The 112,713-nt window shown below is 38.6% G+C and overlaps 1 protein-coding gene across 1 annotated transcript; it reads right to left on the bottom strand.

The window, feature by feature from the left end:
• Nucleotides 1-26,573: 26,573 nt before the first annotated feature.
• STIM2 (stromal interaction molecule 2) lies at nt 26,574-95,761 on the bottom strand. The gene is made up of 12 exons (XM_086463814.1): nt 95,560-95,761; nt 55,623-55,753; nt 43,884-43,998; nt 36,705-36,816; nt 35,922-36,037; nt 34,403-34,580; nt 33,326-33,503; nt 32,566-32,733; nt 32,250-32,350; nt 31,726-31,964; nt 27,852-28,053; nt 26,574-27,054 (listed from the first exon to the last, which is right to left on the bottom strand). Exons 1-12 carry the CDS (start codon nt 95,759-95,761, stop codon nt 26,574-26,576), a joined length of 2,223 nt encoding a protein of 740 aa, XP_086319940.1.
• Between the last annotated feature and the right edge of the window lie 16,952 nt (nt 95,762-112,713).

Below are 112,713 nucleotides of genomic sequence, written 5' to 3' on the forward strand. Positions count from 1 at the left end.
AGAGCAGGCAGAGCCTCATTGCCACAAATGGAAGAGTCTGAGATACATTCAGTCATCCTAAATATTAGGAAAGATAGGCTTTGCTGTCTAAAATACTTCCACTCCTATTACTATGAATAAATATTGTATTTTAAGAATCTGTTCAGACAAAATGCATGGAAATTATTTTTGTAATCAGATCTTGAAATGTTTGGGGTTTTTTCCCGTATTGATTCAAGAACTAACATAGGCTTCCTCACGTAAAATATCAGATGTTCACATGTATTACTCAGCTGACATTAGAAATGCTAAAAAAGTACTGAAATAGAGGCAGCTATTGAGCTACATCAAGAGAAGCTTAAAAACCTATTTCAACATATAATGGAGAGTTTTAGCATATTGAACAAACTTTTAAAATCCCATTCTTGTGCTGTTTGCAGAAAAAAAGAAGTCACAAATTACTCCCTGCAGCCAAAGAGTCTGTTCTGATAAGAGTTTTATGCAGCTAAGCATGATTTAAGATGGAATAGTATTTTTCCATATAATTTGCCATTTCTCCCATTCTCCCTCCACCCCAGAAGTTCATTTTTAAGCAAACCAAGAGAAGTAGTTTTCTCTTAAATTGGAATTTAAACACTCATCATTACAACTCTGTTAAGTAAGACTGCAAGCACAAAATACTAAGTCGGGAAAAATGTGTTAGAAGAAAAAAAAAAATTAAAACTGTTTAGTTTTCAGGTAGCATCTTCACTTGAATTGCCTTTTTTAAAAAAATGAAAACTCTCTAACTCCTGAAAATCCAGTCTGTAAATACAGCCAGTCTGTTCAAGGATCTCCAGTCCCCTATTGGCACAATAATTCTCTTTTTTTCATGATCCTCCAGCTTCCAATGCATGCCACCTATCCAGTCTCAACTTCACTGTTTTCAATCATTAATAGTGTTAAACATCCTTCAAAAATAGATGAATCATGCATCTGCATGGATTTTGAAGTAGAAGGTTGACTCATTATTAGGTCATTAGGTGTTCCTCCTCTCCGAAAATCCTGACACTTTACTGGGTCTAGGCCAAAGTTAAATGATCTCTTACATTAGTCAAGGAATCACAGTTAGCACTTCTAAAGCAAGTCCTTTGACTCCTCTCCTCCTTATGAGGATCAGAATATACCAGCTATACACTAACACTGTTCATTATTTACCCCGGAAGCTGGTTTTCTCATCTTTATTTTCCTTAAAACAATTGTAAATTGATAAACCATGTCCCTGTAATATGAAACAAATCCTATTCTCATTTCCCTTTAAAGCAAAAATCTCCCTTAAAAGGCAGGTAATGACATAGCTACCCGTTCTCTCTTCTCCCAGATAGAGAAAAACACTTCAAGGCAAAAATACACACGTAAATCAGACATTTAGGGTCTATGCAATATCTCTGTTGTATGGGAGAAGGACAGGCAGAACTGTCTGATTCTCAGGAGCGTCTTAAATGAAGAAAAGACTTGTCAGATTGCCAGCGGCTGCAGGAGGAAGACCAGACACTCTCCTCATACGAAACGTAAGGAGAGTTAATGTCCCATAAACAGCACATATTAAGGACAAAGCTATAAAGTAACTTTAGGTAGGGACATATTTGGGTAATCCAACAATGATGTAATGTTACAATCAATAACTAAGCAATATTCCAGCATGCAAACTCCATTGAAACACATTTTAATGCCAAAATATCTATCTTTATTCTGAGTAACCCCATTAACATATGGGAGTTCAGCATTTACTTCATCTTCAGCATTTACTGTATTGTAATATTCCCTTTTAATAACAGGATTTGAAATGCAGCATAGACTATATATCCTTCCTCAGATAATATTTTGAGAACCTTCAAGTATTTTTTCCTGCCTGTCAGCTGGTAATAGAACTTCCTTCAAAGGCTCTTTGTAGGTCTAAAGTCATCAGACCTACAAATGGTTATATTGCATGACCTAAAGCATTCTTATGCAACCACAGATTCCTCACACTTCTCTTTCCTCTGCAGGTCATACCACTTACAGTGTTACAACTATCCCTTAAAATGGTCTGTGCTTCTTTTAAAATACATTTTCCATGGAGAAAAGCCTCAAATTGAGAATTAAAGAACCTCTGAGAACCAACTTCTCTCTTTGGATTAAGAGGCAAAGTATTTCAGCAAACACTTTTTACTAAATTGTCTCCATGTTTTCTCAGTGAAACTACAGCAGCCACAGTGGGCAGCCAGCTTTCGCTTCTGGAAATAGCCCTCGGCGGGCTTCTGCTCGAAGGATTCCGCAGCATCAAGGCGGCGCAGCAAGGCAGGCAGACATAAGAAGAGCTCATTGGTTTCAAGGGGCAGAGCAAAGCGTTTCAATTGCTATGTTTGAGTAGTAAAACACAAAGGATATTGCTGAAGGAAAACGAGGGGAACATTGATATAGAGGAAGGTCAAAGAACACAAACTGATATCTCAGAGAGGAGCAAAGACAATTTTTCTTAATGCCATGTTAATAAGGGTGGAATAGATACAAATACTGTTTGCAGCTCATATAAAAAAAATTGCGTGCAATACTTGGTAAAGTGGTAGGTATAAAGGTTTTGCTTATGCTTTTTTCCAGGATAAAACGTGAAGTCAAAAACCTTTTGTAAGATATCTTCATAAAATGCAAAGTCAAAAACCTTTTGTAAGAAAGCTTCATCAACATTAAAAAGATGTAAAAGTATGACATTCTTCTAGTACAGAGAGCAGCTAAAAAGGTAGTAACCCTCACCTCCTGAACATCACTTTTTGTTACTTGATAGCAAATCCCTGTGAAAAATACATTAAACAATATTAGCATAGAGCTCCCCACTTCGCAGAGAACAGAATCTCCTCATGGTGACTAGAGCAAGCTAGAAGAAAAATGATGTTGCAAAAGGTGACCTCTGAACAGTTTTATAGAGAAGTGATAATATAAACCTATTCTCCCAAAAGAGAACAGCACAAGAATTGCATTTATAAGCTAAAGAGGATTAGTTCAGTTGTCCTACAGCAAGGAGAAAGTATTTTGTTTAAAATTAAGAAACTACAAATTAAGAAATATGATTACATTAAGCAGAATTCAGTTTTGTATGACCTTTCCCATCGACAACAGGCTATGAGTAATCTATAGAAACACCAGTCTTGTCACATCAAGCAGTGCATAGCAGCATTAATGCTGAAGACCTTCAAGACTCCCTAATGATAGATGGTTACGTTACGGTAGCACTAGTTAGCATGCAGAGTACCAAAATCCCTTGAGAGTCAAAATATTCCCACAAATGTATATCACTGATTACAGTTTTATAAAGTAAACACAACAGACTTCTTACAAACAAATTGAGCAATTGAAGGCAGTCTTCAATTTTATTCAGTAATCAGGTTGATTTATTTTTTAGAAGCAGTAAGAGTACAAATTCACACCAGTTTTAGTCAATAAAAAGCTGCTTTTATAGTCTATAGAAATGCTAAACTTGCAGGCTTTGAGGATTTATACATAAATCAAGTTGAAGCTCAAAAATAGGCAAAGTATTCTTTCATTCCTGCTGAAAAATATGTAAGTCTTTGAGCCAAGTTGACTGGTGGTTGTTTTTTTTCCCGTAAATTTAAACATTCATATTTTCCTGAAACTTTCATGTTAAAAATTTTAGTTATTTAAACTTCCTTTTTTCTTTCACAGTTACAACCCCTCAGCAGCATGGTTTTCCTATCGCTTATTTTTTTCTAGAACAAAAGAGCTTTGTTAAGGGATGTTTGGGAGCAGCAGCCACCTCCAGCAGCTCCAGCCCAGGATCCTCCCACCCAGCCCCTGGAGCCCAGCCAAGTGCCCTGGGTCTCTGTCCAGGCTGAGGGACACAGCTGCTGCTTTCCCGATGGCAGGTTCAACCAGTAGTGAAGCTGCGGATGTATGGCAGAGACATGCACAGACACAAACACTCACACACACACGTGCACAGGACTCTGACATGGCCGGTCACACTGGCTGCCACAGACAAGGCACTGCCTTCAACAGCACCTACGTACAGGACTCATAAAACACAAGCCCAGACGGCCAAGTCCCCTTCTCCTCTGTGGCTGCTGGAGACGGGAGGTCACTAGGGACAGTGCGCACACACGACACTCTCTAGGTTCACAATTGCACAGACATTTGGGGATCCCACGAGTACCAGCACAGCTCCTCTGTCCCTTCCACAACCCTGCCCAGATCCTGGGCTCTCTTACCTGCCCCATGGGTCCCCTACTCACCGGCTGCTCCTGCATGAGGTTTGATAGGGTAGTGACTACACACTCACCTCCGCAGCAGCTGGCACCAGGGACACAGGCTGCGACCCACAGTACCGCTCCAGCCACTAACGCTGAGCCACTCACTCACCTCACTCCACTTCCACCCCAGTGGCTGGGACCAAGTCCCCCACTCACTCCAGTGGGTGGCACAGACACCCCACTGGCTCCAGTAGCTGACACCACAGGCCAGGGATGCCCACACCCCTGGTGTGACTCCAGCTGCTGGCCCCAAATCCACTCTGCCCCCCCCAGCAGCTGACACCTAGTCCTTGCAGCGCTCACACACAAGTGAGATTACACAGAGAGATCATTAAGAAAGGATTTATTCAGAAGATCGACAGACTGTGGTGATCAGGCACAGGGCTCAGTCAGACAAGCATACTGATCAGCTCTGTTTTACATGTGACCGACCCCTTTTGTACCCCTTTCTGTCTATTCCCCCTTTGTTCCTCCCTGATCCCCCTGCACATTCCCGCATCAGTTTGTGCAGTGCCACCGACTCCCTGCAATGTCCTGGACCCTCAGGTTTGCAATCTTATCAATTGTAAAGCCCTGGTTTGCCTGCAGTTTCCTGATATTCCCTTAATTTTTGTTTGTTTCTTGTCTTTGTCCCATTAGGTTTTTCCATCAGGTCTGTGTCTCTATTTTGGTTATTGCTTCCCTCTTCTCCTTTTCATGACATTGACAAGGTCCTTAACTGGATAATCTTACAGAAATAAACATTGCCACTTTCCCCACACTCTTCACTAGTTAGTGTGACATACCAATACATACTCCAAACATACAAACTTCTAATTGAATTTAAATGAAATCAAGTAAAAAACACACTTCAAAAGTATCCATGGATAAATTGCCATGGGAGGTCTCTCACCTTCCATTCTTGCTTATGGTGTGCTCAGGCAAGGACTGCATTCATACTCATGTATAGAATTTGTACTCCCTGCATTTTCAAAGTGGCTCCATTTTATTTCAAAGAATCCTTCAGAGAGGAAAGTTACACTCAGTGTGAGTAAAGGGTGCTTTCAGCTCAAAAGACAAGGCAGAATATACTGCAATAAGCCAATCTCAGAGAAAAAAAAATAGTCTAGATTGTTAGCCAAATGCTTGATTTGGTTTCTGGACTATCTTTCTGTAAGGAGAAAAAAAAACATTACACTTTTTCCAACTTCGAGGAGAAGTTTGCAAGCCAATGATATAGTGGCTTCACTTTCTTTTTAAACCACTAAAAATGTAGAAAGTTTTTGGTCAAATGTAGCATGATTTTCAAAGAAACCTTATTGTTTCTTTCTCTCATATTCCAATAGTTAGAGTTAAGTGCCCAGCTAACTCTCCCTACCATGCAACGAAAGGCAAGATCAGTCTCTGCAGTAGTACTACACATCAGTGCTTAAAACTTCCACAGCACCAACTCCACTACAAAATTTAGAACAAATGGTAAATGAGAGGATTTTTCCTAAACCATTTTAATTTAGCAGTAGCAAGAACATACTGGCCAAGGATAGCCAGGAAGTGTAACACTGTGGGCAATGAAAAAAAGTACTAAAGAGAAGAATCGGCATCATTAAAGCTGGAAAAAGAGGGAAAACTTGACATGTTTGGAATTCTCAACTCACCTCCATAGCTCCAGAAAGAGTTTCCAGACTTCAAGTGCCTTATCTCCTTAAGAGACTAATTTAATTCTCCCTCCTCCTAAAAGGACTTAATGCCTTTTTTTTCCCCTGTAAAGTTCAGAAACAGTTAGAAGGACACAAGAGACTATGCTTAAAATTTATTACATTCGGTAACAAAGAAATTATATCCAATGTTCCAAACCAAAATTATTTGAATTAGAGGATGTAGAGTGAAGCTTTTGTCAGTGTTAATCAAGGTAACCAACTACTAGACCAGCTCAATACTCCAAGGCTTCTACAATGCACCCAACAGATAGAACCCACACTGGCTCAACATACGCATTTTAGCCTAAAAGAGACATTTTCTTACAAACATACCTGAATCATCCCAGCTGTGCTTAACACAGATTTTGTGTTAGAATTTAATTTCTCCATATGCAAAGAATTTGATATAACACTGTTGGAAAGATTAACTTTTCCCCCAATCTCAACCCCTCCTAGGAAACTACACATATGTGGTAGTTCATACACGTTACCAAAAAGTTGCTTCAAGTATCAGTGTTTCACAGCAATTATACTTTACCAAATATTCTGCAGCTTCTAATTAAGTCAGGCACTTTTTATGAAGAAAGGCTTCCCCCTCGCCCCCACCTTAAAAACCACATCTAATGAATTCTACCTGCTTACTGATGAGTTTGACACTATTGGAAAAATAAGACAGCTGATTTAGGAAATACAAAGTATTCACACTAGGGAGGTATACATCATTAAGCATTTTTTGTTTCTTAATCTGTTCTTCATGTCCTGTAGATAGAACAATTCTGCCACCTAGAGTAAAATCCAGGAGCAAGATAAAAAGATTTCGATGAACATGCACTATCTGCTCAACTAATTTGAAATGGAAGAGATACCTTCTGTAGCAGATAATTAAATGCAAATATTATGGGTTTATTATTTTTTTTAAATCATACTACAAAATACTTAGTAGGCTGCTTGCTATCAAAATCAGCAGCATTGTCAGAGAACTAGGTGAAATATATGATAAATACAGTTGAGATCATTTACATTTTTATTGGCCCTTTCACTACACACATCTCCAAGTATTTCCAAAACTTCACAAAGTAGTTATCCATTTCCCCATATAAATGTGATAGAATTCCCTTAACAACGTTTTAAATTAGGAATTAGTCTATTTGGGTAAATCAGGAAATAGTAACATAATTTAACAGAAAAATAGTACAGGTTCATATAGATATATAGATATTGATCTCACATTTCCAAATATTTCTATTTCTGAGGCCAAAAAATGCTGCCAATTGATATGGGAAACACTGTCCTTTAGGTGGGAGGCAAAAAGTGAGGTAATGGCAAGGCAAAGCAATTCCTTACAAAAAGCTGACGATCTTTATATAAAAGCTAGGATTTTAGCACCTTATTAGTATGAACTAATGCATCTACCTCCATTTCTCCAGCTCACAAGGGTGAAGAGCTGATGTCTCCTTGGATATGAATCTGTGGTTTTAAAGATTCAGATAAATTTAAAGCAATAAATCATCCTGCTCTGAGGGTTGAAAGGACATACGCTGAGCTCTTCCACAAGCAGTTATGTCAGAGTACCAAATAGCATGTAATTTTTCCTCTAGTGACGAAAATACATTTGTCATTGTGGTAGAGGGTGATTTACTTCCAACTGAAAATATTACTTTCTCTAGGTTCTCTCTCTCTCAAATAAAGAGCACTCTATGGAGGGTAGGTAAGGTTAATCCCCCGGCTCACCAAGCGCGGGTTGAAAAGGTGTGGCCAAGAATTCCCTTCAGAGGCAGGTTCTGGATGTAACCTCTGGATCACAAAGTCTTTAAGCCAGGAGGGTTTGCCAGATAAAGCATCTGTCTTTTTCACAGTTCTCTTCCTTAAACACCTACTATTCCTGGAGACCACCTAGTGAGATAGCTGGACCTTGGCACAACTCATCATGGCCATCGTCATGTGGTTGTTTTTGTGATAGGAAAAGCATCAAGAATGAATTGTTGCTGGAATTACAAATAGCCTCTGCTTATTGGCAATAATATGTTGCACCGGATGCACACAGCACACTTCATCTGAGGATCTAAGTGTTTTGCAAACCTTAATTAAGCTCTGCACTGCTGTTATGATTCACAGAATGCCATTATCACACCCAAGGGATGCAGGAAAAAAAGCCATTGAAGCAAAGGATAGGGAAGCACACCCTTGAAAGCATAATGACTCTGGTTCCATTTCAGATCGCATCAATCTACGTACATCCCAGCACAAAGTACAGTCAAGAATTACTCAGAACAGAACATTTCATTTTTACATGATTTATGAAGCATAGAAACTTTTAAAAATTACTGTTTTTTTTCCAACCATTCTTTCTTTTCTTGTTACCTGTGAGTATATTATTAACATTTCCCAGTCCTATTATTATTTCTGTTTATTCTGACCTCTTCTATTCCTAATCCTGAGTACCTTCACCTTTCTTTTCAAATCTGATAGTCTTGACCTACTTCCAACCATTTCTCCTTTGAGTATCGCATTTCCTCCCAAAACCCTATCCCTCACGTTCTTTCACTTGATGTTCCCCCCCAGAAGTCAGAGAACATTCTCCTCTCTCAACCTTTACAACATTTCTCAATACTACACTGATCATTTCTGACTCCCTGGGGAGCAAATCACTTTCTATTGCTAGGAACAGGGAGTAAATAGGCATAGTAGAGCAGACAGCAGCAACCAGCATTCATTGTCCTCCACTTCTTTCTTTCTTCTCATCTCCATTCAAGCAGAAACACACAGAAGGATGCGTCCTCAGAGTTTCAATATCTGGTGCATTGACAGGTCTTTATAGTATCAGTCATGGCATCAGCAGGAAGCCAGCATGACTGAGCACCTCTCTGAAGGGCCTGTACACTAACACTCACAGCATGCAGAAGAGACAGAGGCCTGCATGCAGTTGTAGGGCTACGATCAACTTGGGACCATGGAAAACATGGTGGGATAGCTCACACAGCTCAGTTGCTGCAATAGGTGGATACAGGGCACGATGGTGAGAAGGTGAAGTTGCCCGTAATGTAAAAGCACTGCAGGGATGCGATGCACGGAGCTCTGCCTGGGGACAGGTGGTAAGCCAGTTGGCAGCTTATGGGTCAGAATCATCTAGCAGATCAAAATTGGTAATGCTGCAGTGAGTGTCTGCTACCAACCAGCTGATCAGGAGGAAGTATTGGATTTTTGTGACCTTCTTCAAACAACTGAGCCTCACATGATGCACAGGTCCTGGTCCTCATACAGACTTCGACCACCCTAACATCTGATGGAGGGATAACACAGCGAAACACAAGCAATTAAGGATGTTTCAGGAGTGCATTAATGATGACCTTCTGATACCACTGATCAAGCAGCCAACAAAGGGAGATGCTCTGCTGGACTTTATACTTACAAAGAAAGAAGAACTGGTCAGGAGTATTGTGATTTAACCCCCATAGGCAGCTCAGCCCCACACAGCTGCTCGCTCACTGCCGCCCCCCCAGAGGGATGAGGGAGAGAATTAGAAGGGCAGAAGTGTGAGAACTTGTAGGCTGATAAATGCAGCTTAATGAGGGGTGGAAAAAGAGGAAAAACCCCAAGAAAACAAAGAAAAAGTATGCAAGAGCAATCACCTACCACCAGCCAACTGACACCTAGATAGTCCCCAAGCAATAGCAACCCCTGGAAAACTCCTCCCCAGCTTTATTGCCGAGAACAATGTTGTATGGTATAGACTATCCCTTTGGTCTGTTGGAGTCAGCTGTCCTACCTCTCCCAGCCTCTTGTCCACCTCCAATCTACTCACTGTGGGGAACAGAGCAAGAAACAGAGGTGGCCTTGACACTGTGTTACGCTGTTCAGCAATAGCAAAAATATTAGTGCGTTATCAGCATCACTTTGGTCACAAACCCAAAACACAGCACCATACAGGCTGCTACAAAGAAAATTAACTCCATCCCAGCCAGACCCAGTACGGAGGGTGTGAAGGCTGGGGGCAGCCTTGGCTGCAGCAACCATGAGGTGTGGAGTTCAGGATACAGAGAGGAGAGAACAAGGCAAATAGCAGGATCTTGAACTCCAGGAAAGCTGACTTTGGCCTGTTCAGGGACCTGCTTGGAGGAGTCACATACAGTATGGTCCTGGAGGAAAGAGGTGTTCAGGACAGCTGTTGGACTGCCCCTGCCAAGGATCACCTCCTCCAAGCTCAAGAATTGTCCATCCCAATGCACGTAAAGTCAGGACACCTGCACAGAGGAACAGGGAGATCCTGACAAAATTCATCTATCAAAAGGAAGCATAAGAAGAGACGGTAGCAGGGACACGACACAGGACGAATACAGAGACACTGGCCAAGGGTGCAGTGATGGGGTTATGACAAAGCCCATCTGAAGCTGAATCTGGTGAGGGACATGAAAGGCCATAAGAAAGGCTTCTACGGGCATATCAGCAACTTAAGAAAGGCTAGGGGCAGTGTGGGTCTGATGAATAGGAGACAGCATATGGTGACAGATGGCATGGGTAAGGCTGAGGTACACAATGTCTTCTACGTTTTGGTCCTTACTGGCAAGATCTGCCTTTCAGGAATCTCAGGTTCCTGAAATCAGTGGAAAAGTCTGGAGCAAGGAAAACTTACTTTCAGTAGATAAGGGATGCACCTACAAGTGCTGAAGGAGCTGGCCAATGTCATTGTGAGAGCATTATCAATTATCTTCAAAAGGTCATGGAGACTGAGGAAGGTCCCTGAGGACCAGAAGACAGCAAGTGTCACATTTTCCAGAAGGCCAAGGAGGAAGATCTGAAAAACTACAGGCAAACTGACCTCACCTCAAACCCTGGCAAGGTGACAGAGTAAATAATCCTGGAAGTCTTTTCCAAGCACATGAAGGAGAGGAAGGTGGTAAGTCAGCATGAATTTACAAAGCAGGAATTATTCCTGAATGTCCTAATAGCCTTTCAGGAGTGCATTAATGATGACCTAATAAATGATGATGACCTTCCTAATAAAGTGATGAGCTCAGCGGGTGAGGAGAGAGCAGTTGATATGGTTTATCTTGACTTTAGAAATGCTTTTGACAGTCTCTCATAACTTTCTTATAGACATACTGACAAAATACAGACTAGATAAGTGGACAATAAAGTGAATGGAAAACCGCCTGAACTGCCAGGCTCAAACTGGTTGTTGTGATCAGCAGCACAAAGCCTAGACAGAGGCCATCACTAATGTTGTATCCCTGAGGTTGATATTGGGACCAGTAATGTTTAACCTCTTCATTAATGAACTGGAAGATGGGACAGAGCACACCAACCGCAAGTTTGCAGATGATAAACAATGGGGAGGAGTAGCTGATACAGCAGATGAGTGTACTACCACTCCAAGGGACCTCAACAGCCTGGAGAAATGAGCCAACAGGAACCTCATGAAGTTCAGGAAAGGGAAATTTCGAGTCCTGTATTTGGAGAAATAACCCCATGCACCAGCACAGGCTGAGGGGGGAGCTGGAAGGAAAGCAGCCCTGAAAAGAAGGGTCAGAGTATCCTGGTGGATAAGAAATTGAACTTGAGTCAGCACCGTACACTTGAAATAAAGATCAACAGTCTTACAGGATGCACTAGGAAAAGCCTTGCCAGCAGGTAAAGGGAGATGATACTTCCACTGTTGATACACACAGTTAAGTGCTGTGACCAGTCCTGCACTCCCCAGTACAAGTCAGAGCTGGACAAACTGGAGCAGTTCCAGCACAGGGCCATGAGGATGACCAGCAGGACAGGAACATCTGAAGAGTGGCTCAGGGACCTGAGATTGTTTAGGTTGGAGAAGAGAAGGCTCAAGGGGGACCTTATCAATATGTAACAGTACCTGACGAGACCAAGACTAAGCCAGCCTCTTCACAGTGGCACACAGTGAAAGGGCACAAGGCAATGGTCATAAACTCAAACATAAACTCCATTCAAAGAAAATACTGTTTTTACAGAGGCTGATCGCACACTGGTACAGGTTGCCCAGAGACACATTGTGGAGTTTCCATCTGTGGAGATATTCAAAACCAAACTCAACACAGTCCTGAGCAATCTGCTCTAGTTGACCCTGCCTTCAGTAGGGGTGTTAGGTTAGATAGGCTCCAGTGTTTCTTTCCGATCCTAAAAAGTCTTGTGATTCTGTGATCCATGTTCTGGTGACTGAATAACGTGAGAAGAAAACAATTAAAAAAAATAAAACAAACTCTGACTGTTCCCCAATATGTTTTTAAATCAACATATGGAACTAACTGCAATCCACCATCAGGTTAAGCCATCAGTCATCTCACCCAGAATAAGATCTCAGAATACTTTTGAAACACTACGTGGGCTTACTGAGCACACCGAGTTCCAATGAAGTCAAGCTACAAGACTCTTTTTCAAGAAAGGAAACACAAATTCCAGAAACAAGGACTATGCCTTAGCAAAGTACCTACGTTGTCTCCAGCTAATGAGCAGCAACGACAGGATAAGCTTGAACATGCCCCTCTCCTATTTGTGTGTACTCCATTTATAGAGGTTTCTAGAATAACTAACAACACATATGAAATACATATAGAGAACTGTTGAAAAATTTTCTGATGGTTCTGTATCACTTACGCTTTACATTCTCAGTACATTTGTGTCTTTTCCTTCCCCCCATCATGCCACTTTACAAAACTGTCTGTTTAAGATGAAGGAAGGTCAAACCTGCTTTCTATATTATACTCTTTCCTGGCTTTTCATTTTACTTGCCACTCATTTCCCCCCAACCCCCAATAATGAATAGGTTAGCGTATCCTGAAAGACACAGCAGAGTTTAATGTAGCTTTAAAAATCAACACTTCTCTTTGCAAGAGAAAATGCTCGGCTCTCAGAAGAGTTTTATCCCTTAATCTGGTGAATTACTAATATCATCTAGAATTCAGAATAGTACTTTCAATTAACAGAAGCTTAACATTCATTCAACTCCTTGCAGGAAGCCAGTCACTACTGCCTTTATTTTACAGAACAATTGAACTGTCTAATCAAAAGTCACAAAGCAAATAAGTGACAATAAGAACTAGATTTCAACTTCCTGTCTGAAGTTTAACTAAATGTCTTATATCTATTTGTATTCATTAAAGTGAAGATCCAAAGCTACTACCTTTGTCGACACTCACCTTTGAAGGGCCAGAAAACCACAGAAATCTTTTACTTCAAAGTGGTAATAGACAAAATAACAGAATTTTTCACTTGAAAGATTCATTGATCCAAGGTGTTAGTGGGAATTTATATGGATCTTTAGCCATATATTTATATTATACATACGTATGTATGTATACATAAAAACACATACACACAGTTAGCTAAATCAGAGTTTGAAGAAGATAATGTCAATTTTCTTTTAAGGAAGGTTTTTTTTTCCCCTATCTTATTACTGTGAAGATTGCTGTGCTAGGTAGCAGCTATTTCATTTAGACTGAACCTGGCTGAGCTGCTCTGGGTTGGGTCCTACCAGGTAAGGCCCTCAAAACATACAAAGCACAACCAGTAGCAGTCTAGACACAGTGATCAAATGGTAACTTGGAGTGCACTGGGAAACCTCAGCTGGGGCTGCTTTATCTGGCTACTCAAACAGAAAAGAAAGAAGTCCTACTGGTTCATTAAAAGCAGCTTTGAAAGTCCTGTGGTTTTGTAGAGTATTTCCAGAGCAGCCATCACCACATAAGATGAAGAGGGCTGTGTAAAGAAAGGTTCATGAAGAAAACTTTACAGTTGTGAGCAAGACACTACTGTTATGTTTTACTACTGAGAAACAGAAGTGTAATGGAAACATCAGCAACAATCTTATTGGAAGACACTTAATTTGTAAGAAATGTCCAAGGTAATTTGCATAAACTATAATTTCAATTTGGCAAGTTGATGGAGCACCTTTAAAGTGTTTCAAATGTATAGCATATTATTTTAAGCCAATTTAAAACCCACAGGTATTGGTAAATCTTTCTGGTGTCCATACCAGTAAACTATAAAAATTCAAAGTGGCTTCCAATTATAGGTTCAAAATCAAACAGTAATTTTCCCAAACAGTAATACCAATGAGATCTTTGAACTCCTGCCTTTTCTATTATTCTCTCTCCCCCAAATTCTTCTTTGCTACAACTACACCCTACAGTAAAGTACTGATCAAAGCAGGTGTCCTTTGCTGCTACAATCCCCTTTTCTTGCATGGAAAAGCATCCACTGGTAGGACACAGATTTCCCCGAAGTCTTCAGTAAGCAAATTAGGAATGTGAGGTATCATGAACACAGCACTAAAACAGTGATTCAGCAGTGCAAGAACCTCAAGAAAAAACAGTTATTGCTTCAGCAGAGTTCAGGCCTCATTTAAAGTGAGGAAACATTTGTTTAAGTTCCAAGTTTTTCTGTTCAAAGGAACGTTTGACTTCTCCCAGACAGGGAATACAGCAAGAAATAAAAGGCTTCTTCACGAACAGCCAAAAAATTGAGTTGCCTGCCTAGTTTATATAATTCTTTGCAGAGAAGTCATCCTCTAATGTGCATACTAATTTTCCCTTGTGAAAAGGAGCAGCAATAATAACCAACAAGTTGAACGTTAGCATATTTGCGACCTAGCTGTCAAATCAAAATGTGTGAATTACAGTGCTGCTTTATCCATTGATGTTCAGAATTTAACATATGCCAGCTTACACAGTGCTTGGAGATGAAGAGCATCTTTAAAGGGATGGAAAACATACACTCCCTTCTCCCTCTGGAACAAAAGAAGAAAATTAATGTTTGGTTGTAATGCAACAAAATCAATCACAGCTGTTTGATAATAGATTTGTCTGAACTCCCCTAGAAAATAAGACACTTGAGAATTTTAACTACAGTAGATACAAACCCAAAATAGCCTTCGCAGTTACAGTGAATTAGTGCCAAGGAAGGCTGTATTATTTCCATACATATGTCAGAGCAATTTGGTTCCACAGAAATACAGAAAGATCTGGCAGGAGCCAAGAAGATAAGGAGATCTTCTAAACTGAAATACATCACCTTTTGCCTACAGATGCATATGGCAGGTCAACAGCATTTCTGAGTTTGGCAAAGGGTATATCCAAGAGAATCTAGAGAAAGGAACCAGTACATGCTATTTGGGATCTTACACTTAATTTCAATAGCTCTGGAGAGAACAGGAGTGGCATAAGCAACATAACTATATTCTCTGCTATACACTCAGGAGCAAGGCATGGGAAATACATGGTCTTTAGCTTTGTTTAGAGAAAATGCCAGCAGGAGTTCCTGCTTTTGTACAGCTCCCCTTCATAAGACTCCTGCAGGACCTTTATTTTTAAATCACAGTATCTCCAGATAATCATCAAATTATTACCATTCAACGTTATTAAAGAAGGTTCTGGACAGCAAGAGTCTCTTCAGGCACATGGAAGAGCCCGGTTTGATTTTCTCTTTAGCTTGCTCTAATGCTGAAGAGTACACTACATCTCTCAATACGATTGATTTAAAAAGAGTAAAGGTGGCTCTTATAAACTAGCATCGTGGCAGCTAATAATAATCTTGCACAACTGGCCATACTTTAACTGTCTTTATCACTGTATTTTCTACACCCCCAATTCCAACCCTTTGTGCATGCTCAAGTTGATTAGCAGCTCAACACCAAATTCCACATGGGGCTGCCAAGTCTCTTTCCCAAGTTCTAAATTACATCTAGAACATTTTAGAGATAAAGTAGTGGACATGTCTAACATACATCTAACAAAAATTATCATCTAATCACTCTTCTACACTTGTTTGTACACATCCCATCTTTCCCATCTTTAATGAAGTATCAACAAATCTAACGTGGAGCCCTGAGACGCCTTTAGTGTTCCCATCAGCTATGTAAGCACATTACTCCTTTTAGTTTCTTAACTCTTGGCTGCTGTGTCCTGAACGCTTTCTTTTGTAGCCTTGAGACACACTACTTTGGGATGTTGAAGGACAAAGTAATACGAATTTTTTTCTTTTCAAGACAATAACCTGATTCAAGAAGCTCCTTCAAGACCTTTTTTTTAAGTTATATTGGCATGATTTAAATAGAAAAAGCCTCAATATTTTGGTGAATGAGAATTTTCTCCACACCCTGCAAACTCTCAACTAGTATACTTGCTATGGCTAATATTAGCAACAGCACTGAGTAGCTACAGCAGTTGCCTCAGATACGTGACCCCTAGCAATGCCCAGTAGCTCTGGTCAGACCTGCCAGGAATGAAGTATTCCAGGCTTGACAAAACAAAATTCCAATAAAAAACTTTGAACTTGCCAAACAACTTAGGTTTGCTTGTAATGTGAGGAGATACACTGACAACAGCAAAGCAGCAGAGTTATCCCAGGCCTGATTTAGACAATGGAGGTTGCAGAGGTACACTTAAGAGCATAAATTGCTCTGCAGAAGCTTTTGTTGGCATTACACAAAAGTCAGATTTACTACAAAGCATACCTTCCTGTTGAGGTAGGCACTGGGAACGATGGGTTGAGCTGCTTATCAAAAGCAATCATGATTGCTGATACACAATCAATTGTTATATTTAGCTATTTTACACTAGAAAGCTTGTCTTAAAGGGATGTATTCTTTCCTATTTGAAGTTTCCCAACTAAGCTTTTTGGGCTTGGGGTTTTTCTGTTGTGTTGTGGTTTTTTTGAGTCTTGTTTTGTTTGTTTGTTTTTTACTTTTACATATTAAATTTGGAGGTTTTCCTGTTTACAGATTTGAAGACATACATCAAAGCAGAAACTACACAGTTAAAGCACACCTTTGGCTGCAATTCAGCAATTCGTAGACATTATGAATGCAAGGACTTTATAAAGTGTCATGAACCTCATTAGAAAAAGCCCACATTCAGAAGTCCTTTGCTTGTTAGGTACTGCTGATACATTATCAACATTCATCAAAACTCAGTGCTTCTTTCTTATGTCTCTGCTGCTTCTTCCAACCTAGACAGAGATTAATCAAAGTATCTGGCAACGTAAACTACCATTATCCAGGTTGTTATATGCTCTAACTAGGCAACGGCATGGTAAGAAAAAAGAGAAAAAAAAAAACTTTAAACACCACTGGGTTTGGTGGTTGGGGATTTTTTTTCTTGTAAAGACTTAGGATAGTCATCTATCTTGGGGCATTCCTGGCAGATAACATTGGATATACCACTGGAGATAGATAAATAAAACATCATTCTTTCTCAAACTATTTTATCTAAAATTGCTACAGAAAGATTAACACATAACAGGTTGAGCAGAAAGCCAAATGGATTTTTTTTTCCCCCCACAAAGCAATGTTTTAATTCACAAAACTCTTTAGGATTTTATCTCTCAACTTTAAAAACAGGGTATATTTCACAAGAGCAGGAGTAAGAGGTGGGACGAAAGTGCTTCAGCAATTATGTAGTCTATGTTCAAACTTCCCTCATATAAAAATATATATATATGTATATATAAATAGTCTTTCCAATTATTCTTCCAGACTCCTGCATTTCAGAGTACAAAGAAATAATGGTGTACTCTTTTCCCTGTGTCCCTGTCCTCAGCCTCTTTCTTCACCCACACATGTATTCACATGCCTTCACTCACATGCTGTAATTGTGACTTACAATTTCTGGAATATTTTCCTGTTGCTAAGCCTCCTCTGTATAAAACCAGCAAGAAAAACTGGAGCTTTATAAGATGTAAGTAGTATAAAGAACAAATGGAAACCCAGCATGAGGTTCAGAAATTACTTCCAGAATATTATCAGCCACTAGCTGAAAGATAAGACCTCTTCCAATACAGACAAAGTCTGGCCTTCAGAACTTAACTACATTTATAATTTAGATTCGTGAGTTTGCCATTTTAACTTCCTCTTGGAAATACTGGGGGGGGGAAAGCGGTACTTTTTAAGTACAGAAGTCGGAGAAAAACACAATCGAAGCAGACATGCATTAAGCTGATAGGGAACTTTACTTGGAATATAGATAAATTCCTTGAATAAGGAAGTATTTTCCGCTGTATAGCTACATTAGCAGGTACTTAGCACTTCCTTACAAGGCACTCAAAAATAACAGAGTATGGGGAGACCTTTATGAAACTGACCCAGAACAGGCTTAACAGGCACACTGTATTCTTAGGAATGGCTGAACAACCAAAAGACCTTAGAAGGGATTACCTGTCCCACTTCAACTCTGTTCCACATTCTCCATCTCACTGAGGGCAAACAGAATGCTATAGAATTTCACAAGCAATGTCATCACCTAGTTGAACTAGTATAACTCAGTTTAAAAGCCTAAATTTGGCAGGGTAGGAAAATGGACTTTGCTCCAACAGTAATCAAAAGTAGTTCATCTAGAAAAACCCAAACCAAACCTGACTTCAGTGACTGAATACCAGCTTGCTGAAGTTGTTAATTAACCAAAGCTCAGTAATATCTAAAATGGGATTAGAATGCTCTGTGTTCCACTTTCTTGGGTGCCAAGTCTTGCAGTAGAGACAGACATTTCTTACAAGCTATAATAGCTCAATCAAAATTTGCAGGAGAAATTAATAGTAGGTCCTCAACAGAAAGGTATTTAGCTCTCTGAAGATGCAGAGCTGATTTAGGGTTTGCCAACCTGTATGCTTTCTCCACTGATAAATAGTTAACACTGTTTTAATCAAGAACACTTAAGAATAAATTGAAGTGAAACCAGTGACAAGCTCACACACACCAAGTTACTGCTTCTGAAGAGGGCTGGATTAGGCAACTACAATTGTAACTGAATCCATATATAAATTATTTTCTAATATCCTATTTTTATCCAGGAAAAACTAGTTTATTTTGCACTAGTTTTCTAAACACAATTCACATTGATCGCATGGTCCACACATGTATTGTCACTCACTCATTTCTGACTGCAATCTTGTCCACATAGGTGGGACCTTTGGTTACAAGGAGAAGCCACTTTTAAAAAGCTCTTTTTGACGTATAGCTAGTGCTTCTTCCTTCTCAGAGTTGCTACAAGGTAAAAGGAACAGTAAACAACAGCAAGGACTTTATTTTTTGGTAGAGTGCCACAGGTTCTCAAACTAATCCTCACGCTCAGAATCACAAGGCTATGTACTATTCCAACAGTCATTTGGAAAGGCTTTTCACCTTGTTGAGAAGCACAAAATCCCAAATCTTTAAAACACAAAGCAACTTAAGCTCAGAGAGGCCCTTTCAAGAAAAGGCCGTAAGACTCAGGATTTCCAAGCCTATCTGTAGCACTCTAGTTGCCAAACAAAACTGTCTCCACCTTTCCCTTCCCAGTAACATTGCTGTCAAGCTTTAACAATAGCATGAAGCGAAGAAAAATAGTGGCCAGAATCCTAGGCAGAACAAAGAAAATTTATCTCAAGTTTTAACATAAATAACTAAATAAAACCCCAAAGTTTATGTACTCTGGGAAGAGTCTAAGATGAATTAACATTACATAACATTTTCACTAACACAGTTTCACTTTTCAAAATGGAAGTCAGATTTATTCAACATTAAGTGTAACAACACATCAGAAATCAATATCCACTTATAAAATAAAGCAAAGTAACATGAATAAACACAGGAAAATACTGTCTGAGACTCTCCAAGCAGGACATTTCTCATAAGACTCACAGGAAAAAAAAAAAATTTTTATATGCAAACAGACTCATTTCCCAAAAACTCAGTTTTTTCCAGTTGTAAAGCAATATATAGCTAATGGGAAGTAAACTAGAAAGGAGAATGAAATGCATCATGCTGTACAACATCAAATAAATACTCCAACTGCATTTGTGTACAGCATTAACAACATGCAGTAGATGAGGTTAAAAGCAAGTACAGTGTGTATATATTGAGAGACAGAAACTAGTCAGTCTGAGGGCTTTGTTTCTTATTTTAGTTCAACTAATGAAAACAAACAGAAGCTAAGAGCAAATAGAGGAAGAGCAGAATCTGCATGGAGAACATCATCTCCTCCCAGAAGAGTAAAGCATCTTAAGTAAGATTTGAACTGTGCACATATTTACTTGTCTTGGTCCTCTTCTTGCTTTGTCATTGGAATATACCCAGATCCAATGATGGACTTTATGCAAATACCTACATTTTTATAAAGCTGTAATTAAACAAAAAAATGCAAGTCATTCAAATTCTGCTAATCTTTTAAGTCAGGTATTAAAATGCTGAACAGTGACTACAACTCAGTGTTGTTTAAATTGAAAATTAAAACAGGGCAAGACATCTCCCAAATAGCCTTGCTGAAATGTAGGGTGTTTTAATTACTTTTGTTGCTTGGAGGAGAGCAATGTGAAAATACACATGCTACCCAATTCATTAGAGAACTATTTAAACAATTCTTTTAGACAAAAAGCTGGGATCTTTGTTGGTTCTAGTCATCTCACAGCCTGACAGATTTTTCTCTTGCCTTTTTTTTTTTTTTTAAACACCAATTTTTTTTAACAAACCCCCAAGATGTCCCATAGCTTTTGTCAGCTATTGAAAAGCAAGCAAGCAAGCATAGCGCACATGCAAGTTATCAGAATTAGATAGCCAAATATAATTAACCACAAATTTTCAAGCAGTAAGTACATCTACATTCCCCTGGGGAGACTCGGTCTTATTGGGAGATGGATTTGAAAACTGATAAAGAACAAAGGTTACCTGGTCCACTTCAGAAGTTCTCTGCCTTCCACCTGAATACTTCCAGAAACCCATTCTACCCTCTAACAAGCTAATAAGCTAGTACAAAAATTCAAGATTTTAATTCATTTCAGGAAGAACAGACTGATGGCTGACAATTGAAGACTGACTTTTGTAGGGCTGGACATACTGACCTTAATTTTAAATGAATTCAAGTCTAAAAATAGTTGTGCAGCATCAAGTTATGATACAAATAAAATACAAAGGAGAATTTAAGAAGGACAACTTTACCACTCATACACAAATTGCACCAGTCAATGCTGTACCTATTTCAACTAAGGTACAGCAGTGTTTTTACAACAACATCCAATCATGATCTAGTCTTTAAAAATATCTACCACTGATCTATTAGTAATTCTCAGCAGAAAAAAAAAAATACTGTATTCTAAACATGAATCAGCTACCAGTACCTGTTTATTTTCTTGACAGTAAAGGGATCACAAAAAACTGAGCTGAATTAAAATAAAAGGAATGTAAAAGAGAAAGCCTTAATTTAGATGTCTTTAGCACACATTGAACCGAAATTTACTTTAAGACATGCCACTGGAATTGATATCTGAAACTGCCCAAGGTCTGGCAATCACATAGATTACTGCTGTAAGTACCAAATTTAATGCCAGGTTAAAAATGGAATAGAAATATGAAGGTAATGCCCTGTAGAGCATGTCTAAAGAAGAAAGGGGGTTTTTCTTGGATAAAGAGTTACTGATCTGAAAGCTTTGAGACTGCATGCACCTCTTGTCTCCAGCAATGCAAGTCGTGAGCATTCCTTGGTCTTCTGACTTTGGAGCAGATTAAATACCTCTGAACTCTTTTTCATCCTCTGCAATGAGCAAGAGGAATTTCTTTTTACCCTGCTCAGATGTGCTTTCCTTAACATCTAAGCAGAGACCAACCTTCCCACTTTAATTTCAGTGAAGCATTAAATACACAGAACACACACAATTTGGTAAACTTGAGATTCAAAGTTGTAGAGGAAAAAAGGTAACATAAATCCATTTTATTTCTGAATGACTGAACTGGACTGATAAATACTGCCATCTTGCTTAATGTCAGATGCAAGAGCAAGAGCAACTGGGAATAACAGTTTAAAGGTTAATATTGTTACAGCTTATATGAATCAGTGCATTCTGTTTATGAAAGTGAGGATTAAGTGGAGTTTCAGATCAGCACCATCTCTACAGGGCTGCTGAAAATGTGTATGACATTGCTGAACTGCTACTAAAGCCTCAAAGAATGGTTACCTAAACATTTACATGCTGTCAGGCAGTCAAACTACAGGCAAAAGCCTTTTTTGGTTAGTGGTTATACCAACATCTGTGTTTAAGTCACTAACAGAAAAGTTTACCAGCACTTAGAATCAAACAGCCTTAGTAGGCTTAACCATTATTCAATGAAGATGCAACATCCAGGATTAAAATGCCTACAGCAATTCAGAGCAAGCAGTGTTTCAAACATAAGAGAGCAATGCATCATTTTAGTAAGTGCAAAAAGTAAAGGGGTCCAAGAACCAGTAATTCCTCTATTTGGCTTAAAAAAAAAAAAAAAAAAAAGTTAAGCATTTAGTTTATTTACATTCTTCTCCCCTGCCTGTAAGTAAATAAAAAATAAATGCCTCTAACTTAAGGTAGTAATTCTTCTCCAGCCATGTAACTTGAAAATGGAATGAAGCTATCCTGAAGCTCTAAAAACTGGTGGTATCAGATATGCTAGTTAGAGCTCATCTCTCCTGTGCATGCTGTTTTCCCATATTTTGGGAAGCAAAAGGGAAAAATCTTGACAGCTTCAATTTGCAATGTTATCCTTTTACACTTTCATAAGTTAATGCCTAATTCAAGCTGGCATCCACAAATACCATTAGAGAACTGAAATAAAAGTATCCTTGGCTTCACCATCTTCAAGGCTTCCAAATGAGGAACTGTATTCTTACTATAACATTATTACCTTGACTATGAAGGAGAACCCTCCATCTTTCAGCAGACTGCCCATCAGAAAGTGGAGGGTAACTGCTACCTAGGTACCAGTGAAGTGGGAAAAGAAAAGTTGAGATATGCCTGGAACTGCCAATGAGCAATTTTAAATTCCATCACTGAGCAGGGAAAAATAATTAACTTTTTTTAATCTCAAAGTCCACCACAAGCTGGTCAAAAGCATTCCCCATGGCAACCAGAAATGCCTTTCCTAAAATTTTTACATTATTGGGAAAGAAGTGTCACATAGGTCTAGTAAGAATTGTGGAAAGGTTTGGGTTTGTTCAGTTTTGAAATAATCACGTTCTTCTTCTTTCTATATAACCATGCACTTGACACTTCTTCCTTTTACAGGTGAAAGCATTAAATGGTAACCTCTTCAGAAAGAAGCCTTTCAGGCAGTTTCCACAAATGGGCTGCTGTCCTGACAAAGGATTCTAACAAAATATTTAAGAAATCAAAGATCCACATCATGTGAAAAATACTAGAGAATTTAAAATAGAACATGGATTTTAGCTATAAACACTCAAAAAAAATATACTCTGATCACAACCATTCTGAGCTTATGAGCTTAGGAAGTCCTCAGCCATTTAAGCATGATGACACCAGATGATTGTCTCAAATGACTGACATGTCTTACACAAATCCTAGCAGTGGGAATGCTGGCTGGACTCACTGACTGCCAGCCAGTTCAAGTTACACCATTAAGCAAACAGAGGAAAAATTGAGGACCTTTTAAAGCACATAGTCTCACTTCTGAGATGTTGACATATGCCAAGTACTTCAACATTAAGGCCGGATTTGTTGTTTGCCAGTGTGGATCTACCTTAGAGATAGTCCTCTCAACATACCTTAGCAAGAGGATGCTAACAGTTTGAAGACTAGCATTTTGACAGTAGCCATACCGTAGGAACAAAGCAAGTCACTTAGACTGTGGACAAATTTAGGTGGCAAGATGTGCAAGGGTTCTATCAAAATAATAAAAAAAGCCTCCAACTCTATGAACTTAAAACATACGATACTCACCACTTCTGATCATATTAACTTAAGCTTTTAGTTCTTTAATATTTATTAAGTAGCAGCTATAAAGTTACAGGACAGCTGGTGATAAACTGAGCGTTGAGAGCAGTCTGTGCTCCAAAGGTTTACCATTTTGAAGCCAAAATCTATCACTACAATAATCTCATCCAATTTGTTTGTAAAACATTATAACATTTTTTTCCCCAGAAGACAGTTAAATTGTGTATTTTAAAAACATACTTAACACTTAAACTTACAGCCAAGAGTCAAACACCACCTCTATTTCAATTTTTAGTTATACTTAGTAAAGAAAATTGAATTCATCTGTTTTGGCTTCTCAGTATTTGAGCTTCCCCAACCTTGATATCAGGATTAAGTAGTGCTGTCCTCCCACTCACCAGTACCAGGTATTTTTTTCTGTGTGTAAATATTTACACTCCAGTATCTTCTTTGGTAATGATAGACACAGAGTTCCTGAAACCTCACATGCAAGATCTACTATTCAGCCGCAGATCTTACTTCAAACTCAATTATTGCTATAGCCTTCTCAAGTGCAGACATCAAAACTGAACATTTTTATAGTAGCAGTCTTCTCCATGCTGTTTGGGAGGCAAAATAAGTTCCCTAATTCTTATGTATTTTTTCCCTTTGTACATGCTCAAGTACCTCATCAGGCTTTTAACTAGTACTCTGAAGGGTCAGCATTGAGGTGGGTCTCTGGCACAAGCCTTTTTGCATCACTGCTTTTTTTTTTTTGTCTACCATGTACAGAGTGTACCATCTTTGTTCAGAGAGACCATTGTTACCTTGTGATGACTTTTTTTTTGCAGCTATAGCTGTTCAATCTAATGATTCAGAGAATAACAGAACAGTACCATGTTCTCATTTTCTATTCCACCAATTGTTTTCTTCTCCAAGCTTTACCAAGCAGTTGATTCCTCCTACACTTCTCTGTATCCATGACATAATCATTCTTTGTTAGACAGTACAACTGGATTCCTTCCGTTCTCTTAAGGAATTAATCAAGGTACCAGGACTTTTAAGGTACTTGCACATGTAAGCTCTCCATTCCATTTTCTAATCCCCTCTTCTAACCGTTTCACTAGACACAGTATATGCCCCTGTTAACATCACCACTCCTTCCTGAGGACAGACCTAACACATCGGTTATGTACAGGGGAACCTAAATAAAAAATGATAGAAAAGACATGTATCACTTGGCTCCAATTAGCTACAGGTTTTGAAGGCTCCTTACTAGAAAAAAATTTAGGCAGTCAGTGAATTAATTCTTTCATACAGTATAGCATGTACATATTGGCAAGAAGTGAGCCCCTACTCACAGGCCGCTGGCAGTGGCATCTGTTACTGAGGCAACTAGAATACCCCTATGGAAGAGCCAAAACCATTTAGTCATCACTGGGTAAATTGCTTGTGTTCACTAGAGCAAGAAGTATTTCTTTGGAATGTACCTCAAAAGAAATTCCTGCTCAGTATTAATATTTTCAAACAAACTGAATAAAAGGCACTGTTGCTCAAGCAGTACATTTGTTGTCTCCAACTGTTTAAAAAAAAATAAGATGTTTTTGAACAACTACCTACTGTTGCCCTAAGAAGGCTTCCTTGTTACCTTGCAGTAATTTCAACTCTCCCTGTAAAAGCTTAACATAAAAATTGCTTTTATCTGAAGCATGTCGAGTCTCACCTATCTTTATATCTAAAATTATGAGTTAGTATAACAGTATGCATTATAAAATTATATCATTTACTTCAGACATGTCTGAACAGCTAAATCTTCAAACTATACAAAAATAAAGTGTATGAAACCTTACAAAAGGAGGACATTAAGACATTAATAGCTAATGCAAAAAATATAATAACAACTTATACAGAGCAGTAAGCATAAGCAATGTAGCCTACAACAGCTTTCAATCAACAGGACCTCTGAAACGTGTCTGAAACAAGCATCAGCTAGAAGTGGAACATTCCCAAGCACGATAATGTTTCCAATTCATTATCTTTACCATAGGACAAACTTTCACAAACCAAATGTCCATTGTCTGTAAACAAAAGCTACTATCCTCCCTCCTCATTTTAAGAGGGTGAATATTTTCAGTCCTCGGTCAAGTTTCATATCCATCACTTGCATAAGGAATCAAGAGCCTCTTCTCTTGTTAAATTACTTTTTTTTTTTTTGTCATACAGCCTGCAGTGAAGTAAAATCACAGTGAAAGTCCTGGGAAAAACATGATCTTTACAGCAGGACTCAAACCATTCTAATAATAAATGCATCTAACAAAGCTTCCCATAATAAAAGCATGGCATTTCCATTTCCAGAAATCAAGTCAATTAGAAATCCTAAGTTCTACTTAAAAACCCCAAAAGATCTAAAAGTGAAAAGATTCATCTTCTCAGTCAAATACAAGTCTTTCAGTTTCACTTGCAGAGAGACTTTTCCAGTCTGTAAAACAGTAGTGCAATTCAATTAGTTCTACTTCTTTTATTTTTCTTAAAGTCCAGTAGATAAATGTCCTAGTTCTATGGAAAGATAGGAAGATGCTCCGGTAAACAAGAAACTTTGGCAAGCCCAGGAAGGCTTACTAGTCCATTAAAGCTCAGAAGTCCAAAGTGGCTTAAAAATGCTTTATGAATAAACTAAAAAAAAAAAACCACCCACACACCCCCCCCCAACAAAACAAACAAACAAACAAACTCTAAAAAAAGACAAACTAAAAAAAAAAGAAATAAATAAGCAGAAATTAATGTAAACTGTCTGAACTTTTTAATGATTTCTCACTGACAGCTGGCACGGCCTTTGACAGTACAGTCAGTTAAATATAGTTGACCTACAGAGCATTCCATTAGGGCATCCAGTCTGGAATGCTCAAATGGAATTACATTCCTAAAGATTTAAAAAATAGAGTTCTTATAACATTACTACAGATTTCTTCTGCCCACCTCACTTACACTTCTTCTTAAAGAAGCTTTTTATTTTTGATGGCTTTTTGTTTTTTTCACCATTTTGGTACAGGTCCTGTGGGATGCTACTTATCCTAGGGACAGAAGCAGCTTCATGGCTGGGTTTACTATCACTGCTGGCTGAAGAACACGAGGTGTGCCGAGGCTTTGCGACTGGGATCCCAGTTGAAAGTTGGTTCATGCTGCAAGACTTCTCCAGGATTCCATTATAAACTTTGCTTGCAGGACTAAAGATCATGCTCTTAGTTTCTGCCATGCCTACACAGTCAGGAGAGCCCCTAGAAAGATCTGCAGTTAGAGAAGAGGAGTCTCCTGTAGATGATTCCTCCAGTGAGAATTCTTCCGGGGACACTTTCTGAGGAGAAAGCGTCTGGTACATCTCAAGACTTGCTGGAGGAGACTGCTTCCTTCCAGTGGATGAATTTAAGGAGTCACATTCCGAACCTGTTTCCTGTACTTCCCTGAGTTGGAGCAAAGAGAAGAGAAGACATAATGAAGCTATTATTGCTTTCATGTAGTTAGAAAGGAAATTAATTTAGAATCAATAATGTTAATCTAAAAGCACCACCCACACTTTTCCTTAGTTGTTAATTAACAAAAAACATTTTAAGTTACAACTTCCATTACGTCATTTCATTATCTGAACTTAAGATAATTAATTTGCAAGATCTTGTTTTTGTGGGCAGCAGCATCTGCCCAGAATCAGTCATTCATATCTCACTTCAAAGAACAAAAACTAGCTTTCTGGCACGTGAAGTCAGAAGAGTTATGAAATGAAAGAAGGAGATTTAAGCCTATCATACACAAAAAGTTTCTTCAGGACAAGTGTCCCTACCTTTCAACAAGCTCATTTGCTCCTTCCAAAAGGAATTTAACCTTTTCCTATGAGGCCATGTAACAAGAGTAGGTACACGCTCAACATGCTGTAAGAATTGTGTTACCATCCATCTTCTCTTCGCCCAGTAGCTGATATTGCTTTTGATCCTAGTTTCAGATGTAAAAGCCAGTAACATATTGTAATGGAGAATCAGGGTTAGTTCAGTGCACCCTGGATTGTAACATTACTTAATTGTATATGACATGCTAGCTACTTACACACATATATCGAACAAGAACTCTCTCTGTTCCACGTGGACTATATTAATTTACATTATCCTACAGATTACTTTAACTTTGGCTTGATTCAACCTCTAATTCTAAACTGCTAGTCTCAAATAATCCTATCAGAGTTTCAAGTGCTCTTTGCTAATCTCCGTACCATTGTTTATCAGCAGAGAAGTAAATGGCTTCCTCCTCCTCTTCAGTTCGATAAAGAGCTGGGCAGCTCGACACAGAAAGGATGTCAGGGTCAGGGGAGTGCAAAGCATGCTGAGACTGTGGAGATGATGGCACAACATTGCGTCTTGATCGACACAAGCTACTGCTTCTTGCCAGCGTGCTGGGAGGTTTTACAATGGACCCTGAGGCAAAGAAAAAGCAAACCAAAACCCTCCAAGTGACATTGATGTTAACAATATCTAGTCTGAAGACTAAACAGCAGGTATCTGCTGCAGCCATGGTGATTCTTAAAGAAATTTGACATTGCTTGACTGTTTAGGTGGAAGAAAGACTGGCATCACCTTATACGTTCTACAGTTAGATGAAGCAGCTAACCAAGATTCAACTGCAGCAGTTTTGTGCCTGCCAAATGTTACTCTAACCATGTGCATCAAAGCTCTGGCTCACTATGCTCTCTGGAAAACAAAAAGGAAGATTCTACTGAAACTCCCAACCCCTTTTATAAACTAAAAATAGCAGTGCTGAAATTAGTATGTTACGCAATATCCTGTATTTTACTTGTGTGGTGATTGGGAGCTTACAAGAATTTGTGAAAGTTTTGCAATGTAGGTATACCTAACCAAACATCCAACTGAAATACACTGCATACGGTGAAAGTTATGTGAGACAAGGAAGAACCAATTTCATTTAGATAACATACAGAAAATATATAGTTCAACCTCATTTTAGGTTCAAAAATTTCCTATTTGATAACACTTTATTTTGCCAGGCCAACTCTGAATTTCTGGAAACAAAAACACTAAGAATGGGTAGAGACAGCAACTCAAGACTTGACCAAGAAAGTATCTAACAAACTGAAGTGTTCCTAATTCAATTCCTCCTTTAAAAGATGATTAGGCAGCAATACTTCTATGGAAATAAATCTACAGACGTGTTTTCAGCTAGCTGTTATGAGCCTGAGGATTTCTCATACTCCTCCTCAAACTGCCTCACAGAATGCATCACTACTTAGGTAAGAGAGACCGTACTCTTACTGATGTTCAAAATCTTTACCAAACACAACACAAAAATTCAACTATTTTTGTAGACAAGGATACTTAGCCTGACAAAATGCATTTTATTTTTTGAGATGCCAGTTTAGCATCAGATAAATTACGGTTTCCCTTCTGGAATCTCAGAAATGGTTGAGTTGTCATTCTGCTTTTAGTGCAGGAAATCACAACTTCCACAAAACAGCAAGAACCTGCACCTTTGCCAACACTTAGACTTTTCTTCCTGCCAGGTTGAGTAGAAAAGAAAGGTTTACAAGTCCCAGCGTGACAGTTGTCATGTAACTCAAACTTTTGATTTTACTTTTGATGAACTCCCTACTAACCTGAAAAGCAGGTGCGGCAGCTCAAAAATAAGCTTGTGTCATTACAAAAGGATTCCTAACAAAGCAAACGTGAACTGAGATAAGAGAATAAAAATCCCTTTAGGAAATTGCTACTATGTGTCCAGGTAAATCAGATGCCATTCTACTCGCTGGTGTAAAAAAGATTTAAAATAAGATTGCACCATCAGTGAATTTTGAGAGAAGTGTATATACACGGTATTATTAAGGATTCAGCTATGACAATTTACCATCTAGAATTCTCTATACAAATGAAACTCACGAAATCAAAGAATCCTAATCAGTCAATGGAGAAGTAGAAGTTTCACTATCACCTTCCTGTAATGACTGTGTTCCACTTTCGTACATCTATTTCTTTATCCCCTTTTATTCTTCAGTTCAAGATTGACTAAACAGATCTAATATTACTTCACGCCATCTTAGCCTATCATCCCAATTGCTGCAGCACAAAAAAAGCCTGTCTGACAGAATTCAAATTTTGTCAGACTTGCAAGATCAAAGGATGCTGGGCCAAGTATCAGCCCAGATAGTTCAGTTTAGGTCCAGAGACTGAAACAGTCCTGCTCATAACTGACCTGTCTGCACACTGCCTGAAGCCTCAGGAGTCAGACATGCCATTTTGTTCTGTCCTCCCTCGTATACATTTGTCTTTTTTGCCTAAAGGATGGGAATAATTTAGCAGTTACCAAACTAACCTACAATAATGTGACTCCTGAACTGGTTTCAACAACAGATCATTTAGCATATTTTCCCTCTCTTTCCCCACTCCCAAGTGTTTCCAGTTTAGTTTTTTTGTTTGGGTTTTTTTGTGTGGTTTTTTGTTGTTGTTGTTGTTTTGGGTTTTTTGGGGTTTTTTTTTTTTGTTTTGTTTTGGTTTTTTTTACCAAGGAGAAATTTTAAAAAGTTAGTAAATTAAAGAGAAACTACTTCCCTCATGTGATCACCTCAACAAAATCAGGCTTTCATGCCTTCTCAAAATTCAGAAAAGCACATTTAAAGTTTTTGTAATCTTACTAAGATTCAGATAACTTTCATCACTGAGACAACATTCATTAGGTAAATACTCCCAAATGAACTATACTTTAACAAAAAAAATAAACCATAATTGCAAAAGCATACAGTAAAGTTTCAACTAAGCATGTTCTTACAAACTGTACAACCCTTCTCTAATCGTAGCTCCTCAGAACCAACTGCACTTTGCTCTCTGGCTTCACTTCTATGCAAGACCTGAACGAGAAGAGTGACTAAAAAAGAAATCACAAGTCTGAAGTCTTGTATATGTATCTAAGTGTTTTGTCATTTTAGACAAAGTCGTGGTAAGAAATGGAGCTCTTCATTTTGAAATCAGACCACACGTTTCTCCATACAGACTTGGCAGTTTAACTCTAGGCATTCGTATTGTACTGTGCCATCCGAGAAATTTGTTGCTAAGATTTAAATGAAAGCTGTCCAGTGAAGACAACTAGAGACACAATATTTTTTAAAAGTGATCAGAACTTGCAGTAAGGAGCGCTGCAAGGGGATTAATGAACTTTTCAATGTGGCCTGTAGAAAAAAGGTTAGTACGTTCAGGAAAAAAAGCGTGTGCCCAAGGCACACTGAACGAAGCCAGCAAAGTGGCAACCATTCTCCTAATGCTATTTTAAAATATAGTTCTAATTTCTTCTGAGAATACCAGTCCTGGAAGAAAAATATACACATATGACAAAGTTTTCTTCCTACTCATTCCTCAGCTTAATATTGCTTGTTTGAACAGCTACATGGGAGCTCATTTTTTGATTTGCCTCTAGAGTCCAGTTAATCACAGCTTCCATGAAACAGGCTCTCGTATAGACGCAATGATTCAAGATATGAGGGTGGTCTGAATCTCCAGTGTGTTTATCTTTTGATCATAGTTTAACCAAAACTGGATCTCCCTCCCTCCAGCACTTGGCCTCTGCCACATACTCAAATAACTCTCTGTATCCAAACACAAACCTTCTGCCTGAAAGCCTCCCTTGGACAACAACAGGATTTTGTTCCAAGCACTAATTGTTTGATAAACTACGTAGCATGCGGCCTCTCAAAGGGTGTGATCTTCCTAGTAGCTCAAGAGACCCTAGACTAACTCCACCCCTTCCATCTGAAAGAATAAATATGCTAACAGAAATTCAACATTACTCATTTTAAATCTTTGTCTAAGTAGCAATCCAAGCATGCTAGGCAGACTTTCAAAACCTTAGCCAGATTTGCCCCCCACTGAAATGGAATAAAGGCTTTTACTTCATGTTATCTTTATTGCAAAATGCAGTTTTCAGTTTATGCAAGTCTCAAAAGATGCATCTGAAATGCTAGATAGAACTTTGGTCCTTTTGACTTTGATCTAATCCTGTTTGATTTCAGCACTCTTCTCCCACCTGCCTTTAAAATCCCACGCCTCCACAGCTTTATCCCCTTTCTTTTTATTGAGCTCACCACTTACCATGAAACTGTGAAACTATTGGAGGAGTATCTTCATCTAAGTCATCAACTCCCCCTGCAATTGGGTAAGGAGGAATGGAAACTCGAGGCATAACTACCCAGCTGTGATCAGAGTAGAGAGAGGAGGTCAAGCTTGGTAGCCCAGAATTGTGTGCTATTTGAAAACCACAGATCTTCTCAATCTGTTGCCATCGATAAAGACGCTCTCGCAAACATGTCGTCAATTCAGAGAGTGCTTTCCTGAAGAAAAGCACACATTAAAATTACATACACTGTTCTTAATGATAAAGCAAAGCAACACAAGTCATTCCAGCATATCAGAAGATCCATTAGGGCTGTCCGAATATTCACACTTTAATATCTTTCAAATGGTTTTACTTAAAAGTGCAAAAACACTAAGACAATAATATATTTTAAACCATTTTACTTAGAAGTGCAAGAACAAAATTCCAGAACTCTCAAAAAATTCCATTGTTCCAGGAATAAATAATCACAAAAGAATATGCATCCTTTTAATATTCTTACTTTGCTTCAAGTATTTTATGGTCCACTTCATCCAAGGAGGAGCTGTGTGCAACATGTAATGTTCCAAAAACAGTACTTCTCTTCTTTTTTATCTTTTCTGCCTAAAAAGCAAGGTAAGACGAAACACATAAAACTAGGAGTTACTTACTTAACACAGATGACGAAACATTAGCAATATTGACAGGTAGCACACAACAACTCAGGAGGAAAAAAACCCACATCCAAATGCTTATCTAAATAACTTGTATTTACTATTTCACATACCTAGCAACAGATCAAAAAAGTCTTTAAGTAGCTGAAAAGTAAGAGTTAGTACCTCATCTTTGGCGATGGCTAACTGCATTTCTGCATGCTGTCTTTTAATATTGTAATATTGTACTTCAACTTCATGTGTTAACTGAAGCCACTTCTGCAAAGCTTCAGGAACAGACCAATTACTTCTCAGCTCAAACTCCTTCTCAGCCTTTTTTAAAGCCATGCGAACCTAGCAATCAAGAAGAAACAGAAGTGTCACCAAGAGCATCATTAGAACTGACAGCAGAAAAAAGTGAAATATAAGCACCTTTATACCCCACAGCAACATACTAAGGCTTTACAGAGCTTTGGTGGTTGTCAGTGCTGTCAGAATCTGGCATTTCTGAAATATAGCATAGGAATTTCCATACACTATATTATACTCAGATATTTTTTTCCTATGAAAAGTTAGTTCCTAACTTGGAGCTTAAATATTTTTGTAAGACAGAATTTTTATTTAGTACAACAAATGCAACCTATTGCTACTCAGAAGAGCGAGACAAAGTGTGTCTCATCTGATGACAATATAGAAAAAAAAAGCTTTTGTATACCTTTTGTTCCATGAATCCAACAACATCATGATAAGCTAATATACAAAGTGTATGTCTTTTTATAGTTTCAGGATTATTTTACCAGATAATGGCATGATTGACAATCATTAAGCACTCTTTTTCCATTCAAACCTAGCATTAAAGAAATGCTGCTTTAAACACTCCTAAGGATCTAATAAAACCAGGACCAATTTAAAGTCAGCACTAAAATTATAAACAGTTTCCAGATACCTGTACTAGCTCTTCCTCTGCATATTTGAGCCTGCTGAGCTCACATTCAGCTCCCTCTCTCAACTCCCTTAGGCGATGAGCTTCCCGTTTTGCATCATTAATCTCATCCATCATTTTGCGCTCCAGATTTTGCTTTTCCACAGCAACATTTCTATTCTCTTCTTGTGCCTTCTCAAGCCTTCACAATTGAACAAAAAACATGAGAAAATACACAGCATATTTGTTAAAAGTTGCAGTCCTCAGGAGAAGAAAATGTGTCTAACAACAGGGCAAGAGGCAATGGGCACAAACCAAAACACAAGAGGTTCCGTCTGAACATCAGGAGACACTTTTTCACAATGAGGGTGACTGAGCACTGGCACAGGTTGCCCAGAGAGGTGGTAGTCTCCATCCTTGGACATATTCAGAAGCCGCCTGGACATGGTCCTGGGCAACCTGTCCTAGATGATCCTGCTTGAGCAGGCGGGGCTGGACAAGATGACCTCCAGAAGTCCCTTCCAACCTCAACCATTCTGTGATAATAAAGACTGTGCAAGCTTCATGAATCAGCAGCAATTACATCACACAGTGTGATGTCCGCATCAAACAAAATACGCAAACTTTTAGATGAATCTTCATTAAAGGTGTAATAAGATCAAAATACAAGTCTTTATAGACAATTGAGTTACAGATGCACCAGAGAAGACTATCAACTCTCACACTGCTAAATAAGCAATAGAAAGTAATCAGTCCAGGTCTGTTTCAATCTTAAGAGCTTACCAACAGGAGAAATGTACTCATTTCCATATACGTAAGTATTCTCAAGTAAATTATATTAAAACAACAGTACATGCTTCTAAATCTGCAGGTAAAAAAGACTGAACCTCTATTCTCTACCTTTATCCCCAAGTTTGTACTGCCTGCTAAAATATCCAGGAGCAATTTCTACCCTGAAACCACAATTTCCTAGCTACATAAAGATTAACAAAATCCAAAGGCAGCTTAATGCAAATAATTTATGACTCTAAAGGATCTGTATTTTGGATTTAACCTCAAAATAAAAGGACAACTAAACATTAACTTTTTTAGGTTTTATACCTTTCCTGCAAGTCAAGAAGACTTTGCTCTGCTGTTTGGAGACTTTCTAAATCCTTCATCATTTTTGTGATATGTTCTCTTGAGGTTCTGTTCTGTGTATATGCAAACCAGCAGCCTCCAAAACCAATAACTATAGAAATTGTTAATACAAAATCCTTCATCCAGTTGTGAGGGGGACCTGTGCAGAGAATAACACAATCGTTAACTGACACAGACAACAGACTATGGACTTCTCCCTCTGCCCCTGCCCACCCCAGCCTAAGAGGTGACAGAACCTGATGCTAAACAGAATTCCAGCTCATTTATTTCAAGCCATCTCCAACAACTACCTTTCAACCTTTCAAATGGATTCCAGAGCATTTTCCATGCCACATAAGCAACTATGCTCTAATGCAATCTACTTAATCTATACTAAAACACACATTAGATTGAGGAAAGCTTACCTTTTACAGTACATAGTCTGCATCTTTATTTAAATGAGTTGAGAGTTTCCCCAGCTACACTTTATCAGGCCAGTAGGAACTTCAGTTATGTTTGAGTAAGTTCTCCCCAGTCTGCACCCTCTATAATACCCTGTGCTGAGTTTAAAATGCACTTGTACAAAATAACGTAGATTTTAAAAGGGTAAGTAGCTAATAGCAACACTTTAAAATCAAAACCTGGACTGTCTAAGTATCATATCCAAGATTCACATACACTTCTTTGTTAGTACAACTTTTAGTCACTTGCACTTTTGTAAAACAAACTTTTTAGAACAGTTTCCACTAGCATTGAAGGTATAACACAAACACAAAGTCCTTTTTTTCCCCTAAAAATCTCCAGCTCAGACCAGTCAGGCTAAATCAGACCAGTCAGGCCAGCTCTCATCTCTTTTGCAAAGCCATTCACTGCTCTCCAAACTGACCACCAAGCTCTGGAAGGGCCTCCTGGTTCAGGAATACCCAGCATGCACAGTACCACAACAGATCTGTAACTGTATACAAGCAAGCATGCAGATCACTAATGATGTGGAAATGAAGTGTCTGCATATGCTAAAATGGGTCAGATGTGGAACACTTAAACTCAAGCCCACACAAAAGACACCGATACTGGATTCACACCACCATCTCCTTTTTTTTTCCTTGGGGAAGGTCATCCCCTCTCATTTCAGCATCCCAGCTTACACTGTCCAAGCTAGTTGTGAAGTGAATGTAACATTACCTAGAAGTGTAATTTAAACAGTCAAAAACATTTAGAGGACAGTTCTTGTGACACAAAAGCCCATATCCATCTGTCAAGCGGGGTTATACTAAAATTTCTATGTAATCTTACACACTGAAGTGAACATTTGTCCTGTTCCCAGCATCTTGATAACCCTTTTTAATTCGTTGCCCAGTTCCACAACACATGCCAAGCAATCCATCAGTACATTCACAAAACAGATAAGCTGTCCTACCTATAGTATCAACTGTCACTGAAAATATTCTCTGTTGAATTCTTACAAATAAAAGAGATAAGAAAACTCCAAAGAGTTACTAACGTGTAAGAGGTCCAAATAAAACAACATCCAAGGCTTTAAGCTGAAGCTTCTGTCTATGGCTCCGGTCAATTATTTTCAAGTGAGAGATCATGAAAGCATGTTCATTTACTGCTATCCTGTTAATGATAAGACAAAATGTTACCTATTCCACAAGCTACATCAAAACCAGCCTATGGAAAGACTGTATCTATAGCAGTCAACAGCATTTCCCACAGTTATGCAGTCAGAGTGCAAGACAGAACACAATGAAAGTAGTGCTATAAAAAAAGCCTATCAGCATGTGGCAAAAGAAGACCATAAATCATTTCCCTATTCTTTTCTTTCTGGATAATCATGAAATAAACCCATTTCACACAGTTAAAGGCAACGGCATATTTGCAGACTTGTGACACCAACTCTCGGAAATACCCGCAATACTCAAATTTAGTAGGTATGATCAAGAAAAGGGGTTCTGCAGATAGTCTGTGATGTATACCCATACAATAGATTGGAAGTTGCTCAAAAGAAAGTTCACTAACATATAGAACTATGCGATCATTGATAAAAGCTTCAACAGCAAGAAACAAAAGTGAGATGAAAGGAGTGGCAAGAAGCATTTAGAGTTTGAAACATTCTGGCAGAAAAAAAATGCAGCCAGCTCCTCAAAACTGCAAGAGTGCTTTTTTTTCTTGCATTTGACCATTATCTTGTTAAGACTTTACATTCACATAGTTACTCCCACATACAGACTAAAGCAGCAACCTACAGAGAATTACTTGAAACTAATCCAGAAGAAACGTTTACCTGGGAAGTGTTGTTCCATTGACATTGCTGTCTCTAAAATTCTTTTCATATTGGGGCAGTTCAACAAATTCTGACAGCCACTGAAGAGTGTCCTCTTGAGTCCAGTTATGAACTGGAAGAGAAAAGTCAGTTTAATGACCTTTAATTTTTGTAAAAATCAATAGCAAGACACAGAAGATAAGCAGTAGAAAAGCAGGTTACAGTGAGCAAGAGGGTTTAGCCAAATATAATTGCAGAAAAATTAGCATTAACATTCATCAAGGTGTTTCTGGCATTTTGCCTTTTTCATTATATGCTTCTCAGAAGCAGCTTAGGCAAACTATAAACAAATAACCATGTAACCAATAGAAACATTTCTTTATTAAAAATTCCACAGAACAATTCAGTGGTTTGCTTTAGTTTAAGTCTCGACAGCATATTGTGACTTATCTACTTAAACTATCTCAGCCTCAATCCTTTTGTCCTTGCTGCCCTTGCAGAACTCAACACATGCCAGCAGGTGCTGTAGCCATTTAAGGCAATGAACCAAGACCCTTCCCAGGATGACAGCTTAAGAACTTGTTTTCACAAGAATCTTCAGAGGCTCATGCCTACTAACCACAAAACGGGAGCACAGAAGAGAGGAAGAGAGGAGATTGAGAGATTTAATGGTTTTTGTGTTAGATTTATTCTATCTTTCAGTATTTTCTTTCAAATAAGCCCAAAACGATTGTATTACTTCAATAACATTCTCACCAAGAAAAATTATTTAAGTATGTAGAGAATAATTAACCATTTTCCTTATAACAGCAACCGTCTACACAATCCTTCATAGCTACACGTGCTCTAAGAAAATAAGAAAATACTACCAAAAGTTTTTACCAAAAAAAAAATAATAATCTATGAAGTCTGTACATGAAAGAAATAAAGTGACAGCCTCCTTCTGGGCAGATATAACTCTGCATGAACAAAGTATTATTAAAAAAAAAAATCACTAGCTAAAACTACTTGCATGTGACAGTGCTGGGCAGAGATTTCTTTAGAAATCTTATTCACAAGGACACATTCTCAGTGGTGAATTTTGACAATGATCTTTTAGAAAGAGCTGCTGAAAGCTTGACAGGTAAGCTGCAGGCAATGGAAATTTTTATGAGTTTGAATTCATATTTCAGTTTGCACTGAATCTGAAGGTAGGATTTCTAGGTCTGTTGTCTACACTAGCATAGCTGAAAAATAACTTCAAACATTGCAGAATTTCACCATTCCAGATAACAGGAGACAGAACACATTTCACAGACCCACTTAGAGCTTTAAAAAATAAACTAGCAGTACAAACCACTTGTATTCTATCTGTATGAATGGCGACATCTCCTTCCCAGCATGCTGTCCCATTTCTTCCTCTGCTTTTGAGCCACAAACTGTTTTCCAGATATTGACCTTGCAACAGACTCAGTTTTGCATTACTCTAAGCTTTTATGCAAAATGTCTGGGCTTTACTTGTAAACAGATCATTTTCACATTGCAAAGATTCTTAACTGTTTTGTGAATAGTAAGTGATCAGATTTATAAGTCATTCTCAGCATCTCAAAAGGGTGGTAAAGATCATCCAGAAAAATATCACCTTAACTGCATTCCAGAAATATGTTCATAAACTGACCCAAAGCAAAAGCATTGTTTTTATGCGACACAGAAAAAAAAATTCACCTAAAATAGCGACTACACACTATAAACTATCACTGACAGTACAGAACATGAAAAGAAGCCAAACAATTCACTGAGTTTATAAATTTGGGAGGAGACCAAAAAAAAAAAAAAGAAAAAAATAATATTGAGAAGTTTCACTTCTACTGCTGATATTATATTGTAGTCATTTGGTCAAAATTTACATAAATTTGTACTTTTTTTATAATTCAGTAGTAATTTTAAACATCTCACGTAAGAAATGAGGCACATATTGAAGCTGCTTACAGTAGAGCTAATCACATCTGTTCCACTGCTTAGATTGGTGTTGTTTTTCCTTCACAGAATATCAAGGAAATTTCTCCAAACCAACCAGTTATATTTAGGAAAAAAACCTCACTTTGCTCTTCATCATCTGTCACTCTATCAGATACCTCCATTAGTACAGAAACTGAAAATAGAAGCAACTGAAGTCTATCCCAAACTAGAATCAGAACTTGTACTTTCTTCTTGCACTGTTACCTGTTTACATAAAAGTTAGTATCAATTACCTTTTGGTATATATTGTGTCCTTTTAAATGGCCACTCTCCATTTAAGCTAAGCATAATCAATACATACAGTCAACTCTTACTCTGGGATTTCACCATCTAAATCTTTGCCCATGCACATATTTCACAAGAAATTCAGTTTATTTTTTAAACTAACGCTGCATTAGCAGAATTCTAGTGTCAATGCCCACAAAGCCCCAAATTTTCCATGTGGAACTGGACCCTGAACTATCCTGTTCTCCCTTTCCTACAGCAGCACAGTGGAGCCCTGGGAGATTGATTTATACCAGTGCAAATGTTCAGAGTGTTTCTTTTTGTCAATATCTTCTATATGCTATGTGTTGGAAAGTATTGCTTGACTTGTCTCCAATAAGAGCTTATGTCCAACATATATGTTTATTCTACAACACCACACAGCATTGAGAAGCAAACTGGCCTTTCTTCAGTAGAAGCAATTACAGCCTACTGAACACAAGTGATACATGCCAGGCACACGGAAAGACACACAGGCCAGCTGAAATTAATCTCCATCAGCATTGCCAATAAAAATGTGCCAGCTCCTACTAATTAGCTGAGGTTGTAACTTTTCCTTATTTAATCACCCAAAAAGAATATAGCGCTTTAGCCAGTGAAGTAGCAACTGAAAGTTACCATAATTTAAATGCATATAGTACTATAATCATAACATCCTTTCCTCTCACACCTATTTTCACAAACAGCTATCTTGAGAGAGGGGATGTCAGCAAATTGCCTTGGGCAGTCAGGTGGAGAAGCCACAGTGTTTACACCCCAGCTCTCTAGACTTGCATCAGCTGTTCTATTTCAGGTCTGGGGAATTTTTTTTTTTTTTTTAAACACTCCTCCCCCGCTCCCCCCAGCTGTAACATCCCTGAAGGTGAAGGCAGCAAAAGTAGCTTTAAACTGGCCCTGTATGAAAGTTGCTCCTTGCTAAGCCACAGTGATGGCTGTTTAGAAGATCAGGCTATATGTTATTTTTTCCTGTCAAATTTATCACGTAGCACAGTGCTTCAGGGAGGCATGAAGTAAAACAACATTATAGTGTCAGCCTCAGTACTCCTATGGGCTTCGCACCCCTTTCAGAAATTTGGTAAGAGTATTTCATGGCAAGGAGTGAACGACAGCCATGTATTAGGCTTTAAGTTGAGAACAGGCTGACCAGGCCATACAGAAAAACCACAAGATCGTTCTGTATCAAGCACACACAAGGATTCAAAAGTTAGTTTTGTTTTAGCAGGACCTTCAGCTGCAAAATCAGCATGAAACAGGCCACCACCAGTAGGTTTTTAAATAGCAGGAAAGAGCAAAACAGAGCAGTGACCCTGACTAGCTTTTCAACAGTTAAACATTACAACTCCTGTTTCCTCTCACGCAGAAGAGCTAGTCTGGAGTACTGTGCTGGTCCTGCCTGGAACAGCACACAGCAATAGCTAACTCATCCTTAGCCAAGCCCTGATTGCATGCATTTCCAATCTCTGGATTTTTAAAACCTGAGACAGCAAACAATTAAGAAAGTGCAAGTCAACCATAACATCTTTGCTGTATGCAGTTTAGGCCCAGTTGCTGGCAGAACACCTGGGCAACATTACCTCAGAATATAACAGGTGATCACAGATACAAATGGAAGCCTTTGCTTGTCCTTCCCCCCCCTAATAAATAAGGTATCAGACTTTAGGCCACTTTCCATAGAGAAGGAAAAAGAGTTAATGGAAAAAAAAAACCACACACAAGGCAGGGGAGAAGCTTTTCTGTACTACAGGGCAGTCTTCATGACATATTATACATTAAAGGTCAAACATGCCATAATGGTAAAGAAAAACTGCCTTTTTTTAAAAAAAAAAAAGCTGTTTGTAAATACTAGTTTTTGGTAGGACTCAGATTAGTCTGACAATAGTAAATCGTTCATGAACTCCAGGTTTGACCACTACTGTTTTAGTTTCCTACAAAATTAAGCCCCAAGGAACAATGCTACATCACCATGAATGCAGTACCCCACCTATTCACCAAGACAGGTCAGAGAACTACCCAGCTGAAGGCCCCTGTGCTGATTTTACAGACTCCTTTACTATTGAGAATAAATACCTACACATCTCTCTTCGGACAGCAAATTCATATGATCTTAGCCCATTAAGAGAGGCAAAAAAAAAAGAGAGAAGGCACTCTTGAGACACAGAACTTTCAAAGATAATTGTACAAAGGCTGATATTCAGACATCAAAACAAATGTTTATCTGTTCCCTTTGCTGTACTCACAACTACCACCTCTTCAAGGCCTTTCTAGAAAAAATACTGAAGACTAATCTTTGATTTTAACCCAAGAATAACTACTAAGCTGGATACTTTATAATCATAGTATCATTAAGGTTGGAAAAGACCTCTAAGACCATCAAGTCCAACTGTTGACCTAATACCACCGTGCCCACTAAACCATGTCTACAAGTGCCACATCAACACATTTTTTGAACACCTCCAGAGATGGTGACTCCACCACCTCCCTGGGCAGCCTGTTCCAATGACTGACCACTCTTTCAGTAAAGAAATTTTTCCTAATGTCCAATCTAAACCTCCCCTGGCGCAACTTGAGGACATTTCCTCTCATCCTATTGCTGGTTACTTGGGAGAAGAGACTGACACCCACCTCACTACAACGTCCTTTCAGGTAGTTGCAGAGAGCAATAAGGTCTCCCCTCAGCCTCCTATTCTCCAGACTAAACCACTCCAGTACTCTCAAGCCATTCCTCATAAGACTTGTGCTCCAGACCCTTCAACCAGCTTTGCTGCCCCCCTCTGGACACGCTCCAGCAATTTAATATCCTTTTTGTAGTAAGGGGCCCAAAACTGTATACAATATCGAGATGCGGCCTCACCAGCGCCGAGTACAGGGGGACGATCACTTCCCTACTCCTGCTGGCCACACTAAATAGCTGAGAGGTTCTGTATATGTACAAATACTGCTTAGTTAGAAAGAAAAGGAGACAGTCAAAGCAAATACCATGCAACAAGCATATAATGGCATTTACATTCAAAGAACGGACACACATAATAATAGAAGTCAGAGAACTTCCAGAAAGCAGTGTTTTCTGTGCTTTAAACAGCTGTGCTAGTTCCTAGCCATTCCTCTAAACGGAGCTCTCTGTAGAGTTACATTATGAGATTAAAAAATACAAATGGTCACAAAAAGCATAAGCAACGTCAACTAAAGTAAATTAAGTGACAGTCTTGTTTTGGACTAAAGGACCTATTGAAACTGTGTGGCAACAAAGTAACAATAAGCTAGATGCTGATTTAAGCTATGATACAATTCCTTCCATGAGGATAAAACCTACAGCAGCCTTGAATTCCTTTAATTTGCACCTGTACCAACTATGCCTTAAGGATCCTGCACCAGGTGAGGATACCAAAAGCCTGCCCAGTGCCAGAAATATTAAAAAGCAACAGTCTAAAGATGCTTCTTTAATTTTATTAGGCAATTTTTAAAGCTTTGAATGGAGCCAGTCCTCAGGGTCCATTTACTGTGTAAGATCCTTCTCAAGCAATCACTTCAAAATAACCCGTTTTTCTTACTCATAAAAGGAGACACCAAACAGCAATAACGCACTTGCTACACCATAGACTGTGCTTTCACTTTCTTCCCTCAAGTCTTATCTGTCTCACATCACCAGTATCTTACACAGAAAGCAACTTTAAGCTATTTGACAAATATTTATATATGTCTTGTATACAAGACAAACATCCACATAAAGCAAGCTTTATGGGAAGGAATGTGCAATTCTCTCAGCAGAAACTAAGTAGCAATAGATCCAGAAGATGTTTCTGCATAAGCAGTAATAAGCATGTCAGGGCACTATTTAGAGCTTGTAAATCTCACACAAATGCCTCATACTAATTAACAAAGTTTCAAATTAATGATACCATCACTTACACTATCTTCCACCCTCTTGTTTAATGCTGTGAAGTTGCATTAAACTGGCACTATAAGCTAGCAGCATGTAAGAAACAAACAAATAAAAATTCCTAAAACATGCAGAAGTGAAAAAACAGTGTTTTCCATGTTACCTAACATTAAATAAAATATTTTATTATTTGAAGGGCTTCATGCTTTCTAACAGTCACAAGACCACTGTTAACATTGCTTGGGAGTCTCATTCTAAGGGCCTCCCTGTGGTGCAACTTCAGTTTCCTCAACAGGATGCACAGTAAAGCCATTATAATCAGACACAATAAGACCAGACATTCCTCTCAAAATGTTTTCAGTCTTACTCACACTGCTCACTACATTCAAGAAATCTGGAACAAAGATATACACAACAGACAAATTAGATATTTCTGATATCACTACAGCCTAAATTTTTGAAAAGTTACTCACAAGTTAGTCAAACTTAAAGGGAAATCGTTTTCTCTGATAATTTAGTTGCAATACTTTCAGTGAACAAGATCTTTAATGAATAAGTATTCACAGGATATTTGAAAAGACGAGGCTAAAAATCGCTGGTTGAAACATTGGTATTTACTACACAGCAAACACTTAACCAATGTATTACCTCAGACTGTGTTTAAATGACTTCCTACATGAGCAGAATGAAACAACAGCATGTTCCTAGTTTCATCCCTCTTTTGTTCCAACTTTTAGCTGTTTGAGTAATACCAACTTTCAGATCTCTATATGCTCACCACTAACACAACAAGTTCTGAATGGTGTGAAAGTAATATATAAGTTAAGTATTTTTCTCCTAACAACTCTAATGTTCCAGACCTCTCAAGAGGAAATTATCACTAGCTGGACTGAATGAGTTTTCAGTCAAGTTTGCATATGCCTACAAATAGCACTGTCAAAAAAGATTGATGAAGATGTTGTAAGAGTTTATCCATTTACTACTCTAGACTACTTGGTAGAAAATTGTTCAATTATGTCGATTTCAATAACCACCCTAACTTTTAGCTATTCTTTACGCACCTTCAGATGTTTTCCAGCGTTTCCACAGATCCTCAATGGTGATATGTTTGTCTTCTCTGTGCAGGTGACTATGTTTATTAGAGGCATCCTTGTATTGCATGTCTTCCCTTAGAAACTGAAGAAGAGGGAAAACAATTTTAAATTCCAAAATAATTTCTAAATAGAAGCTATAAGGAAATCAGGCAGAGAAGAATCTTTACTATCTCTTTCCCATGCAAGCAGCACATAATTCATAAGTTGAGTACATAAAAGACTGAGAAAGCAAGTTAAACACTCTGACAGGATTTGATTTTCACAATGACTGAATCCTAGAAAAGTAAAGTTGAAGTTGCTAGCATTCTAGGTTTTAACAAGTTTATTAGTATGCCTTAAATTTACAGTGATTACAAGAACGCGCCACACAAGTCATACTGCGTACTTCTCTATTCTGAAGACATTTAACCAACTTCACCTACTCAAAGATAAGACCATATAAGATGTGCCAGTCCTTTATGTATGAGTAATACCTGTATCTTGATATACCAGTTAAATGCAACTCCTTGAGGGGTAAGAGAAAGGTGTTGACTAACTATCACCAAAGTCTTTCGATTAGACAACAAAAAGTTTACTTCTATTTCACCAAATTAAAAAACAGAAGTCATCTGAGGGCCATTTTCTTCTTGTTAATCATTCCTCAGTGGTTACACTCCAAGCACAGAAGCATTACATAAAGCTGTCACATTCTCAGTAATTAACAGAAAGCATATGTCAAAATACTATGCCTTGGCTTTTAGTAAACATTATAAAAAGGAAGATCCTGCTATTATGTCATATATAGCAGTGTTATATCAGTATTTCACAAGTCATTACAAATGGGTTCTCCAAATACGTACATAAAAAAAAAGCACGGAACTGCAAAACCCGTTTTATTTTTATTTCACACAGGCCTAGAAAAGTTGGAACACTGGTTAGCAAACCACTGCCCATTAACAGTGGAAATCTTCCAGAGATATCAGTCTCTAAAAGCACAGCATAAGCAGTCTCTGTAGGTGTGTTAGTATAAGTACCAGAACACTAACATAAGAGCTAACTCATCTTCAACAGTAGATTGCTTGCTTGCTTCCGTTTCTGAAGGATAAAGCTGCTCAAACAAAAACAGACAGTCGTGACAGCTAACTCAAAACCCAGCTTTTTATGTGGCTGGTCATATGTCATCACCACTTCAAGCAGAGCTGAGGAAGAAGGCCAAGCTAGCAAAGCACTGCAGAAGACCTCACTTCTTAAAATTTAGTCCTGGTAATAATTTATCTGCAGAGCTTCCCACAAAGGCTGCATTTCTAACAAATCTAGAGATCACGTCATTCAAGAAACTGCAGGAGAGACTGTAAAGTAGTCAAAACATAACAGTAACTTAATAAAAAGAGACAGTATATGATAGCAGAACTATGCAAGAAAAAGCTAACACTTATCAATTTGCTCTTATTAAAAACTTCATTCTCACTCAGAAGTAAGGGAATCTAAAAATATGGGAAGGGGTTCAAGTCTCTTCCTTTAACTGCTAGACTTGGGAAAAAGTACTAGTTGCCTTCCCTAATCCAACCATAAAACCATATGTGTCTTTTGGTTCCAAATACAGATTAGATGCAAACCCTCTTTCATTAATCTACCACTTCAAAACTTTTTTGATTGTCCGACATTAGCTTTCTAAAGCCTTCTGATTCCTAATAGTTCCGCTTATCCCAAACAAATTGCACAAGAATTTTTAACTCCTCTTCCCTATGTATATGAGAAAGGAATAAATACATATATGTATTATATATGTATATATATATGTATATACATATATGTATTATATATGTATATACATGAGAAATACAGGAGAAATTTAAAAATAAGTAAGAACAACTGAAAATAGCAGCCTGTTGGGGCAGAGACATTATACAAGTTCTGAAACACCATGGGCCAGCAACTTAAAAAGGTACAATAAACACAGAAAAGGACTGATTGCTGTAACTATATGCAAACATAAAAATATCTGCTGCATAACCTCTGCTGCGTATTCCAAAGTCCAAATGTGAACTCTTGAGTACTTTCCAAATTGGCACAACTACCAAAACCCTGGCAATTTCCACAGCTAACATGCAATGTGCAAAGGCGGATTATCTTATTCATTCCCACTCCACATTTATTAAAGGGTAAACTGAAGAAAAGGAACTAAACAATAAGAAAACAAAATTTCTTCTTGTTCACTAATGTCTCTAAGCCTTTGCAGATTAAAGTATGGTCTCTCAGCTGGAGCAGTAGCAAAGAATTGATGTTTGCCCACCTTACCTTTTCCCCTCAGACTGCAAGAACCTACTATCAACTACCGTCCCCAACGTATCTTTTGGGAATTTGTGAACAACATACTAAAGACAGAAAAATATATTCTAGGTCCCTCCCTGTAAAGACTATCTCCCTTCAAATGGGATTAAGGTACATGTTAAAACTTACTCTTCAGCTTTCTAGTGACTGGTGATGCACTGCCCTTGAAGACTTCAAATGTGAGGTGCTGGACATTTGTTTTAAAAACAAACATCATAGGCCTATCAAGTTTCAGAAGAAAAACAATGGAACATATGCTGTATGTAAGGGTTTCAGCAGATTTTGCATCTCCTCAGCTAAAACTCATACCTCAGATCAGTTTTGTTTGTAAGAAATAAACTTGCTTTCATCTTTACTGGTAGTTGTCAGCTAAGGTTGTGTTACATTTTAGGACAAGAACATTTGAACAGTTACATGTGCTGTCAAGGAAAATCTGAATTGCTGTTAAAAATCAGGGTTGGGAATAAAGAGAAGGAAGATGCCAGCTGATACATAAAAGCTTCAAGGTGTGATATCTCACCTAAAAGCACTCTAAGGTACTGAAAGAAAGTGTTCTGATTTTAAAAATGGGACAGACACAGACCCTAGCACCCAGACAAGCAATGCAAACAACTTAAGGAAAACTTGCAGCACTTCATGTCGTTCTGCTACAGAGCCCGCAGAGGGAGCAAGAGTTAACGTATGAATTCACATTCTCGGCACACTGCTGGAACACAACCAGCTACGCTAACAGGTAGAGAGGGAAAAATAAAAAGCCTGATCTCAAATTTCATCACAAATACAGAAAACAAATCCAAGTTCGAAGCGCAAGATTTTCCAGGAGAAGAGGGTGACAGTGGAAAAGAGCTGGTTTGTACTGAGAGACTGTTCAGAGTATTTGACAACGTCCCTTTTTTAAAAGGGACTATCAACACGCAAACTTGTAAATAGTTCACATTTAGAAATCAGTACGCAGTTACTCCTCAGGTGGGAGACTATGCATTTATGAGAATTTCTTTGAGGAAAGAGCCCCTGTTCTGTTCAGTCTTACCCATATTGCTCCCAGATCCTGTGAGAATAACCATGATGACTTCCTCAACAACGTTCTCTAACACTGGATCGTCACAACTGTAAAGTTAGAGTGTGCACAGCTACAAAGACACCATCGTGTTTCAAAGAATGAATGCATTTACTAACGAAGATATATATGCCATCAAACATCTTTCTTTTGTTTAAAATATCTTTTTTTCAGAACTGGCCTAATATGGAAGTTCTCCTTTAAGAAAAGGAATTGTGTCCTAAATTGAAGAAAGCTATAAAAACAGAACAACTCTGGTAAAAAGAGAGGATTTTTCTGTTCCTTGTCACAGTAGCTAATCTCTCTTCTGTTGCCCTGGTCATTAAGTATACAAAGAAAAGGTTAGAAAAATAACTCTAAATAGGGAGGTTAAAAGAATAAGTTCTAACAAAAACCATCTAAGGATTATCTTAGCCAACATAATTACTCAAGAGGGAGAAGGCATTTTAAGACTACAAAGTTGAAACCAAGAAAGCAACAGATAAGTTACTTAAAAACTCTGTGTGAAACAAAAAAGATCATTTGTCAAAGCAGTTACTTCAAAAACAAGTACAGTAAAAAAACACCACACCTAGACTCAAAACTGGAGCTTTGATCCCAGAAGTACCATAACAACTGTGCCTCTACAAAGATTCATATGCCAAAGCCCAAGGTTCAGCAGTGTAATAGGTGGAGAGGAAACTTTCGCCTCCCTGGACTGGAGAGGTCTTGTGGAGCCCTGGAAAAGGGTTACAAGGTCAAGTACACCACAACCTTCTTTCCTATTCAGAAAGCCCTTAGTACCGTAACATTCACCAAAATCCAGTCAACTCATAACCAAAAAACAACCTGAAGCAAAAATCACCAAAAAAAATTTCAACCCTTCCAAAAGAGGAAAAAAGACACAACAAAACCCAACACCACATTGACATGGAGAGTGCACCTACAAACTAAAGCCACCTGCAACAATACAAAAAGTTAAAATATGGAAGTTGCAAGAAATGTTTGCTCCTTGAAAAGCAAATGAACAATTGCTTACTTCTGCAAACACTAACTGCAGAAGGAAGTACTCATATGCTATGTTTATATTTTGTTCTGGGTGGGTGAAGGCTGAAGTTTACCATTTTCCGTTTCACCAACTTAAAATAGATCCTCTAACCTACAAGTTTAAGAGCAATTAGTAACATCTCCTGGATAAGTATTACTGGCTTCCTTGAGCAACTATTCTTTAAACAGTGTTATTTCCCTCAGTTTTATTGCTTCAAAAGAAAACCTGCAAAAGCTACAACTTCAGGTTTCCTGTAATCCTACATCCAGATACAGCTGGTTGCTGTTAGGCAGCCTTTTAGTGCGCTCCCTCCTGTCTACTGCTACCAGACTTGTTGCAGCTATTGCAGTGTCACACTTCCTAAGTTATGATGGCAAGTGTGCTTTTAAAAGGGAACATACTATAATTCAGATGTGACAGTTCACAACTGCCTACCCTATAGAAATGGCTTCTAAAGATGTTACACAGTAAAGCAAGAAAATAATAAAAATTTAAGCACAATAAAAACAGTACTAGAAAAACATAGGACACAGCAGTGGAAGTATTACCCAGTATATCTTAAATAATCTACAAATTCTATTGAAGAAAGATTATTGCAGATCAAACCGAAATTGTAGCTATTCCACTGCAAAGTAAACTTTGAAATCTCTTCAAACCCAAGTTAGAATTTGCAAGGGGGCATTTCACTGCAGCAGGACTAAATGCCTGCAGCGCTACAAAATCAGGTGCAGACAGCTACATATTAGCTTAAGTACCTCCAAGGCGGCAAGGCATGAGGTAGGTCTGATCCAAATCACATTGGAACAGGTTTCTATGCAACCATACCCATGATAACACATGCTGCCTCTCTACAGGACTTTGCAGAGGCACAGCCACATACTATAAAGTTTTCTGAAAAGACCTGGCTCCTGCCTATCCTGCTTGGAAAAAACAGACTGTGTAGACATGCTCAGAGCTGCTTACAAAACTTCAGGAGGCTAAAAGACACTCTGCCTAGGGACAAATACATTAACAGTTGAATGATAAAATTCAATGCAAAAAAAAATACCTCAATTAACAGATCTATGATAAAACTACGGGAATCAAAGTAACCCAATAGCTTCGGGGGAAAAGGTTTGCTACACAGGTTAGGAAGCTCAAAATACTCGTTTGAAAGATCAATGTCCCTAACAGAATGTTCTTGCACAGCGAGATATAAAACGCATTCAGGAGCCATCCCAGCATCATGCAAAACAGTCAAGAGTGTTTTCAGTTTCTGAACCCCTGCAGCAGGTAGCTCTCTACCATCCAGAATTTCACCTAACCAGCTGACACTGAAGTATAAACTAGTTTACACAAATATGAACACCAGTTTAAGGACATTTATTACATAAATGGTAAGGACAAAATGAGAATACTAAGGGAACTTTAAAGGACATTTAACATCTTGCTGAGTGTATACTTGCAGACAACAAAATGAAACAAGAGCTCAGTCTATAGAACCTCTCCCAACTGAAACTGTAACAACTGGGGTAGGCTCCTGATATTTAACAAGGTCCCAAGGTGCGCTAAACAAAGGGAGATCAAGCTTTTGAACTATGTCATCCATTATTTTTTAACATCTGTTCCATACGTAGCCGTATTTCCCCCTCTCCAAAATCTGCTAAATCTTTACTCTCTCCAAGATGTAACAATCAAAAGGAAGAGAAATTCTATGCATAAACTTCCTTTTGTTCAAGAATACAGAAGGGCTATTTGCTTAGTCACCCCAAGTTTACAGTTAAATTCTTAAAGTGCTTTTTTCACCTCACACTTTATGCTCCTAATATCTAAAATATACACACTTAAGATGGGAGCGTCACACTACCTTCGCATCTAGTTCTTCAGTATTTCCTGTAATGGAAATTGTAATTGGAACAGGTTTCTATGCAACCATACCCACAAATTGAATAGGTCGCTTTATTTCAGCAGTAAATGAGAAAATAATTTCACGTTGAAAAGTTACATGCTAAATTTTATTTCTCTAGATTCTCCTAAAACAGTAATACTAAAGCATATATGATTATCAAGCTTGTAAAATAAGTTGTGATGTATTGATGCATGTACCATTTCAATTGCTAAAAGGAAGCATAAACGAGGAATACAACTAGCAAATTAATTACATAAAAATAAGTACTAAGAGCACAAACTGGTTCTCCTTTATTCTAAAAACATTTAATCACAAATTAGCACTGAACGGATGGCATACTGAAGCAGACATTTCTGAACTCACCCCAGTTCTATAATTTATTTATTTTTAACCAAGTTGTTTACACAACCTCTGTGTGTCATTTTCATTTTTATTTCCTTTTGGATTCCTCCTCTGACTTTTTCTTCATTTTTTAGACTCCACCTCTTCATCTTCTCTCAAAAAACACAGCACACTCCCTCAAGACATTGTGTTTCTTCCACCTCTCTTGGATTATTTGCATCTTGGATGCAAATACGACCTGAGGCCCTCAAACAATAGCTTCGCAAAACCCACCCATTCTGAACTGGTCACTTCAAAGGAAGGCCGGTGCTATCAAATATTCTGCCCCTGTCACACTTACTATAGTCAAAGTGCTATAATACTGTTGCTATTCCTAATCAGATCATACTAGCTGCTTTCTCTGCTCTAATTGCTATATAGAAGACAATCATACTCCTGTTTTAGGCCAGCAAATCTAGATAATTTTTGATTCTTGCCTCCAGACAATGTTTTAAGTTAGACATTTCAACATATCACCCCAACTTCTTTGACCACACTGTTAAAAGCCATTCTCTGAAAAACACAGTGGTTAGGGGGGGCAAGAGTGGTGGTGTGTTGTTTTGAGGGTTTTTTTTGGTTGGTTGGTTGTTTTTTTGGTGGTTATATGTGGGGTCTGTTGGGCTGGGGTTTTTTGTTAAGTAACTATGCAACTGCATTCATAAAAAAGCCTCAAACAAAATATCACGATACTAAGTGATCTATCCAAAGATCCCACGCAAAGCTGTAAATTCATGCCATTAGCTTTGTGTGACATTAGATACACAGTAAGATATTAATATTTCAAAAACATCAGCTTACTACATTTCTACAGAGAGATTCCTTGAGGAAATTACTTGATGTAGGATCTACACACAGAGGTTCTTTGGAAACAGGAAGAACCTATGTAAATAGTGAACATACGATAAGTCTGTCTTGCTGCTTGTGCCTCTTCATCATTAAAACGAATCATGTACACATGGTGCAACAGACACTTCCTGAGGCAGACAGCCTCCCACCACACATGACTAAAACCTCCGTTAGGAATATGTTCTTCCTTTTACAGCCTGCCTCTTTAAACCAGTTTAAACAACTGCAATCTTTTGTATGTTAATAATAAAGTAGTAATAGCACGGGCTAGTTTTGGTGGAAAAATTCGTATTAGCCTGTCCTAACAGTAGAGTACAGTCTTATTCCACATCCTTCCTTTTTTCTTCTGCTTTACCATATTCTGATTTTCACGCTTTAATAGCCTGCTTTACATAAACTAGCAACTGCACAGTAAAGCATACTCTGCTTTAAAGTACAACACAGATTTTTTTTTTTTTCCTTAAGTTATGCTTCTTGTTTGAAGTACATAATTCTACATTGAAAATTTAGGGCAAGTATTAAAAAGTTACGTGAATCTTGAATGCAAAAAAAAATCAAATATATCAGTAGATATGACAAAAGCTCTTTTTTCCAAGTATTTTGTAGTGACTAGAATTAGAAAAGTATATCCTAGTGGATTTAGAAGTTGAAGCTTTTTCATCTTTATCAATCTCTTAAATTATACCATCTAGTCTAACTTAGGTAACAGACCGAAGAATAAGGAAAAAAACATCTAGCCAAACTAGAACACCTCTCTCTATCTTCCTTAGAAGACTTCAACAAGTCCCTCATGTGTTTCAATGACTAATAAATCCCATGTTAAAAATTCAGATCACATTTTCCCACATCTATTTCAACAAGGTCATATACAAGCTACTTTCCAGTCTGCATAAGGTAGATCCAAAAGGCTCCTAGTGTCAGACAATTTTTGAGGAAATAAAAAAAGTTTCTTACAACAGTTCAAATTCTTACACCCTAGAGAAACTCCTTCTCTATAGGATGATTTTATACAAGACTTCATTTTACAGCGGAAAAACAAACTACAACATAAAACAGGCCATGAGGAACATTAGGAAAAATTAAATACTGTGTAGACAAAATGTCTGGAATCACTGTAGGGAGTTCTCAACTGAATTAGCAAATAAAAATAGTTAAAATAAATAGTTCAACATCTTTAGTTCTTGTTACCTTCCCCTCTCAAAATAACATATTTACAAGAACTTCCTTCCTTGGTGTAAATATACCCTCGTAATTTGAAACACTTTTAGTGCTGGTAAAACAGCAGAAAGTTACTTTACTTTGTCAAATTTTTCCTGCCAAATAAAAAGCCAATGAATATCAAATCAACGTACTCAATATACTGTTCTTCCAGGAGTCCTTCAAGCAAAAACCAATGCAGGAAATCCATTACCCTTCTGTTAAGTAAAATCCCTGTACTTCATGTAAGCTTCACTTTTAATGAAGGGGGTTTTTTTTAATTATTATTATTATGAGTCCTCATTCTTAATCAAAACAAGCAGCATTACCCACTGTGACAAAACATCAAAAAATCAACCACTGGTTTTGAAATAGTGTATATTAGGACATATTTAGTATATATTCAGTCCTACTGTGATCAGGCATTTTAAGATTATGTTAAAAGATCCAGTAAGAGAGCTACAACAAGAACGTACAGATTACTAGTTGAATTTGCAATTAAATTGCATTTCTCATTAATTTCAGGTTTGCTTTTAATGTCTTAGAAGAAAGCACTCTATGCAAATACATACTCATCACCGATTTTCACGGAAACTATATGTAGAAAAAGAGCTAATTGGGGAGGTGTTATTAAATATTTCTTCAATAATTAAAAAAGTGAGCTAGTGAAAAAAGGGCTACACTTCAGTCATCATTTAAGCACAGTGAGTATTTTGAATACATAGCTTCACTTATCTCATTACCCCAGCTATAACAGGATTCCTCACAAACTGTTCTAATTTCAGTCACTTTAACAGGTTTAATGGGTAGCTTCTTTTGCTGGAGTGTATTCGACACTCCTCTGAAACTAGAAGAAACTTAAGGTCAGATACAAAGACAGTCCACTGGAAACCAAAGTTTCCAATGCACAAATACTTCAGTAATTTATTTTAATTTTCTTAACTTTCACGTATAACAAATGCAGCACAAATTGAGAGAATCACACAGTGCTGAGAAGTTCCTCAGGAAGCTCACACTCCATCACTAACGTTTCAGTTTGCAAACTGCCTTGTGCCTGTCCCAAGCACAGATACAGGCTGGGCGATGAGTGGATCAAGAGCAGCCCTGCATAAAAGGACTTGAGGGTGCTGGTGGATGAAAAATTGGACATGAGCCACCAATGTCCACTCACAGCCCAGAAAGCCAGTTGCATCCTGGGCTCAATCAAAAGAAGAATGGCCAGCAGGTCAAGGGAGGTGATTCTCCCCCTCTACTCTGCTCTGGTGAGACCCCACCTGCAGTGACCGCTCTTCAGCTCTGGGGCCCCCAGCATAAGACAGACATGGGCCTGTTGGAGCAAGTCCATAGGAGGACCACAAAAATGGTCATGAAGCTGGAGCACCTCTCCTGTGAGGACAGGCTGAGAGTGTTGGGGTTGTTCAGCCCGGAGAAGAGAAGGCTCTGGGGAAACCTTCTAGTGGCCTTCCAGAACTTAAAGGGGGCCTACAGGAAAGGGAGGGAGGGACTCTTGGTCAGGGCTTGTTGCAATAGGACGAGGGGTAATGGTTTCAAACTGAAAGAAGGGAGATTTAGATTAGATGTAAGGAAGAAGTTCTTTACCGTGAGGGAGGAGAGACACTGGGACATGTTGCCCAGAGAAGCTGTGGCTGCTCGCTCCCTGGCAGTGTCCAAGGCCAGGCTGGATGGGGCTTTGAACAACATGGTCTAGTGGAAGGTGTCCCTGCCCACGGCAGGGGGGTTGGAACAAGGTGATCTTAAAGGTCTCTTTCAACCTAAACCATTCTGTGATTCTACGATTGATGACAATAACCAAACGCTCTGCAATAACAGAGCTAGACTATTTGCAGTGCTTGAACTACCTTACCATGGCACTCCCTAAGGTACAGAGCAGATCTTTTTCCTCCAAAGTTAAAAGGTACATTATTTTATTCTTGATCATTCTCTCCATTGTACTGTACTCCTTCAGAAAACTTGTATCAACCAAGCATCAGTGACTGTTGATGCTATTTGTACATAGTCACACAGAAAAGTGTAAGTAGCATCACATTAAACTTGACAATGATAATTCACAACTTAACTCATTCAGGGATAACAATCTTTCCTACGATGTCACAAAAAAGGGAAGATAAATCAGGGCTAGATTCTTCTCCCTCTCACCTCGAGTGAGAATGGGCTTCAGAACCACCGTGGCAATACTCTCATTTTTAGGGGACAAGAGATGAGGGGACATCTTCACTCCCCTTCCTTTCTCAAGCCTGTACCTGACATCTGCCAGGAAACAAAAGAAGCAAGAACAACGATATCACATGGGTATTTCCACTCCTACCCAGTAATTTTGAGAATTCTGACAGTAGAGTAAGTGCAAGAGCAAGTCCTTTGCCAGGACCACCAGGAGCCTGCCTACCAAACTCATTCAAGCACAATCACAAAAAACTTCAGACAGTTCTGAATAACCCTTCCTTAGTTCATAGGACTTCATCTACCATTAACCTCCAGCAGGACATGCTTACTACTTGCCTGTAAAATGTAAGCAAAAACACGCAAGAAAGCTTTCTAGACTGTTCTCTGTTACAGGTATTGTTTTGCACCACTAAGTGCCTGGAACAGATCTAAGGCAAACAGGAAAGCCCAGCAATCCCTTAAAGCGAGAAAATCTTGGAGCAAAGAAATTAAAAGGTGGCAGATCATGTCAATTCTTAGTCACCTCACTACAAGCTAAACCAACACCATTTGCCTACCTCTCACACTAATCTCAAAAACAACAGCTTTTATACACAGTTGTATAAAACCTTCCTTTAGGCTAGAACAATGGACAATAATGTTACATTTCAAGCAATTCTAGAAATTAGACTTTCCTTCCACATTTGGCTGTGGGAAGGGCTGAATTACAAAAAACAGCAATGACTACTCAAGTGCTTGAATGTAAAGAGCCGCTATATAAAACAGGGAGAGGGAAAGACAGACCTCATGTATGCACAAGTGAAGGCTTTTTACTCCTACCTCATCACTTTCATCTACTTCAATACCACCATCTTTGTCATCATCCATTTGCTTATGAATCATGCGGAGAGCTTCTAGGCTGAACCGGTCCTCCTCAGTAAAGCATGGTGGGCTGAGTGAACTGCAGGGATCTGAAGTAGGGGAAAAAAAACAAAACAAAACAGAAATGTTAGCTACTGTCACTCTAGAATATAAAGCTCCCAGGCAAAAGAAAGAGCTTAAATTTCTGTAGGTACTTCACTGCTCACAGACAACAGATCATAGATGTCAAATTTAGCTGTAAAATAACAATTCTTACCAAAAAAGTAAAAGGCAAGGGGGGGAAATCAACTCTTTTTTTTATCCAGGAAGGAAGCCCAAAGAATAGCCTGGGTTTTTTCCCCCACTTCTGCAACTGCTATCTCCAACTCTTCTTCTATTTATCATCCACCCTTAGTAATATATCACTGCAATAGCAAATAAAGTCACCGCATTTTCCAACCTCCTTTCTGAAAGCCTGGGCTAAACAGAGCGGTGAAGAAAGAGAAAAAGAATTGTCAGGTCCTACAATCATAGCTTCATAAACAGATAACAAAGTGATGGTAACCACATTGCAGATCAAATTCAGAGTAGCTAGTACTACTGAATGCAAAATACTCAAGGAAGGCTGCAAGGGAAGAAAGCACACCTCAAAGAAAATTCAACTAATAATACATGACATCTCAGTGTCTATGCTCTGATCAAAAACAGCAGTCACTGTGGAGCAACATTCCAGGTCAAAAATAGTATGTCTTCACTTGCATTCATTACTGAAGGTTCACGATTTGTGTGCATCTGATGGCTCTGCTTCCACCATGTCAGATTGTTATACCTCCATTCTTTCCCTTCCACAAGGCACATGCCAAGTGCTCCAAAGTTCTACAACACATGATGATCGACCATCATTAAAGACTGGTCTTTCACAGACCTCGACATTAACTAATATCTAACCATTTTATTAATTCTGATGTACCTAACACCATTAATGAACAGAAGGTGGAAAAGGATGCAGAAATCATTTTTTGAAAGTTCAGCTTTAATAAGATAGTGAATTTCCACTGTAATAGCCATTATTAAAATGCTATGGTCCCATTAACCAGTATACTCCACTCTAATGATACCAATGCAAATACAAATTGAAGCAGCATAAGTAATTTTTGCTTCTCCTAGTCTATCAAAGGATTAAGCTTTTATGTTACTGCAGAATTTATTAAAGGCTCATTTATATAAAGTAATAAAAAGAAAACACATACAAAAACTGATAGGATCAAGAGTTTGCACAGAAAAATAAATTTATTGTCTTAGTATTTTCATACCAATTGAGTTGGCATGATTCTGCTTTTCTGTCTATTATAAATTTTAAAATAATCAAAAATAATAGATGCTGATAAGACTCAGCTTGCACAAGTCTACAAAGCAGAAGTACGAAAGTAGCAACCACAGCATAGCTGGAATCTCAGACACATTAACAGGACTGATTCCTACAGCTAGACATGAGTCAATGCATTCTGTCTTTATATACCAGTTTTATTATACAGAAGTTAAGGTACATGCTATCTGTGCCCATGTACCTAAAAAAGAGAAAACAACAAAAAACCAAACAAACCACCAACAAAAACTAAAAGACAACAAAAATCATCACAAAAAGTCAAACACCTCACTGACACTGCCCCAGAACAGAGAGATGCTGTTTTTGGAACTACTTCATCTAAATCAGAAACATTTAATACGAAATTACTAAACTAATAAATTACCAAACATTAAACCAGGGCAACCACAAACAATTTTCAGCTTTAAAATGCAACTAATATTTAGTGTGAAAAATAAAGTGAAAACAAATAATTTAACATTAAAAAAAAAAAATCTATTTTATTTGTCCATCTTTATTTCATTAGAAAAGGTTTAATTTGCACAATACACAGCCTTCAGATTTCTGCTTTGCAATGAAATAATTACTATCATTGGGGGCTTAAAGGACTTACCACTGTAATACAGAGTACTTGTTGCAGAAAGGCTTCCCTTGCAATAGTAATGAATCACCTCAAAATTCTGCAAATTAAATTCAAGTACCCATGTACAAAGAATATGACACTACTGCAACACAATCATGTATCAAAACCACCATCTTTCTACTGCAAGAATAGATCTATACTACGTTTTAAGGCAGAGGAAAGCATAATTGTCGTAACAAAGAGGTCCCTCAAACACACCCAACTTAATTCATACTTAGTCCTATTCTCACACAGAAGAAAACATCAGATAAACAGCATTCACAGTTTGCAAGCACCCACTCAAATGTTTTTCCATTTTGTTCAGTTGAAAGCCCAGCTTTTCAAAGCAAAAAATGTTTTCTCAGAGAACATTTTCTCAAAATTGAAGTTGATCGGTTTCTTAATCACAGTACGTATCTTAAATATGCCTCTTTTCATTATTTAAGTATGAAGGCACTGTAAAGAGCTATGGCTCTTCTTGGGAGAAGTAAACAGACTGCTATAGTTTAAATGTCCGATGCACTGGCTTCAGGAACACTTGATCTCTCTCAAGAGACAATAGTGTTCCAATTGCTCCTTTTGGGACTGACAAACATGGAGTAGGACCACATCTTGACTGTAATAAAAATTAACCCACTCTAAACAGAACCCTGATTTACTTTCAAGCTTATTTTCTTATGGTAAAATTAAACATTCCCAGACTGACAACACTTGTCATCCCTCTCTTCAGGTAACAATCTCAAAACAAAAACAAATTACAAAGACACAATCTGAAGAATAAGTGAAAAGCATTTCACAAGCATACCTACGAAGCCCCAAAAAATCCAGCTGACAGAAATTTAATCACCTGCAGCTCTCCAGAAGATTCAAAATGCGATATTGTGCCTCACTAGCATGACAGAAACAATTCAAATTAATACTAGATGAAGTATAGTTAGAAACTTCTCAAACATCCAATCAATTAAGACTAAAGCCAATAGGAAGAGTCTCAAGATACAGCAACCACTATAAATATAATCGTGAGGCCCCACAACAAAGTATAAGACTAGTTGATAGTTTATTTTTCACTTTGAATCCACCCTGTTGAAGGTGTTCTGGGATTCCAAGCCTCCTATCGTACTTTAAGAACAAATCTAATTTCATGTCTGGACCAACTTCTGTGTCCTAGTCTGGTGTGCTGTCATAAATACACTTAGTCCAAAATCATCATCACAGGAAAGAGCACAGAGATGATACCACAAAGTTCACTCAGGGAGTGAACCCGATAGCTTAGAATTTGACCCTTCCTTTAACAAACAGCACAGGTGAATTAGCAAAGCAAACAAAACAGACACAGTTTAGATGAGGTAGACAAGAGGCATACAAGCACACCATATGTCACTCTAGGCAGGAGTTATTTTACAGCCTAGTTTTTAATGTTGCTCAGAAGTGAGGAAGTTTCAGAAATTCCGGTCATGATAAGGAGGGAATTTGTTACTAAAAAATTACGTGTCAAATCTATGGCTCAACAAACTTGGCAGCGGCTTTTGAACCAAACCTTGCTCCTGCCTTGAGTAGCTCAGTAACTGCCTCCTAGGTCTGAGGCAAGAGGAGAAAGTAGTTTTCACACGCCAGGGAGCTGCACAAAGCCATGGGTACACACCAGTCCTACAGGAAACAGTTTGATAACAAACTGAGTACAGAGCTATCCAACTTGGTATACAGGAAACTTCCTATTTACAAATAAGGGGGAAGTAACACTTAGCACTTTTTTCCCCAAGCTCCTTCCTGCCACCCCTTCTTTCTTTTTCAGTGAGGCTAAAATAAAGTGAGACTACAAGAAAAACTTCTCCTAAACTTTAGAATCACAGCTTTTTCATCTCATTTCCTGAAGGTAATAGGAGTTAAAGTGACGTTGTCAACACAAGCCAGTAAGGAAAATTCAATTGCACACACATCTTCATGCATTCTCATCGGCAAAGTCCTTGAAATTTATTTTAGGAATATATCACTAGAAACGGTTCCAAAGCAAAATGGTATATGCACCCCACAGTCTTTCATCTACCCTGCATTTATTTTTTCCTAAACTGTCATGAGCATAACAGACTTCAGAATGAGAAGGACTGACTTCTAAATGGCTAATAATCCCGCAGCTCTCACACATACACCCTTCTGCATATGGACACTGGAGCATAAAAGATATAAATAACTGTGCCAAAGCCTGTGACAGAGGAACCCTAGCCAGGTGTTTGCAGTTCCAACCTGTCCTCAAAAGCACCTGAGCCCTTAAGTCTTTTCGATGCCTCAAAGAGCCTTTTTAAGAATACAGGGACAAACAAAGCCTTTACAATTTTTAGAGGTACTTGGAACCAGATACACACCTCCTCATTTAAAATTTAAATGCCTTCAAATTTCCCCATTAGCTCACACAGAGCAATTTAGCACTTGGGAGTTATTTGGAGAGATTGGCTCGTAAACGTAATTTTTGTTCTGTGAGGATGTTCAGCGCTCACTGAGAAGGAACAGCACTTTTTCTACACTAACATATGGCAGTCCTATGGAAGCCCACAGTGTTTCCGTAACTGCCTTTTTCTGATGCATTCAGGAGTGTACCATGTTCTCCTAGTTTCATGATTCCTCATTCCTAAGAAGCCATCTGGGATAAAGGGAAGCCTCACAGAAAAGGCAAGCACTATACACAAGTGTCAGCTTCCTAAGTACGTACTCTCAGCTTAAAATAACTATCCTCCAGCAAACCATGATGACTGAAGTATGATTTCTTTGCATTTTCCAGAGCCAAAGCAGGTGGCCACAATATCCCCACCCGCCCTGTCAAATGCATCTTCATCTAACTAGGTTTTTATTTCCTTACACTTATCCTGTGCTTTAGTTTTACACTGTACTTTAATACATTACAGTTTCTTCATTGATTCAGTATTATTCCTTTCAAGGCAAAAAGAACTGTAAGAGAAAAATGATTTTTAAAGACCTGAATAAAAATCTGAGTGGCAGGTACAGCAGGGGTTATTGAAAACATTGAAAAGCAAGTGTTTTCAGTAATTTCACCAGATGTTCAAAACAGCTATTCACAGTAAAGGTAACAAACATGTTGCTTTTATCTTAAATCCTTACATAAGGTGTCATTAAAATCTTCAAATGCTTGAAGAGACAGCCTCAGAATGAGCTTCATTTAATCTTTCAATTAAAAGCTCCCAAAGCAAATCACTCCTACTCTTAATAATTAAACTCCTCCATATGGCAAGTAGGCTGAGCAGGATATAACAGTTAACTTGACAATGTCATTTGTGACATTTATTTAAATGACTAGAGTGAAAAATAAAGTTCATCACTGCAGTACATCTTTCCACTAAAAACATTTGAAAAACCAGACAAAATTTTGACAAAAAGGGCAGAATATACTTCTCTTCTAATCACAACACTGATGCTACTTAAATGAGCTTCCTAAAGAGGAAAACACAGTAACACTAATAACAGCAGGGAAAGGGGAAGGGGTACAACAACAAAGGAGATTCAGGACATTGTCTCTAAAGAATTTAAAATGTGAAGTTTCACATTAGGCAGAGTTTTCCACTACTCCGTATTAGAAATTCAGGTAATTTCTGAAGATGTGTTTATAAACTCGTGCAATAACAGCAGATGAGACTCATAGATAGAACTCCTGACTGAATGCTTAGTGACTGGTAACACTTCAGTTAAAAAAATAAAATTTGCAGTTCAGCTCCATGAAAGCTGTCATAATTCTTTTTAAATCTACTAAACATCCTTCAGTAAAAAAAAGATGACATTTCGAACAGCCTTAAAATAAATCATTATCACTTCAATAGGTATATAAGTGATCTTTGCATGAGAGATTCAAACCTGGTTTTGTCACTATTGAGAAGTGTCCATGTATTCTGCTATTCAGTAATCTTTTAATACATGCAAATAGACTATATTTTTTCCCCCGCATGGAAACTTGAAACTTGATGAGGCAAGGCTTTGACTTTTTCCTTAAATCACTATTATCTCATCTCTGCTTTCTCCACACCCACAAAAAAGCTGTCTAATTCTGAACTTAAATTTCATTTTTTGAACACAGAAAAAAAAAAATTAAAAAAACCCACCCCAAACAGTGAAATCACAGTTTGTTATTTAAAAGTAGAAATTCAGTCAAATAATGCCATCAGCAAAATCAAGCCTTAAGACACGTTTTGATTAAAGCTTTCCTAATCTTTGTTAGAGAAAAAGCTTCAAAACAAACTGCAGAACAGTAGACACTGTTAACCTTCCGATCACCTGTTAAGATACTCAAAACATTATACACTATCTTGGAAAATTATTTAAGAACTTCGTAGCAATAAAATATTTACTCTAAGGAAAAGAGACAAAAGGAATTCTCTAGAGAATTAATTTTGATGTAAAATCTAATTCTGCTTTATTTTAACTGCATTAAAAGTGGCTATCACAAATCAGCAATGCTTGTTTAAAAAGGAAGTTGCAAAAAGGGCTTGAATGTGTTAATCACATCAAGGATTATTCTGACAAGACAAAATAACAGTCTAAATGAAGTGTTTATACTGATAGAAAATTAATTACTAAATTACAACACCACTGTCTGACTAAACAAAAATCAAGAAGATGGATTCACGGCTTTTCCATCTCCTTCCCACACCCTCCTCCCTGAGCAGTGACACAGTCTGAAGGGAAGGGGAAGTTGGACAATTATTGTACACAATGGTCAAAGCAGACTGATTTAGAAGAGGAACTCCTGCCAACCCTAACAAAGCAGGATGAGAGGAAACTCAGAGATGCATCTTATACAAGATATCAAAAAGTCTGGTTTTTCCTCCTTCCAACCTTACTTGTACTTTAAAGATACTTACTATACAAACCTACAAACACATATGAATATTCAGTTACAAGAAAAAAGATGCCAGCAACAGGAAAGTCTGTCTCACTTCACTTATATTTAGTACAACAAGACCAAGAAGGTAAATCCTTAATGCAGTTTAAATTAAAGTTTTCATCCATGTATCTTGATTTGGTAGTGACAACTATTTAAAACACTTTTAAAAAATGTATGATGTACTCTTTGCACACTAGGGCAACTATTAATATCTAAAACTAGAATAACTCCGAGAAAAAAAACCCACAACTTTACATAGGTTCAAAGATGACCTAAATTCATAACTTTACCTGTAATAAAAACACACTCGTAACTCAGACAAAATTAACAAGACAGTCGTTATTTTGCCTTATATCACATAGGTATCTAGAAGTTACAGCTATCGAAGAAACAGGACTGTGATTTACTATTTGAGTTTGTTTGTCAACAGAACATTAAGTTGATGAAATAAACTACAGACGTGTACTCACATACATTCAGTGACTATTAATGCATAACACACATCTAACCACATATAACAACACACATCTACGCTTTTTAAATATTTTAGGTCTGAGTAGTTCTTTACTGCTGTTCTAACAATTTTCTCCCTTTTGTAGCAGCAGGAAGCTGGAAAAGATGCAGTATATCCCTGATCATATACTCTAATCTGCCCAAGAATTTGTCATCTCTTAAGAAAGAACAGTAGCATAGCATTTAAGCCACTTTCTTAATTTGGTCAGGAAATCAGAAAAGTAATTTACAGGTGACCTTTCAAATGTCTGACAGTAAGTCCTTGTGATTTCTGAAACAAAATTCCTAGTAAATATTTTCTAAATAATAAAATCTCATTTACTTTCTTAGATTTCCATCCCTGTTAACACCTCAGCTGTGCATTAATCTGGAAGACTAATCTTTAGCCTCCTGGCGAAAGCATATAGTCAACATTCACTGTACCAATCTCTATTCAGGTATGGCTCAAGAGCTAAGCAAAGCATGAGCCACTGAATTCTTTTCTGGAAGACATGGATTTGCAGAATACAAGCATCATGACAGTATGTCTGATAATTTAACAGTTTACAAACTTTTTCCACACTGAAAAGGCAGTTCACAAGTTCTAAGAATGAAAAAGGGCGGGGGGGTAAGCTCTTGAAAAGGATTTTACCGCATTACGTAATTTTTAAAAAGTTTACTGAAAGGCATAAAAAGTTTACAGACATGGTTTTAAGATTTAAAAAAGCACCTTTTAAGACCTAAATCCTTTCAGACAAATAAACTGAAGCATGCTAAAATTATAATTTATAGGGGTGTATTAATTAATATATTATTATATTGAAATAATTGCTTTCATATAAAAGTATATATATATATCTTTAAACTTATACTTTTAAACACACTAGTTTTTCCTCGGATATATTTATTTTCACATGTGATTCATAATCATATCCTATATCCATGAATCAGGCATGTAAGCATGACATTGCTGACATTACTGAATTAATCCAGTCTTTTACACCATCTGAGCTAGTACGTATATTATTAACTGTTCTAACCAAGGAATCAAATTTAATCCTCTGTGAGCACCATCTGTAGCATCATCAGTTCCCTCAGAGTTCCTGTAACAACATGTTGTCAGGATGTATTTATACCTTAAGAGAGCATATCAGAATTATACAACTGAAACCTAAAGTAAAAAAGAGGTAACATTGTACTTACATTAAAGCAAGCTTAGTATTGGGGCACTGTGGGTTTTTTTTTTTTTTAATACACAATCTGTTAAGATTCTAGCATGTCAGTATTAAATCTTTCAGCCTGTGTAATGTTTATACTTTCAAAAATACAAAGGCACTGAGTGCATAGATTCATGTTATTTAATCAGTAACACCATAATGAAATACTTCCTTTTAGCACCATTCAGCATATCAGGAATTTTAAGGATGTATAAATACTAGTTTCTTTAAATAGTCCTATTAGCTCATGTGAAGATTTAGTAGCACAGATCCCTGACTAGTTAAGGACTATCCTACCACCAGAAGCTTACATGAACTGCTCTGCAGTTAGCACTCACATCCAACTCCAGATTGCACAACTGGCACTTTTGCTCCTACTAATATGCTGCTAAATATTTTTCTCATGATTAATTTCAACAAGTGATAACCCAGACTGACAAATCTACTGATACTGTCTCAAGTCACCTTGGTTTATTTGATGCAAATAAGACCTAAAGAGCCCTTTTTTAAAAAAAAAGTTTTCAGAATGTAAAAAAGTAAGGTAGTCACACATCTTTGGAAACAACGCAGCATTACTATGCTATTGCTCAAACTTAGCTAGGGGTATTTGTATTTACCAGAATGTAAGAATAGCCCATAGTTGCACATATCTTAGATATATCTTGGTTGACACCATTTTGATAAATTTATTTCTGGGCCCAGAAAAATAGTAGCAAACGCTGTAGTTTTCCAGTATGTATTCCTTAGTGGTTAAAGTGGCCAACAAAGTAGAAGCCAGTTCTTACACAACAAGCATACACTGAACACTCACACTCTGTGCGCAAAGTCATGCACTGGAATCACACAGAGTAGAAAAAGTGGAAACTGTTCAATTAAACAAGAACTCTAAAACTTAGAATAAGTCATATAATGTTAGAGAGAATTAGCTCAGATTTATTCTGTTTGTTCGAGTTTTTTTAAAAAAAAATAAAAACTACAAACATATGGCTCTTCCCACCAAAAAGTATTAGATACAATTTGCATACATGGTTAAAGTAGTACCATCCCACCTCTAGACAAATCTTGAGAAGTCACATACAAAAAACATTACGGTTCCCAAATCCTCTACGTTTGCCTGAACACCACACATCGCCAAACACTACTTGTACAGATTCAAATATCGTCAGTTGCTCCCCCAACAGCATGAGCATATTCAGGATGCCAGGAAGAGCAAAGGCAATAATTTCACATACGCTCTAAAGCAGAATAAGCCAAAGACTAATGCTAAAAGGATTCCTAATTGCTCATGCCCCTGCCGTTTGTTCCTGTCCCTGTACTACCCCCTTCCTTGTACCAACATAAGCACATTTGTGCAATCATGCTGCAGGAAGGATCAGGAAACTGATTCTGCCTGAATTGGTTCTCTATACGCCTGCACAAACACTTGCAACAGCAAAGGCGCCGTGGGAGGAGAAGGAAACCCATGCAGAAGCAGGCAGAACTGCACTTTACAGCCAGTGCTGCTGCTAAACCCTGCTGCTGACGTGCCCTATGTTACTACTGAATCTAGCCAGCAACACAGTAGGTGAGCAATAAACTGAAAAATGGGATTAATGCAGTGGAACAACATCTAAGCTATTTGAGTGGAAATCTTCAGCTCCATTTTTTAGATCCTTGCTTTCTCTACTAGGAGGCATAGGACAAAGCCGTGTCCTAGATGACTTGTTGAAATTAACAACTATCGAGTAGAAAACCTACATACATATTTACCTGCAACAGGTTGACACCATGGCTGGACTTTAAATACAACATTGAACTCTCTACCTGAGGTAACTGCATTTTTTCAAGTAAATTTTGTGGCCTATAAAACCTAAAACAGACTTTTGTAACACTATAGCAGCAGTTGAAGTAACAGCAAACACAAATAAAAGACTGCACAAGATTTGACAACAGTTTCTAACACCACTGTCAGCAAGCTCAGAATTTTTCCTTTCTCCAGGGCTTTCCCCATGAGCCTAGAGAAGTCACAAGCTCCAGACGTAGCCCACTTTGGCTGCAGCCAGTCCATATGACAAATGGAGACACCTCATGTCTGCAAACTTACACCAGACACGCTCAAGGTGTCTACCAAGGTCATGTCTGTCCCAAATACTACTATAATTCACACAGTCCCTTCATGCAAGCTCAAATTTTTTGACCAGTTTCCAAAACTTAGGAGCCAGAACATGCATTAAGAATTCAATACACAGGACTATTAAAAAAAAAAAAAAAAAAAAAAAGGCAACAAAATAGGATCTGTCCCAAAGCTGACAAATACATGCAGCCAAGTGAGCTTGTGTTTGAGGGTTTTTTGTTTTGTTTAGGGGATTTTTAAAATTTTTATTATCAGCAGCACAAGACATTTTTCTGAAGGGAGAAACAGCCAGGAAGATACTTATGGAAAGCTCCAAGGAAAGAACAAGAAAGTATAAAGATCTTTTAAAATTTAACACTCTGATAACAGAGGTTACAATCAACTGCAAAAGAATATTGGCGTAAGATATCTTTAAAGGCAATCAATGACATTAAGAGATATATAATCTACTCTTAAGTCCTTGCTTAGGTCCCCAGTGTATGTTCCTGACCTACACTGGGAAAAACCAAGATGAAACGAACAGCATTAAGCTTTTTCCAGACAGTGACTGCTTTTACTTAACAAGAGCCATTACAGGTACTTTATGACATATATACATATACTTTGTTAAACACAAAATTTCAGTGTATATTTTAGTCTTACACAAGACTTTATACACTAATATTGATTTGTATCTATCAGATTTAAAAAGGATAAAGCATGAAAAATAATAACCTAGATTTTTTAACTCTGCTGGACACATACTGCAAATGGAACTCAGTATCTCATGCACAGAATTACCAATGCTTCTGCTGCTATTTGCTCCCTGCAACAGACAGAAGTAGGAAAACAGGCACAGAGCCAAATTCCAACAGACAAGTGTTTCCACTACATTACCTTTTTTTAAACATACCAAGTATCAACATGTACTACCAGTCCATCGTTTTCAATATCAAAAAGGAAGTAACTTCCAGAAGTTAAAAAGTCACCTGCCTGTCATTAAGCATAAGCACAAGTAAACCAGAGCCATGAAAGACTCTACTTCAATACATTCCATTAGATCCCATTTTCAAAAATCCCAGGAAGTTAATTTCACATGAGACCTTCTGTTTCCTACAGAAATATGTTAGATAGAATCGAATCAAATCAAATAGAACATACAGAAAACCACTTTTATTAAATTAGGATTGTTTTCAAATATGTTGGGGCATGTCTTGTTTTGTTAGGTGTCCTGTTGCTGGGTTATAGCCTCCATAGAAAACACAACACATCTGAAGTTCTTCATTCACATCTTAGAGAAGAATGTTTTGTAATACTATTCTACTTTGAAATTTCACTTTGGTTTTAATCAAATACAAGGAACATACATTCTACAGGCTTTATCTCTGAAGTCTAGTCTCATGTCCTAAATGCAACATCTAACAAAGCTGTCAGCCAAAATCCAACTATTCCCTGTCAGTCACATCTATCAACTAGCATAAACTTTTTAATCCTTTAACACAGTGATTTGTAGGTTATAAATCTCCAATTTAAATCTGGGTTTGCCTGTAATCATTTTAAAGCAATTTTTATACAGGGGGACAATGTTTTTCTATTCTGCATTTCTGAGGAATACTGTGCACAATTAACATACAGTTGATACCAGAAAATGAGTAACATTGTATGCCTTACTCTCCATTACACAGAGCCACATTCATTATTTATTCTATTACAACACAAAGGAAATAGTTTCCTCCTTTCATTAAGTTTCATTTCTTTAGTAATATTTAAATTAACACATACAAGTTAACATATGGAAGTTTCCAGTTTACATGAAAACAGATAAACATAAAAACACTCTTCCCACATTTAAAACGTTTGCTGAAGTTCTCTTCGCCCAAGTGAAGTTTTACTACCAATGCCAAGTCAAAGCCAGCTGACATTGCCTCTAAACATGATAAAACAAGCAAGTATTTTTAAACTTAGTTACCATTACCAAAATTAATCGAAAGATTTCAAACTAGGAGGATACACTCAGAAAAATTCTACTCCTATTCATAAATTCTTTCTGGAAACAACACGGTCTTAGACATATGCTTGAGACAGATTAAAGAACGGCAATAATCGTGTATGCGACAAAGATGGAGCAATTACAAGAGGAGAATTGAACTCAACTTTGAAGACCATGGCTATGTCACTTCAAAGTGGTAGCATCGCCAACTGAAAGCTTAGTACGCTCACCGTACTGTAAGCAGACAGCTATCTTGCAGAATTTTTTCCTCACTTCCTTTACCTATATAACATTACAAACAGCCTATACCAGACAGCCTACGCTACTTAGCCACCATCCTACTAGCTTAGCAATTAACAGTTAAGTTCTCAAGTTTTCCTTCCCTTCTTTTCTTTAAAATTTAATTTGGGCATCTAAAAATCTTTATTTAAAGGTTGAAATGTCAAGGCATTAAAGAAAAAAAAAGTCTTCCATCCAGGTATATCAGAAATCAAATTTGAAAACTTTCTTTTAAACAAGTCTGCAAGTCTAGTTCTCTGTGAGCTACTAAATCCCTATCTTATGCAAGATAATACTCGATCTCAAGAAACATTCTGAAGCTGTTAAATGTTTTGAGTGATAAACCCTCCATCTTTTTGTCACTGGAGTAATAAAAAATTATTCTATTTTCTGCTCACATTCTTCTTAAACTCAGCTGAACGAAAGAACCTTTCTATATGCGATTTCACCTGGTTTCTCTCCAAAGCCTACTGGTTATTATTCATATGTGACGGTCTAAATAGATTAATACCCTCCAAGCAGAAAAATTCTTGCTAAAAATCCACATTTTGAAGTACTTAGACTGAAACAAAATGTTAAGTATCTTCTATACAGAAACAGATTAGTTTTCCAAAAAGCCAACTGACCATCTACAATATTCAACTAACTCGTTTGTTTGGTTTTTTTTTTTTGTTTTGCTTTTGGTCATTTTGTTGGGTTTTTTAAAGTAAAACATTGCATTGTTTGACCATACGTACACACATGAACACACACATACTTGCAATATGCAACGGGGGGGGGGGGGGGGGGGGGGGGGGGGGGAGGCAGCTCATTTTGAATCCATTAATACTACATGTTCTCAAGACTTTTGACTTCCAAATCTTGTGCTCAATGAACTAGTTCAATTTTATTAGGATTAAAAGAAATCAAAGTTTCAATCCTACACAATTTCAAGGAGATCATCGATTTTCAGAAAGCTGATCTTGTTTAGTCTTGTGAAAAGAAGCCTACAACTAACTATTGACAGCAAATGGGCAAACCCTCCTCAGTAGGGAGAGATCATATGACATGGGGCAACAGTCAAATTATGCACTGGGAGGATCAGACATCCAGGAAACCCTTTTTTGCTAGCAAGGCATTGCAGTACTATGGCACACTACTCAGCGGATGAGGAGTCTCCACCCTTAAGAGTTTTCAGAAGTCAGCCAGAAAGTGGTACAGATGACCTGTTCTTCCAATGCTGACACTCTTGCCTGGACACTGGAGCACAAGTTTGACCTCCAGTGGTCCCTTTCAACCACCATCTCTATCACCTCACTTGAAAGGCAGATTCTAGAATAACATCTCCCAAAACTGAGGGCTCCAATTCACAAATAAAAATGTAATACCAGTAGTCATTCTTACTTACAAAATGTTAATTGCGTGCTCGCAGTGTGTTCCTAGGCTGTTCCTAGGAAGCATGCTGTTGTGAAGTTACTGACCGACCACATTTAGAACCCAAAATATTAAGCAAATATCAAGTGATAACAGAAGAAAGAACAAGGCAAGCCCGAAAAAAACCTTGGAAAATCCTGATCAAATCCCAAACAGGATCTAACAGCATTGACATTTGTGCACAGGTTTTACTGCCTTTCAACACGCGTATGTATTCCTCATGTCCATAGTAAAGAATGTTTGTATTCATGCATACAGATGAACCGCTTAGGAATGCCTTTGGAAAATCTGTATGTTTTTACCACCACATCAGTTCAAAGCAATAAATTGTACGTAATGAAGAGATACAAGTTTTAGCAGAACTTAAGGCATTCTGAAAGAGAATAAAGAGAACAAGGTGTCAAGAATTGGTATGTAGAAGCCCAGAGCTTGAAAACAGGGTGACAACCACTCAGAAGAAAGAATTCATCGTAACTAGAATAGGTATGTTCATTCAAGAATGAGGGTTTTTTTAGAGTTATACTGTATGTTATGTAACATTGCTTTCCATCTTGTAGTTCTATAAAAAACTTTTTGTATTAGGAGACATTTTGTATGCACAAGCTTATGAAGGCAAATAAGCTAAAATCTTACTATATATGGTCATGTCTAGCCTTAAATAAATGACAACCTCTACTTTTAAGTGAGCTATCTACTGCAAAAGTCTACACCTTTGTGCCACTGCTAAAGCAAAGAAACTTTGCAACACTGTTCATTTTCTAAAGCTCCCGTAAGATCCAGTTTTGTTTCGGTAAGAAGCCTCAGCTCTCCTTTCAGTGATATGAAAATGAAGACAGTTAATATTCTCTAGGGACAAATACCTAAAAAGGGTTTAATGGCTTTATTGACATTTACACAAGTTTCAAACTAAATATTTTGAGAAGGGCTAACAATTTTGATATGCAGAAGGAGAAGGGAAGAAGAGAAGAGACAGGGTTCTTTCAAAATCCTTTCACTGTTTTTATAAGCAGAAAAAGTAATTTATGAAAAAGTGTTACATAAGTTACTGCACTACAACTGCAATCTTGATCAAAAATAAGATTCAAGATGCTGTTAGCTAAGTTGCAGTCAACAGCAGGGGGAAGGGAAAGAGAAGGGTGTGGAAATGGTAGAAAAGGAGGTAAAATGGTAAACTGCCAATTTCATTGGTCTACTTAGAGCAGTGTAACAAAAGCACCTTACAAAAAATACTCAATATATTTTAAAAAACAAAAAGAAGAATTTGTAACCTAAAACTTTACGCATATTTTGATTGGAAAGCTGTAGAAATTATTACATATGTGAAATGCACTAAAACTGAGAAGCAAGCAAAATCACATAAATTGAAATGAAATTGAGGAGATCCGCAGAATTAATGCAATCAACACCCTGAAAAGGTACCCGAGTCTATTCTAATAGAGTTCAGTTCATAAACTGAAAGAAGCTGTACCTGAATAGGGAAAAAAATCTAAGCTCAGAGCCCATTTGTGTGTAACTACCTGTGGCAGCACTGTGCAGAAAGTGCAAACCCCACAGAAAATTCAGGGTTTAAACAGAACAGAATTCATTCCAACCTTTTCTGAACAGCATCAGCTGTTTCATGTAACTGCACACTGAACCTGAGCATTATTTATTGAAAGGTAGGCTTTAATGCAATTAACTAAAACCTTTTCTCTAACACTTGCCAGGAATAGCTTACCTAGTAAGCAGAGTAAAGCTATTAACATTTTTAAGTAACAGTACTTAATCAGTCTCAAGCAGCAAACTGACATGTGAAAAACAAAAATCAGAGTATCAAACATTCTTTAAGTTTACTAAATTTACTGGTGTAAACAAATGGAAGTTTCATTGTGCTTTTTTTTTAAATCTACAAGTTTTGAGAATACAGAAGTCAGCAGGTAATGTAAATTATTGGCAATAAAATTTAATCTCTGCACTGTACAAAAGATTTATTGCTTTTTTTTTTTTTAAAGGGTAATTATTTCAACCGAAGTATTAATAAACAAACTTAAAGACTGGAGTTCTTTAAAATTCCCTTGTTTCATACAAGATCACACGGGCTGTTTATTTACTGATCCCTTACAAAAGATTATTTGTTGTAGTAAAACCTGATTAATAGAATTCTTTTAGCTTGGCAATTAAAATAAATATTACACCACCATTTTAAAGCCATAGACAAGACTACTAGACTAAGGCAAAAATTAAATACCTACTATTCCATGTGCAGAATGCCAAAAACTTACAGAAAATGTCAAACAAAGAAAAAACAACTTTGATAATAGGAAACTTGAGAGTCAAGTACAATCTTTCAAATGATGACAGAATTCTACAAATACATGCAGAGACGACAAAAAAATAAGTCTATATTACTAAAAATGCAATCCTATGTTGCTACCAAAGCACTGCCTTGAAAAGAATCATTCCTTTCTCCATCATACAAGTGTGCCTTTCCATGAGAGGTCAAATGAAGTGGAAAAAATACCACAAATGCAGACCAGTGAGGTGACAAATTAAATACCCAGCTCCAGAACACACATTTTCACATATTTCTACTCTAAAAGCAAGTATCCCATTTATTCTAAAAACAAGTAACAAGTTAACTCCTGCCCACTCTCTAAAATATGCAACATAATATGAATACAAGCAAACCCTTTTCTTACCTGAACAGGCTTTCTACCTGCAGGCCAATTTGAAATTACTCCAAAAGGAGACAGCAAGAGGGTGAGGGCTATCATAGAAAAGGAAAATCGTTTACATGCTTAAACACCCACTTTAACTTTTCAAATTAGTTCAGCATTTGTCAGAATTGTATACTTCTATGTATGCACAAAAACCAGGACACTCATGAGGGCAAACAAGCGTGTATGTAATTGCTAAATAAAAGAAAGAAATAAAAGTACCAAAAAGTATCTAGCAAGCAACTAGATAAAATTAAAAAAAGAGAAACAGGATTTTAGCTACAGTTTTTCACAGGGACATCTTGATACAAAGGCCCTCTGAAGACTTGTCTTTTCTCACCATACTTTTATTTTTAGTCCTATAGGTATTGCTACATAATAAGCTACACTAATATATGCCAACTTCGTATATCAATAATTGAGCACAGGCACATTAACCTACTTAAGAAAAAACACCTGCACTAGCCCAGTCAAACAGGCAAGGAGGAAGAATTTCAGAACAGTTTTCAATCTTTAAATAAAGCCTGATGGCAATTTAAAAACAACAAACCTGGACAACAAACAGTTTCATGTTACATTTTTCTTCAAAACAATGCCAGAGTCCAGAATTTGTTCAGTCACCCCCAGAATCTTGATCCCAACCTTACAGTGCCACCCCAGCTCTGCCTGCGCACTGTACACGAGCTTAATTAATCTGCTTCTGTAGTCCAGAGAATTTTCCACCCACATGAAGATGGGGCTGATAGAAGCCACACCTCAGAGAGGTTTCAAACAGAAACAAGGAAATCAGGCCAAACATTCAGCCATGTCTGTTGCATTGTGTCTTCCTGTCACCTCCGAGATTGCAAACTCACTCAAAAACCTCTCTTCTCATTAGCATCTTCCCTTCTCTGACCAAAGCTCACTGCCCAGCCACCCCAAGGTCCCCGGCACAAGCATGAGACAGAAGAATAAACTGCAGCACAAGCCCAGCGCAAGCTGAAGCTGCAGCCTCTGTGGTATGTCATTAACTAATCAGGAAGACAATAGAAAGCTGATTTCGTAAGTCAGTCTTGAGATTTTCTGTATGGGTGCAAATATTTAACTCAGCTTGCACATGCCTTAGGCAGGACTTGCGAAGCGAACATAATGACTCTTAGCACATCACCGAGCAGTCTATGGCTATAACCACCAGCCTGCGGTTTTGCATGCTCAATTCACAGCCAGGAAAACAGCATGATTTGAACAAGCTACAGAAATATTTAGTACTCCAAGCACTCAACTTGTTATCTAGCACAAAAACAAGTTTACAAGATGCTACACATACTGCCAGATAGCTATGGCTACTGAAAAGCACTGTAACGTAAATCAAGGTGATGGGAGAACACACAACATTTATCCTACTATTATACACAAGCTTAATATTTAAAAATTAGTAGAAAACCAACTATAACTTGTTACTGCCCACTTTCAATGCTGTCAGTTCCTACAACAAAGTCGATCGCTGCTTTTCCCATTTGTGTCACTTCTCCCTCCACCTCATCAAGCATACATAGCTATTCCCTACTTTGCTGATATTGGTCTTCTGTTTCCAGGTTTTCTCTCAATGTCTTCCATGTTTTATTTCCACTCACAAGGTTTTCATTCCAGTTTCTCTTCAAACTCCTTATCTTTGAAATTGCTCTTATGAAACTAGTTAGATAGTTTTGACATTCTGATATCAAATCCATCATCTCACTGCACCTTCCTAAAATTTTTTTAAACCATAATTACCATTTATGTCATATATAGTGACCTGTCAGTTCTCTTATTTGATTACAAAGACTGCTACTTCCCTCTTTCATCTCAAAATCCAGTTCTTCACTGTCTAAGACTGCTTGCCTTTTTTTTTTTTCCCTTTTTTTTTTTTTGTAAAATCAGTATCAACGATTTATTTCTCTTTATCCTTCCCACCACCAGCAATGTTACAGTGGTTCATTCTGGTTAGTTTCTCATTTTACCAGCAGTAAAATGGCAGATATGCATAACTAGACATTGTTGATCAGTTAGGGTTTTTCCCACTGAACGAGCCGAACAAATTTTTGCATGTATTCACACTCCTCCAAACACCACTAAGAACAGTCTGTTCTGTTTTGTTTTAATTTCTGAAAACTATTTCTTCAAACAGGACATTGCAGAGAGAACGAAGGAAATATCATCACAGGGACAAAAACAAGTTTCTAGATGTACAAAGACGACTGCCACCCATTGTAAAGGACTATCATCCTAAACCAGTTTAAGCATTCCAGCACTGTTGATACATGAACACCCTTATGCCATCAGAGGCACTAATGAACACAAGGGAAGAAATGCCAGAATGATACTTAAAGCCGTCTTGCTGTGGTAGTTCATCCGTTTAAGTGCTGTACTGAACTAAAAAGCCCTGCCCTTCAAGCTCTCCTGCTCAGACTGCCTGGTGCTGTGTGGACTGCTAGTTCACACTAGCTCAAAGATCTCAGCAAAGTATTCCCTCGAACCATGAAATTGGGTCCATCATTGTGGTGGGTTGACCCTGGCTGGACACCAGATGCTCACCAAAACTGCTCTATCACTCCCCCTCCTCAGCTGGACAGGGGAGAAAATGTTACAAAAGGCTTGTGGGTCGAGATAAAGTCAGGGAGATCACTCAGTAATTACCATCGTGGGCAAAACAGCCTTGACTTGGGGGAAATTAGTTTATTTTATTACCAATCAAATCAGAGTAGGGTAATGAGAAATAAAACCAAATCTTAAAAAAAACATCTTCCCCCACTCCTCCCTTCTTCCCAGGCTTAACTTTATTCCTGATTTCTCTACCTCCTCCCCTCCAGCAGCACAGCGGGATGGAGACTGGAGGTTGTTCACACATCTCTGCAGCAACTTCCTCCTCAGGGGGAGGACTCCTCACACGCTTCCCCTGCTTCAGCATAAGATCCTCTCTCCATGGGTTCACAGGTCCTGCCAGGAGCCTGCTCCAGTACAGGTTTCCCATGGGGCCAAAGTCTCCTTCAGGCACATCCACCTGCTCCCACATGGAGTTCTCCACAGGCTGCCGGTAGATATCTGCCCCACCATTAACCTCTCCGGGCTGCAGGGGTCTTCAGCACAGGCTGCAGGGGAATCACTCCTCTGATGCCTGGAGCACCTTCTCCCCCTCCTTCACTGACCTTGGGGTCCACAGAGTTGTTTCTCTCACATATTCTCACTCCTCTCTCCAGCTGCAACTGCTGTCACACAGTAACTTTTTCCTTTTCTTATATATATTATCCCAGAGGCGCTACCACCGTCGCTGATGGGCTCAGCCTTGGCCATCAGCCTTGGCCGTCCTGGTGCTGGCTGGCATTGCCTCTGTCAGACATGGGGGGGAAGCTTCTAGCAGTTTCTCACAGAAGCCACCCCTGTGGAACTCTATTACCAAAACCTTGCCACGCAAACCCAACACACTTATTTTCACTCCAAAATGGTGGTTGCATTCTTTCATTCCAAATTAGTATTTCTGGTGAAAGATGCTAGGGGCATTACTGTCAAAAAGACAAACAAGTACATCAAAGTCTCACCACTTGTTTATCCCACCTAGAACTTTCCTCCATTAAACCAGATAACAGTATAACAAAAAAAAACAAAACAAAAAAAAAACCAACAACAAAACACCCACACCCACAAAATACCCCAAACCTGTAAGCATTTTGCTTTCCCCATTTGTCCTTGTTTTCTCAAAAAGCAACAAAAGAATTTCACTTTTGCATGATGAAAACATGTATTTATATATGGTTGATTTTGTTTCGTTGGATCTTTTTTAAAGATACTTTCCCTTGTTAGGGAACAGAAGAGAGACAAGAAATGCAGTGAAACTAAAGGAAATAATATTCCCATAATTACATATTGAATTGGACATACTGTAACTCACTAGAACCTAAGCAACATTATCAAAGAGGATTTGTGCATAAACACGCGTAAGTAAATTTACACAATATGTAAATAAAATGTTGCTTCTTAATAGGAGTTACTCCAAAACAAAGGTGGTAGTATTCATAATTGGGTAGGTAATACATTTCATTAGCAGAAATAAAGAAAATTTTGCCTTACTCCTTTCACTTTGGGTCCACAGGAATGCTTGGTCACACAAAGCCAATAGCTTCCTGATAGAATGTCCTCCATGTGTTTGCTATTTGACATAAAATGTTTACCAAATAAGGAAAACCTACACTTCCCCTTAATGCCTTCCTTTTACTCAGCCTACCAAAGTGCCTTGAGTTTTGTCTGCCTTTATCAATACAATAAATATTGCATAAATATGTTCAAGAAGAAAAACAGCTACATTCAATTCTGTCTGGAAAATGTTGAGTTTGTTTCTTGAAGGTAATATAGTACTCTACCTGAAGACAAATTCAACAGCCAATAAATCATACAAAATCCTTTCCATAAGCTGATGAGATGATAGAACATGTAAAACCAAAAGACAACTTTTCAGAGACAACATACAAATGCAGCAGAGAAATACTGAACACATTGTATGGAGCAAATCTTTTACACTCGGAGGCTTTCTCAGTTTGTACTCAAAACAAACGCTGAGACCTTCCTTTTTCCCCCATCAATGCTGAACAGCTACAAGTTCAACTGCAAATGATACCAAGCATAACAATCTCCTTCCTTCCTGCTGAATTTTGCCATTAACAAAGTAAAGCATGTTAACAGCAAATGCCATCTACAACAATTCGAAGAGAAATCCAAGCCTGAGCTGTGGAGAGGGGAATGTGGAGGAGAAAGCGCAGAAAAACTGACCACTGCCGATCTGTGCAATAAGTCACCTTAGGTAATTATATACATTGGAATGTTTTAGCAGATACTTTCTTACCAGAAAGATTGCCAATTGGTGTTAACTCCATTATTTGCTTAATAAGCAGTTATTAAAGTTACTAAACAGTGAAACGCAGAGGAAATTACACCTTCCTTGCCTGATTCCTTCTGCTCATTTCCAAACAGCATGCGCACAATTCCAAAGGAAGAAAGGGGAGATTTTCATATGCAAAAGGCATATGACACAAAACGAAGTAGAGAAAAAGAAACCAAATAGTCTTTTTTTTCCAACTTATAGTATTTTGAAAAGCTACTAGCTAAAAAAAAAGCCAAAAATCACCACACTGCCTTTACATTGCATAATATACAGTTATGACTATGAGTTCTACTGATCGTGTCCAAACATTTTTCAAAGTGAGATCTAACTGATGGAACATAAAGCCACTTTTATATTAGGTAAGATAAAAATTAAGCAGCCTGGAACAAGTCTTCACACTTCAGGACATAAAGCAACTAGTAAACGTTTTTTTGTTAGGAAGAGTTAATACTGAATTAATCTGTAATTAATCAATTAATACTGTGCTGCAACTACAAGCTAGACTTCTTGCAATATCCTCTTCTCAAGCCCCAGGTACCTGGTTATTTCAAGGTATTAGATTAGCTACTTCTCCAATTTTGTAACATAGCAATTGTGTTCTTAAATAAGGCTTTTACCAGTCACTTCTGGACCAATGTGGGGGGAGAAGTGCACAAACAATATGCCTAAAAGCATATTTGTGAATAATAGTGTCAATTGTTGCCTGAAAGAGCCATCTCTGGAAAAAATTACAATTCTCTAAAGAGCCTCCATAGACTTCCACGGTACACTACCATGGATAACATACATGTCTTTTCTTTTATAGAAGCAGATACCAATGCTTTAGTAAAAGGTGATGCCCAGGAATTGAATGCTCTCTTACCAGGAAGTGAAATTCTAGCAAAATGGTTCTGAATACAGACAACAGTGATAGATGCTCTGCAGAAATGCAAGTTTGTTTTCTTATAAAAGCAGTAAAAATATTGCCCAAGAGCACTTTGTTCCAAATATAGTATTTCAGTGGTCTTTAAAGATCTACGGTCACATCCAAAATCTGATTCCATTAATTATTTTTAAAAATCAGGTATCAAAACAATATAATACATGTACACAATCCTCCTTGTCTGTCATCTAAGTCTTTGTAAGTAACCAAGGACTCATATGTAAGGCTAAGTTACTTACAGAAAAGTAAAAAAAAGGCTTTAGGGTTTCTTGCAGCATAATTTCAGTAGTACTAATTTTTGGACAATCATGCATACACCAACACAACTTCTGCTAAACCAAGTTTTTTAAAAGAGTCAAGAAATTACTAAATTCTACGCTAAAAACAAAAGGTACTTTATCAGTGAATTAGCTAACAACTTCCAGGTACATAACAAAAGTATGCAAGAGAGTATGCCATAAATAAAGAATACACATGTAACCTGCCTGGCACCCTCAGAGTGGAAAATTTCAGAATCACCATATTTCTCATATAAAAATAAACCACATAAAAATGTGTCTTAATGTAGCATTTCTTTTTTGCTTTATACTTGTTTCTTAAACAGCTATGACAAAATATTGTTTATTTAAATGAACAAACACACCAAAAGAATGAGACACAAGGAACAATCCAAAGCAACGTTTCCCAGCTTCCCCAACTTGTTTACTGCTGGTAACTGCATATGCAACCCTTTAAGCCCTACACAAAACAAATCCAACACCACCGCTATCCTAATGACTTGTATGACCAAACATCATTCATGCCAAGGTATTTTTTTCTAGACAGATGCAGCATTTTTACAATTCATTGTGCAGCATGCGTAATCTTTCCTACCCTCCTTTGACAGCTTTCCCCTGGCCCATCCCTCATTCCACGGGCAACTTTTATTCAGTTCCTCTACCCATGTTCAGCCAGCATCCATCTTCTGTGGAACATTCATGAGGCCATACTGGCAACCTCTCATTACTCTTATTTGCCTCTGATTTTCCTAATTCTTCTCGTCTTTCTACAATCTGGTTGAGCAACAGTGACGGCTGGTTGACACGTTGAACATCATGCCAAGCAGGTGCACAGACAGAATGGCAGGATTAATTTTGACATACCTTTTGCTGAAAGCTGACTACACTATTTTTTCTTATGGAATATTTCATATTTGTGGAATACTCAGTTATTTACTAGCATCACTATACACGAAGTCCTTTTGTATATATTAAGTGTATTAGACTGAACACAAAAATCATTTCCAATATTAAGTGTCAGGTCAATGGATCAACTCTGAAAGCAACGATACATGTATTCATAAACTGGACAGAAAACACAAAAAGTCAAAATAAATTCAGACACTAATAAGGCCTTAACTAATCTAAATTACTTTGATTCATAGTTATTAAGAACAAACTCCAGATTTCTCAAGTACTCACCCTCGTATCATTCAACCCCTGTCTGTACTGAACCACCTTATAAACAATGTAAAAGCAAAAGCTGCACAGAAATCTACTTCTGGATTTTTTTTTTTTTTTTTTGGTCTCTTTTGAACACACTGCTCAGCCAGTTCCATTAGACATTCAACTGAGGAGGTAAATAACAGGTGTGACCAAAAGTGAAGGTAATGTTGGACCGGCATCCAAAGCCAGAGTTTTGCCCAAGGAAAAAAGATATTAATTTTAAAAATTACATGACAGAGTAAGTCATTCTATAATAGACAAATCATTACTTCTAAATATATTATTCAGTTTTTAAAAGATTTGCATATAAAGAGTTACCCTGCAGATTTCTAGAAGCCTTAATTACATAAAACATTCAGAAGTGCTTAAAATACAGTACAGAACTTAAGCATAAATGTTGATTTATTACAACTTGCATTAGTCAGACATAACAGGTAAGAGTTCTCTGCAGATTTCAATGTTAGTCCATAAAGGGAACAGAAATTCGGGAGAACCCTATCAGATATTCTGTACAACTGCTGAAAGATCCTCAAACACAGGACACCTGTAGCCTCCTAACAAGCTGCAGATTACATGTCACCAACCGTCCTTGAAGATTTTGTGTTTTCTCCATCTCTCTGACATCTTTCAAAGATAAGTCTATGCCATCAGAAATAAGACACTGCCCACAACTCTCATCCTTCCTACTGCAAAACACATATGAATAGTAACGAACCACTAAAAGCAATTCCAGTGCTATGGTAGCTTGCAAAGACAGAGTAGGCAGACCAGGACTCTGCTTCTGACTAAACCAATCACAGTTGCATGATACTGAACAACTGTGGGCGAGAATATCACAATTTCTAATTTAGCACAACATTCTGCTATGAAGTACAAAGTGTTACTTCAAGTTCCCAGATGCAATTAATGCAGAGGTGGAATTGTTCTTTCCTTTTTCCATAGCTGTGCTTCAGTCTTATCTACATATCTAAATTATTTCTGTTAAAGAGTTTCAGAATTACAGTAATTGATAGCAGTCTACTCTCTACTTCTGGTACTCCTTATGAACACAGGCAGATCGGTCTAAAACCAGCTAAGCACCTTACATCCACAGGACAGGAAAAAAAAAAAATCTAGCAAAGCATGGAAATCCCTCCTGGAGCCGACATGGCAGTTTCAGTTATGTGCTGTTGCACCCAGCAACATAATTTTACAAAACCCACACAATTCCTGCATCTAAAGTTTAGCAATAGAGAATGGCTGTATGTAGCTTTTCAGTATTCCTTTTCCATTCTTAAACTATACCCAAAAATATTGGTGAATCAAATGAGGTGAGAAGGCCTGTTAAGGAGGCTGAGGTACACAATCTGAACATACGAAACGCACATAAAATTTGTTGGGGTGGAGGAGGCAAGGCAAGACAAATGCAACAGCATGACTCAACAGATAAGACATTTAAAAGTATCTTACAAAATGCTTTATGAAACATTACATCCTAAAAAAAAAAAAAATTAATTTCCTTACACTGCAACCCAACCATTCAAATGGGGTCTGTAAAACAGTTCAAAAGCTGAAGTGAATTCAAACACAGGTTATCTTCTCTAGTAAAAAAATCATCTACTAAGAAGTCTCAAACCGTCTGAAAGTAATAAATTATGGCTAACAAAGCTATCAAAGATGGGGAGAAGGAGTTAATACCACCTCCCCTCCCCTGAGTAACATATTAATTATAGCTTCCTAGGTAGTATTACTGATTGGCTGAAATCTGATCCTGCAACATTTTAAAGCTAAATGACATAGAAAATAAAACTTAAGTGCACTTAAGCAGCACTGTGAACATAAATACCAAATTAATATCCAACCTGAGCAGTAAATATTCATTCTGTAGCATTCAAAAAAGAAAAAACTTAAACACATTAAAGAAACATGGCAAAAACACCTGACTCAAAAAGCAGTTAAGCTTATATCTCTACTTAAACAGGCTCCCTAAACAGGATGAGGCACTGTTTCTAGAACAGTTCTCATATAAAGCCAGGAGAGCTTTTTTCCTGTATGTGAAGTAAGTGTCCTCTTCACACTCAACAGAAATCTAACTGACACAGGGAGCAGAGTTAGCAGTGTGATCCACGTGTCCAAACAGGGCTTTCTACCTCATGGCAAAACAAGTTTACTCTGTTATAGAAGGCGCCCAGTCTCCTAGCCCAGATGCCGACACCTCAAGAGATGTGAAATGAATCCCATCCTTAAAGCTTCTGATCAAGTAACACCATGGGTATGCACTTTAACACCTCTGGGCCCTACAAACTCAGCAGTGTTAAACAACAAACTAAAACACTGAAGAGGTGAAGCAGGAAACTGTACAGAGTAGTTGCTACCCAAGTATGCTTTTCCCACCACATCTTGAAGCCTGCATCATCTGAAACACCAGCTCCCAAATGATGTTGCACTCACAAAATCCAGTATAACAACAATAGCCTTGGCAGGAGCAGCAGCCAGGCTTTTGAAAAGCCAAGGAGAAGGAAGCAGGCTCACTGCTGGAAATATCCAGTGTGGGCAGCAACAGCTGCTGCTGGGGCTGGCTGCTTCCCTCCACTCTGGGCCCTGGACCCCACCAGTAACCATCCCACATGCTTCAACCCCTTCTGGAAGCAGCATTGAGGCAAACAGCAAGGCTTTCTGCCTGACACATCCAAATCGTTATTTATCTATTTCCTCTGGATAGGAACAAGAGCTTGAGGATGCCTGAAATTAATCCTTTGGATGATGACACCTTAACAAAAATAAAATGTAATTTCTGATGGTAGAATTATCTAACCCATATTCAGATATCTAGGCATACCAAATTATCTTTAAAATCTTTTAGGTTAGGAAATAAATAACTGAGGTTGCTTTCATCACAGCAAAACTTCATATCCCTTTCAATTAGTAAACAGAAAATTACTAACACTCAATCAGTAAAATCAAGGGGGTTTGCCTGTTTAACAAACCAACAAACTAGAACTTGCACTTTGAAGTAATCTGTGTTTAACAGAAGTTTGAGATAGGCCAATGAGGAAGCAAGCTTCAAAATATTTCCGAGAAATCTGAGACCATCAGGTGAGGCTATTTCACAAAACAAGCAAATATGTCAGAGCCAAGGGTCATTATTCATGCAAATATTCAGGCTACTTACAACTCTTTGACAAGATACACAGGAAAAGTACAGTATTTACGTTGCCCTAGCACTTACAACTGCCATCCTTTGAGAACTTCATTATCAGCGTTGGCACCTGTACTTGTCACCAGTATGAACATCACAATTCACCCTCTGTCTCTAACTTACACTTACTTCAAATACTAACAGTAAGAAAATATCCTAGAAGTATGCTCTCCACTAGGTATCCAACAACCCTGGGGTTAAGCAAAACACTTAAGAGAAATGTCTTATATGCTTTTATTCCACTCAATACAGAACGCTGTATATTCAAGTTCTGATCTTAAATTCACTACCTAGCAAAACAAAGGAGCTCTTTGAAATATCCAAGCAGTTGTGCAAATAGCAGCCTCCATGGAGATCCCAGGACATATGCCATTGTTTTCCACAGCAGTTTACAGTTGATGTTTCCAACTCTCATTTATGTGCAGAAAGTGCCAAAGAACTTCGTATTTAAGTCTGTCTTCTCCAAAATTCTGAATGCATAACTTGCCAAGGAAAACACAATCATAACTGTCTTGATAGTGAAATACATGCTCCTTCCTGCTTCTAACAAGTCTTTTACTATACTCCCGATAAACAGACCAGAATTAAGTTTGTCCTTTCATTGAAAATACAGCACAAACCTGGAAAATCAAGCTGAATTTTCACTCTTTCAAACAGCGTACTTCTCTTAATGTTCATGTGCAAAATGTCCTTGTTAGCAGCAGAATGTTTCACTTCCACTTGCATTTTTATTGTGTAACAAAAAAAAAAATTGAAAAAGGCAAACTGAACTAGATACATTCATGAAACATTTCTGTAGTCATTTTTCAGAATCCATGGCAAGACCAAGATAGTTTCACGTGGAAACGTTCACAATCATACAAGCAGCAGAGAAACAATCATTTTCATTCCAATAAGCCTTAGAAACATTTTGGAGGGAAAAAAAAAGTTAACAAAAGAGACAAGAAGCCACAAAGTCTGAAAAACTATTTATTTCCCCTCGATATCCTGCAAATAAAAGTGGCCTGGTAGGAGCTCAGAGCGAAAGCCCATTTTCCAAAGCAAATTAGGTTGACTGATCTTCAGCAATGAGTTGACTGATCTTCAAAATTTTCACACTACTACTAAAAACACTACAGCTGCCTAAAATCTCCACTTCACCCACAGTTAGGTCTGAAGGTAAGACTAGAGATTGGTTCTTTCATCACAGATAGCAAGGCACTGCATCTAGACTTCAGCAGGTTAGCACTATTATAGTATTCCGAAAACTCAGTATCTGCAGTTGGTTTGCTTAGTCCCCTGCCTAAAGTCTTCTCAAACACTTCACAGACCCCAAAAATACAGTATCAGAACAAATGACCAGAATTAAAGAACCACTTACTAAAACATTCATGTTAAAACTTAAAAAAAAAAATCAAATGAATAATCAATTACTACTTTCATATTTAAAGAATAAAAGCAATAATTTGGGTAACAAGACAATGGCTGTCTTGTTCTTTGATTCTGTAAGAATGTTAATCTGCTGCTGACAGCATTTTGGGCATAGAAAACTAGAAGTGGTAAAAAAATCAAAAACAAAAAAGTCATTGTAATTTTACAAACTTCTGGCAGGAAAGAAATCTCAGCCTTAGGATATCATTTAGGAGACTGCAAACCAATACAAATTAACAGAAGAAACACAGTTCAGTAACATCAATTTACAAAGTGAGTCGGTGCCAGCAAAAATTTTACCAGTCCTCAAGTTGTCACCCTCACTTAGTAACACACCCCAAAAACTTACCATATAAATTATGATGCAGCTTACTACATTATTACATTCTTCTTTAAGCATTTTACCCTTATGTTTTCTATGTTAGCAGTCACTCCAAACATTTGCACAAAACTAAAAATGAAATTGAAAACAGCAAGTATTTGTCAAACTGTTTTGTCTCAAACAACACAACTGTACCTTGCAGCTTCACAGAAGACCAGCAAAAACACACGAATTGGCTGCACCGACTCACAGGCATCTGTCTAGTTCAACCTTGCACAGCAGCATTCACAGCAGATGGTGCAATACAAAGGCTGACGGATAGCAAGAACATTTTTCTCCAAAACAACACAATTTTGGTTTGCAAAACAGTCCACTGCAATGAGTTTCCTAGTTTCTAGCTGTTCCCACAGGTGTGCTCTCCCCCTTCCCCCAAGAAAACAGGAAGCGTGGGGATATATCTGCTTTTAAACCTTCTTCTGATTTTAAATTAATGTCCCCAGGTATCTTAGCACAAAAATAACTACCAGTCTTCCTACAGTTGCCTCCTTTAGAATATTCATGATTTCAAAGAGGTCTACCACATCCTCACTATCACCTCCTAAGACCTGAAACCGATCTGGCTGCCATAGTGCTCTTTTCTTCCCTCCCTTCCTCGGCCTTCCTTCCTTCCACAGCCCAGAGATCATTCCACCTTCTCTTAGCCAATTTCAGCAAATTATTCCACCAGAAAATGAACACAACAACTACACTGAAACAGCTCAGCATGAGGAAGAGGACAGCCTGAATGTCTAAACCAGAGCTGCCAACATATTTTGGCTTTAGCTTCCAAAGAACTACAGCCACAGGGCACAGGGCAGGTTTTCTTGTTTCTTTTCATACACAAAAATGTATATACAAAAGCATTGGCAAGCTTTATTCAAACCATTTCTATAGTTCTACATATCCTTTCAAGTGACAATGATTAGTACACTATTTCCCTTTCTTCATAATTTGTAGTATTTTTCCTGACCAACCACCAGGCTTTTTCCAAAGAACAATCCACTATTACTCCCAAAAATTTCAAGTATAACAGCTAATCAGAGCTTAAATTACTCAGTTAAATCCAGTCCAAGTATACACTTAATGGTATGAAAGTACCAAATAAAATAAGCTCCTTCCTCCTTTCTCTCCCTGCCTGCGCTCTGACATCTCATCACCGTCACACAGTATCATGAAATACCATCAGAGATCTCTGCAAGTAACAGCAGTTTACATTGAGTCCCCCTTCACCATCCCACTACATGTCAAACTTCCACGCACTTCTAAGCTAAACAGCATAATACTCCATTTGTTACCATCTAGTACGGCGAAGATACATCCTTTTTCTTCCCATTAAGATACGGTTTTACCTGTGACTGCTTATCACTTTTTTGTAAGGCAATAGCAATTTCCATGGACCTGGTCCCAACCAAGGTTGTGTACAGAGCTTCCATTTTGTTGAAATGAGGAAGTCTTCCCACTCATCAACATCAAGAGAAATTAGAGCCTTGACTACTGTTCATAGCATACTATAAACAGACATGAAGCAACATAAAACAAGTGGCTGAGTGCTTTTGCGACAAAAAAGAAACACATCACAGATGCATAGTTTCTTAGGAAGGATGTTTACTTAAAGGAAACAAACCAGTTTTACTCTGATTCCTTTATAACAAAGTTTAAAAGTAGTCAACTGCATGCATTTAGAGCTCAGGTGGTTTTTTTCTTTCAAATATCTACAGCTGAATCAGAATGGGATGTGTCTTCATTATCTTACATTAATAAAATCACATTTCATCAGTTTTGCTCTATAGAAGTAAAGTTATGCCAGGCTAGTGATTTTAGTTTTGAGACATTAACCTTCTCTTACAATAAATCAACTGGTAAAATCAAATTAATTCCCAAAACAAAGGTTTCATTCCAAAATGTGGATTTTTCTGTGAGTGAAGTTACTATGACCTATGACAACTAATCTCTTAAGAAGCCCTACTAAAATCTTGGCTCTACTGCTAATCTAAGATTCCCCCTTTACAAGTTTTATGGATTGCTGAAGTATTTCCCTACCAATTTTGAATGTCATCTTTCAGCTTCACAGCTGGCAACATCTGTGTAAAACATTGCTTTTCGTCAGTAGCTACATCTCCCTTACCCACCTTTCTCAACCACTATTTCTTGGCACGAACTTCTACTAAAACAGTTAATACCACCTTCCTCCGATCCTGTTATCTCCTCACAGGTGCCCTTGTGCAGCTGTGAACTGAACTGAAGCAAGGAACTGATGCTGCTGAAAAAAATTACTTCCAACTTCCAGCTCAATCAATTCCCCCAAAACAGCTCGCCTCCAGCCACAGTAACGTTAAGGGAAAAGCTGGAATACACAGAGTAGGCAGGGAGGGAGAGAAAGCAACAAGCACAAAGGAGGAGCACCCCCTTCTGCAGAAACAGCCTACACCAAGGTCAGTTTAAACCAGCAACAAAGCAACATCCTTCAAAGACTGCAGAGCTACAGGTCTCATATCGCTGCCTGCAACACAACCACAATTATCAGTAGTGCAGTTCCATAAGACCAAAATATTAACTTACTTAAAATGCAGTCTTAGAATGAAATCCCAGTGCATACATAACAGGTTCACACACTGAAGTCAATGGAATCCATTTCACTGTCTCTTATCTGTACTTTAGACTGACATATTACTGCATTGTTTCCAGAGTAACTACCATACCCTCTATGGCTCCGACAGCAGTGTTTCAGTAGATATATTCAGGAAGCACAAACCAGGCAGGAGAGAAGATATTGAGGCAGCCATGTTCCAAAAAAGTACAGGCAAAGTTAAGTCTTTCCAAGAAAAATTAAAAATATAACCTGAGGAAGACAAAGTTGTCTATGCATTTCATTTGCAACTAAAAATTGCAAGTAGGAAAGGATATATTTTTCCTTCCTGCCACATCATGACATAATTACTGGAGCTGTATGATATTATATAGTCTAATTTTCATATTTAGCAAAACAGTAAGCAATACTTAGCACTAAAAAAAGTAATTTCATTTTCACTTCAAAATAATTCGTAAGTCTTTAGGCAATGAAAACAACTTAAGAGAACAGTATTTTTCATATAGGCATACAATGTTACAGCAAGAAGTTACCTTTCAATATTCTGTACCTAGCAAGCTAGAATTAAAACTACAGCAGAAAGAAGTCTCCTACTCAGAGTAATTAACTTTTGTATTTGTTTCAAAATCATCACAGACCACATGGTTTGGGTGGTTTTGTTTGTTAACAGTATATTTCTTGCTTGTTGTTCATCAAAAAAAACTGGGTAGCATTTCAAATTGAGGAAAAAACTAATCAAGCCTGTTATTTCCAGGCTATAACTAGAGAGAAACAACACAAGACTTAGTCTTTCTTTTTTTTCTTTACATCTAGGCACACAAAAAGAAAATTCACCTGCTTATTGCAGCTAGTGAGGGTAGGAGGGAGGAATGCATTTCAAGTAAAATCCTGTGGTTGGGACAAAAAAAAAAAGTTCAACAGACTGACAAAAGTTCTGTTGACAGTTTCCTAGCAAAGCTCACTGAACATATTTCTATATGTAAACAGAGACTGTAGTGTAAATCTCAAAAAAAAAAAAATCACTTATTGAGCCATTCATTCATCGAATGCCACACAAAAAAAGAACAGAAAAATTCAGGACTTATTGATGACAGTATCAATGGGAGCCCAGAGTTGTTTACTATGGAAGAGAGAAAAACTGTTTCTTTATCTGTGTAACATTACTACATGTGCGTAATAATTATGTACAACTAACCTCTTCCTTTATTCTAAAACACAGAGCAAGAAAAGAGCATTCATACCACACATTCATGTATGGAGAGTTTCCCATTTTAAGGAGAATCTACACAGAGCTTAGAAATCCAAAACGTCTTCACAAAATTTTTATTCAACAAAAACTTGTTTAAATTCTCTACCACACTGTTTATTTGCTCTTAAATATTGCTTTAAATAGGTTCAGATAAACTACTGTTTATTGCTCACCTCAGTTTAGAAGCTGAGCACATGGCAATTTCTGACAATAACGACAGAAATAAAGTACCCACAAAAAAATCAGGTATTAAAATTTTAACTGGAGACAGTACCAGAGGGCTGCTCTGCTGACAGTTTTTAAATGCTTCTTGATGTAGAAGAAAAGGTAGGAAACAGAAAGCATTGCCTAGAGGAAAAGGATCAAAGCTATCTTTGCATTCCTATAAAATCTAAGCTACTGCAAAAGCTAGTGCTTCACACAATCCAAGTATCCTCAACAACCAGTCCAAGTGACACAAGTTTCTGTGGTGCTGCTTGTGGTTTGCGATACAAGGTGCAATAGTCAGTGACAAGATCCCTCCCACCTCTGCATCCAGGAATCACCGGAGAAGCAAGATTCACCCGCAGTAGTATAACACTATCTGCATAGCGAGGAAATTTTCTCCTGATAGACACAAAAATCTTCGTTAGAGACCAGAGGAATGAGATTTAAAAGGTCAGCGGTTCTCACCTGTTAATTCAAATTCTGTTGACTCAAATAAGTCAACAGTGCTGTTATAATGAGTGCTGTTAACCCAAATTCTTACTGTTCAGACAAGCACCTTATCTTCAATTCCCAAGACAGATTTTAGTTAAAACTCTGAAGTACTTTTAATAATACAGATTTAAGGATTCCTCTAACAGGTCTCCAAAAAATACCATGCTTTTGGGACCAGAAGGAAAAGGAGCACGGTCCAGAATAAGGGGGGGAGGGGGAAATGAAGGATACAGAAATAAACTCTCTTCAGTTAAGTCTGAAGTGCTCACAGAAATTCAGTAAACAACTGCAAATTTTACAGCACGCAGACTATCGTCACATTCTGTTTATGCTGATTCTAAATTTTAACAACACATTATCATTTTATTCACCCCCTCCCCCTTTCAGATATGCAAAGACAGTTTCCATAGTAACAGGAGAGACTTAGTAGTATCTAAAGGCAGAATAACACTAACTTATGTAATAACTTGAAACTCACCTTGGCTGGTAAAATGTATATGTGCTTATTTTAGGACAATATACATAGTGGTTATTTACTCTTAACACATATCCTATGTGGTCAAGATAAACATCTCATGTTCCTGTATTTTAAAAAGCCAGTTTCACAGGCGGGAGGTAACAAGACTAATCCCAATAAAGACTTCTCATTCATCAGGATTTCTGTAGTAAATTAGAGTCAACTCCTATATAAAATAATACACTTTTGACTTCTGGGGAGTTTTTGACAATGCATTAAAAATTATCACCAAAAAAAAAGAAAATTGCAGTAATTTTCCTAGCTTTCCCACAACATCACAGCTCTTTGCAATATGTTTCTCCCTCCAATGCTGACTGAGAACAGATATTAAATACAAAGAGGACATACAAGTTACAGCACACAAGCTAAAAATCAATTAAAAGGATATCAAATTGCTTACTTCATACGAACTTTAAAAAGGAAAACTACATTTTAGGTGCTTTTCATAGTGACAGTATCATCATGGGAAACCTTATCAAGATCAACTGCCTCTGTCAGTGGGTCCAGTCCTCCTTTGACAAATACAAGGCAGCTCAACCTTGTTATGATAGCTCAGCATCACGGAGGGGAGGTTAGTTAGAAGAAAATGAGTCATGCCCAAGTTGCGTAGGAGCAGCTAGCCAGAATCTGATAGGAGGTCCCCAGAAAAGCAGAGCTGTCTTCAGAAAGCTTACAGCTGAAAGGGCAACACAAAAACCTGCTGATGGAGAGATGACACCGAGACAAAAAATTTCAGGGGGGACACTGAGGGGTTTTAAGAAAGGGTCTGCTACAGACTGCTACTGTAAGACAAGAAAAAGAAAATACCAGCTAAATAACCTGGCTAATTCCCAACAGTAAGAGCAGGGAAGTCTTCAGAAGAGATGAAGCTGATGGTCGAGGGAAAAAGCTCACGGGACACCAGAGAGTGCAGAACACACTACCAGAAGCTCTGAAGAGTTACAGTGAAAACACTAGAAGCCTGTAAGGCAAAAATATTCAGCTCCAAGTGCTTCAGATCTTATCTCCGAGTGAGATTCCAATGCCGCTTAGCTACATAAAGGCCAAGATTCTTCCTGACTGATTTTTTTTTATTATTTGTTTCAGAAATCTCTATAAATCCAGTCAGCTAAAGCTTTTTTAGCTGTATCTACTAGTTATGACAATTCACCAATTGCTGACTGAGCTATCAAAAGCCAGAAACCTCGGGTTTCTTTGCTGGATTTCTCCTATGCTTTATCACTAAAAATAAAGAATATGCTAAGAAATTAAGAACCTAATGAAACCGAGAACAGAGCAGAAACTAATTAGATGTCAGGGACAGATGACTGCATTGAGATGCTGTCGGAAAGTAAATGACAGCTTGAAGTCGACATCCTTTAGTGGAGAAAGGACTAGAGAAAATCTACTAGCCTTAAAAAGCAGTTTGCTGGGGAAGTGACAGAAGTCTCACGGCTCACAACCTGTTAAGACCAGTGCATGACAAAATAATCATGCAAAGATCTATTTTGCTACGTGACCAAGATCACCGCACTCTTTGTATTAGTCCACCACATGTGAAGTCTCACACACCGCCATCAACTTCCAAATGGATTATTCAAGCCCAAAAAGGTCACTATCATAGTTTCACAGTTACCTTAGTGATGCAATTCTATGGACAGCTATGCTCAAACCATCACTTGCTGCCATCACAGGAGGCAGACCACCCTTCTTGCCCACTGCTGACCCTACCTGCACAGTCCCATGCTCCCTCTCTGAACTGGTGTTAGCGCTTAAAGCCTGTCAGGAAAGAGTCTGGTGAGAAATCCATTGTTTTTTCTACTCCCTGCGTTTCTTTTCACATTCCTGTAAGCTAAAGCAACAGACAGTGCTCATATCTCAACACCAGGGCAAGCAGGGTGGAAAGAAGAAAGCGAGCAGGAACTCCCTCCCTCCTTGAGTACTGGGATGAGCATGCCTACTCCTACTAGCTTTCTTGTGCTAACAATATTGCTTGCATGGCCAGCTGGGGTCAACTCCAAAGAAGAAAGACACCCTTCAACAGCCACCCACATTAGAATGGCTTAAACCAATTGTGAAGTTGCAGCTAAAAATGCATGTTTTCTAGAAACCCTTGCTTCTCACATGCCAAAGTGTGATTAATTTGAAGAGCTCAGTGTTAAGATGATGGATAAGTTCCAGAATGGAAACTCAATTAAAATAAAAAGAATCTTTGAATGACTTTCAGGAAAGGGTTACATTATGTTGTCCATTGTTCCTTTGGTAAATACAATGCAGTGCTGTAAAAACGGTCTAGCTAATATTCTAAGACATTATTTGAGATAAATTTATTAGCCAAATACAGGTCAAGGTTCTCTGCCTCACCTGAAAGGCAGCCAAATTAATCTATGATCATGGATTAGACTTTTAAAGAAGAAAAGAATCCACAATTACCCAGAATTGCAAAGAAACTTAATTAAAAGTCAACAAATAAACTGAATGTGAAAACCCAGTGTTATCTTCAGGCCCAGAACAAAAGGTTCCTTAAAACTTTCTACCAAATTAAGTAGTGAATGAGCAGAGCCAGAATGAATAGAAAATAGCCTCATGGTGTTCCATCCAGCAGAAACACAGTTTTGTTGATCTGATTTTCGTAAGTGTGACTAAATACCTTCAGCGCTATGTCAGATGTTACATATACAGTTGTCATTTATAAATTACCACTAAAAAGGCACATATACACAGGAAGACAACAGTAATAATAATCTACATAAACAATTAAGTAAATTCCTGAATATGTGACAAAATACAGTAGGAGTAGAATCTTAGGCTCTTTCCTAGTCCTAAAATTCATTGTACATCCTTTTTCTGTCAAGTGTCTACATTATCTTTGCCAGCTTCTTCTCTAACCCAATAAAAACCTCCAATGATGAGAGCTTGTTGAATGATCTACATAATTTGACTGTTATAGGTAAAAACTTTCCAGCCTGTATTTAACCTAAATCTCGCCCACGACAATTTACTTCCTCTTAATCTACATCTTAACCACAGAAAAAATGGAAAAAAGTTTTTTTAAAAAAAATCTATATCCTTCTATAAACTATTTCTTACATACACACCCCTCCCACAGCCTTTCCCACCCTCCAAAATAATACTTTAATATGTTTTTGCATCAGCCATCGGTTTTGAGGCTCTCAATCCACACTGCTACTTTCCTCTGCACTTTTTGAAATGTTTGATACTCAAGACCAGACACAAAAGTGCAATCAGAAAGAAAAAAAAATAGAAAAGCCTTCTGTAATCCAAACTGGATCCACACACCCAAGGATTGCACCCACTTTTGCAGCTGCATAACGTTGCTGGATTCAGATCAAATTGTGACTAGGATTCCTGGGTCATTTCCCACAGCTGTGCTGCCTGTACACCTCTTACTTGAGCATCCCATAGCCTCTTCCTAGTGCAGCATTTTATGCTCAGCAGCTTTTAATCTTCTGGATTGTACTTCTCAAACCTATGCACATCACTGAATTAGGTTTGTTCTATTCTTCTCCAGGGGAGTGTTGGCACCACCTCCCAACTTGATGGCACATCTGCAAGTTTTATTTTTTAAGGAAAGAATGATAGACAACTTAACTACAATCGCCCCCTGAACACATCACCTGTTTTTCTCTTGAATCTTCAAGAGTTATTCCAGCTTTGCAAAGAGTAACTTAGAACTATTTGGGGGTTAGTTACCAGACAGGGAAACAACTCACACAATCAACTGAAACACCGTATTTATCAAGTGAATGAACATTAATTAAACTATGTTAAAAATCTCCTACTAAAGATTAAAACTGATTCTAAGATGGCTTTTAACCATACGCATTGTCCAGACCAAACTGTCATGTAACACAATAAATCCACTTATAATATGTCAGATTTCTCAAATAAACTTATTTCTTCACCAGATTCAGTGCTGGAGGGAGGAGGGAGGACAGCTGACAAGCATCTCAGTACTTTTACAGTCCATAATATCTAAAAGAAATTACTTTTTTCTATACAGACTGACACCTCAAAACTGATTAAGCATGAAATGTAGACAACATCAGGCACTATACATAGCAAGAACCGTTTAATACCACCTACGACCAGATTAATTACAGTCTGGGGAAAAAAAAAAAAAAAAAAACTGTTCCAATACAGCATTTTCACAACACCCTTGGGATGTACAAACGCTGCTTCATAGACTGCGGATGTTCCAACTTCTTAGCTTACAGGGCAAGCCAACAGATTGGACAATTTAGATTCCAGAAATGCCGTGTCTGTCCTCAAACAAGATCGCTAGATCACATAGCCCTGCACCTCCACCTCAGAGTCACTTCAGGAATACCGTTGAAGTTTCATTAATTATAATTAAAAAGCCGTGTTTTTAAAGTGTTATGCCGAGAAGAAACCCATGCATGTTTCATCCACTGAAGTGCAGTAATTTTAGCTCAGGATGTCAATATTACTCCAAAAAACATCGTAAGTTTTTCCTCTGATAAGAAACGCACACTGCTTGGATTCAGAAGGGGCATGGTTTGGGGTACGTTTTTTCCTTCTCTCTTCCACCTTCCGCACTCTCCCTTCAATTAGAGAGCTTTATGAAAAGCACACTATGAGACAGGCCAACCTTCTAAATGTTTTTGAGTATTTCGCAACATACAAATCCCATTTTCCGAAGTGAACAGTCTAAAGACCATAAAGCTTCTGACTGCTTATTACAAGGCAGATTCAGAACGTGTATAAGCAATTCAGAGCCATCAAAGCCTGCTGAAATTAGATTATTTTAAATGCTCCAGTGCAACTGCTGGTTTTAACTGCAGGCATCACCGTTCGCCATAAATGCGGTAGCATGAACAGATCCACTTTTTTAAAAAGGACCAAGTGAAGGCAAAAAAGCTTTCCACACATTTCTGGAGAAGTAGAACCCCTCCGAGGGCACGGGACGGACATCTTTGTCTTTACAGCACCCGGCTCCCGGGCGGCGCCGCAGACGGCTGCGGTGCGATACAGCAGGACCCGTAAGTTCCTCGGGGCGGGTCACCTCACCTCCTCCCCCGGGGCCGCCGGAGACCCCCACCCCCGCCGGCAGGCCGCCCAGCATCTCGCCTGGAAGCCGCTCCGGGGGTGCGGGCGCGCAGGGCGGCCGGGTCCACGGCTGGCGGCGCCCGAGACACCCGCCCGCTCGGGCGGCACCGCGGGAGCCGACGCGGAAGCGGCGGCTCCGGCTCCCAACAATATCGCTATTCAACAGGATCCTGCGAATATCCTGCGGCGGGCTCCTGCCCGGGGAGGGGCAGCGCGGCCGGCCGGCCGGCCCCCGCCGGGGCAGTACCGCAGTGCCGTCGCCGCCGCAGCCGGACCCCCTGCAGACCGGCCCGGCGCCCTCTGCAGAGCCGCACCGCGGCTGGCCCCGCGGCGGGGACAGGCGGCTCAGAGGCGCCCAGGAGCGCCGCGGACCCCGTCGGCGGGGCAGAACCCCGACAGGGAGGGAGGGAGGCGTCCATCCCTCCGCCCGTCCCCACCACCCCCGCCGGCGGGATGCTCCCCCCGCCACGCCGGCAGCACGCGCGGGAGCCGTTACCTGTCACAACCGCCGCCGTCTCCGCCGCAGAGGCGGCGGCACCTCCCCGTCCTCCCCGCCGGCCACCGCCGACGTCCGCAGTCTCCAGCTCGCAACCCCCGGCGGCGGCGGCTACCGCGGGCAGGAGCAGCCCCAACAGGAGCAGGCAGGTCGGCACCGGGGTCGCCGCCGGCCGCCCACCGGGAGCTCGGAGCCCGCTCATCGGTACCACCGCTGCAGCGAAGCGAAGGGAGGGAAGGAAGGAAGGAAGGAAGGAAGAAGGAGGGGGCTGGAGCTCTGTCGCTGCAGCGCTGCCCGCTCCGGCGGCTCGAACCCGCCTCAACGCCAGCCCCACGCTGCCTCCCGCCGCTTCCGGCGGCCGCCGCCGCCGAGCCGCCCGAGCGACACGTCACCGCGCGGTGACGTCACCGGGGCGGGAGGCGGGCCGCCGGCGGCGATGGCGGCCCCGGCGGGTGCGAGTTCGCGGGCTGCGGGGCGGCCTGGCGGTACCCGCCAGGAGCGGCGGGTTGCGGCGAGGCGCGGGGGGAAGCGGGCCGCGGCGGGCCGCCACGCCTGCCTCGCTGGGAAGCGCTGAGGCCGCTCGGGGCGGCGGGGAGGGCCCGGCCCGCGGCCGCACATCCCCGCGGCGTGCCGGGGGCTCGGCCGGCTGCCGTCAGCCCTGCCGGGAGCCCTGCGGAGGTTTAGTCCCCCTGGCAGCGGCGGTGTGCCGGCGCCCGGGGCGGCGGGCCGCGTCGCTGGTCCCCCTCGGGCCAGGCCGGTTACCCAGCCGGATTCCCGAAGGGCACGACACCCTAAAACAAGGAGTTTGAGCGCCGGGGGAGGGGAGAACAATGAGAGCTTGGAGTTTGTTAAATTTGTCGTCATCACACCAACACCGCAACAAATGCGGTCACCTGAGGAGAGCTTTCTGAAGGGAAGGAGTGTATGAAGGGAGTTTCAGTTCGGCTTTGCAAAACAAAAAATCAATGAATGGTGTTTTAAATCTGATCCCATACAACTGAGATCAGCAGAACTCACAGAGATCAAACCCTGATTTCGTTGCGCTTAAGACCTTGGCAAAAATTACCCCCAAAATACTTTTGCTTAAGATGTTTCCATCAAGCGACTGAATGGGAATAAAATCTGTTTTGTGTTTTGTCCTGTCCAAATCTGTGGGATATTCGACCATTCTACTTTGAGCCAGTTAACAAGAATAACACAGCCTTTAAAGACCAAATTCAACCTAGTATCTCAGGTACACAATACATGAGAAAATAAGGCAGAATGGGTGGGAAAAGCTATATAAACATTACATTCTCTATTAACTGCTGCAATCACCTAACAGCAGAAGGGTTTTGAAAGCGTGTTGAGAAAAGCCTGTGCCTGCTTTGTAGACCCTAGAGAAGACAGGAGCATAAAATGGATGGTACAAGCTGCTTTTGCAGGTCAGCAGCATCCAGAAAGCTACCTGTCAAATTGTTACAGTACCATTAAATGCAGCAGGAAATAATTTCTCTAGAAACATAGTTAACACACATACCCCATCCCAGCTGAAACATATTTTATGGGGAAAAAAAAACCAACCCAAACCCACAAAACTTTAAAGTAGTCGTATAGCACATGAAGATTTGGAAAGCGTCTCTAAACCTAATGAATTCTGTTTGAACTGTAAAGTCTGTGCCCAGACAAATCATTTCTGTTGCTGAATACAACAGCCTTTAAAGACAAACAGTATGAGAACAGTGAAAGGCTTGTATCTTACAAAAGCTTGTTCAGTGTTGTTTAACTTCAGGGAGTGGAGATGGAGCAGAGTAAATTCCCCAGATGAAAACAAAGAAACCAGCAGCTAATTTAATTAATTAGTTAATTTTAAAACACAAAGAGAGAGGTATTCCTAAAGGGTACATGAAAAAGGCAATTTTCCTGGACAAGTGTGGACTATTTTAACTGAGACCCGCTGGAGTCAAAGGATATGGACTGCATGAGTCCTATAGAGGAGTGGCATACACCAGAATAGCTGTGAGATGGGGACACTTCAATGAAAATGCTGTGGGCCTGAAGTAGAAAATGATCCTTGTTAAAAATCCTGATGCAAAGTCAGCTCATTTTCACCTCTTGCTTTAAACTCCAATTCCCCAAGTCAGGAAGGGTGGAATGGATTGTTTTCAAGCAATGCTCGTGTTCTGGAGTTGGGGGCAGGTCACTGCTGGTCAGGGCACCTTGGCAGAAGATTTAACGGTGAGAAGCATATTAAATAGAAACACCTCATGATGCACCGTCACTTCACATTATGCAGACTCAGCCACAAAAGCTCAGAGTCAAGGAAGGTACCTACCCTGGGCTGCAACCTAACCCATTAATCCACAGAAATGTAAATGACTTGTGGTTTCAGTATGAGGACCCAAATACTGCTGACTGCCCTGCAAGGCTTGATCACAGAATCACGGAAAAAAGTATGGCCTCTGGAGTTCATCTAGCCCAACCCCCATACTCAGCCCTGAGGAACATCACTCATAGCCACATGACAGTTTCATTTTGGACTGTTGACCACTTTTTCAGCAGAGGGGTGCAGACTCTTTTTCACCCACCTTGTCCACTTACCCAGTCCCTACTGGACTACAAAGATGCTACAGATACCGTGGCAAAAGCCTTGCTAAAATCGATATGTGCTGCTCTTATCCTCATCCACAGAGTCAACCATCTCGTCACGCAATCTCAAAGGCAATCGCATTGGTAGAACTGTGCTGGTTTTTCCAAATCAACTTCTTGTCCTTCATGATCTCAGAAGCGGCTTACAGAAAGATTTGCTTCATGATCTTCTTTGAGAGAGAGGCTGGATGAGGATGACTGTCCTGTAGTTTCCTGCACCTTGCTTTGATGATAGATGTGACATTTGCTTTTTTCCCAGTAACTGGGAATCCCATCTGATTGCCCCAGCCTTTCAACGGTAATAAGAAGCAGCACAATGACACTAGCCAGCTTGCTCAGCACCTTTACAAGCACCTCCTGTCCAGCCCTAAGGACTCGTAAATGTCTAATTTGCTAAAGTGGCACTAATTCAACATTCCTCAGTAGTCTCCTCCTTCAAACTTTGTCACTAGGCACAGAGAACTGTGAGGCCTGAGGGCTGGCCCTGCTAGTAAAGAGCAAGGGAAAGAGGGCTTGGAGTAACTCAGCCTTTTCCCAGTCCTTCATCGCTAGGTCACCTACTCTGTTCAGCAGCAGAGCCTGCGGTTCTGAGGGTTAGTGTACTTGTAATTAAAATGATTTAGGATGTTTTCTCTACCTCTGGGTGTAGACAGCTGTAATAGACTGGAACTGGTTTGCATGAAGAATGAATGGTAATGTCTGGGCTTGGGGGCACTGGGTGGAGCACAGAGCAGCAAAAGGGCTCTCTGCATGGACTATGCTAATGGAACCCAAATTAGCAGGTCATCAAGACCCCAGCATACCTGTGTGCAGTTTCACAAGACACCTAGATCCAGAGAAAAAAAACAATGAAGAAATCCTGATGACTCACAGAGTGGGACAGGATGGAGACACGGATCATTATCAGCTGCTCAAGGCTACAAAGAGGCATATCTAGAATCTATGCATGCTTGCCAGCGAGAGACAGGAGGAGGGTGTCACAATTAGCATTACTTTGCCCCCACGTAATTGCGATGGATGCTGGACCTAAACTCTGGACACGGGCATCACAGTGCTGGATGGGCAGGCTGATCGCTGACTTTTGGTACCCCATGGCTGCAGAGGCTTGCTGGGCACACACATGCTGCTGCTCCTGAGCACGAGTACACCCCGAGGGTGTGAGCAGGAGTTAAAGCTGCTTCATTACAATTTCTGTTTTAAATGAAAACACCTTCCCCTGGGAAGGTCTGGCACGGGTGTGTGCTACATGGTCGATAGTGTTGCAGCAGTATTTCCCACAAGTGCTTATGTTTACCTTTTTGCAGAGAGCAAACTGGTCTCCAGGCCTGGAGTTCAGGCATTTATGTTACTTTCAGTCATGAGTCCTGCTCAGTGTTAATGGAGTCCAGTACAGTCTTAGTCCAGTTTTCTGAGTGTACTTTGCTGTACACGGATAACCTAAGATGATTTTTGAGTTCTGTCCTCCATCCTTCCACTGATCTGCAAAGCAGAAAGCTCTTTTTCTTTGTATATATAGTGTATATTTTACTGGTTTGAGTTGTGATTTTGTCAGCAATTTTATCATCCACCTAGCCTTGTTGTGCACATTGGTTTATCTAAACAGAAAAAGGGAGAGGAAATAATCTTCAGAGTTCATACTGACAGTTCTTTCCAATACCTGCATTTGGCCAGTCCTAAAGAAACCCTGGAAGCAGGTTTGAACAGCAGAATAAAAGGAAAAAAATATTTTTACTGCTAATTGGTGCTATTTACAGTCTATCTAAACTACAAGCTAGGAATGCTCTCAAGAGGAAAAATATTAACCAGGTAAAGAAACAGATTGATAATAACAGATGAGAAAGAAACCCGGTGGGCAAAACAGAAACAAGGCACAAGCTGAAAAAAATGCTTGGGAGCTCACATTACAGAAAACAAGACTTAGAAATAATAAGCAAAAGCTCAGGCAGAAATTAATACAATCCAATTTATTTATTCGAAAACAGTGCAAATACAAACTGACAGTAAGTTAATGTACATCCGAACAAGCAATGACCACTAGATTATTGGTAAATTAGCTAAAAAGCATTTGAATCTACAAATGCTGTAAAAACAAACAATCATTTTGAACAGGCTTGAGAGCAAAATTCAAATGTCTTCTCTTGATTAGGGAAGTTACTCGTATCTGCACTCACATTAAAAAAAAAGTATTAATTGCAGTCTTCTAGTTCTCTGATTTCACGTGCTGATAAAATCTCAAATGAAGGTGGTATTTTATAGGCTTCGTATTTGTCAGGATGAGAGGATCAGTTTAGGAACCCCTTCTCAGTTGTTTCTGAGTTACTGAAGTTTATGTTTTGAGGAGGGAAAGTCATTAGCTCAAGAGGAAACTATACTAAGTATTTTAAGTGGTCCTGTATTCCCAGCCCTTAATGGACAAAGAAACTGTGGGCCATAGACGTTATCTCAGACCAATAATGAAATTAGAACTGAGAGAATGGAAGCGAATTAAACGTTTTCCTTATCTTATGAGGGTATATGATCTTCTTATCAATGTCCAAGAGTCTAGGCATCTCTCAAAGGAGCAAATTGCCTGGTAATAGGCTAAAATGCTGCTAAAATGACAAAATCTCTTTCAATCAATGAGAAGGAGCAGTCACTAACTGCAAACAAGAGCTGTAGATCTGCAAAGAACTTTTTTGTTATGGCTCCTAATTTTAGATCGGTTTTTCAATCATCATTATTATCACCAGTATTGCAGGAAAGGTGGTTTTTTTCTACAACACTGAAAGAGTAAAGTACAAATATAAAAAAAGCCTTGAAAAATACAGAACTTTCAGCAAATGTTCCTTGCAGCTGAGTCTCATATTCGCATGGAAGCTTTGCTTATGCTTTTTTCAATTTATCGGGTTCTTTATGGGAACAAAGACGCCATTCCAGCTAAAGATGCTGGCTAGGCAGACTGTGGTTGGATTTTGTTCATTTAAAAAATAAACAAAGATTCAATCTGTTTACAAGAGATCTGGAGACACATCCAGAGATACCAAATCTGAAGGAAAACAACGGTAGAATGAGTAAATAAAGTATTTCAGGCAACACTGATTTCTAGAATCTTAGTAGGAGCCAAACAGCTTGCCAGGACACAATCTTACTGGTGATGGAGGAGCAGGAATCTTGCTGCCTGACTGAACATTATGTGGCACGTCAGTTAGATTACAAGAAAGTGATGGGCTGTTACATGCTTTGACAGCGAAAGGACATTCAAGAGTAACACAATAACAGTTGTGGAAATTAATACATTACAGATTAAGATGATCAGAAGTATGTTAAAAACTGCCAAGGGACAATCTTGGAGATCATGACGTGACTGAGTCCCTCTCCTCATCTGGTCTATTCAGACCATACCTCACTATAACTTTTTTTTGCCAGAATTGATTGCCTGACTGTAAAAGTCCAGCCATCTTATTAAATTTTAAGAAGGCTTTGATTGTGGCGATTTTGCATCCCCAGTAAAAATCATAATCAGCTTGTTTGTAGTTCAAACTGTCTTTAAATGATCAATGTAACCATTCCTGATGTTTAATGAACAGCAATATTACACAATCAATTCATGCACTAAAAATAATTTGCTTGCCATCTCTTTTTTTCAGTTTTCAAGCAATGTGAGAATCCAACCCATTTTAACACAGAAGTGATAGCTATAGAGATGACTCACTGAAAAAGGCTATCTCAGAGGGAAGGGAGTACAGATAATTTTATTGCCATATGAAAAAAAAAAAATATCCCAGTATGTACCTAATCTTTCTTTCACCTTCTCTGAATTTCAGTAAATCTCTGAATCCACCATTACCTAGGGCAGAGACAGTTAGTGCTTTGTGTCTGCTTATTCCCTCCCTTCCTGCTAGACAGGAAACAAGGGAAAAATTACAATCAGGAGGTGATGACCGTCATTACTGCACATGACTAGCTTTTATCTTATAACAAGTATGCTGACCAACAGTGTGAAAAAAAAATAGAATAAAAGTCACATTTAAAAAAGTATCATTTGGACATAATAATTTAGCACATACTCATGATCACAGCAAGTATTGAGGACTCCCTGCTGGGGCGTGTTTAGGTATATGTATTCACTGGGAGAAAAAAGTTCCTACTTGCTTGTGACAGGAACTGCCAGGATAGAGTCTGTCTATTCAGGCTGGTAGAGGTGTTCTGGGGGATCAGTTCTAATCTTCTCAGCTGCTGCATTAAAAATAATGTAAGCAGTTACTTTCAGAATATTTTTTTTTTCCTGTCTAAATAAGGAGCTAAAGCCCTGTTAGCTCATAACGTATAGAGCTGCTCTTTACCTGAATAAGCATGGTCAGAAAAATGCTGTTGGATTAACTGTTTGTAATGGGAATTATTTGCCCCTTTAAGTAAATATTTGGGATAAGAACAAAGAATATTTATGATCTTATGAAGAAGCAAGAAGGAAGTGACCAGAGCTTTTACTTCAAATATGGTTCTGGTAGTTTTAGCAGCTGTTGACTGAAAAGTGGAACAAGCAATCACTCAGGAGGCCAGAGCCTGAGTGAGTGGGAGATTGTATTCTCATGATCTGTGACTAACAGGTAGTAGTAAAAAGCCTACTGAACATGTGTATCATGTAAAAACAATTCTATTGTCAGACGGTTTGTGGTAGATTGAAGTGGTTGCTCTGAGGTCACAGCAAGCAGACTGTTTCCTGGAATTTCTGCAGGCAAGTTGCACATCCTGTAGACAGGAGCTCTCTAGATCCGTGGTATGTACTGCCAGGTACCATGAGTGATGCAGTGCCTAATAAATAAGATCATTCTCCAGAGGCAGAGACAGCTAGTCTCACATCACTCAAAAAGCTGAAGGAGATATGGAAACTACAGCTGAGAAAACCAAATAACAAGTGTTTTGTCTTTGTCTCAATTTTTTAATATTTTGATTTTGGTAATAGAGAAAAAAGCATCAGAGACCATATCCTCAATTACAAGGTCATTGGAAACAGACCATCTTCCTACTTTCAAACACAACCTCAGGCATTTGGCATTATGACGTAGTACAAACAGCTGTATTTCTCAGGGAAAAAAAAAAGTGAGAGCAAAATTTCATCCGTTGCTTACATCTTCAGAAGCAGTGCATACAGTTCATTTTTGTTCCTGCTTGCTTTGCAGGTTGTGGTACTTGGAAGGTTGTGTGCAATGTGCTAAGCTCCCCTGAGTGCTGGAGCTGAACGAGCTTTCATGATCTTCCTTGGATCTAGATTCCTTTATCTACCTTCGTGATGAAATTGGGAGAGTTTTTGTTAGGGATGGGACAAAAAAGTTCTGCATTCAGTGGAGTTCGTCAGCTTTCTCTGATATGACAGGTCATATTATTTATTATTTATCTACTATTTACTGAGTTTTAGTAGTTCTTTTTAAACTGTTCATGGTAGTTAATAGGAAACATGAGGAAGGGCTCAACTAAAATTTAGACATCTAAACCAGAGACAGGCAAATCCTAATCCCTTTAGAATCAATACAGAGTGATGGGAACTTCCAGAAGGTTGTTCATTTCTTACTGAAATATGCATCTAAGATCAAACAACTTTTCTTTTTAAACACTTGTTTCACTTCATTGACAGTAAAGGGAGGAGCTTTTTAACTACTAGATTTCTAAAACAAGTTGAACTAGATCCTGCTCTACACATTTTGTCATTAAAAAAGAACTGACAGAGGAGAGGAGAGGAAGAGGAATAGGAGAGGGAGAGGAGAGAGGAGAGAGGAGAGAGGAGAGAGGAGAGAGAAGGCAAATCAACTTCCAGAAAAAAGAAACTGAATAATCTTTTGTCTCTTATCCACTAGGGAATGACCCACAGAAAGTGGTCCTGGCACTTTTCAATATGCCTTATTTCACATCCTTGGGACACAGGAATCCAAATAACTTTTAGGCCTAGTGATATGCCTGGAAAACAACCATAAAGGTAAACACAGCATGAAAGAGTTGGAATGCACATCCAGTAGCAATGCGTAAACCTTTCCTAAAGATTTGCTATCTGCTGTCATATTTACGCTGTAGTTCGTGCAGAGAATATCTTCAGAACCAATCTTGGAAGGACTAAAGAGAGACCCAGAGGAGTATTTGGCTCCTAAGATGTATTCCCAGTGGGATTAGCTGTGCTAACCCCAGCAGTGTTCCCCTTCACCTAGAACATTGTTTGTGATCATTCAACACTGAAAGTTTCGATGTAACTCCAGGACTGGCACCTTCTACACAATCTTGGTATTTTTGTAATCTGAAAAAGGCAAGCTCAAGAAACAGCTAGCTACAAGACCAAAAAATTAGACTGCTAATGCCTCCTGAATTATAAAGGCTTGAGGTAGATGTGACACCTATCCAGAATTACTGGAAAGAAATTGCAGCAAACCATGAACTGTAGCAGCGAGTGTTTTTCCTTAAAGCAGGGTGGTTGCCTGTCCTGGGAGTTTTAAGCTGGAAAGACTGCATGGTGTACTACTTAAGTTCTAACTACTCCCCCTTTTAGATCTAATTAGATCTAACAGATGGCCTGAAAACTCACACTGAAATAAGGGGGCTAGTGAAAACTTAAAATAAATATTATGAAAGGAGAACAAAGCTAAAATGCCTAGCATAATCCTTACTAAAATCTTAATACAGCACTGAGTCTTGAAACAGTGTTTCTGTCCCATAACAACCCTGCCTTTGAATGGCCGGGTCCCACCAAAAGCAGAGTGCACAGCATGGACCTGTTTGCGTTGGAACAATTTCCTGAGCAGTGTCAGTAACCGTGTCTCTGTTTATATGTCTGGACTGAAGTCAGGAAAGAGAAATTTATCCTGCACTTGCCATTTAATAATCTCACCATGGTGTTTTCTAAAAAGGGGCAAAATTTCAGTCTAGAGAAAATTGAAAAGGTGGCTTACATTTGCGCTGAGAACATACTCATTTCAGTTGGGTCATGTCCAGTTTTCTGAGATCTACAGTAAATTCTACAAAAGCAGAACAAAAGAGGCCAGTTTAACTGAGAATATTCTTCATTAAACTGTTTGGAACATAAGAACAAAAAATCTGTACCTTTGAAGTGCTATTTCTTCTATCACATTTTACATTGCTTACGTCTTGGTGCTGCTGCAAAAAGGTACTTTCCTTTACAAAAGTACAACAGACTGAACTGAGATTTTATAAAAATGTCCGAAACTGCTTAGCTATAGGAATATTAGAATACTAGTTGAAAACATGGATAGAATAAATGTACAATTACAGTTCATGCTTTTAAACTGGGGAACTACAAACATATATTTATATAAATTCCTTTATTCAATGGAAAAAAAAAATCACATCTGAATAGGCAAAGATGGACCTTACATGTCAGAGAGACCGTTACTCTTTATAATATAAAAACCCCAACAGTTTACTTTAAAAAATAAAGATTTTGGTTAACCTCTGGAGGAGAATTACACCATTTTGCAGAGACCACGTCTGACAAATTAGAAAGAAGTGTAAAGCTTCTAACATCACAAATTACTGCTGTACACACCACGTAAGATTATCTTTGTTTTTTTCTTTGGCCAGATTTCACCATTCTCCCTTTGGTCTCTGGAAATGATGCTTTTATTTTGTCCTATCCTCATGTTCTAGGATACTGTGTGAAGATCTGGCGTACGCAAAACAAAGAAATTTATTTGTACAAACTACCATCGTGACCCTTCCCCCAACCAAAGTCCAGTAGTAGGGGTGAGTTTTCTGAGTAGCATAGAGTAATGGGAGTATATTCCATTACCTCCAATACAGTAGCACGTATACTGCTGGGCGTGACTTCTTTCAAAGCCAAGGTGCTCAATAAGGTCTTAGACAGGTTTTTTCAAACTGAGTGAACACACAGGCTAATGTCCAGCCTGAGAAAAGTTGCACTCGTTATGGTGCCTGTAACTTCACTGCTTCTCTCTCACTATCTCCTTCTAACTGAACACCTGGCAGGCCTGCAGTACACCCCTTCTCCACGCAGTTTCTCCAGTGCTTGCATTCAGAATGGTGACGTAGGACGTTCAATCCCGGGCATCAGTCCCTGCTGTTTCTGGAGAACTGCACTGGCAGGAAGGTCTTTGATGGATTTGGCTTCTAAGATTTCAAACCTCTGTTTGGGTTTGGGTCTTTATTAACCTAGATTGTTGCAAAGCCCAGACATCTGCTACTTCCATCTTCAGGTCTGAATATCGGGTGTTTTCAGGTCTGAATATTGACTACCTGCCTAAATAAATAATACCTGCTGTAAACCAACTCTTCACTGTAATGCTTACTCTTTGTCTGTATAACTACCTAATGCAGGAAGGGACTGATACCAAATCTTTAAAGTTTTTCCAGGATTTCTTCATAACAGATTAGAAACATAACCTTTCTCAGGGAAAGATAAGAGTCCTAATCAGAAAGATGTAATTCTGTGAGATGTAAACTGTAATTCACAGACAGGAAAACAGATCAGACAAAACTATGTAAGGATGTTGAATATTGCAAAAAGGGAAGAGAGGAGAAGATAAAACTCCGGAACAGAAACATCTAGTAGTAAAAGTTTGAATTTCAAAATTTATACAAACGTATCAAAAGGACATTTTCTCTTTCATATAACTAAAAAAACTTACCCAAGCTTTTAAAACAAGAAATAATGAAGAATTCAGAAACACCTTTTTACCTTTTAATTGACATACAAGTCTTAATCGTTGAATAAAGATACAGCCTAAAGTCAGTAGAAGAAAGTGTACTTTGTCAAATATACAAATAGCAAATGATCCCTTTCAGTGTTGCAGAGATCGTAGTCCACAGAGTTGGAGCACCTTTTCCCACAAGCCCTCTCTCTCAAGATTACTTTCCCCATAGCGGAAGTGCATTTTGTTAGCGTGAGGCAGAGGTGGGAGACAGGTTGTCCTGCCGGTGTATTAATGGTGGGGAGTATTAACACTGACAACACTACTTTCCCATGGCTACCCATTAACTGTAATGCCTTCAGAAACTGGCTACGGTTAGAATATCTCAAATGTATCACAAACTAAAATTAAATATGTAAATATGTCTTTATATCAGAAACAATGGAGACAACTTCACCACTAACATGAGTGCTGAAAGTGATTGGAACTTCCTTCACAAGCTGTAACTATGCCAGTTTTCCGCAGTTAGAACTTGATGTTAACAGTAATGAACCAGGATTGGGCTTCAAAGCAATGCTTATGTTTTTGTAACCCAGATGCAGTTCAAAAAAAGGGAGAAAAGGGAAAATGTTGTGACACTAGATGTATTATCAAAGAAATTTAGATAATAATTGTGAACAGAGAGAAAATTAAATATTATTGCTTTTTACAATGTGTATTTGTGCTGATTTACTATTTATAATTGCACTTACTAAGAGCATAACTATTCTAAATAGAGCTTTTCAGAAAAAAATCATAGAATATACCATTCATGGAAAAACTGTTGAATAAAATGAACCATCAGATACCTACTAAAACATATGATGTGGCTATAACATAATATTTTGTCTTTGACTATCAAATCCCAGTTTGTCTCCTAGCAACATGATACAGACTTTTTTGTTTAAAACAAAGCACAGAAGTTGGTCGCATGCTTTGTCTTGCTCAAATTGTGAGCTTTAACTTCTATGTTAAATATTCCATTTATTTTGGTCATAATCCCAAAAGAAACAATTTGTTCAAACTGTTCAGCCAAACACAATGTCATTTGGCAAAGCACCATGGTCCTCCATAAAGCCAATTCTGTAAAGATAATTGTTTGCATATATCAGTAGTCCAATGTTTAGAACAACACACTGATTTTGAAATACAAGCAAATAGATTCCCCACTACATCCTCCTTCAGAGACCCTGAAGTTCACCTTCTGTAACCTGTGATGTCTGACGATACATGGAATCAATCAGGAGAACCCCCCTGGCTTAAATAAAGATTCGGAAAAAAAAAAAAAAAAGAAAACCAAAAGGTTTGCTAAAAAGCAGTATTTCTCCCTCTGTACTAATTTTAAGGCGGATCCCCCATCAGTATTTAGCACAGTTAGACTGCTTTACAATGGTTTGTGTGTGGCAGTCTTAAAAAGCGTGGTGAACCCAAGATGAACATCCTGTTCTAACCATGTATTCATTCTATCCCCATTAACATCTGCTGACTTCTGTTGCCACAGAAGACACAAGCATCCCAAGATGCTTCTCAAAAGTATAATTGGTCTGTATGGCCATCATTTGGTAGGTAAACTACTAATTGCCTAATTAAAAAAATACTAAGATGAGACATTTTAACACTGTTTTAAAGCAGAGCACAACTGTTACACTGTTGGATCAAAATGATCATTCCTGCATTAACAGTTTTGTTAAGGTATTGAAAAAGCTGAGCATGAAGTGTGCAGGAAAAAAATAATTCCTTCAGTGATTTCAATTATCAGCACAGCTCATTCTGGGTTCTAGACATTTGGGATTATTCTGTAGTTATTTACTGTAATAAATGGTTCTCGCAGAACTGCTCACAGACCTGCAGTCTGTCACAACAAGCGTGGCCTTGTGCTAAAAGCCTGAAGCCTCCAGAAGGGGTATTTTCCCCCTCCTGTACTAGGTTCTAAAGCTGTAAAACCCCAAACCAACCCCACCACAGTTGTCCTTCAGCACTTCTTCTGAAACCCAGTGTCGTTAATATGGCTGTCTGGAGGGGGAATTATTCACAGGGGTGGTTTCTCCTGCTGGTGGTACCCAGGAGGACAGGAAGGCTGGCTAGTCCCCCCAGCTGGCCCTGGCCCTGCTGCCTTCCCCTGCCCAGCAGCTGCACACCAAGCGAGCTTTTCGGGCCGGAGGAAGCCTGGCCGTACAAAACACAAAGCTCTGTTGATCGCAAACGCGTGCTTCAGCTGATTGCCTTTCCTGTGTGGCTTTGGGGCTGAGAGCAGCCGGAGCAGCAGCATCTGCCAGCAGCCAGCCATGGACAGGAACAGCCTTTAGGAAAGGAGGGAAAGGGAAGAGCTCAGCACCTCCTGCCACCCCTGCTGCATCCTCCCCCTCCCTCCCCTGTTTCCTCACACAAAATACCAGACAGAATATTACACCAATTTGTTAAAATATGCCAAAAGGCTCTTTCCCTTCCTCACTGAAGATGCAGCCCTACAGTTTTGCAATATATTTCAGTATATTTTAAATGAGTGTTTATTCAGCATTAATAAGTGGCTCAGCTAGATTGCTTTCGCCTAACTGACCTTCATACAGCAATTGTGTTTAATGAATTTCCTTCAGTCTTGTTGGAAGAATTGTATAAAATTCATTGGAAGACAGTAAAAGAGGCATATTCTTGGGCGTATTTTTTTGCTGGTTTCTGGTAACAAGTAGAAATGTGTCTTAGACTGGTGTCTATTTCCAGCCTTTTCCCTTTACTGGGATATCTGACTGTTTTACAGTCTCCATACTCTCTCCATTTCTCATAATAAAATTTGTTACTATGACAAAAAAATTCCACTAAGAAGTAGAAACTGTTCCAGTTATTCAATTGTTCCATTAACCAGCCATCAAGATCTAAGTTTCAATATATTTTTGGAAGTACTGAACAAAGATAACTTGGGCACATTTTTAGACAAGCCTATTTACTTTTGGGTTTTTTAAATGGTCTATTTCACATTACAAGAAACCTTTGACAGACCGTATCCAGAACCCTAAAGTAAGCAGCAAAAAAAAATTGATCTTTATCTATAAATATGGAGACAACTGGTTCTTGTACTGAAATGTCTGTTTTCACTGATTTCAGATAGGGAGGAACAGACCAAGGAAAACAATTTGGCTAAATTGAGCCATTGAAGCTGAGCTTGTTTAAATTAATGTAATTACCAATTTAGATACAATTCTACTATCAAAATCTGGCCATTACTTAAAACAACAAAAATGAAAAAGGAGTTTTAGGAATTTGGAAGTCAATGACAGATTACAGACATTGAGAGGTTTGACCTGGTCTCTAAAGGTAAAGAATTAAAACTTAAATAATTGATACTACCTACGTACAAAAGAGAAGTATCTAGCTGTAAGATAGAAGCCAGTCTTTTTAATATTTTAAAAACATATTTGAAATGAAGGAGTGTTATTTAAGCAAGGGAGATTAAAAATACAAGTATCAGCCAGAATCTGAAACACAATATTTTGTTGGAACTGAAATGAGAAACTGAGGGGAACATGAAAACAATATCTCTTCAGTAAAGCAATTTTTTAAAATACATTTTAAAAAAGATATAAAAATCTAACGGTATAGTTGAAGTCTAAGGAGAGGATCTGAACCATTTTTAATGTCATCTTAATCTCATTTTTAAAGCAATTATACTCATTATTGCTGTATACATGTGTCTCTGTGTGCATAAGCATCTTTCCATGTCTCAAAAAAGCCAAGCATCTGACAGAAGGCAGCAGAGGTCTGCAAGGGATTTGCTGCTACAGCTCGTCTGTACGATACCCGGCTCAAGGGCTGCTCGCAGTCCATGAATCCTTTGGCCAACCCTGAAGTAAGAGGCACGGCGTCACCCCAGGCTCACAGAGCAGCCAGCCTGGGCAGTCAGGACGAGTCGTCCAGCCAAAGACACGTGTTGGTCCACAGTAGCTGCAGAGCGTAAGGTCCCCTTGTCCAGCCATCAGGGGAAATGAGGGTGGCGGTCAGGAAGAGGAGTTTAAGTACTCCAGTGGGGAAGGCAGAGGGGACACAAGGTAGATGCGAGATTGTTAGCATGAATAACAAGTTGCCAAGTCAGATGAAAACAGACCATATTCAGTTTGTTCAAACAAGAACCCAACAGTCTCTATCTCTGCATATTTATAACATTTTCAAAACTACCAAAAATGAAGAGAAAAAACACTGCTCAAAAATCCCAACATGGAATGGGTTAGGTAAGTGTTCAGACTCTGCACCGTGTACTTGCACAGAGCGATGGGAATTAGAGGGTCAGCAGGCCTCTAGAGAATCTCCCTTGCTATTTAGTAAATACTTTTAATTCCCTAAAAAGCCATAGTAACCTTGTAATGACCTTACTGAGCCACAACCCTTGTGACTGCTTTGTAACATTATAATTTCTAAATTGCTACTCAATCTTACAGATTTTAAAAACTACAAAATGCTGCATTCTTAGAGGTAGATGCACATTATATGTTGTTCTGAAGATGAAATAAGGTCTTGTGGTTAATACACAAACAAAGCATCCTGAAATATAGACAGGAATTGAGGAGAGGAGAGACTGCTCACCTCTTTTAGGAATTTACTCTATAATCTTTTGCAAATCAGTTGATCTTTCTATGCCTCCATTCACCAGGTATAAACCAGGGTAATACTTGCTGTGAAGATAAAAGCTGTCACATGTCTCCTCTAGTCATAGAAAAGCCTCTAGTTAAACAGTTAAAATTATTTCATGCAAATATTACGAAAAACAAAATTTCCCCAAATATTCCCATTCAATACATCATATCTGTGAAGCAGTTTGGTTCTTTATACAAGAAGTGATCATACCGAGTCCACAACTCTTCCTTTTTAAAAATTAGCCTTAAAAATGTACTAGCAGTCTGTAAAAGTTCAGTAAGTGTCTTAACATTATCCTGACAGAGACAACAAGAATCACAGACAGAAAGCTCATAACCCTATCTGAGGCTGCACTTTTCAGGTAACTTTTGAGCAAACTATGAAGGATTCATGTTTAACTGCCATACATTCAGTATGTATGACAAATGATACCAGCTACATGTATGTTAATTAGGCAAAGACAAAAGTCCTGTGGCAAAGGCAGAGGCTATATTATCCATCAATTTCTTTTGACTTTGATCCTTTTTCAGGTATTAAGAGATGCTTAATCAAATCAGATTATTGACTCTAATTCTGGTATTAAACAATCAGTGGAAAAAGCTGGAAGACCTACAAAAAGGTATGATCACTAACAGACAATGAGCCAGCCTGACAGCGTAGTGACAATCCGTCACACACCAGTATGAGCTTGGATTCTGAACTGAAGCCTGAGCTGTTGAATCAGACAGGCTGAAAAGCTGGCAAAGGCGTAGCACTGCTCTCCCAAAGCGGGTGTGCGGCACAAGCGAAAGGACTCTTGGCATCGTTCTCAGGGGAATATTTTGGCTCATGCAAGGACTGGCTCCAACAAGCTCTGAAGGAAGCTATGCTCAGGCCTTCTCTGCAGGGGAGCGTATTTTACAACACGGGGCCTTCGAGCGAACTCTGGACAGGAGTTTAGAAGATGCCCGAGACAGCTGTACACCTAACCAAAGATGAATGGGGGATGCATGACTACATCACTGTAGATGAAAAGAATAAACGGAAGCAGCTAACGTGAGAAAGAACATGGAGAAAAGTTCCGTGAAGAGAATAAATAAGATAGAGATAGGAGAACTGGTGTGTGATCCTGTCTTTTTCTTAGAAAACGAGAAAAAATTCTTGCAAGTTAAAGTATCTTTATTTTCTCAATTGACAGATTTGAGCTGATATCCTCTAAGCTGTGAGCTTGAAAAAGTCATTTCATATTAAAAGAGAG

The sequence above is a fragment of the Leptosomus discolor genome, chromosome 4 (genome assembly GCF_034619465.1).
Source record: "Leptosomus discolor isolate bLepDis1 chromosome 4, bLepDis1.hap2, whole genome shotgun sequence".
In the NCBI taxonomy this organism is placed as follows: domain Eukaryota; kingdom Metazoa; phylum Chordata; class Aves; order Leptosomiformes; family Leptosomidae; genus Leptosomus; species Leptosomus discolor.

Excerpts from the sequence above, each read along its gene's own strand:
- STIM2 (XM_086463814.1), bottom strand. The coding sequence starts at position 95,761 with ATGAGCGGGCTCCGAGCTCCCGGTGGGCGGCCGGCGGCGACCCCGGTG. Across the intron at positions 32,734-33,325 it reads CAGAGGAAGAGCTAGTACAG|GTTCGCATGGCTTTAAAAAA; the intron begins GTATCTGGAAAC and ends CTTGATTGCTAG. Across the intron at positions 32,351-32,565 it reads TAGCCATCGCCAAAGATGAG|GCAGAAAAGATAAAAAAGAA; the intron begins GTACTAACTCTT and ends CTTGCTTTTTAG.